The following is a 140,785-nucleotide window of genomic DNA, read 5'->3' as shown; positions in this document are numbered from 1 at the left end:
CTAGACAACAACTTTTTTTAAATCAAGCATTAAAGAATAAGTAATTTAAAAAAATTATTGTTGCATTACTTCCTATACAAAATCTCCACCACCTTTAAAACAGATGAATAGTATTTTAAAATAGTAACATGAATAAAAGTTAGTCAATATTCTTCACTTCATCAAGCTTCCAGACTTTGCTAAAACACCCAAAACTAAAAATATCTACATACTTTATCCATGAATACCAAGAATAGAGTAAGAATAAAAGAGCAAAAAGGTTGAGATTTAGAACTCCGAATGCCTTCTTCCCCACAGGAGGAAACAGAAACACACGATCTGGCCCCTCAGCTAGAGAGGCTGAGATACCATCAAATCATTCAGAGTTCCTGACATGGATCTCTCTAATGACTCCCATTTGGCTCATATCGCTACAGTGTGCCAAAGCACAGCAAAGTTTCCTTCTCTGCCTACATTCAAAAATACAGGAAAGAGAGCAATTGCACTTGGGCCACTGTAGCTCAGAAGCAGACCCCTTAATGCCTATGAGAATGGTCATTCCTGGAAAGTTTGTGACTTGGGATGGGTCCTCCTTCAGGAGAAGGGCCCACCTCTGCTGGTTGTGCTCCAGGAGCCCTGCCAGGACCTGTGTGGTCTCAGGGTCACACCTGTGGGGCAGAAGGGAGGATGTGCTGGCCCAGAGGCCACTGGACTGGAAGCCTGATCTCCACAGCAGCTGAAAACCAAGAAAATTTCTCAGTTGTCACATTTCCATGATAGATGCCATCTTGTGGAACTGGAATTTTCTCATGAGGAATTTATTTTGTTCAGAGATTCCCAATCAGCTGCAATCATAAAAAATGAACACAGTAACCATAGAAAATTACATTGACCATGAGGCAGGATTCACATTGCCTGACCTCTGCTGTCCAGATCCTAGTCTTGTCTCAGCCAGTCATCTACATAATCTCTACAATAAACAGTGACAGGCGTTTAATTCCACCCATTTTAGAAGGGAAGGAGGCATATGCCCTTGTTTCTCTCTCAGTACTAAAAAGAGCCTAAAACATTTACTCAGATGACCCACCAAAGACAGAATTCACCAAAACCAAATCCCACTCATAATGGCAACTCTAATGTCACTGCTAGAGATCAGTTAGTTCCATCCCAAACAGAAAGTTCCCTTTCCATTTCATACCATCCTGTACAATAGCTGGTTGGGTGTTTTAAATTCTGAGATTATTTCCATAATTTTTTTCATTTTGTAGCAATCTTCCTGCCTGTGCTCAGAGATCTGCTGCTTCAGGCACTGAAGGATATCCTGCATTAATGAGAAACCACTTCACACAAAATGTCCCCTTCACACATGATATTTTCTGTGCATTGTCACTTGCAATAAACCACCTTTCATAAATTTTCTACACTGGTGCTGTCTTGATGTCTTAACAACTTGATTCCCAGCCCAGTGCTTTTAGAACATCAAGTTGGTGGATATGGAATGATGTTATTGCCCAGGGAATTAAAGATAATTGAAAATAGCCCTGCAATGATAGAAACCAATTGGCCATTGTTTAGTTTTTCCTCCAACAAAGACAAACAGAAAGGATGGTCAAGCCTTATATCCAGTGTTTGACTTTGAACTTCAGAGGGCTGAATTTCATTGTTTTGTATAAGCAAAAAGATCAAATTCTGACGTCTGAGTAATTTCTTACATCATAGTGCATCAATGCAAAACAAAAACATCAGTCATGAATTTTAAAAAAAGACAGCTATAAAACCAACTTTACTGTAGATATCTATTAAGTGAGATAAAAAGTCTGTATTTACAGGCTTCTCTCTTTATGACTAAAAAAGGCATCTCTAAATATTATCTCTCTCAGTTCTGGATCCCTCAGTGTCTGACAAGAAGAATAAAAGTTGTACAAATGACTGTCTGCAAGAGAAAGGCCATCATCTTTTCATTTTCATGGAAGAACTCCTGAAGGACACCAGGAGTTTCTCAAACTCCATTTCTAAAGGGACCTACATCTAAATTAAAAGGGCGTTTACAAACATCCTTACCCAAATCATTTTGACATTGGAAACCAATTATGTCAGCTGCAAAAAAACCTGTTTTTGTTATTCCCAACATCACCTTGTTGATACTTCTGCAAACGCCCATGAGTTACAACAGCTGTAATTACCATGTTATACTCTGACACTGTGGAAAGAAAACTGAATATAAGTATTCTAATTTGGCTCAGCAATGCAAACCCTGACATCTCCTTTCCAGTGCATTTCCTTTCCTTGCCTGGACTCTTGGCAGTACTTTCTCAAATAAGCACATATTTGATTGAAGATCCAAGAGGGCTGGTGGATTTATTCCCACAGCTGCAGTGCTCTGAACTCTGTTAGCTGTTATCCACCCACAATTGTTCCTCAAAAAGTGCTAGAAAACTACCATATTTCTTCTTATTGTGGTCAGCTTCTGCTGGTTTAACGTCATCTATCATTTGCATTTTTGTCTCCAACATTTTACAGGGCTCAGGTTCCACAATAAAATCTAGAAAATTAAGGCTGCCTCCAGGCACTGACTGTTACTGCAGGTGCAGTTCAGACTGTTTTCAAATATAAGTCCTCACCATCCTGCCTCATGGATCCTCCAGCTGAAAATTTCAGCTGTCCCTCAGGCAGAAGTGAAAATATCATAAACCAGAGGTGAAAGAACCATAATCCAGAAACTGGCAGGTGAATCACATCCTCATGATCCATTAAAGGTTGGACTCAGTCATCTTAGAGATGTTTTCCAACCTCAGTTATTTCACAATTCCACGCTTTCTCTTCACTCTTTGGGGTGAAGAAAAACCAACCAAGTCATTCATCAGCAGTAGCAGCTCCTCTTCATCTCTCTCTCCATGTGACAAGTTTCTCTTTTCCCTCCCCCTGATGATGGCAATGACAAGGACTGTTCTTCCATCAGCGTGCAGCAGAGATGAGTGACAGGATCAGTTCCCCTTCTCCTGCTTGGGATCCTTTTTGAGTCTCTGTTTATGTTCTACTGGCTTGTAGAAATGCTGCACACACCAAGTACCCCCAGTCTGTTCTGGCCCTCTGCAGTCGCTGTAGAGCAGTGCTGGATGCAGTGGAACGTGCTCACAGGAGCCTGAACATCTCTCCACTGCACAGCAATGATTCCTTGCTCAAACCACTGGTAGCACTGACCCCTCGGCACAAACAAACCTTTCACCACCATCCCACAGGACAGGAATTATTCACTGGAAATCCTGAACAAAATTCAAGTCAAGAATCTTGCATTTATTCTCAGACTGAAAGCTGCTGAAAGGCAAAATCTAATCAATACTTATTTTGAAGCAAGCCTCAATTAACTTGGTAGTTCCAACAACACATAACTTCACAAAGGAAAATTAGCCAGCAGGGATCTTCATGGCATTGTGCAGTGGCTGCCACTGACACCCAAACTAATTCAGGTCTTTCTATATGGCAGAGCAATGGGGACAAACCCAAGTGGGCATTTCACTCTGCTTACTCCTTTTTATCCAGACCTAAAATCCAAGCAGAGAGATCTTAGCTCTCTCTCACTCCTTTCTAGGAGGGCAGTCCAAAACACAATTAACTCCTCAGAGTGCCACTCCTTTGGGAAAAATAACTTATTAGACTCTAGGTCACTTCATCTCTGTGTCCTCAAGTACCACAGCAATAAAGTGGAAATAATTAGTCAAATCCCCACATCTCTAATACTTGTACTTTACTCTGGCAAACTTGTTGACTGATTCGTTTGGAAATGTGCCTGAACAAATAAAAAAACTCAAAGATTTGGCTTGCTGAGAATTCATAAATTGTCTGAACTTCAGTAGAACATTTTATCCAATGTTTTGTGAAGTATTTCTAGGAAAATTACAGCTATTTACTCAGATCTAGGCAAGTCACATGAAAACTAGATGCAGCTGCATCAGCAAAGGATACTGATGCTAAACAGCATTGTGTTGGAAGAAATAGCTGCGAGGTGGAGACCTGTATCAGACTCTGCTTCTCATGGAGAACAGTGTTAATTTTGTCACTTTAACACACATCTCACAATAGATAAATGGAATTTTACAGATAAATGAGTTTTCTTTTATAACTACATATTCATCAAAGCAAAACATTTTTGAAGAGACCTTTTGTTTTTGATATATAGTTTCTGCCTAGTCTCTTGCCAATGGTTAGGAAAGATGTAAAAGTTCCAAAGTAGTCCTGCCATAAGCAAGACTTTTGAGATTGCATGGATCTGAGGTGGTCCCTGAATTCGAAGGTGAGGTTATTCTTGATTTATAATCTGTTCCTTCAATACCAAAACCAGATGCATACAGATATTCTAGCTTTCAGATCCCAAATCTTTCCAGCTCCACACTTCCCAGAGGAAGACCTCTTGGTGCCTCTCAGCTCATCCTTCCCCACTTCTCTGACATTCTGCCCCCTCCCATCTGCTGTTCTCCCTGGCCACAAATGCCTGCTGTTGCTCCCAATCCTCCTTTGCTTGCAAGTTCATTCCTCTGCTCCTTGGACACAAATTCCACTGTAATCCAGCTGCTGGCAGAGAAGCAGACATTGGATGATTTACTATTTGCGGAGCTCTGTTCCCAGAGGAATGAGATTCAGGCAAAATTTCTCTGAAGCACCTCATCTATCTCATCACCTTAGTGTGGGAAATCTAAGCAATCAATTTGCAGCTCCTTTAAAACAGCTATTTCCAGAAGTGAAAGGGTTAAGAAGCACTGACATTATTTGCCCTCTGGTCACTTATATAAGCTGCCTTGGCGTTCTGCAGGCTGTAGGTACAAATTCACCTCTCACATCAGTAGAGCACAACTGTTGCCAGACTGAAGAGCAGCAGCTGTGTGTCCTCTCCCTACAAAAGGGAACAAAACTGGGCTAAAAGCCACAAAGTCCCTGATGTTTCACCAGGAGAGCAGAGAGCAGGATACAGAGGGGATTTACCCCGTGAGAGATGGCAAACTGGCAAAAGGTGAACAGAACCAACCCATCCTTTTAATTATCCAGATAATCCTCTTTTCCTGCTACTTGACCTTTGCTCTCGTGATTCACCAGAGGAGATTATGCCCTCTCCACTCATGGCAGAAATCACTGGGTTTTCTCCTCCCCAACAGCCCCTGTTTCTCTCTGTTTGGACTCACCTTGCCCTTGTAGAGCTCTGCCGCTGCCCGGAACTTGCGCATTCGCTCGGGGTGCTTTGGAGACATCTTGTCCGTGATCAGGAGGAGGTTCAGGATCAGAGAGCTCTGCATCACACCTACTGCTGTCTGCCCAGCACAGAGAGAAACACAGACAAGGAGATTGAGAACACTCAGTTGGCATTGGATGCAGTGTCAGTGGGACATGGCTCAGCTGTGGCTTCTCTGCAAGTCAGTATCAAAAGCAGGACAGATTTCTTTAAAGCAGGGTGGATCCAATTCAGGTTCCTTGCAGAAGCTCTTAACCCCCCTGGCTTTGCTTGTTCTCCAGACAAGGGTCTGAAGACCCCAAAGGTCCATCACTGGCCTTAAGATAGTGACTAGGCAAGAGGAGTAGGAGTAGGGCAGAATACAGGAAGACTAAAGATGTGAAGAGCAAGGCCAGCAAACACTGAATATACGGGTGTCCTAAATCGCTGAGGTCCAGCACTTGTCTGAAAAACAAGCAAGAAAGTGAGAAGGATTTGTGGTGTCAAGGTCGGTGTTTGTCCTTATTTTCTTTCTTTGGTGTTACACTGTATGTAGGATGGGGATGAGTTCACAGTTTCAGCAGCCTGAGGGCCTGGACAATCCTGAGTGCTGAGGGTTAAAATTGTCTCTGTGTCCCACGGTGAGAGAAGACCCTGGGCAAGGGCCAGGTGGGCACTGCACACTGGCCCTCTGTGAGGAACCAGGGCTGGCACTGCCCAAGAAGCCACAGCACCATCTCCATGAACTCGCTCACTCCTCATCTCACTTCTGTCTGCTTCCTGCCGGCCTGCAGCCTCTCCCTCAAATTAAACAGGAGTGGGGCCAGACCTGCTGCCTCCCTAGTGCCACCAAAACCACAGAGGCACAGCCTGTGCAGCTCCCGCCAGTGGCAGCACAAAGTTTCCACATGCTCCAGGAGTAACAAGGAAGGGGTCAGGGAGTGCATGCTGGCAAGGGCCGTGAATAACAGAGCATCTAGACTTTGGCAGACTGGACTCTGCTGTTTGCTTAATATTTATCATATATTTTGTATCCCTTCACTTTTCTGATGGTGTGCAGCTGAGGTGGGGAACAGTGGAGGGGTTGCAAGCTAAGCTGGGAAGCGTTAGAGGAGCTCATGGGAGAGGATGAGGCTGAAGGTGAGGATGAAGCCAGCAGCAAGCCCCTTGACAAGGCTGGGGTGAGAGCAGACAGGGAGAGAGCAGCAATTCCTCCAGCAGCTCCGCACAAAGGTGTGCTTGTCCGCACAACCTTGTGCGAGAGCAATCAGCAGAGCTCATCAGCAGGGCTGCATCACATCTAACTCTCCTGAAAAACCCACGGGGTAAACATTGCCTAAAAATTCCTAAAGTATGTGGGAGAAACAGTAAGGGCCCCAGTATGGGGAGAGGAGCTCTTGGCAGCACTTGGTGTGAGCCATGTGACCCCATTATCTGCTGACCTGCAGCGTTTTTGGATGCAAACAGCATATGCACTGGGAATAAATATTTATGAAAAACCAAGCTACCTTAGGGAAGCTGGGAGGGCTTTGGGCCAGGGACTGCAGGAGGCACTGTTAATTGCAGCACCTTGATAGAGCTCCAAAGCATCTGGGAAAGAAACTGCAACAACATCTGTACTGACATCAGGGTGGAGGGGACCGGCTGAACAGCTGAGGAATTCTCAGTCAGGGAGACAGCCTGGTGCCAAACAGGACACCATGCAGTGAGAGCCCAAAGCATCAACAGAAATGCATCAAGAAAGAGAGATTGTCCCATGAATTGCAGAAGGATCTAATAGGGGCTCCAAGGTTTCAGAAGGTCTGGGAAATTACAAAGACGAGAACATCATCCCTGCTGATGTGACTTGGGTATTCTTAAAGGGCTGTTAGGCCAGTGGAGCAGGATATAGCAGTCCCCAGAAACATTTTGTGATTTCAAAATGTAATTTTCCCTTTTGAAGATAAAAAAAAACTTTTTTTTTTTTTTTGTTACAAAAAATAACCAAAATCCTACCATATTTCACCGGGGGAAAAAATGTACAAACTGTTACATTTCAAAACAAAACCCTCTCCTACTTGTGGGTTGCAACTGAACTGACTGAATGCATCAGGTTCGTCTCTGATACAAACTGAGCCTGGTCAGCGCTGTTATAGCTATCCAGAAGGCCACAAAATACCCCATCAGCAATGATGAAGTCTCAGCCTTGCAGCAACTGGGGCTTCTAACACCTGCTGACCACAGCAATGAGACCAAGGAACCGCTAGGATTTCAGGAGAACCTAAATCCTTGGTCAACCTGTGCAGCAGGGAGGGGTGCTGGGACCCTACCACTGCCAGTCAGATGGGTGAGCCAACGAAGATGGCCAACATGGAAGCATTCTAAGCCTGATTTTGTGTCTGGTTGGTTGGTTGGTTGGTTGGTTGGTTGGTTGGTTTGTTTGCTTGCTTGCTTGTTTGTTTGTTTTTGTGGTGGTAGTTGTTATTGAACTGATGAATTCTGGAGGAACGATGGAAGGGATGGGAAAGATTTTGCTTGGGAAGTTCCCAACCTGCTCTTCAATATGTATTCAAATATTTGGGCTTACATCATGCCCTATGTGCTGAGTGATGCATAAATCCTGCCTTCTGAGAGCAGGTCATTTGAGCTTCCATGTTTCTCAAGGCTTGTCAAAGAGAGGGCATTCTGGCTGAGCTGGCTCTGCAGGCATAGCACAACACTGCAAATGTCCATGGGAGGAAGCAGCGCTGCCTGCAGAGTAGTAAGAAATGGAGTTCTCTGTCCCTCAACATCCCAAATTTACTGGAAAGCCAAAGGAACTGTGATGGGTCCCTTCCTCTCCCACCACACTCATGCCCCAGCAAATCTGCTTCCAGTCCACATGTGGAGCAGCAGTGAAGAGCTGTGTGGCTTCCCCAATCCCATCTACACCATCACACTATCACGTCCATCTGGATATGCAAACTGGGCCCAGAGGGTACCATGAGAGGAAGGCCAAGCACAGGGTGAGGGTGCAGGGAGCCGGTGTTTACCACAGGGTTGTACTCTGTCACCAGGCGGAGCTCGTTCATGCGAACGAAGCGGATCAGCTTCTTGGCATCGACCTCTCCGCTGCTCATGTCCAGATCCCGACGGTCATTGTCCACCTGGAGTCAGGCAAAGAAAGACATCTATGGTCACAGCTGTCCTCTCCTCCCAGCACCTCCTCCAGAGGCACTGATTGCCCTCACTCACAGAGACACCCACCCCTGGGACACCACCATCCTCTCTCCCCCGCTGCACAATCCCAACTCTTCCCATCACCATTCTGGAGCTCTAGAACCTACAGGAACGAGCCTGCACTTTGGGATAAGGCTCTCCCAGCCTTCTCCAGCCTCCAAAGGACAAGCCAAACTCATGGTATAACAGAAATCTCTGAGGGCTCCAGACATCCCTACACCACCAGCTCTCAATGCACTGGAGACAGGGAGAATTAGCTACAAACTATTCTAGGCATTGTGGAGAGAGGCCATTAAATAGTCTAGCTCCTCACATCAATACTGGCTTTATGTCCCTTTTAAACATCTTCATCTGCTCATTCTGTTTCTTCTACAAGTAATAAACATTGGCGTCGCCCGGTATGGAATTCCTGGAAACATTGTGCAAGCAGGAAATCTCTCCAATAAAAAGAGGATTTTTCTTCCAGTACAGCAGGAAAGAAAACAAAAATAAAATAAAAAATATTAAACCCAGCATATTTCAGCTTTAGAGCAAAATTCATCCTGCCACACATCTCCCCACACTTCATCCCCTCAAAATGATGGGATTTTATTGAGATTTTCATAACCTGATAAACAGAAAAAAGCAGGCAACCACTGAATGATAGCAATACACTAGGGTTTAAGGGCAGGGTTCCTGAGTAGTACCACCACAGGACGTGATGGAGCTAAGCCATGGGAGCAGTGGTCTCTGACATGAAGTAGGATCAAAGTTTGGGATTTGAAAGCCATTGATACACATGTTGAATGACGTTCTTGGGGCTGAGAAGCAGTCCACATGCACACCTCAGATTTTACTCTCTGCATGTGGACAACCTCTGAAAGTTGTTGTGTTAGTTTTTCCAGTGGTGTGCAGACATCTAAAGTAATTTTTGCTGTTCTGTGGTCATTGGCAAGGTCTTTGATACCAGTCGCCCGCCCTGTCTGACAACACAAGCTGGTGATTTTCAGACAGTGTGGCCTGATTCCTCTCACAGGTTTTCCTCCTGCACAACATGAAAGGGCAGCTCTGCTCAAGTAAATAAGATCAGGACAGTGCAACACCTGAGCAGTGAGATCAGACGGGCCTTGAGAACCAGTCTGAAGCAGCTTGGACTCTACAGAAAGTCTTCTCTTGGCTTTCATGGGCTTCTGGAAACTTCTGACTTCCATTTGGGGATAATAACATCTTGAATCAGCACTCAACATTTATGTTTTTAAGAAAATAAGGTTGGAAAATAGCCTGCATTTAATAGCTGAAGCTCTAGTCAAAATGTCTTTACCACTCCATATAATTAGGTGGTTAGCATCTATTAACTATGTTCTTTTTAGGTCTATCAGGATTTCTTACTAGAATAAATCTGTTTCTTTCCCCTATTTACAAAGAAGTCACACCAGTTGACACAGTCCCTCCTACTACTGTAATTATGGTTTAAACTTCTAAGCATTGTGTTTCATACACTGCAAAGGCAAAGAAAAAAATTAATTTATGCCTCTGATTCACTTCTATCCTGGTGACGCATCTTTGTATCCTTCAAATGAGTATTTGATTCCAAGTTCCTGTATCCGTTCTTTTAAAATTCCTTTTTATCTCTGACCTCTTACTCCTACACATTATTCATCACAGGATAAAAGAAAAAATAATGTGTCTGATAATTTCAGAAAAACTGACAATCAGACAAGTGAATTGTCAACCATATTTGAACCTGACTAGTACATTGTTTTCTTGGCTGTTTTTTTCCATATTAAAGAAGAGTTCAGTTGCAAAAACTTGGCTCCGAAAAAAGAATATTCAATATAATACAAATTCCAGCAATCCAAACAATTTATTTTATCAACTCTCTCCCAGTGCAGCCATCCTCACTATCTGCACAGTGCAAAAACAAAGGATCTTTTCAATATTTTTGGAAGAAAACCACAATGACTAAGAACCAAAATTGAAATGGGTGTTGCTGAAAATTGCAACATCTAGCAAATAAAAGGTTAAATAAAAGGATCTGCCTAACTATTGCTCACTCTTAGATCATTCTTTTCTAATTATTTGGATAATATCAGTGGTAAACATGGTGCAGGAAATGATGAGGGGGGAAAAGAGAACAAACTGTCCAATCTTTGTACAGACTGGATCTAGAACTTGGCCAAGCTGCCATAGTTTCCCTAGACCATGTGGTGTGTACCCATTTCTCCCCACCTCAAGCACTTAGAGGTCTGGTGTCACAACATTTCACTGGCTTTTAGGACATCTTGTGCTGCCTGGGGCCCCGTTCCTCTTCAGACACACCTACCTCTGCAGTTTGCCACTGCCATGCTTGTGCAAGAAGGAGCAACGTGGGGAAATTGATGTAACCAGTAGAATCCTTGCTCTTAGCTCTTCTTGGTACTTTTGCAGCAAGCACATGGCTCTTCCCAATGCCATCTCCTTAAATTTCAGCAAATATAGCTACATTGAGGCTATACTGAGCTACCTGCACTTAGAGCTGAAGTCATGAGATATGATCTGGCACAGCATCCATCCCTAGGAAACTCAAAAGCAAGACTTCTAATGCCTAAAGTGTATTTAGGAAATTAGTCTGCAAACCACAGTGTAGGGTGGCACAGCATCTCTTAACTGCAGAGACCTCGTCTGGATGTGTTTTCTGTCTCATTGGAAAAGTTTTGTACCCTAGGAGACAGCTTTGTCTGCCTGAAGCGACACTTGCCAAGTTTTGGTATCAAGCCTGCTGTGTTGATCCATTGTGACATGACTCTAGATGCTTTTCATGTGTCTCAGGACCCTTTCCAAAACCACAGAAACTGCATCCAAGTTAATGCCAAGCTCTGGGCAGGTCATGTAGAAACACAGGCATTGCTCTTTGCAGAGCTCTGGGTGCTGACCCAGATCCGTAGGGCAAACACCTAAACAGGAGAATCTTACCAGGTGTAATTAACTCTCCATCTCTCAGCGACAGGCACTCTGCAGTTGAAAAGCAAAGGCCTTCTTTGGGGCAAGAAGAGGGATGTACTTTGAGGTGGGCAGGCAGCCTGACTGCCAATGACAACCCTATTTTTGGCTTGCCCTAAGGAGAGATGCGTTTTATGCTTTTTACTGCTGTATGCACTCGTCCAAGACCCTCTCCCACCCACACCAGCGCTCCGAGCACCCGGACCCAGACCCTTATGCTGGAGATGCAGGTTTTTGCCTGGCAGCGTGTTCCGGGACGGAGCGGCCCGCGATGCCCCCCGGCCCCGCCGCGCTCCCACGCACCGTGCGGAACAGCACCACGGTGTTCTCCGCGGCGCCGTAGTGCGACAGCACGGCCGCGCTGCTGCTGAGCCCGAACGGCACCTCCGCCACCTGTCCGGCCGCACGGCGAAACTGCTCCGCTCCGGGGCTCTGCGCGTCCTGCGGGCACAGCAGGGACGGTGAGGGGCCGAGCCAGAGCCGGCACCGGCACCGGCACCGGCACCGGCACCGGCACCGGCACCGGCACCGGCACCGGCACCGGCACCGGCACCGGCACCGGCCGCGGGCGGACCGAGCGCGACACCTGCCGGCCGCTCGGTCCCCGCGGGAGCGGCCACTGCCGCCGCCTCGTGCGGATCAGGAACCCGCCAGGATGGTGCTGAGCCCCTGGGCACTCGCCAGAACATAGGTGTAGCTCGTTAAAACAAAACAAAACCAAACCAATAAATAAATAAATAAATAAGTATATACATATATATATATATATATATATATATATATACATGCATGTATATAGAAGTGTGAGTTTCCAAAATATATACCTATATAAAAACATCGCCATTTTAATGCTAACCTTGATTCTAGATTAATTTTTTAGCACCTTGCCTTATCAGTATCATGGTTCCTTTTAAAAGGACATCTTAGGTACATCCTGTAAAAAGTAGCTAATTCAGGTGCATCAAAGGATAGAAATGTGCGATTTCTCAGTATTTTGAGGTCCGTTCTCTTTCTTGCAGAGAGCATTAACTACAGCTATCCTTTGCCTGTATTAAAGCCTTCCTTGCTGTTCCCATTCCCAACTTTTTAATGATGTATTTTTGATACTTCTATTTATTGGATATAAATTCTCAAGACATGGTCTCTGCTTGGAAATTGGTTTGTTTTTCTTTTTAGTTTGAACTGTCAGCTCAGCTGTTTGTGAGCCCAGAGAGAATGGAAAACAAAATTCTTTGTTCGTCCAAAGAAAAACATCTCTCATGACCTGTTTTGGAAATGCCAATGCATCAACTGCTCCGGTGAGAACGCTAAAGCTGAGGGTGGGAATAGTCTCGCTGAGTTTTGGAGCATTCCTGGGAAACCTGGGGTTTAATCAGGCTGAGCACTGCCCTTTCTCAGAGACACGCAGGGTTTCTGGAGCAGTGTGCTGTGTTTCCATCACGGCATGCTGTTCCCAGTCGGGGAGGCCGTGCTCATTATACGGGAAGCTTGCCGAGCCACATTCTGCAGTGAACTGAGAGGCTGCAGCAGAGAAGTAATTCATGGTGAGCGGAGAACACGGGCTTTATTTGGATGAATATGCTTTCAGGCCAAGAGCCAAGCCTTCATGGCACACATACGTCTTTATCTGCTGTTCAAATTCAGCCCGGCCGCGCTTCAGGCACCGAGTGCCCGACATGTGGCTGCCCCGTGCTCCTGGCACTGAGGCTGCACGGCAGCAGCTCCGTCTGCCTCTGAAGAATGCAGTCCTGCAGAGGGAGGCCACAGTGGCACAGGACAGAAGGAGCCGTGTCCCTGCTGTAGCTCAGGAGGCGGCTCTGGGCACAGCTCTGCTGCAGGCCCAGCCTCTGCCCTCGGGGAAGGAGGCCTCGCAGGCCCAGCTGCTGCCCTCGGGGAAGGAGGCGCTCGGCACTTTCGTTCCGCGTGTGCAGATTGCCTGCCTGCTTTGCACTGCAGCTTTAGCGCCGCAAGAGCATCCCCCGAGGAGCTCCAATCGCCCGCAGGCACCGACGTGGAGGCGGCTGGAGCTCTGTGATCAGCGCTTACAGGGCCCTGGGGCATCAGCCTCCTGCGCTCACCGCTCACGGACTTGTTGCTGCCGCACTGCACAGGCAGCACCATCGGCCCTCACTCACTCTGGGCTGGGAGATGCCACTGCCCTGCACCAAGAGCACAATGCCCTCCCTAGACTGCCCTCCAGCCCAGGCACAGGGCAGGAGGAGGGAGGCGCTTGCAGAAGGATCTGGTTTTGAAAGTCTGAAGCCTTCTCTGACATGAGGCGGTGTGTGGACAGCAGAAGAGCAGAACAGAGCTCAAAGGAAACCTGGAGAAAGGTGCAACTTAGGGACTTAAAAGTGATAAGGATCCTGTTAAAAAGGCTTCTGTTTTACAGTGCTGTAGCTCAATAAATGCTTTCCTTTTCTTTTCTGAGGAAAAATACTCATGCCATTTGGGGGGGCAAGGGACTCATAGCTGTCACTCACCTTTGAATTCAGTGGAATTTAGATAAGAAGAGACAGAGGTCTCAAGGGTATCTACTCCTACTCTGGGGAACAAAGAAGTGAAACAGAGACCGTGCCTACATCCTCCCCACGAAGAGGCTTCAGCCTGAGCCCAGACTCTCTCAGACTTCAGAGGCCTTGCACTATCACTTCTCCCTGAGACTTGGCTTCCTCATCCCTGTCACACAGGCAGTGCTTTCCTCTGCCTTTGCTGACTACAGCAAATAACTGACATTCCCATTCACCCCTCACCAACACTGTTTCTCTACCATGTACATTTCTTTGTTCCTTCCCCTGCAGCATTTCCCTCTCTCCTGCTCCAGGGCTCCTACAACCTCCTTCATCTTCTTCCCTTACTCCATCTCCTTTTCCATGCACAGACCAAATTCCCTGTGCTTTCTCTGTCACTCATCACCCAATCCCTCCACATGCCTGTCAGAGCCCCAGCACTGTGGGGGCTTTTTGGGACAACAGCTGCTTTGGCAGGTGTTTACACCACATCCACCCTCATGCTCTCATCAGGGTGGGATAGAGCCCACAACTGGCAGAGGGGAGGTGCTGTGAACACACCTGGAAGAATCCAATGACTGCCACCTCTGCACCACTGATGAAGGCTTCGGCATCTGGGATGTTGTCTAACAGGATGGGTTTGTCTGTGGTGCTGGCTGTGCCTGCAGAGCAAAGGTCAGGGTTGGGCAGAGTGTACACAAGGAGCAGCTCAAAGAGGATCCCCCCAACACACACACAAGCATCCCAACCTTACAGCTCTTACACAAGCATCACAACCTTACAACCCACACACCTCTCTTGCAAGCAGAACACATTTGTGCAGCATAAGGAAGACTCCCTGAAGCAGACCCACTTTCCCCAAGGCAGGAAGAAAGCTCACTTACTGTGGGATGCAGAGTCACCCCCCCCAGCACACCCTGCTGGGGAGCACCTGGTAAGCAGGATGGCAAAGAGGCACGGGAAGATGGATGTGCCCATGGCTCCAGCTCGCCTTCTCCTCGCCATGCCACCCTGCTCAGTCCTCTCCTCAGTGAGAGACACGTCAGCTGCTGTGGGGACCCACAGCCTTCCTGGGGTGGTGGGAAGGGAGCAGCTGGCCCAGGGCAAAGCCTCCAGCTCCTGAGATAAGTGCCTGGCTGGAGAAAGCCCCCCTCCCTGCAGTGCAGGAATCAGCCTTGGAGAGCTGCACCAACACTGCCATGGTGTGCCCTCACCCCAGCACTGGCGTCGGCAGCTGCCCTGCACCTTTGTGAGCAGACACCCCAGCTGGATCAAGAACAGCCCTCTCCAGGTGCTGGATCCCAGAGGATGATGCTCCCTTGTGCTTGGCCAGCAAGCTGGCCACAAGGACGTGAAACTCTTGCATTAGCTCCGGGGAACAGCTGCTAAGGTAAGTGCTAAACATGAGAAGGGTATGTTATAGCTCCCTGGCTCATTCAGCAGCTATCTGGGATGAGAGGTGGGGGCTGTCCACCCCTGGAGTCTACCCCCATCACAGCCAGACTTTGGCTTCAAAGAATTAATGAAATCCCTGAAGGAAACTGTTCTGAAATAATTTGCTTATAGAGTAAGGCTGCTGCTTTGAAGGAGGAGGGCTATTTCCCTGCTGAAATATGCTCTTAAGCCTTCCTACACTGCATTCTCCACACACACATCACTGAGAAACATGCTCTAGAAAAGAATGTGACACTCATGCAGAAAAGAAGAAAGAAACTGGTTTTATTCTCAGACACTGAAGTCTTGTTACGGCATCTAGCTGCATTCCCCCTGACTGGCTTTGCCTGCACAAGGATTTTAACAGGGTAGGGCACCAGACACAGACCAGGAGACCATCACGGGAGGTAAGTAACCCTTTACAATTAGTCAGAGCACATGGCAAGTGTAACTCAAGAGAGGGATTTTCCAGGGACCAGTCCACCCCTGCCAGGTGATCTTGTTTCCTCGAAAAGGCACTTCCAGGACTGGAGTTGGTATGGGAGAGATGGGGACAACAGGAGGAAGTACTGGGGGAGAGGGAGGGAGGTGCTTTCCCAATTTAACCCATTATGGTCATGATGGGGTGGTGGCTGGGTTGTTCTCAGTGTATCAGAAGAAGCAGCGAAGGCCTGGAGACTGGTGCAGGAGGCAAGGGGACGGGAAGGGGGAAGGCAAACTGGGTGAACTCATTCTGTCCATTCCTTCTTGATGGACAGGTTCCACTCCCAGGTGAGATGGTCGTGCTTGTCATCATCCGTGAAGAAGGATTTGTTGTGGTAGGTGCCTCGAGCCAGCATACCCTTGGGAGCCTCCTCAACGGGCGTCAGGAACTCGTACTCCTCTGGCCGTGGCCCGTAGCTGCCAACCATGAACGTGGCTTTGTCCACTAGGAGAAAACAATCCACAGGGAATAAGCCCCTCACATGGGGAATGATGAGGGAGAGAGCAAGCCATGAGCAAAAGAGCAGAAAGGAGATGGGGGAGAAAGGAACAGCCCATGTCAGCAAAGGAGAGCAAAATCAGGGGGAAAAGTGGGTTAGTGAAGCATAAGGACAGCTGGAAAGATAACACAGATGGATGGGCAGGTGATCAGGCAACTCAGTTTGTGCACTCTCACATGCATGTACTTGTCCTGGTTTGAGAGAAATTTGGGAGAAAGCTGAACATTCTGGCTGTGAGTACACCCAGCATATGGCTCAAGATCTACCTTGATTTCCCACTACTTCTCTCTACTGGTGAGAAGACACCAGCAATGTGTGCTGAACAGGATGCTGAAGCCTCAGAGGTGGTTGCACAAAAATGCATGTGGGGGGTGTGTGTGTGCAAAATGGGGCTTTTCTCTGCCTTGTCCAAGCCCAGCAGCACTGAGGAGAACCCATGAGCAAATACAGGGTCCTGCACACAATGGGAAGTTTCACAGAGCAGGTCTGAATTTTACCAAAGGCTTCTGAAGAGCTTTCAGAGGGTGGGAAGCTCCACACAGGCTGAACAACTGCACAGGGGGTGGAGGGGAGGAGAAGAGCTCTGTATGGAGAGGCAACCTGTGGCAAGCACTGTCCAAGCAGAGTCTCTGTGGACTTTGCTGCTGCAGACAGGGGTGCAGCATACAGAGCCCAGAGCTGGCTCACACTGAGTGTGCACAGAACAAGGAACCACTGTCCTGGGTGAAGCAGGCACTCTGCTGAGAAGTCACCTCCTGAGTGTTAGCACAGGGTGGGATTTGGGAGCAAGGGGGCCTCTGCCCCAGCCCAGAGCTGCAGAACACTTGTTCCAGAGGAGGGACACAGAGGCAGGAGCAGTGCTGTGCAGGGCATGCAGGGCTCTTACTCACCCTTCACCCCCGTCCGGTAGGTGTGCTGCACGTATTTCAGTCCCGACACAATGTCCCTGTTTACCTGCAGGAAGGAACCAGTAGTGTCAGGAGAGGAGCTTTGGTTCTGTACCTGATGATTTTCCCCCTCCTGAAGGACAATACCCATCTTGGCTCCCAACAGAAGGGACCCTCAGCACAGGGCACATTGAACAGGTCCCTAAACAACTTCTCCATAGGTACCTGGAGACCTTTAGCATCCTCTGTGCAGCTCCTGTACTTCCCTGTCCTTTGCCCAGCTTTGAAGCTGACTGGAGCACACCAGTAAGGGTCTCAAGACATACTGATGAGGACAAAGAAAAGTGAAGCAGGGAGTTCCTGTTTAATAATTTTCATACTGGAAGCCATTCATGGGTAACTAGAGTCACCCCTTCAGCCCCAATGTGTGGGCAGCCCCCAGGTGCTCTCTAAGCTCCATGGGGAGCTGGCAAGTTTCTTCTCAAAAGACAGGGACAGCTTTCATAAATCTTTACTCAAATCTCCCATGGATAGCTTGGATGTATCCAGTGCTGCTCCTCCCCTCCAGCATACACTGCCTTCCCACAGTGTACACTACTCAATCTGAAAACAACATGGACAGATTCTTTTACATTCCAGGGTAGAATTCCCACAGTACCAGCCCTTACCAGCCATGGAACTGAGGGACGGAATTAGAATAACCTGTCTGGCTTCAGGTGTCTCCAGTCAACAAGGCACAGATACAGATGGAAATATTTCACAGCACAAAAGAGAGCTGGAGGTGTCTCAGGGGAGAGCATTGGGGGGCATTCATCTCTGAGATAGCAAGCCTCAAAGAAAAAGGGAAATCTGCCCTACAGAGCCCACAGTATTAACACCTTCTCAGGAGAATTCTATTTCTTCCCTTTTTGCCTTCTCTTCCAAACCCAGCTTTGAAGTAAGCACTTGCAGAGATGATCAGTTCGGTGCTGGATGCCACACTGCAGCGTGGCCAAGCTCCATTTTCAGCTGTAAACAGAAGAAATGGCTGACACACTGATTGATGGGAGTGAGGGTGAAATAAGCCCATTTAGGTATATCACAACCTGAAGAATTCAGGCATCTTCAGCCAAGTGCTACAATATTACATCTTCTTAATGTGTACATGAAGCCCAGTATCACTGACTGAATCAGTACTTCATGAATAGCCATTCTCTTCCTCTTCTCTCTTTTCTCTTCTCTTCTCTTCTCTTCTCTTCTCTTCTCTTCTCTTCTCTTCTCTTCTCTTCTCTTCTCTTCTCTTCTCTTCTCTTCTCTTCTCTTCTCTTCTCTTCTCTTCTCTTCTCTCCCCTGTTAATTTCCACTTAGTGTGGAGTAAAGATTTTCCAGTGGCTAAAAAGCAAAATCAAACCCAGCCAAAACTACCCATCTGGCTTTTCAACCACTCATTTATCAGTGTGAGCAAACAGAAACCAACTCCCTCCAAGGGATGAGCAAGCAGAAATTATTTCCTGGAAATGCCTCATCCCTTGTTGGGTAGAACAACACCTGAAGCTAGGGGAGCTTTGCAAGTGTTCAGCTTTTGGGCAGGCATTCTGTCTGGCTCTGGTTATCTGACAGACTGCCACTGACCAGCCTTAGCAACTGATGAGAAGCAACTGGAAGGAAAACAACTCACTCTGAAGTGGATCTTAACTCTGTATTCCACCCCTTCCTTTAATACGAAGGTCTCTTTCTTGAGTGCTTCGAGGTCACCTGCAAGAAGAGAATCAAGGTGTTAGCTAGAGATGTCTCAGCAAGGAGAGACCAGGCACAGGGGGGAAGATGGGAGTGGGGTTGCTGCCAGAGGTGAGCATCCCTTCAAAGGACGACACCTGTAAAATGAGCATGCAGACATCCTTGTGAGATTGAGTTGTGTGACCAAACACACAGAAATTCCTGGGTGCTCATATGTATCTGTGCCCACAGAAGAAAATGCCTGAGCACACACAGGTCTGAGAACATGTACACAAAGATGTCTATGCACAGGCTTGTTGCAGAGCAGATGCAGCAGTATGTGTATGCTCCATCCATGTCCAGCCTGGCTTGGTGAGAGCTTGGTTCCACAGCTCCTGCCCAGCTTGGAAGGCTGCCTGGGCCCCGCAGGGGTTTTGGGTGGTTTTGGGTGAACAGGAAGCCTCTCTGCCTCTCCAGGCCCAGCTTCCTCTCTCTGCAGAAAAGCCCTTATAAGGCTCTCTCCCCATGGCCCCAGGAGCCGGAACTGCAGTATTGCTCGATTCTGAAGTTTCAATACAGCTGCTACCCAAATGCATGCACATCCCCTGTGCTCATGAAGTGTCATTGAAAGGAAGCAAGCAGAGATGGCAAGAGAAACCCAGGAGCTCCTACAGCAGTCTAGATGAAGGAAAATACCTCAATATTTTCCTCTGTTACATCTGCTTCTTTTTTATTTATATGTGTATACCTTAAAATAAGAAACAAGGCTAAGATGACTTCAGAGCTCCTCTAAAACCCACTGTAGCATCCCAAGGACAAACTCTCTTTTGACTTGGAGCATGCCAGGGCCTTTGGTTGTTCCCCTCTGTGACCAAGGGCAGAGCCTGTGCCTACCTGTAAGGTCCATGGTGATGGGTCCTGGAGCAGAGTCACAGACCAAAGTGAGTCGGGTGACCACTACATTGGGAGCTGTTGGGTCTGCAGGTAGGAAGAGTCAGGGGGAAGCTGTCAGCTTGCAAAATTAGATGCAATCAGAGGGAAATGACACTGAAGAAACAGGGATGCCTTGCCACACAGAAACTGAATTTCATGAAACACCCAGTAATGCCAGGCTTCCTTAGCACAACAGGACCACGTCTTCCCAGTCCTGCCACATGGATCCCTCTGGCCTCCATCACAATACCTAGAGGTGGCCTTTCCACCACAGAAAATTTCCTTCTTAGGATCATTCTGAGCAACAAGACCACCTTTCAGCATAGGCTGACCCCTTCAAAACCCCCAAAAGTCCTCTGAGACCCACACACCTCCCACCACAAGTTCTTTTCTGATGCCAGCACTCCCCAGTAATCCTCCTAACTCCTAACACTCTGAGCATCTTCTGTGCTTCCTTTATGTGCAACTTTCCAGCTGCCCATCCCCAGTCCTCCAGCACAAGCAGTGTATGTCCCTGGGCAAACAGGACTCCTCTTCTCTGAAGCAACAGCACACTGCTGCAGTACATTTCCCCAGTCCCTCCCTGCCGGTGTGCCCCAGCCTACCTACTACCACAGGTCCATCTCCCAGCAGGGACTTCTTGTACTTAGCGAGGCTTTCATCATCCTTGTCCAACTCCTGCAGCTCCTGCAGTGTTTTCTGGGGAGGAGGTTTGTAGTTGAGTTTCCCATCCAGCTCATCATCATCATCCTCCACATGAGGCTCTTGCGTCTTCTCAGTCATGGTGGCTTGGTCTGGGTGACAGAGGAGGGGGCAGTCAGAGAGATTGCTGTGGATTGGGAGTATGGGGGCACTCACAGTGTGGCTCAGTGCCCTGACAGGCAGGCACCCACCCAGCGCCGAAGGCAGCGGGATTCCTACAGGCAAATGGCGACGGCGATCGGCTGCAACCCAGACACTGCTGTGCTGATATTCTGGCTCCAACACGATCCCCCCTACCCCCGCTCCTCTCCCTGCAGGCTCCACGCGCACTCGCAGACCTACACCATTATTCGCTCCCAGGGAGGAGGTGCGGGAGCCGAGGCTGAAGCCAGAGTGATTTACAGCCACTCTGCAGCACAGTTGTGGCCGGCAACCCTGCAATTACAAACCATCGTACAGGGCTCGCACAAAGAGCCACTGCCACACGCTGGAGCGCAGAGAAACACGAATAAAGCCAAGGACAGATGTTTCCTTCACCCTCTCATAACGGGTTAAAAGCCACATTTCACAATAAGGTCGAATATCTGACAGCCACTTTCTTAGATTAGCAAGTCAGCTGAAGCTCTCAAGGAAGCGGGCAGCAAAGTCTATCTGCTGGCATTGCCTGCGCTCCCACGAACAGCTCACTCCAGGCACCCAGCAGGAGCCCTTCCCACTGAGCAGGGAGCAGGATGGGAGCCCAGAGGAGCAGGCACAGCCGTGCTGCTCCAGCGGTGCCCTCGGAGGGAGAGGCAGGAGAGCTGAGCCGCAGTCAGCAGGGCTGGTCCTGAATGGCACACGGGCAGCGAAACTGCCGGGCTGGCAGCCCAAATAGAGCCAGAGCAGGGAAATAGCAACCAAGGGGCAGAGCATGGGATGGGGAACAGGAGGCAGGCAGGAGAGGTAAGCAGTGCTGTGTCTGCCTCCAGGAGGCAGCCATATGGTCCCAGCCACCTTCCCACTCCTGGGAGAAAGGCTGAAAAACAGAGCAGTGCCCAGGTACAGCTGTCACACATGGGCAAGCCATTCCTTGGTCTTTGGCAGCAAAAGGATTTGGTCAAGCTACACAGATCATTCAGTTCACTTCCACTCAGGCTTCTTTGAGACTGTCCCTACTAAAAAGTGCCCTTTTGCTTCCTTATTTGCAATTTTCCAAACAAATCATTTGTCCTTCTCTGCAGCTGTGTGGCCTTAAAATTTGCCCCTCCTCCCAAAAGTTAAACTGGGAGCTAATGCATTAGTTTTTTCATTTATTAAAACAGAAAAGAAACACACACAAAAAAGAATAAAAAAGGAAAAAACATCTGTTTAAGGTGAATCATCAAGTGGTACCAGGCAACTCTGAGTAGTATGCAGACCTCTCAGAGAAATTCCAGTGCAGGGAAGAAAAATAATCAAGGAGTGGTACATTGGCACGTTGCAAAGGGACAGAAAATAACTGACCAGCACACAAACAAGAAGATTCAGTCAGGTATTTTAATTGGAAATGGCCATTGCAAGACGACTTTGCAATTCTGTGGTGAATGAGGAACTAGTACAGAATGGGCACACGGGAAATAAAAGGGAATCTCAACCCAAACAAACAGGGAAAAAAAACAGGTCCCAGCAGCTGAATAACCCTGGCTCAGCTCATGCCCAGACCTAGGAGTGTGAAATACCCAAATACCATAGGAAAGGCCCCTGAGTTCACGAGAAAGGAAACCAAAACCTCCCTCCCTAAAGCAGCAATTACACATGCCCCAGCACTCTGTGGCCCCAGCAGAGTCACCTTAGAAAGCTCCTCAATCCCCTCAGTGCCATTCCACGTTCAGCATGGGAGGAGGCTGTGGTTAGCCATGACAGCCAGTGCCAAGCCTTGCCTCCCACTTGGGCTCCAGCTGCACGTCTGAGCACTGACCCGAGCTCTCCACAACACCAGGCTGCATCTGCCACCAGCACGAGCACAGAGCACAGGTGCCTGCCCGCCCCCATCCTCCCATGCCCACCTCCTGTAGTTTATCACAGGGGATGGAAAGAGGCATCTCTGCCCTCATGCAGAGAAAAGGCAGAGTCAGACTGGACTGGCTCCTCCTCATCACTCAGACCTTCCCTTTGCACCACACATGCCACAGAGACTGTCCCTGCCAGCCCCCGGGGGTGGCTCACTTGAGGGGGAATGCTTTTAGGTTCTGAACCTCCCAGAAAGGTGCACAGACAATCTGCCATGCCAACAGCAAGATCCTGCAGGGAACAGGACCAGCCAGACTGTCTGGGATGAACAACCGCTGGCTCACAGGAGCCTCAGGATGGCACCGATCAGACCAAGTTCTGGTATTTTTCCCCAAGCCATGGACCTGACGCTGCCTTCCTGCCAAACTCCAAGGCAGGCGGTGACCAAGAGGAAAGCTCCCATCTCAGCAGCTCCTGCCTCTACTTGCTGGTGCCCTCTGCAAGCTGAGACACATTCCTGAGCTCAGGCACCAGAGACACCATGTTGCTGTCAGGGTTCCTGAGTTTCTGTGCCACTGCCCAGCCTAATACGGAACCCCCATTCAGACCAAGAGCCTCACTAAATTGAGAAAATTAACCCTACACTGTTATATGCAAGGAGAAATCTGTGTGCCTGGTGTCTTGCCCTGCTACATTTTTCTTGCCTTTCTGCAGCTCCAGCCCACGGTCCTGCGTCACCTGCACCCCTGAGGCCTGGCAGCACCCGTGAAACAGCAGGGAGGGGGCAAGGGCAGGGCTAGGGGTCCCTGGCAGCGAGAGATGGCTGCAGGAGGCAAAGACGGAATCACGCCTTGGCGGGAGGTGCGAGAGTCCCGCAGCTGGGCTCAGCCAGTGCCGCGGACAGACAGCTGCCCTCGCACCTGCAGCAGGAGGGGCAGTCACAAGGCGGAGGGTGGGCACCTCCTCACCCCCCGTGCCTCCACGGGGCACAAAAAGGGCTGTCAGAGGGAGAACATTTCACTTGCCCTCCGTCTGCTCATCACTTCTCCAAACCACCCCCTGGCCGAGGGCTAATCTCCAGGAAGCGGGTTTAGGAGGGAGGAAGTAATTTTTCGCGATGGAGGAGAAGCGCACCGGACTCAGCAGCGCCCCCAGCCCCGGCCTCCCCATCCCAAGCCCCGGGGTGCAGAGGGGAGCCCATTGCCCGGGGAGCGCCGGGCACAGCCCGGGACCGCGGGGCCCTTCCCTTCCTTGCCCGGCCCCATGGCAGCGCGGAGCCTGGCTTCCCGCTCGGGTCGGGTCGGGCAGGGCTCTGCCGCCGCCCCGGGCAGGAGCGGGCACCGGCGCCAGCCCCGGAGCGGGGGCGCGGAGCAGCGCGGGGAGCGAGCCGGGGCCGCGCCGTCCGTGCCCCTGCCCCCGCCCGCCCCTCGCACTCACCGGCGGAGCGGCGCCTGCGGCCGGGGTCCTCCTCTGCTGTCAGCGCTCAGCCCCGAGCTCTGGCAGTTGGAGCAGGAAGGAAGTTGGTGAAGAGAGAAAAAAAAAAAAAAAATAACACTCACACGCAGCGAGAAAAAAAAAAACAAAAAACCAAGAGCGGCGGCAGCAGCAGCCCACCCGCAGCAGAGGAAGCCCTGGCGGCCCCGCATGCTGCGGCGCTCCGCCGCCTGCCCCGCTTTGTCTGCGCCCGCTCCTTTTGCGCAGAGGTGCGCAGGGCTTTGTCTGCGGAGCCGAGCCCGGCCGGGGACGCGGGAGTGCTCGCCGTGCGCCGCTTCGGGCTGCTGTGCCCGGGAGCGAGGGGGTGAGGGCTTTGTTTTCCTCCCCAGGCTTTTATTTTGTTTATTTTCCTGCTGTAATTATGGTCGGTTTCAAAAAGTGGCGCTGATTTATACCGATTAAAATATGCGGAGAATCGGGTTGTGTATCCCTGCGTACGTGGGAAGATAAGCAGTGTTGGAAATGGAGGTTCTTATGAACCTCATTTTTCCTGCAACCTGCTGCACTTAATCAGCTTATTGTTCCCAACTCCTAGCCCTTCTCACAGAAGCAGTTTCCAAGATCAGCTACCTCAGGAAGAAAAAGCTCTCATTTCCCAGGGTTGCTTAAATGATCAGAAAGATTTTACACCCCTTACTTTGTGAAATATCAGCAGAATTCCTCTTTCTTTGCCCCTCATGTAGTGCCCACTTAGTTCATCAGTCACGTAAATCCCTCATGTTCATAGTCCTTAGTGCACCACAAATTAGATCATTGGTTTGCAAACAACAAAGCTGGGCCTGCAACGACTGATACACTGCTCTTAATGCATTTACAGCAGCAAAATAAGCAAAGCATATCTATTGCCAATGGGCTGACATTCACTGCCCTAGATCCACATATCCATTAAAAGTGTTTATTGTACACAAATTTTAAAGGTTGCAAACAACTGAGGGAAAGGGATCTTCTTCAGGGATTAACAGATCGCAGAACAGGGGGGATTGATTTTTCCAGCCAGATATTTCTTTCATTTAGGTTATGGGCGGCACAACAATCCTTGCCTCATGAATTTCAAGGCAAAAACAGATCATATATCTGTCTGACAATGGATTCCCATTTATCAGGGGCTATAACCTCAGAAACATTTCAAGCTTCCATTAATTAGTTTCACCATCAAGAAAAATTATTTTATTCTCTGCCATTCCTTTTCACTGCTACACTAACCCTTCCCTTGGGCCAGCACTCCGGACCTGACTTGAATGCAGTAGTTAGATGAGTTCGAATGGTACCAGGGAAAAAACATGTAAGCAAATGTGTGAGATGTAAGCAAATGTGTGAGTATACGTTGGTGAGTTTTCAACCCAGATAGGTTTCCCCATACTTGTTTATAATGGACAAATGGGACTAAACCTTTATGCCAGCACCAGTGGCTGAGTGGGATGGGGATGAGGAAATAACAGAGCAAATTCTTTCAACTACAGTGCCACTTTATGGCAGCTCATATTGTTCATGTAAGCAGTCCTGGCCTGGCAAAGCTGTGAAGAGTTGGATGTGTTTACTGTGGAAAGATTTGAGGAAGCCCCTGTGTCTTGTACAGCAGTATCTCATCTTGGTTTCTTTGCTAAGTCTCTGATTTCAGTTTAGAAACTGAACACAGTTTACCTGGGAGGAGGTGTGGGTTGAGGTTCCTGTTCACTCATGGCTTGGTTTGAAATTCCCTCGGTTTTAGCCACTGTGTACAGTGCAACTGTAAGTAGTGTTATTGCAATCATTCTTGCTGAAGAACAGTTGAAATTAGCTTGGTCTCTTTTGTGGGCTTCTTTTTAGTTAAACGCCAGAGTGCACGTGCCTTTGTGCAGCTATTTACATGCTGTTTCTAAACACATGTGAGCATAAATTAAGATCAGTTCATCCACAAATATGTATGTGCACTCAACCTACATGGCTTCATCTGCCTAGCATGCAGGGGAAACAGATTTTACTCCTAAATTAGAAATTAGTCAGCATGTAATCATGGGGACATCATGTAATTGCTCTGTGCCTCCTCTTCCTGTTCACAAGCAGTGTGAGAAGGAGCTGTAGGCATTGGAATCACACCATGCCAAGCAGATGGGAACCTAGAAGCCAGGCATGATCCTTTGGGTCAGCATATCCAGCATCCTGCTGGGGAACCACGTCACTGCTCTGCTGGAAGGAAGGAAAGGTTTGAACCACAATGGACAGGACATCACTGACAGCAAATCTCTGCCACTGAGTATTTCATCTGTGACAAACTAATGCCATGCCATGAAGATCATCTCTTGGCAGACATTGCCCAACCCCAGCCAGTTCTTTTGTCTGTGACAGAAGGAGGCAGGGACAACTCCTAAAGTGTACCTGTTTTATTGCAAAAAACATGGTAAAATTTCAAATGTGTTCTTAGCTGGAAAATAATATTTTTTTACTTAAAATATTGTGATTAGGTCTTATTTAGTTTTACCCCATTGATAACAACTGATTGTACAATTAATACAACACAATAATAGGTGTGATCAACCTCTAGTGTCTAAGTTTATTTCAAAAAGTTTATGCAAAATTTTAAATGCATATCCTTCAATTACACAGCCTGTACTCCCAACAGTCATATATGTCTGTAGCACCCTATTGGAAACAATAAACATTGACTTTTTTAAAAACAGTAAGATTTAAAAAAATCAGGCATTTTTTTCCTGTTTGAATTTGGATTGCTGCCATTAGGTATCCAGTATTTCTAGATTTGAACTTTTTGCAGTGGTGGTGCATTGCAGCTTTGTGCTGCTTAATGTCATCTCCATCTTCTGTGGAACAGGTTGCTCACTGCATTTGAGGAACAGAGCTACTTTATGACCTTTAAAAGTGACTAATCCAGTAAAATTTTACCTGTTAGAATCTCTTATTTTCACCTACTTGTAAATTCAAAAACTGTCTAATTTGGAGTTGAAATTTACCAGGCTGGAAGCTCAGAGGGGAAAAACAAAAATAAATTTCAGTCCAGGTAGGGAATTCATGTTTGAAATTTTAAGAGTCTCAACAGAGTAATACCTTTAATGCTGCTCTTGTAAAACGATTTTTTTGGAACTACTAATTTGTATTTTCACTGAACTCGGTACACAGTTACTAACTACGATTTCTGTCTAGTGAATAATATTGCTGAATGCTGTCACTGTCATGAGTTTTGCCTCCTCCTCAAGCTTTCTACAGCCCCAGGAAGGGTACAGGTGACATGCTGGGAAGACGATCTCACAGTTCAGCAAGTTCACATCAGCAGGTGCAGCAAGGTAAGTGTCAGCTCTGGCCGTGGGTGCCCCCTAGATGGTGTCCCCAGATGGTGTCCCCAGATGGTGTCCCTCTCTGCAGGCAAAGATCCCTTCCCTGCAGGGATGGAGGAGGTAATCTGCTCCTGAGGCAGTCACGAGGGGATGGAACCGGGCAAGGTGACAGGTCCAGGAGCTCAGACAGGAGCTTTCCCTGCCTTGTGGGGAGCATTCACTGCACCACGAGGTACCACCCAACTCTGGTAATCCCAGCACTGCCTTCTCTGACTCTCAGTTAAGTGGGATAAACAGGGTGATACAGCCAATGAAGCACGAATTCTTCATCTCTGAATAAAACACAGGCACAAGTTGCCCCAGGACTTTAGAGCAAGAAGAAGTCAGCATTGAAGTCAGCATTTAGAAGTCAGCATTTAGAAGTCAGCATTGTAAGGTTGATCCTGGTGTGCCTAGGAGAGGTGGTGCCTAATTTCTTCTTCCTTGGTGCTACTCACCCCTTCTAAAGTGCTGCAAAGGAGTGTGCAGCCCTTGGGGTGGGAAGGCAAGGAAGGGATGGAGGCTAGATAAAATGTCAGGCAGGGGAGCCAGCATGGAGGGCAAGGAGAGAGAAGGCACTTTGGGGTGCCAGCACAAAGCCCCTGGTAAGGGTTTAACTCAGTCTTCCAACCCCAAGTTGCATGAGAATCCTTTCAAACACCCTAGACACTGGACTTCAGGGCTCTCAGCTGGATGAAGAGCTGACCCCTGGAGACATGAGTGTGTGTTCCACCTCTTCAGCTCCTCCAGCAGTGATTTCTTTGAAAGATGGAGAGATTGGAGTTTAATACTTGTCTAAGCAGCTTTCAGGCTTGTTAAAGTGCTAATCCCATAACCCCTGTCACAAGCCTGAAGGTGTGCAAAGACTTCACATGTCACTTCACAATCCCCTGAGGAAGCAAGGGAAACAGGAAGACAGAGGAAGGAAAAGGATTTTGTGGGGGATGAGAGGGTAGGGGCAAAACTGAGCCAGTTTCCTTCAGTCTAGCCTGAGGAAGGCTGAGGATGGGCAGAGCAGCTCAGTGAGGACAGAGAGGGAGAGCTAAGTTGGTGGGAGGGGGTGAATGAGAGCACAGGCGTTGGTGAAGGAAGATGATGGTCCCTGTCATGGGGGAGCAGGGGTGTCTTCTCTGCATCCCCTGCTCTCCAGAGCCTGGCATGCAGGAAAGCAGCTTTTGCTCTCCATCCCTCACTTGGTGCCATGGCAGAAGTCAGTGTTCTGCAGGGAAGGTGTCCTAGAGAAGTCACCCACCAGAGCTGGATTTAAAAGGGGACTGGATTATTTTAGGGCCTCTCAGAAAACAGGTGGTTATGTAAGGTCAAATCTCAGCAAGTGTAATCAAATCTCAGTTCTAAGCTGATCACCAAGCAGGGTGTTAGGAGTTATTTATTCAAGCATTCCTCCCTGTGTTGTGACTTTCTTCTGAAACAGCCAGAGCTGAAGCTGGGACTAAATTAGGAGAGCTGTGGCATCCTCTCCTCCTCTGCTGACCTTGGGAAATCTCCCTTGCCAGCTGCGCCCTGACATTCCTGTGCTAAACAGTACTCTCAACAAGGAACTTGATTGCATGCCAGAATTTATGGCTTCTAGTCAGGTTGTGTCCAGCCTCTGGCTAGCTCTTAGGTGCCTTATATACCCTGTAGCTCAGGGCATGCTGCTTGCAGCTATATAGCATTTCTCAAAGCCACAAGACAATAATTACCAGCCTCTCTGTGGCAATGTTTTTCCTTTATTGCACTTGTGCTGTTCACATATTATTGCTCTCACAGTCCTGCCTCCACAAACCCCCACAGTGTTATTATGGTGGATTCTCGTGCAAGAACTGCTGTGAGAATTGCTGTTCCTCCCACTCCTTCTTTTTCTTTTATGTTGCAGACTTCAGTATATAAAGGAGAAAAACAAATGTGGTGTTCAACAGAAGAGCCAGTGGCTATTGAAATTCTCAGTAAATATTATCCAGTTTTGTATATTCACAGAAGATTAACAAGCAATGAATGTGCAACATTTGTACATGATGAACGTTCTCCTCCCAGATCCAACAGAAATAGACCCAGAAATAAACCATAGAAGTTTTAAGTGGGTCTTGATGGAAATTGTACCAAGGGAAAGCATGGAAAGAAATCATCCTACTGGTCACTTTCACTGTCATCATCTGCAGCATCAGAGAGAGCCCTCAGAGGAGGTTGTTCCTATGGGACCCCATCATTGCCCTTCACAGCTGGCCAGTGGGGGAAATTTCCCCTTTTTCTCTCCCTTCTTTTTCTTTATTTTCTTTTTTTTTTCTAGAAATAACTTTCAGCATTCCAAGACATGAAGTACACCATCAGCTGTCAGTGTCCCACAAATAAATCTTCATGGATACAAAACTGTCAGAACATCCTTTGTGCAACATGTGCATGCCCCACATGCAATGGTGACTACAAAACAATTCACTTCTTCTATGCTGTGTTTATGATGCTTGACTGGACCAGAAAGCAAACTGCAACTCCAGGTCCTTGGCACAGAAATATCCTTAGCAGCCTTCCAATAAGAAGCTTCAAAGCAATTTGTAGGTGTGTGCCTCCAGTGGGAAACAAGAGTGTAGAGGATCTAAATTAAAAAAAAAAGGCTGGAATCTGACAGTGAAAGGCCATCAAAAACAAAACCAAATGAACAAACAAACAAACATTGCAACATTAAGCTCTGCAGTTGTGCAAGATCCTGAGGGGAAAACAGAAGGCTTTGTATTAGCAGTACACCTAAGCAATAAAAGGAGAAAATAATTTTTTTAATTTATTCAGATTTTGATCCCCTAGCTTTTTCTCTTCCACAGCTGCATCCACCAGGGATCTGCTATCACATGGCAGCTACAGCATTTAGCATCCATTTGTCTGGGAGGTGAGCAGCACCCCAAGAGACAAGATAATGGAGCAGAAGAGCTGCCTCCTCTGCCATTAGTCAAATGTTCCCAAGGAGAGTGTGAGATGCTCCCCAGAAGCAATCATTTCTTTCTGAAAGCCTCAACTGCTACATGAAGAAAATCATAATAATGGTGGCAAAGGGCTGAACTGAATGAGATTGCACAGCAGTGCTTTTATGTGGAGGAGGAGGAAGGAAGAATGCTTCTTGCGTGGTGTGAAAGCCATGGGAAGATATGTGCCCCCTTAAGAAGAAGAAAGAAACATTTTAACAAAATGTTTAGGAAAAGCCTTCCTTTATTGGGCTGCTGGTTTCCAAGGAGAAAGAATCAATCATTCAAAAAGAAGAAGAAAAAAAAAAAAAAAGATGAGAAAAAGAGCTGTCAGGAAAGGAGACATCTGGAGCTGACTTGTGTACAGTTTCTGCTTCTTAGCCCAGTGACACTGAATCATTTGCTACACTGTTTTAAACTAAACAAAGCTCTGGAGCAATCTGATTTTCTGATTTCTATTTAAATAAAAACACACCTTTTTTTTTACAAGGCAGTATTACTTCTCTGTTTATTTCAATGAGTGATTTTAGAGAGTGCTAGTGTACCATTTAATCACTGTTCACAGGTACATGGCATGTAATTCACACAGAAGGAATCAATTATGAGAAAAGAAAAATCTGAATAAGGGTCTTGAGACAATACTATGGAAACTGTGATTTTTTTAAGGGCAATCACAAACTGTGATTTATAGCAGTCACATAGATAACCACATTAACTACCTGGGCTTGATAAAAAAGGGGAAAATGCGAAGTTTTTGTTCAATATATTAATGTTGAGCTTGTACATGTAATTCAGGAGAAAAATAATCTTATAAATGAAAAAAGCAGATATTTTAATTGTGGGTAGAGTGAAAATAAGAAAGAAAGGATGCTTTATAAAACAATCTAACAAAGTCATTCCTATTGTGTCATTACCAACAGCCTGGATGCAGACATTAAGCAAAGTGAGTGCACAGAAAGGATGCTCACTAATGATATTGCTTTCTCTTGGGACAGCTTTGCAATGAGCATGGGGATGCTCTTAGACAATGAATCACAAAGCAGTTAGAAACACTGAGCTTTTTGTGCTGCATGGCCAAGAGCATCAGTCTCCTCAGCAGATGCCTCCATGGCTGAGTCTTATCTGCAGGTCCATGAACTTTCTCTCCACCATCTCTTTCATATTTACAAATAAGAATGATAAAAATGTAGTTCTGTCTCCTGAGATCTGATGGTAAAAAGAGCTATCAAAAAAAAAAAAGAGAGAGAGAGAGAGAGGGGCTGGGGCATTTCTTTTGGTTTTCCTTTTATTTATGCTAATCAGGGAAAAGTTTCTGTAAGTTACTAAAATCATGCTAACAACAGTCTTGTGAGTGTGAGATGCTAAGGCTTGGCTATCTGTTCCAAGAAAGGCCAGACTCACTGCTGAGAAGAAAATATAACTCTGGTAACTAATGAAGTGTAGGACAGACTACATGGCTTTGTATCATCTGCTATAAAAAGCCTCAGAGTGTCCTAAAGCATTTGTGCCTGGAAGCCTGGGGCCTGTAATGATGTTCTAACATGTGCAAGTAGAGCACCCTTGACCAATTAAGAAAAGCAGGGACTTCATTTTTCCTGCAGAAGCTTTTGCAGTGGCCATTTGGCTGAGGACTTAGTTATGTCCCCAATACCCAGTTTGTAGCACAGACAGGGCCATTGCTGATGGTTCAGAAAAACCTTATCACTTAATTCATATTTCCTCAAAGGATTCTTTTCTACAGGTTGGTCATGGAAATCTCCCTCTCCAGCCGTGGCAGTGGAAAAACAGATCTCAGCCTCTTTGCTCTCTGCCCTATTGCCAGGGAAGCCTCCAGAGTATGAGTGGGAGTATCAAGATCAGGCTCTTCTGCAAGCTGAGCTCAGGGACACTGAACATAGCTTTTGTATCCAGCAGCAGGCACAGATTCCCAAAGTCAGCACACCCTGTTTATTGCAGGCTGTTATGGATCTTTCATCCCAACACCAAAATAACTGTGCGAGATTTCCCAAAGGAAAAATGATAAAACTCTCCACGAGCATGCCTTCTTCTCTGCATTTTTAATGCACTGATTTGCATGCAGTCAAACAACCAAATATCTGTGCAGGGAAAGCCCACTCCCCTGTATCTGTCCCTCTTTTCTACACTAGCACAAATGGCATGAGGCATAGGAGCATGGTGAGCACTGCAGGGGGAGGATTCCAGCCTCTGAGTCCTCATTTGCAGGCTTCTCACCAAAACACTGTTGACATGACAACCTCACTGATCTTCTGTGAGACCAACAGCCAGTGCCATTCTAAATCCAGGTCCTACCATGGTTCCCTCACCTGGGATCCAGAGGCTCTTGGTAGGCTGCCTGTCTTCAGGAGGGAAACCAACATTTTACTGCCTGCCTAATTCTCTGCTCACTTCCACTTAGGTATATCTTTGTGGCAAGTGATAAATCTCTATCAATAATGCACAAAGTCTCCCAAGTACGTGGCACAAGCTTGTAGAGATACATTTCAAAAGTTCTTGTGGCCCACGCCGACTGCAGCCCTTATCAGCTGCGTCCCTGAGTCTGTGCCTCAGCTGGGATTTCCTCCCACAGTCCCATGAGCCCAGTCAGCCTCTGGAAAAATCACTGCCTTGTAAACTTGTGTTTTCTTTGTCATTCAAGTGAGCTGCTATTTCTGGCATAACTACTGTTTCCATGGCTACACAAGCTCATAAATAGGGTCAGAAACCTTGGAGATGTTTTTAACTGATTCCTTGGAACAGAATATAATCTGGCTGGAGGTGATGAAGCTCCTGAGTTTTCCTTTGAGGCCACGAGGACTGCACTCCTGCTACCACTGGGACACCATGGTTTCTGGTGCACCTCTGCTCTGGATCCAATGGCAGCTGCTGTGGCCCAAAAAGTTGGCACTGGCCTTCTGGGGAAAAAAGGCCTGGGCAGGGAGGGACAGGGATTGGGCTCTCAGTCCCTGGGCAGGACTTGTCACCCATCTGGGGCAGCAGCCAGGCACAAACAGAAGCAGGTGCCTCTTGCTCTAAAAGGAAGCTGTGCACCCACAACTCTGCAAAGTAAATGCCACCCACTTTGTGAGGGGAAGGGAGAAAGAGTAAGGATGGATAGAGAGCACTGATAATCCTGGGAGATAAGAAAGAACATGAGAAGTGGGGCCCTTTAGGGAGTTTCTGTCATGTTTTGTCAGTGGTAAAAAAAATATCTTCATGTGACACCATGGAATATTTTTTTCCCACAGTCCACTTTTTGTTAAAGGGAAACAAGACAGATTTCATTGGGAAAACAGGAAAACAAAGGGAGTATTTTGAAAACAAACAGCCTGAACATATGTAAATTTTGAAGCCTCAGGAAAGAGCAGTACAGGGCTGTACAGCTGATTTCCCCAGCAACTTTACCTACACAGAAGAAGGCAGAAGGGGAGGGGGAGCCCCTGGAAACCTGTCTGCAGCAGATGGAGGCATGGGAATGAGCAGCAGGGATGGGAGGGAGTCTGCTGCCAGCAGGCTGCACCTCTTTATATCCACACAAGCAGGTCCCTGCCCACAGTAATCACTTCTGCTGTCAGAAGAGGATGAGTGCAATCAATCTCCAACATTTGTATACAAGCTGTAGTCATCACAGGGAAAGAGAGGATGCCAACAAGATGCTGCCCCTGTTCTCTTTCCTGTGCCCACAAATTACTCCACAAGCCTCTGAAAGCTGTGTGATTGTCTCAAATGTGTGGGAATGTGTGTTTGCTCCTTCTCTGCTAGATTGAAAGCCTCTCAGCTGCAGCTAGGATTTACTTCCCAGCTTCTCAGTGCCCACTCAAGGGCTAGGACCTCATTGATTTGTTTTAATGTAAGCTAAGAGTCTCACTGAAGGATTTATCTTGTCTAACTTCAGCATCTGAAGGGTCAGAGGCCCCAGCTATGGGACTCCTGCTCAGCACCAGTGCAGTGCTGGACTGGTGTTCCCTGCCAGGGCCTGTCACATCAGTGAGAGACTGTCCCTTCTTGGCCACACACAGTCACACCCCTGCTGGCTTGGCTGCTCCAAAATCCCCTCCTCCATCCTCACCCAAACACAAATCCCATCCATCATAAACAACCCCACACTTTGGTTTCCTTCTGCCCTTGTGTTGCTCTGGTTCTCCTGCTGCTGCTCCATTTACTGGGATTATTTTCAGTCCTGCCAGGCCTGATCTTGTGCAGTGAGGAGGATGCTCAACAAGGGTAAGTGTGAGGTGCTTCACCAGGGCCAAGAGCCCCTGAGGGTTGTTAGCCTTGTGGTTAACAGGTTACAGGCCATGGCTGAGGCACTGCTGCAGCTGAGGATGAGGATGATCTCCCAGCACCTTTTTGCAGGACACTGGACCTTCTCTTTTCACCCTGAGACTCCACCAACTCTTTCCCCATCTCTGACACTGATATTCCAGGCAGTTACAGCAGGCTATTAGAACACATGGGAGATACCAAGGGCTGGGTATAAAACAGAGTGCATTGCCACACATGGAGTTTTGGTGGGGTGGAGTGACAATGGTGCTGGTACCCAGATGAGACCTGGCTGTTCCCTCAGGCCAACACCTTGGGCCTCAGGAGTGACTGGTTGGCCACCCACGTGCAACACAAAGGTTTCCATTCTGCCCCTGCCTTCCCATCTGCTTCCCTTGAGCCCTGCAGCACCTCAGCAGCATTCCCTAGGACTCCTTGAGTGGACTCAGCCCTGCTGGTACTGGGCTAGCTGTGTGCATGGCTCTGTGAGGTGTGTCTTCACCCCTGCAGCACCTCTGAGAGGTTCACTGGAAACCCCTCCAGGCATTCACCAGCACAGGAGAGGGATAGGGAATTCTCTCTTCCCTGGCATGTGCAGACACTTGTGTTTCCAAGAAGCAGCACCCCTCAAAGGGCAGGTTATTTCTTTACTTCTCTTTGCTTCTCCAGAGATGTCCCCTAGAAGCTCCAGAGAAACAACATTCTTGCAGGAAGGGGCACATCACCCCTCAGGAGTGTGCTGAGGCTCTGCTGCTCCTCCAGACCTTGCCGGAGCTGTGCCTGCCCAGCCCTGGTCCCACAGTGCTCCCCCCTTCCAGCCCTGCCGTGCAGACACCGCCCACGAGACATGGCCTGATGTCACCTGGTGGCAGGGTATATCTGGAGGACAAGGGACACCTCGAGACTCTTCCTGCCCAGGCTGGAGGACGGGAGTTGAATGATTTGCAAGAGGAGCCCTTGGCACTGTGAGTGTTCCCTGGGAGCTCAAGGCAATAGCAAGGGGGGCAGTGGGATGGAAAAGGAACTGGCTGAAAAACCCAGGGGAGAGAAAAGTCCAGATAAAACTCCATGGGGGAAAAAATTTGGATGTTGGTGCTTGGAGGGTGTGAACAGATCGAGTAGCTGGGAGAGGGAGATGTGATTCTTGCGTGGTTGCTTTGTTTCCTCTATCATTAGGGCAGGTGCTGCTGCAGGGGTTTGTCTCAAACCTGGCTGTACAAGCAGGGGCTGCTCAGTTCCTCTTGCTGAGGAACCCCTGGGCTGGGGCTCCCTGGAACCCCCCTGGTTTGTGTCCTCAGCTGGCTGAGCCTGCTGAGAGCAGCACTGTGGGGCTGCCAGGGAGCAGCTGGGAGAGGCAGCTGGTGTTCCCTGCCCCAGTGCCCAGCCACACCTGCAGGGCACTGCAATGAGGAGGTCATAACATGGTGCTGTACCTCTGCTGTCACTGAATCTCTTCTCTCAACTGGGATAGTCTTTCCAGTGATCCCCACTTGGGAATATAGTTCTACTGGAAATGAGTTTCTGTCTCTTAGAGTGCATCCTCTTTCACGTGTTCTTGGTCTTAAAACTGCTGCCAGAATAAAAGATTTGAAATCCTGTGTAAGACACAGGAGCAGAAAAGGATGAACCTGCGTGGACTTCTTCCCATCACTATGATCAGCCACCTCAAGCCATTGAGGCTGGAGCTGTGAGACTCCTCAAAGGCCCTGGATTTGATACTCCCTGACAAAAGCCTGAAAGGATGGTGCAAGTGGCTCTCCTGAGGCCAAGATCTGAGCATGCAAGAAACCCATAAAGAGAATGTGAGCACAAGGATGTTTCCCCCTGGTTCCTCTCTACTCACAGAAGAGTGTCTGCATGGAGGGCCATGGCTCATGGAGGTTCTGTGTCTGACACCCTGAGGCAGTGTAAGACAAGTGCACACGGAGGAACCTGTATTTTTGAAAGCTTTGGACAGGGGAAGATAAGTTCCTACACCAGAACCAGAACGGTCTGAAAAGAGAAAAGAAGATCAAGTGATGCATCTACATTATCTGCCAGAGACATTTTCCACAGGGAGTCAGAGATTAAGGATGGAGCAGATTAAAGAGTCAGCATTCGTCAGTAGTATTCAAGCCCCTTTGAATTTAAATAAAACTAAAAGAAGGATGATTAACCTGGCCAACAACCCCGAGGTGGGATTTCTGACGCAACTGAGATAAGCCCATTAATGTGTATTAGGTATAATTAGCATTCAGATGCCAGCAAAGCTCTTACCTAGAGGATTAAGCCCTCGACTGAGCAGAAATGCTGTCAGGGGCAATTAGGTAACACCTCGTCAGAGGGAGCAGAGGAAGTGCATGGCAGAGGATTTTATGCCTCAACAGTCTTTGCACCCACAGCCATCAGCTCTTGCCCAGGAGCTGTGTGCTGCTGCTGGCAGGAGCAAAGGAGCTCTGGCAGACCAGGAAACACTGGGAGAAGGCAGCAGAGCACTTGCAGAGATCTAGAGGAGACTCAGAACCTTTGTCAAGCCACCTGTTTGATCTAGTACCAAGGACTATCCCAAGTAACCAGGTATGGTAAGACAAAAGGCTGTGAAATTCCCATGGGAAGAAGCTGCCATTGGCATTTCTATCATGTCTGTGATCCTGGGGTGCTTGTCTGGCTGTGTGGGGGCAGTTTGTTCCCAAGGTGTGGGAACTGGGGCAGTTTCCATGCTCTGGGACAGGGCCCCCTCCAGCATGAATGGAAAATTCTTTGACTCTAATGGTGGCAAGCAAGTCCCGCCAGCTCCATGGTGGGAAGGCAGCTTGATTTCAGTGGTAAGAGGAAAGATGTTGTGTGGCATCAAGGTTGCTTTCCATCCTCTGTCATTTTGTAGTGATGCATGGAGAGAATTAGAAGTAGAGGGAGATTAGAAGGGAAGAAGTTAGAATTGTCCCTAATGTTAGAAATGTCCCTAGCTAAAAGTTTCATTGAGTGCTCTTTATTGAATTCATGCAGGTGAGAGTGGATGAAGTGTGATTTGGGCAGATCCTTTTTCCTACCAAATCCTAGGTTATTGAATATCTGGTAAATGGATACAACTACTTCAGACTGGGGCAAAAAGAAACTTCAAGGGCTGAATCTCCCCATTAGCTATTTCTCTACTGAGTGAAGTTGGAGACAAAATGTGGACTCGAGGACTCAAGAGGTTTTGACTCTCAAAGACATATTTGTTGTTAAGGTAACATGCCAGTGCACAGCAGAGGTTATTGAAGCAGGGCAGGAATTCAGCAGGAGATGGAGCACAAATACATCTTTCAAGTTTTGGATGTCATTCCTACGTGATGGAAATCTGTTATCTGGTTTGTTTTTTCTGTTGTACTTTTGGGAGTAGCCCTTGATAAGGGTGCCAAGTAACAAGGTGCTTAAAAGTGGATGCATGTCCCTCTTAGTTCAGGAGTGGGGTCTAGCACTTAGACAGACAAACCTACTGGTAAGAATTGCATCTGAGAAAGAGACATAGTAATAGACTTTGGCACATTAGCAGACATGCTATGGAGCAGCTTTCTGATGCAAAGCATTTTGTTGTAGGGCAGTATCATCTGAATTCCTCCCATACTGAGTAACAGAAAGGGACAAAATTCTGTCTTTGTTTTGGAGGCAAAATGCCTTTATCTCTCAGTTTGGCCCTAAAAATCTGTGAGTCAAAAGATTTCACCTCTCCTGCCAGCAGTGCAGTCCAGGTCATACCTATCACTGCACTTCCATTCTCATTCTGTTAAAGAAGAAGGTGACAGTGTTTGCCTGTCCTGCCACCATGCTGTGAGGAAAAAAGAAAAAGCTGTAAATACTGGGCAACTGTTCAGGCACTGCAGAGAAGGCAGCCAAATAAGTAACTTCCAGGGTTTGAGCTGGTCTTTGTGTTTGTGGGCACAGAGTGTGCTTAGGAAGCGTTGTGTTACACGCGGGGGAATAGCATCTGTGCATTCTGCAGCTTCAGACACAACCATCTGCTGCTCCATTTGGGGCTGCTGGAACCTGTCCAGTCTCCTGCTTGAGATATTACAGCTGAGACAGAAGCCTGACCACACGCGACAGAAGAACTAGCCTGCCTCTAGGTGCCATCATTTGGAACCATCCTACTGCCACCACAGATGGAAAGATGCTCTGGATGAAGTATTTCCAGACTGCCACACATACAGAAATATGGCTCTTCACCTTACATGGATGTGGAAGTGACACAGGAGGATTGCTCAGATGATCTTTCTCCTTGTATATAAGGATTTGCTTTCCAATGCTCTGGCTATTTCAGGATAAAGGAATGAACTCTCTTTAGAATAAGGAAAGAAATCTTTGATGACATTTATAGTGCTGAGATTAGAAGTCCAGAGTGTCACGGCAGGTGATGTTGGGGATTAAGCCAGAGTACTATGGTGACCTAATGAGATTAGTCTTCAGAACCAAATCCTGAAGTTAATTCCATCAGCGATTACATCACCTGGAGATAGGAGATATATAATAGTCATGGGGAAAACGTGACTTCAAGGAAGAAAGAAAGAAGTTACATTTATTTTTATCCATAATTGCACTTGTTCAGACCATTATATTACTAATGGCATACTAATTAGCACAAAATTTGATGAAGGGCTGGTTTCTTCCCTTTGGGCACTGGGGAGAGTTATAGCTGTCCTCTCTGGGAAGGAAGCAAAAGGCTCAGAGTGCAGCAGTTTTGCTGTCTAAAACAGGAGACATGTCTCCTAAACAGAAATTGCTCCTTGATAACTATTTATCCCCTGTGGAGTTTGGGTCATGTACAGTGTAGTGAAGTGGGGTCACCACATGTAATATAATGCTCAAAAATACCAAAGTGGGCATATCCTGGGCAAAGTTACAGGCTTTATTCCTCTAAATCCTGAGAAATTTGTGAAATAAACTTCTGCCTAAAAGGTAGTCTCCAGTGTGATGCCTTAGCCTTCTGCATAATCTTGCAACAATCTTGTGCTATTTCCCATGAGTTTGGTATTGACAAATGTTGGGCCCTAATTGCAGCTCTACACAGACAAAGGACCCTTCCAGCGCAGTGTCCCACATCCATCAGTGTTCCAAAGGTAATGCTTAGGCACAAGTATGAGAACAGGTGAAGTATATCATGGTGATTCCCAAGGACAGAATATTTCTCTAAGCCATACCTGTGTCTTCATGGCTCCTGTAGTAGTCAGGTCCTGAAGCAGTAAGCAAAAACCTCAGCAATGCTATTTCAAAGCTAGCTATTAAAAAACTCCATCATTGGCACTAAACTTCCAATTTTACCTAAATTATGGGGCAAACTTCTGCAGCAACCTGTCTCCAAGACTGCAACTGTGTTTGAGGCAAGAGGAGGTGTTAGTCTCCATGGCTCTGCAAGACATTGCACCATGGGGTAAATGTCTTTTTGGCCTTAGCTCAAGTGCTCTTTGTTTGGCATCTTAATTCCAGCATGCCAGATGAAAGGCAGCACTACCCTGCCTAATTTGTACTCATTACAATCTTTCTTTATCTATAATACCATTATCTTTAATCCTGTCACAATTGTATTTTCCATACTTCTGTCATCTGACTACTGATGCCTAGAAGAGATAAGCAGAGCGTTGTGCCAGCCCTTGCTGTTATCTTGCAGACAGAGGGATCTGAGAGAGGCCCGTGCCTGCTGCCCACAGCCCAGCGATGAGCGAGACCCCGGCCGCCAACCTCAGCACGGGCGATGCTCCCACTGGCCCCACCACACCGCGCAAGGGGCCCCCCAAGTTCAAGCAGAGGCAGACAAGGCAGTTCAAGAGCAAGCCCCCCAAAAAAGGAGTAAGAGGGTAAGGGAATTGTGGAGAGAAAAGAAACCATGCTAGTTGAATCGCTCCCCGCTGCTACATTGTGCTTCTGTGCATCGTCCCTTGGGCAAGGAGATGGCTTCCCTCTGCCCCCTCGTCTCTCCAGCCTGGAGCTGCTTCTCTTCTGCTCCTCTTCTGCTCCCTACCCACAATTCTTATTCCTTGGTTGGGGGCTTGGGGCATCTCCCCTTTCCTTGCTGCTGCCCCAAACTCACTCCTTACCTGCTCTTTTCTCTCTTAGGTTTGGAGATGACATCCCAGGCATGGAGGGGCTGGGCACAGGTAAGCTCTGCAGGATGTTGTCGTGCCCTGCTTTAGCACTAGCGTAGACTAACTTGATCATGGGAGAGGATTCTGGGGTGGCCTCTGTTCCCCTGACCTGTCTGCAGCTCTCAAGGTCACCACTGAAGACTAGTTCTGCCTGCCCAAGCTGCCACATTCATGCTTATACACTATGTGAAGAAAAGACTATTTGTGTATGTTTCAGCTTCAGACTACCTACACTGGGCTGCAGAAGTGCTTGTTTGTTTTCTGGTAATACTCTGGCTAAGAATTTCAGCAGCATGAGATTCTCAAATAAATGCTAAATGCTAAGCTATTAATACCAAAAAATCACAGAAACTAAATCCCAGATGGTCAAGTGTTTGTGTTGTCATCAGAATCCTAATTTTAAGAATTTTATGTACCCATCTGGGATTGAGAAGAATGCATTGGATGAACTGTAGCCAGTCAGAACTTTGAAGTTTTGATGAAGAGAGAGTTACAGATCCTGAATATTGTAGGCCAAATTATTCAGCATCTGATCTAAAACTGCACATGTCTTCAAGGAGATCACAGTTTGGCTACAGGTAATTTATAAGAACAGGAGAATCCACATAACTGGAATTAACTTCTACACCAGTTTACCTAGTCACTGAAGAGACTAGGAACTGCTGGCTTGCTTTTGCTCACAGAGAGAAAGTACACTGATTTGGTTTGGTCTGACAGGTAGTACCAGATTGGAAATGCTCATCTGCCCATTTAACCTTCAAACGGAATCTCATTTTTGTTAATGTTTCCTGAGTAAATCAGCCTTTCCATTAATAAAAAATAAATCCAAGGAGTGCATTGGGCTACGAGAACACATTTGTCATTTTCTCTCTTTTGCAGATATCACCGTGATTTGCCCATGGGAAGCTTTCAGCCATCTGGAACTGCACGAGCTGGCCCAGTTCGGGATCATCTAAGGTGTCAGCATCTCTGCTGGTGTCACCTGGTGACTCCACAGATCCCAGCATGGTCTTTACCACCTTTGACACTTACTTTTGGCCCTTGCATCCGCTTGCTTATGGGCAAGGTGGTTTTGTAAGAGCTAGTTATGAGAAACTTAACTTTGCAGGTTAATTTGGCAAAGAAGTTATTTGGGACCCTGAGCAGACCTCATGTTCCATGTGATGAAACCACTGAAAAATGTCTTAATGTCTCCCTGCACCATATTCTTTCTTCTCTCACTGTCATAGGTCTTCAATGTTTATGGCGATACGGGGAGGCTGTATCTGAACTTTTTCCCTGATTAGCTGAGATATTGTGTGCATGTATGTCCAGACAGAATTAAATCAGCCTGTTCTGTTTTCTTCCTTCCCTCCCTTTCTTCAGCTTTCTATATAGAATTTCCATGGGTAGATCCCCGTGTTATTTGGGCCACCAATTATTTGCTCAGAGTACATCTGTAGAGAGCAGCATTAGAGTCACACCAGTCCAGACATTAGGCTGTTTTCCATAGGAGATCCTTCCCCAGCAGCTTCCATAAGGAACGTGCTGCTAAGATTTACCTCATCAGCAAATGGGGAAAAGGGCTTGCAAATGCTGTCTCTGCTGTGCTGCCCACAGGCTATGAACCATGAGGTTCTGGCTGTTCTCATAATGTTAAATGAAAATGTGTGCATCTGCGATCAATAGCTAAGTGAATTAATCCTATTATTCATTCCTTTGTGGTTGCAGTTCCAAAGAAGCAGCCCTCCAAATGATGCTGTATTTCCTCTCCTTTGATGGGAAGCCCTGTGTGACACCTGTCCCCATGCCAATACATATTTACATGAGACATTTGCTCTCCAGGACATGCTTGCTGCTTATTAAGACAGAGAATTCTTATGATCTGTCACCAGGCTGTGCCAGCAATCCTGCCACATGCAGCAGAAAATGATATTGCAGTAATTGCTCTCTCTTCCCTGTATTTAGCGTAGGACAAGTCTCCCTTCACCCTGCCCCTCGTAAGTAGGAAGGCTTTTCTCTCTTCACTCCCTGGCAATTTCAGGCTCTGGAGCTTGTTTGGACAAGCAGGCAAGCGGTGTCCCCAGAGAGAAGTAAGAGCAGAGCAGGCGGGGAGGCAGGGGAAGGGCGGGATGTGTACATGCAGACAAGCACAGAGAAATCCACTTAACCCCATCGATCTGTGTCTGCTGCTCTCTGGCAGTGAGTGCTGCCCAGTGGTGAGGCACCCACAGCCACTCAAACGTTCAGGGAAGGCACCGAGATCCCCTGGCATTAGGGAAGGGCTTTTGGCTTGTTTGCAGGCAAGGAGCAAGTTTGTTGTAGCTACATAGTATTCATAAGAGGAGGTGGAATTTTTAGTCATTGCTTTTAGCTTAAGAAGCCTCATTGCATAAGAACTGCCTTCCCCTATCTTATCTTTCCTAGGCTGAACATGTTCATGGGAGCAAGGAGTGATTGTGGAGAGGAGAGCAAATCCCGTCTAAACAATTGATCCCCACGCAAAAAGCATTGCTATAAATCCATGGTGGTGCTGTAGTTATCTGCTACTGTTATTCCAGAAATAAAAGCTCGCAGTTTTCAGTTAAAATATAGCTGGGGCACCAAAGCTAAAGGGAATGAATTCCTGTTGGCAGTCCAGAGTACAGCCTTTATTATCCAGCCCTGGTGCCGTTAGACGCAGCAGTGAGCGTGGAGTGTTCAGAGCCGCAGCACCACCGCAGCGCAGAGCCCTGTACCACTTAGCTAATTGCAACCCACAGCTATTTCCTTGGCCAGAGGCACTCTGTCCTTTCCACCTGCTTCCAGCTTCTCCTGCCTTTGTCACCTTCTAATGCTTTTCTTCTTTCCCTAAATGTTCTTTATATAAATGACCTTTTATTTAGCTTTTACTATAGGGAACTGATTTCTTTTTTTTTTCAAGCTCCTGTACTAGCCCTCTCCTTCTGCATTTAAATGTGAATGCTTGTAAGGCAATACTCTCATGCTCTCCCTCCCGTTATGCCATCCTGTTACATATGATCCTTTTTCCACCTTCTCAGTCTGTCCTCTTCTCTCTGGGAACAGACCCATTAGATCCAGTTTTAAATCTTTCAAGCTGGCTGCCTCTATTTTAGTTGAGTTTTCCCTTTTTTAAACTCAACAAAAACAAGAGAAGGAAATTCTAATTCATCATTTTGCTCCCTTTTCATCCCAGACCTTGGGAAAACAGTCCACAGACAGTGAGATACCTTGTCAGAAAAAACTGAGGTAAAAGCAAAATTCTCCTTAGTCCAGGGATTGAGGTTTTAGCAAATCAGGTCCTGGTGTAGTTCCCCACCTGATTGCCACAGCCCCAGTTCCCTTCAGAGAACTTCCCCATTCTCCTTCCTAGAGGAGTCCAGCAGGAATGCACACACAACCCAGTTCTCATACCTAGCTGATGAGCTGTATCAGAAGACGGGTGTTTTGAGCCAACACAGTTTGTTAGTTATTTTAAAAATCATTTCTATTCATTAATAGGAATCACATTCATTCCTTTACTTGTAAGGAATTTTGAGGCTTAGAAGAAGAGTCTTAAAACACACTCATGGTTGCTTTTTCTGAGGTTCTGAGTTTTTTCTAATGAGCCATAGTTCCTGAAACTTCCATTTTTCAGTGAGAGATGGCTATGGTGCAAGAAAGCAAATGTGTTAAAGCAGCTTGTTGAAGGACTTCACTCTATATGCATTGTAATACATTATTCTCTGTTATTTTACTATAAAAACATGTCAAAAGGAATAAAAATTAATAAAAAATGTTTTAAAAATCTTAAGAACGTAGTCTGACTTGCTTACAAAATATAGCCAGGGAAAGGCAGATGACTTAGCTTTTCTTTCTGAAATCCTTTCCTTTCCTGGGGAAAGCCCTGAAAGTCACTTACCATGTCTCATTAGAGAAAAACAGCTATTTATCTCCAAACAATAGGCAATAAAGACTGACTGTGATATCATCTGAGAAGCAGTTTTTTCCTGAGTGATGACTGGTATATTCTCCCAAAAGTGTTGCACATGGTTTCCTTCAGGCTGAAATCTTTTGGCCAGCTACATCTTCTAGGACTCAGTGCCAATGAATGTCAGCATGTTTTCTACCCTATAGCAAAGGATTGCTGAGATGTGAATGCCACTTAGTTCCTTCTCAGTGCCATGGCTGCCAGACAGAGCTGCAAACACTCATCCCCTCTTGCTTCTTTCTGTTGCTGAACTTTCTAGGTGTCCATAGGGGTTTCAAGTTGGTCAAGTGCATTTGCCTTCTCGTGTTATGCGGTCAAATCTCAGCCTTGGAAGTGTTTTCTTTCATGCCATCTTTGGAGTTTTTTCCTTGCAACTCGTTACTGGGTGTCCAATTGAAGGTCTTTTGTCTTTTGAATGTTCTCTATCCTGTGAGATACAAATATGAGTTGTCCAGGACTCCCTTTGTGAGAGCTTTTTACACAACCTTTCCCAACCACATTTTGAAAGCCAGAAAAACATCTTCTCATGTATTTATGTCTACTTAATGCCGTAACCAAATTTTGAGTCCCATCCTCACTGACCCCAGTTTCTGACTAGTGAAAAAGTTAATTAAACCCAAATCTCTGCAAGAAAAGAAGAATGAACCGTAGGAAAAGTGAGAAGCACTTGACTTGCTTCCTTCTCCCCCCCTTCACCACTTCCCCATCTAAATTGCCTCAAGAGTCTCAGTTAAAAATAAATAAACATAAAATTTAAAAACCTTTTTAAAAACCCCAAAGTTGGATTCTTCAGGAGACCTGAAGAGCACTAGTGCAAAATTACCATCCTCCAACAGTTTTCAAATCAGCATCTCACTCAGTATCAAGCCACTCTCACATTTTCCTATGGTATTGATCAATAAGGTGTAGGCTAAAAAATGTACCCTGGCAATATCACTCTGTGTTTTGTGGGGCACTTTTCTATTTTATAAATGGGATTTTGAGAGTTAGGCAAATTGAGACTACCCACCACCTTTAGGTCTTTAATACTTGATTTTCCAGAGTACTTAACATTTTATCTTGAAGTTTAAAATGCAGCTGTCATTAGTTGTGGTTGCAGCTGTAAGTACTCATTAGTGAGTCTTATTTTCTCTGAGTCAGATCTCACTCAGACAGTAAGATCCAGAGCCTCAGCTTGGAGATCTGAGGAACAAGAAGTCTATTTTTGAGAGCATTTATGTAATGCTCCATAGGGTGGGCAGGTTATTCCAGCCAGCAGTCTGTTTCAGCATCACCACACCACTGTGATGCAAATCTAAACAGATTTGAAAAAAAAAAAAAAAAAAAAAAAGACAGAACATAAGATTATGCAATTAAAATAAAAGATCATATCACATGCTTATAAATGTGCTCAGCTCTGGAATTTCCTCATACCAGACTGCTTAACTTTGAAGCCTTATTCCCAGTCCCCTTAGGCACCTGCACCTCCAAAGTTTGTCCTGACAGCCCAAGGCAGGGAGCATTTATGGCTCTGAGCCTTTTCCACACCAGCTGTGATCCACCTGGAGGTAGTGGGGTGGCTGAAACCTCTGTGCAGGAGGGAAATAACGATTGGATTGAATTTTGTCACTTTCAACTTACCTTTAGCATGTGCTCTCACATTTTATGTTGTTCCTCTTCTTGAAGTTTAGCATAAATATGGTGAGAATTCTGGTGTTGCTGCTCCTGCTGGGTGAAAAGAATACCTTCTCTATCAAAGCCTTCAGGAATTTTTCAAACACATTCTTGCCTCTGGCGTTTTTTCTGAGGGCCTCTCACATTCCTGAGGCTGTAAATGAAGTGGCTGAGCATAGCAATCAGCAGCACATATTCCACACACAACAGGCTGCCGAGATGTCAGAGCAGACCCGGGATGTGACAGAAATAGATGGACTACACTACCCTGTGAAGAGTAGGACTTCAGACAGGGGGCACTGGGAATTTGGTACCCTGAGACCTTGGTCAGGAGAGTGGTCAGCACAGGAAAAGTCCACAGGAAGGAATGATACCTTCAGAAACATGGAGAACACAGATAAGGACTGTGGTGAAGCCCCAGAAAGCTGCTTTGCCCTGTGCTCTGTGCCACACAGGGAGGGTGTAGCAGCTGGCCAAGGAGCACTTGCAGGAGTTCTGAGCCTGTTATGATACTGAGCAAGAGCATCCACAAAAGACACAAATAATTTATAAAGCACTGAGCAAGCTGAACTCGGTCCCTTGCTCTCTCTGGGAGGCTGTGGCTGCACAACCACCCAGGAAGGAAGAGAGCTTGGAGAAAAACACACCAAAGTGTGGGAGCTCCAGACTACCACCACAGTGACCCTGTGATCATGGGTGACAGAGTAGGGGAGCAGGAATAACATCAGGGGAAAATCTATGTCTTGTGCTATTAGGAGAACTTGATAAACCCATGTTTTACTTCCCTTCACCTCCGGACAGGACACCAAAAGGAGCAACAGATAGAAATCCCAGGATCATTAAAACCCCCACCACTGAGGGCTGCTGGAACACATCTCTTGGAAGCACGACCTAGGCAGGTTTACAGGGACTGGAAGTATGACCTAGGCAAGTTTACAGGGGCTGTAGAGGGGCACACAGGCTATAGGCAGACGGAAGGCAAGGCCAATTCCTCAGCCCTACAGAGGTTTCTGCCCCACCAGTGACCTGAGGCACAAACTCCCATTGCTTGATCAAAACACCACATTGGTTTCTCTAGGCACAGGGAGAGGCAAATGCAGTTGCTCATCTCACAAGAGCTATCTGGATTCAAGCCAGCTCAAATCTGTATCACCCAGACAGCTGCTGGCATGGGCATAACAATCTTGCATCTGTCTGCACCAGGGAATTGGCTGCAGGTCTGACAGTAAGGGAAGCAAAATAACAGAAGAACAACCATGTGGAAAACAACAAGTTGTATTAGATCTGGCTTTAGCAACTGCAGTTTTACCAGCAACATTCCCTGGGACCGAGGTCTTTCCAGGCACTTTGTAAGTACATCACTGTGAACTAATGAATGAGTTATAACCCTGGTCTCCAAGCAAGGGCATTACTCCAGCCTGAGGATGCTGAACTTCAGTAATAAGGGGGCACTGCAAAGATGCAGTTCAGACAGTCTTCAAAATGTCAGTACCTGGCCAGGTCACCTACAGACAGCTGGGATGAGGAACACACAGATGGAGGCACTGGGGAAAATCCTTTCAAACACAAACTTGAAGCTAGATGATCTGGTAAGCACCAGTCTCAGACAAGAGCAGAGGGAAAGCAAGTCAACAATTACATTGGAATGAAATATGGTCAGCAAAGGAGGCAATTTTGAACTAAAGCTGCCTGTACAGAAAGAGTACCACAAGAAGCTATATTGTGATAAATCTGAGAGGATCTTAACACCATTGCATCCCCATCCACAAAGGTCCATTCAGTTCCAGGACAAAAGCTGATAAACTGTTCTGTATTTTGAACTCGTGTAGAAGGGGGATGAAGAGTAAACAAAAATGAAGAAAGGAGGAGTTAGGACTTCACAGGCATCAGGGAAGTTGCTCCAGCATGCACAGCCCCCTGAAAGAGCCAGGTGGAGTTATGATTCCCACCTGGAGGCAGCTGTGGGGTATAGATAACAAAGGAGGATAGATACTAGCAAGGATGAAACAAGGAAGAACTGTCTGAAAATAACATCAAAATATTAACTAGCTGTTATCAAGAAATCCTGACAAATACCTTCCCTGGGAAAACATGGTCCCCATGGGAACTGGGAAGGCTCTGATAGTCAGTACATGTGTGACTGTGTTGTAGAAAGCATCCAAGAATCCCCTGCAGAGAACATCTGGTACAGAACAGGCATAGTTCCTGCAGGAGTCACACCAGGCCAGCTCCATTGCTGCTGTCTCTCAAGTTGTACTCTAGTGATGTATAGAAAGTTTGCTTTTCATGTGAAACTCTTGCTCAACCGTTACAGTATCAAAGCTACATACACAGGAAGCTCTGTTTAGCAGCCATCTGTAAGCTTCTGATAACAAGACAAAGTGAGATGCTGGGTCCTCAGCCTCTGAAAAATGAATATGAAAAAAACAGGAAAAATCTCAAGCTCAAAACAGAGAACATGGAAGCACATGAGACATTTTCATTTCACTCTTCAGTGAGAACTGCTTCTTTGGAAAACACAGTAAGATTTTTGTTCCACATCCTACCATCAGTGCCAGGTTTCTCACTTTGGAAGGCACAACATGCACTGCATTGTGTGTGATGCTATCATATGCAATATATTTTTCTTTGCTTCAGTCTAGAACCATTTCCCTGAAATGTGGAATAAAGCTTTGAAGCTTTATCCCAGCCATGTAAACTTTTTGCATTCATTCATAGTAATGCCTAATCCCATTTTAATCTTAATAAGCTCTTTAGTGGAATAATATCCTATGACATTAAGGCATACAACTTAATTCCTTGAATTAAAGCCAGGATTCTCTTTGGAGTTTTTGCACTGGCTTCCATAAGCTTAGGATCAGGTCAACCTCCAAAAAATCCTCCAACCTGCTGCAAACCAGTGAACTGTCTGATTGAAAAGGCTTTATGATTTTATATTCTCTTACAGCAGCTTTTGTATGTGTATAAAATGTGCACTCATAAGAATTCAAGAACTCCAAGCAGCATTTAACCTAAATAATTAGCTGCCCTGATGACAAGATGCTGTTGATACTCTTCAGGAAGAAATATTTCCTTACCCTCATTTCCCAGCCCAGGGCTGATACAGTCATAGAACATGAGGAGCTTGAAGCCTTTGGGTGTCTACTCTCAGAAGAACATTATTTCTTGATCTCTCTAATGAACTGGATTCCCAAGTTCCTTCAGACAAAAAGGATAGAGACAAATTTAATATTAACTAAATTGCAAACAGGAGGAAGTTGTTGCTAGTTTTAATCATTTAGTTACAGAGGAAATTTTAAATCACATCTTTCAAAGGTCTGAGAAAAATCATACTGTGGGAGCCACCTGGAATTTCTCTCTGAACCTCAAATAAATGTCCCAAGTATTCCCAATAGAACAAATCCTCTGGCTTGCTTTCAAACTGTAATTGTGGCTGGGAGCTACATAACAGTGCAAAATCCACTCTCTGTCCTTCCCATGTCTTCACTTTGACTTTACTTAAAAATCTGTATCATAGGCACTTCCATCCCTTGAGCTTTGTGACAAGGCACTGAATGTACACAGAGAGGATAAATCAGTCCAAAGCTTGGACACAAATCCAAGTCAAGGGGGTTGCTGCTCACTGACTGGGTTAGAGAAGGTGACCTCTTTGGCTGCTCCAATTGTCAAATAACATACAGTTCACAGTGACTTGGGCTTGCACATATCTCTGCAAGCAGCAAGCTCAGAGCATAAGAGCAACTCATTGCTGCAGCTCAGCTGCTGAACAGTACTCAGTAACAAAAACAGTTTTCTTATTTTTCATCAAAGGTCCTAAAATCCTCTTTAGTTTACTAAAGAGATGGTCAAAAGGCCATTTGATCAGACCCAGAAATGTCTTCATGGGAACTGTTTCTGATAGGAGATGAGTCTTCCTTATACGCAGCAGAAAAGTAAAATCATATCTGGTGGCTGGTTTGGCAATTTCAGATAAGAACCCCATTGCTAATTTCTCACAAAGGCAATAATGAAGCTCAGAAATAATTTTCCTCATGATCTGTGCCCTGTAGATCTTCAAACCAAGAGTGTGTGACAGGAAGGGAGATAGATATGCAAACCAAGAGTGTGTGACAGGAAGGGAGATAGATATGCTGAGGGTAACATCTGTGGCCCAAGCATTTTAGAGCTCTTGTGCAGAACCACTGGAGCGGCTTTCAAGTCAGAACTGTACAGGATGTCACTAGGATGATGCCAGCTGTGTTTGACAGGCTAATACCCATGCTTACCCACTGGTGCACAGGTGGGATTCCATGAGCAAGAACTGGGTTTGAATGCAATAACCTGTATTGGAAGAACAGAGATTGGCAAGTACGTTAAACCAATGCCCCCGAGCCTGGCACAGGCACTGCAAATTTTCTAGTCTATTGCTATAGAACAGGCAAAATAGGTCTTCATTGCTGCCTGCTGTGTGTCTGATTTAAATAAGAAATCTGCAGAAAAGCGCAAGAATCAAAGTCTCCACCAAATCAGAAAAAAAGTCCTTCAGACCCAGTACTTTGTCTCCAGCTGTAGCAAAGGACAAGATACAAATTACATATACCACAGGATGTCGCTAACATATCTGATAGCTTCCAGTGATTTGCACTCAAGGACATCCTGAGCCAGAGATGATGTCTTTGTGTAAAATAGCACTTGGTAAATTTTTCCTTCATGATGCAGTAGAGACACTTTCTGAACCTATAGACACTTTTACTATCTATGGTACCCTTAGTTAAGGAGTTCACACAATAAACCCTCACACCTAAAAAAAAGAAATTAATAGATCTGTGGCCTTTTTCTCTCAGAATGCATAAAAACCCCCAACTTGTTTTACTTGATGCTACCTGCAAGTTTCTTCAGTGCTTCCCCTGGAAGAGACAAGAATACTATATTGACAAAAGTAACCTATTCCTATTAATTTTGGTTCTCCTGGGAAGAGGATGTTGTGGTCATTCATTTTTTGGCCAGTGGTAGTCAACTGCAATTGTTGGGTTCCAATTAGAATATTATTACTTGAAAACTATTAAAACTCCATGTTATTTCTGACCTAGAGAGGTTAGGACACCACCTGTATTTAAATACAGGGGGAGGATGTTTTTTCTTTTAAGTCAGTGTTACTTAGGAGCAGCATTTAAAGAATTCAGATAGGACATGGTGAAGAGAAGTAGAAGCTACTGGAAGTTGGTTAAGTGAATTTCCTGTTGGGCAGATAAAATAATCTCTACAATTACTCCATTCTAGCAGTAGTTTCAAGATAAAAAAAATACACTTCACAGCTATTCTCTACACACAGGATCAGAACTACAGCTGCTGAAAATTGACCTTGTACCCATAAGTCACCTAACATTTACTGCAGCTGGTCACAAGACTGGCTTTCTGGATCCTTGGGAGAAGCTCAGGTGATCTTGTGTGCACTGTTTCAAGGAACTGTGTTTTCTTCCAGCAAATGGTCTCTTTCCACATTTTGGTTTTGAGGCATCACCACTCCAAGTGTCAACCTCTTGCTTCTCCAGAGTGATGGCAGCTGATCCCAGCAATAAAACCATCTAGGTTCATTGAAGCAATGAGGATGAGGGATTTACTGTGGAAAGAGATAAAGTTCTTAGCCTTCATTAAATAATTGGCAAGAAAGAACATTTTAGAGAAGATGAGGTAGCTGTTGGTTTAACCTTTTAGCCATCTATGGCAAACCAGAGGAGATTGCCTCATACTCACTAATACCTTAACTGAGCATATTACATCTTTTGGGTTACTCAAAGCAAAGCAAAGATGGGGAATTATTGCCTCAGGAAAGCTGGCAGGACACACCTAGGGCAGAAACTGGGTGTTCAACCCAGCAGGTAGGGTCCACACTTGATATAGCAGAAGCACAGGGAGTACTGCAGATTCCCAAGGGATTCAAAACAGAGAGATGCTACTAACATATTAATAGTAAATAAGGTTTCCTTAACAAGAGGGTATCCAGGACACCCCTGTTGCCTCAGAGCAAAGTCCAGCTGCAGAAGCAAGGCCATGTTTTGGATTTGCAGTCAGCAGCAGCCTGCACAGGCTGTGGCAGGAGCTCCTGTTCCAGTGCTAGAGTTGGCAAGGCTGCAGGTGTGGGAGGGGGCACATGCCCATGCCCTGTACTCAGCTGCCTCCTTTCAGCTCCCTTTGGAGCACGGTGGCAGCGGCTGCCAAACAGATCCTGCTCTCATGGAACTCCTGGTGTGCTTGTGCTGGCTCTGCCTGCTGCTCCTCCAGGGGTTCCTGTGCCTGCCTTCCCCTCTGCACAGTGCCGGGCACTCAGCTCCTGGCCGTGCCAGACTTCAGGGGATGCCAGCACGGACTGTCCTTATTGAGGATGCAGCCTTGTATGGTCAGTAATGTCTGTGGTGTATTGGGAGAACTGGAGCTATAAATACAGAAAATAAGGGTGACTTTGGTATGTTTTCCCACTTAAATTTTTATTGGACTTTTTAGAGCCAGAAATATCAGAAAGCTCCTTTAATGACAGTGGCATCCTTTACGAGTCTCCGCAAAAACTGAGCCCTAAAACCTCTGCCCTCCTAGCTCCTGCTTCACAGGCCTTGAGGCAAAATCATTCTGGGTGAGGCTGTGCCAAGTGAAGACCCTTCTGATCTTCCCATTTCTGACTCTGAAACACACAGAAGTTCCCCATCCATAGAAACATTTACAAGCTTTTCCAAAGCTGATGGAGGAGGAATCTTAGGATGAGCATAAGGATTCCAGCTGCCTCCCACAGCCACCCTGTCATGCAGGAGGGGAGCAGTCCCATAGTACCTGGGGCCAGGACCAGCACAGAGGGGTCCAGGATGCCCATCCTCAATGGTGTCTTTGTGTCTCAGGATAAATTCTCCCCACATGGAAGTATTTCCTAGAGTAGGAAAATGAGTGGTAAGCCCCTCCCCAGCTGCTGGGATGGGCTTGTTGGAAAAATGCAGTGTTATAACATGGGTTTCATCTTTTGGCAGCTGTTGCATAAATAACTTTCTCTTACTGGAAGCAAAGACAATGGTTGGGTTTTAAAAAAAAATATTTTGTACCTTTAACACTATCAAGTATTATTTGAGTTCTCCACAGCTGCAGAAGAAAACATCTGCTGGGTCCTGGTTTTGACCAGAAAAAGTCATAGTCGTGACATTGAATTATACAAGCACAGAGATCCAAATGGCTTGTTTTTATTTATTTTGTTTTCTGAAATCTATAAAAATAAACATCTTCAAGACTATGGAACTTTGCCAAAAGTTAAAAATATAACTGAAGAAGAAAGTAACAGCCACACACTGTTCCTAACCCAAATTTAACATTAAAAACCCCAACCTAGCCACAGCAGAGGAACTCTAACCAGCCTTTTCTACTCCACAAACTCACTTACCTCTCACCCCATAAAGAAAATTTTTGAATGCAAAAAGAAATTAAGAAAATCATTCATTATCATACTCTAAATGTTGCTTAGCCCTTTTGTTGTCTACCAGGTTCTTTTTGCCATACATACTCCCTAAAAACCACACCTTCAGTTTCAAATAACCTATTAAAGCATTTGTGAGGCATCACCCTGATTTTTCTGCTGAAGAGCAGGCTGTGTCCCAGGAATCTGCAAGGCACATGCAAAGAGAATTATTAAATGATTTTCAGTCTGTGGTCTACAGTCTGCAGGGACTTCATGAACTATTTCTGAAGAATCCAGGACAAACAATCAAAGCAAGCAAGATGCTTGTCACTATGCTTTGATTTCATGGTCAGTGCATTAGAAAAAATATTTTTAAATGTTTAGGGAAAAGATAGAAGAAATCATCCAAGGCTGGAGGCAGTCTAGAAAAGTCTAAGAAAAGCAGGAGCTTGTTTCATACATACTAGTTTCTGGATTGTGTTTCAACTAGCTGAAATGTGAAGCTATGGTGATTTTTTTATAGCTTCTCAGCAGCATTTTGCAGTCCATGCAGAATTCTTGCTGCTGCACCAATTTTCTCAGCAGCATCCATGCCAGATAGCTTAAAGTTAGTGCAGTGGTCTCATTACCTTTTCAGTGCTATTTTATCTGAGCTGTTGTCATTTCAGTGAGCCAGGAGGCTTTGCTCTTATCTTAAAAGTAGGAACATTATTGAATTTTTTGGTGTTTTTGCATTATAGATCTACTATGCTGATTTACACAGCCAGCCCCAGATCTTCTTGACTTATTAAGCATCACCAGATCTACTCCATATTTTCCTAATCTGGGTACAGCTCTCTTACAACAGAGAGACTAAAATAAGCTCAGCTGTGTTAGTGTTTGTCATGTTGTCTGTTATATCACAGCTCTGTATGGTGCAGAGCCTGCTGCAAAGGTTGCAGAGTTACTGCCCAGGGAACAGTTCTGCCTTGGGAAGCAGCCTGACACCTCAGCCCAGCAGCCTGCTCATGCTCAGCTGATCCTCCTGCAGGGAAATGGATCACCAGTGGAACTGCTGTGCTGCTCTCGGGGTTCAGGCTGCTGTCTCAGCACAGCACTGCTCTGACTGGAGCCAGCCCAGCACCTCTGAGCTGTGAAATGCAGACAGGACCCCCATGCGCCAGCCCCAAAATCACTGAAGGCACGGGGAGTATTTCACACAGACCACTTCAGCTCCAGACAGCATGTTTCCACAAAGAAGTAAATGAGAAAATAACAAAACATTTTCCATCTCTTGTGCTGTGGGAATGTTAATCCAAGTTCATGGTGTTTAACACAAGTAGGACAGCTGGTCTCCAAATGCTTCTGCTTATTGATGCAGTGCCATAGGATCAGAGCTGCCATCAGTGGGCACATACTGTCTGCTCACCTTCCCTTTTGTGAAACAAAACTTTCACACCCTAAAGCATTTTCCCCATCAGCTTTCTCACTTCCCCCTCATTTCTGTGCCATTCTAGAAAGCTGGCCACTGTTCCTCCCAGCACTGGTGTCATATTGCTGCTCACCATCAGCCTGCATTCTACAATTTTGGAGTGTAATCTCTGAGCTAAAGAGGACTTCTGGCTGCCCTGTAATTTATTGAGGTCTTTCTAAGACACAAGCCTGGTTATCCCCGGGCATCCTGGATGGCTGAGTGTTAAATCAGAGGCAATCTTTACTGCAAGTCACAGACTCAGACTCTGTACCAACAGTGAAATTCATCAGCCCTGCTACCCCTGGTCTGCCACCAGCCCTAATCCCCCCTGATGGCTATGGGCACCAGGATAGCAGTGGGAACAGCAGCAGGGATTGGCCAAAGGGGAGGACAGGGCAGGGAGGGAAGGTGTGGCAGAGGGAAAAAGGGAGAGAAACTGATATCTGGAGCTCATGTTCTGCCCTAGATGTGGCCAGCTCTGTGGGGATGGCTATGGCAGATTCACAGAACAGGGAAAATTGAGAGGAGCCCCTTTTGTGGGCAGGGGTACAGCCCCTGCAGCCCCCAGCCAACTGATGGGGATTGGGTTGAGCCCCCTCCACACACCATGTTCCCATGCTTGGTTGGTTACACAGGCAGCATGGCGCAGGTGCCCAGGGATGGTTTCACCTCTCCTGGCTTTAGGTGTCTATAGCAGGACTGCCAAGGGGGATCGAGTCAATAAAACTGCTGGAGCTGAAGGATGGATTCATCTAACCAAGCACAGCACATGCTTCAGCATGGCATGAGCTCTGCTCCAGTCTCAGCTACAGGATTAACTCTTCACAAGCAAGGGAAAGCGCCAAGGTGCCAAGCTCAGGCAGGGACATTGCATTTGGTTAGAGGTCAGTGCCATGCTCAGAATCCAAAAATGAAGTAGACTAGAATGCAGTGAGGACCAATCCTGGCAAGACAATGGCAGTGATAGTCACACCAACACATAGCTGAGGAATGTGGATAAAAATAAAACCTGTGGGAACAAAACAAATTCTGAAAGCAGTACAATAACCGTTGGTTAAATAGCACAGTATTTACTGGCATTCCCATAACATCCAAAACCCTTAGCAGGGTTCAAAGCTTTGCTGTGCTAAGTGTTGCTCAACCATATAATTAAAAGACCCTCCTGACCTCTTGAGATCATGTGCAGGAGCAGGAAGATCCATGTGTGGTCATCACCCATTTGCTGTGACTCTTTTTTTCCCCAACCATTTCCAAAAGTTTCTCAGCATTGCCCATTTCTCTCAAGGGATTGTGCTGGAACACAGTAACTTGATTTGGGCAAGCACTTGAGTTAAAACAGCATTGCCTCAGAAAAAGGGATATATTGTTGCTTGCAAATTTTCTGACATTGCAAGTCCAGGTTTGTACCATGATATTTCAGATTTCCTTTTAGGTGATCTCAGGTTGTTTCCACGGGTCTCAAGAACTTCAGCCAAGACTTTAAAACAGATTGAATTTACAAAGAAAAATATTCTGATTATTTCCCAAGTATGTGAAGAAACTTCTCTTTATATACAAGAACCAGAACATTTGGAGGAAAATAGGAAAGAAACATATTTACAGACCTCCTTGATATCTCAGTAAACACAGGAAGGAATTTAAACATTACTACAGGCTCAAAGCAACTTGTTAGAGAAAACAGAAAAATATTTTACACATTTTTTACTTTTTTTGCATACCAGGTGTGTTTTTTTTCTGAGTTCAGGTGTGTGTCAAGTACCCAGCTCCATGGATCTTCAAGAACTCTTATGTCCAGTCTTTGAAATAAAGTATTTTAAAACATTTTTAATCCACATAGAAGACTTGTAATACACATGGGTTTCTTTGCAGTTGCAAATGAAATCTTCAAAGAAAGCCCAGGAGGCTTATTGAAGATGGAACTGGGGAAAAAAACCCCAACAAAACAAAAACAAACAAACAAACATCAACAACAACAACAACAGCAACAACAAAAAGTACCCTAAGCATGGACACAAGAATCAGTATTGGCTGCTGGGGATGTGACACTGTGAGATGACCTGAGAGAACAAAATGTCTGTAAAAAACAGAAAAGAACAAAGCAAAAATAACTGGATTTAAAGGAGCTTGCTTGACTTGGAGCTTCTTAAATACCTGTAAAAATTCATGGAGATTTACCAAATCCCATAAGTGAGCCAATTGTGTAAGTATCCAGAGAGTAGATTATTTTTATTTAGCTAAAAGTATCTGCAATATATATATTCTTAAAACCATTTGCTTTCTGTAAAATGGAGGATGCACCTTTGAGAATTGTGCAATCAAAGGAAAGCATGGAAATTAAGTCAGAAATAGAAAAATGTGTCAACAGTTGCATCAGAGAGAAACAAACTAAACTGTTACTTTCAGTACAGCATTTTCTCCCTTTGTGAGCTGTATTATAGCCAAAAGAAAGCAGTAAAAAAGAGAATCAGGTCAATTTGAGACGTGATTTATTTTGAACCTTCTCTGTAGCACGTTTAACACAACCACATTTCACTGTGCTGCTAAGAATAGTCCTATGGAGACTGGGAGAAATCTAAAGCATGTGTGCATGTTTGCACTGGGTTAAGGCACCTCAGGCAAACCAAGTCTTCATTTTTGGGACATGAAGTGACACTTAGGCTCCTCCTTTGCCTCCAGGGACAGAGTCTTACTGAGTAATGAGTAGGTATTTAAATTATTAGCACTGAGGAGAAAAGCTCACACAAAACTTGGACTTCACAGAGGAAAAGGCTGCTCAGAGTGTTGGTTACAGCTCTCAGGAAGCAAATGGTCCTGAAAGTTGGTTCAATACAAACACTGATACCGTTTTGCTGGCTTTGAAGTATTTAAACTGCATGCTGGAAGGTGTTTGAGCATCGCATCTGAGCACCATGCCTAAATGAAACTGCAGCTAATTGCAGCACAATTAGCATTTGTACAGAGAAATGAACAAGAAGAGCAGGGCTGGTCTTCACTGCAGAGTCAAATTAACTTTGTGATGTTGTGAGTTGAATGTTGCCTTGGTATTAAGTCCTGCTGACACACAATAACCTCACTCAAGCATGCTGCAGAACAGATACAAGATAGATAAGTGCTCCCAGCCTTCACACACCTTCCATAAATTCCATGCATGAAAAAAGGATGAAATTGTGCTAGAATTCACAGAGAAGTGGTTTACAGAAAAATCTGTATCTTTTCTGGTAATTGCAACCCAGACCAATATGATCCCTGCACTTCTCTGCCTCAGCAGTCTGTTAGAAGATCCTCTTTCTCTTTTATCTTACAGCAGAAGCAGCAGAAATAAAACTTTCTCTTTTTTCCCCCAAACCCGTGTGTGTGCACATGAATAGGGGTTTGCACACTGCCAGATCACTCTGCAGCACAAGTTTAATCTGATCACATGTGGGCATATGACTGCACTGCTGTCAAACCAGACAGGGCACATGATGGAGCTTCCACTGTCCTTTCCTGTTAGCATGAAGTTTATGTCAGCTGGGGAGAGGGGATGACACCTGATCTCTCACAAGGCCCAGCAGGATGAGTTTAACCCCTTGTGCTCCTCTGAAGGGATCCAGCAGGGCAGCAGGGGGGTGTGGCAGGCCAGCACCCTGCAGCTGGGGCTGTGCCAGCCTGGGTGCCATGAGCACAGCTCAGAAAGGAGGGCTGACCCAGCCAGCCAAGGCTCCCAATGCCAGCTTACACTGGCAGATTTAAAATGGATTTGCACTTGGCATCCTGGCTTGAGCCATGGCACAGCAGCCTGTGGTGCTGCTCTTCATTGTTTACCTCACACGACATCACCTCAGAGTGAAATAATTCCAAAAAATAGTTCTAAAATAGCTCTGCTCGTACACTGCCAATGTTCCACTGTATGGTACAAGGCTCACAGCGGGCATTTGCCTCCCTGGATCAAGAAGAGAAGCTGAGATCCCTCTCCTGGCCTTCTCTGACAGACTGCTACCATCTCGTGGCCATTCTTGCTCTCTCTGTTGGCAACAGCACCCGACCTCTTTAAAAGCCCTTATTATTTTCCTCTGCCCTCTTAGCTGTTCCACTAGAAATAAACGATTCTTTGGAAAAGAAGAAAACCAAAGCACTTTAGGTGTGCTATGACACTGTAGAAAGAATAAGATTAAAGAAAAACGTGTCCAAAATATTTTTCATAAAGTTTACACAAGAATCTGAAAATAGCACCTATCACTTCATTATGCAAAAGTAAATAAAATTATTTTAAGGAATATATATATATATATATATAAATTTTATATATGCATATATATGTATATAGAATATATCTATTATATATTATATATATTATTTATATATATATATATAAAACACAGATCCTTTAAAAAATAAATAATTTGTGAAGAACATTTCTTCAATATCAAGCAAAACTTTAGCGCACTCATCCTGAATTCCTGTCATCCTTGATTCAATCAGAAGCAAATTAAGACTTAGAAAGAAAAACAGTTTGCAATATAAAGCTTCAAGAAAACATTTTAAATCAAGCTGCTACCGACACAAGCATTTTTTTTCCAAGAAAGAATACAAAAATTCTCACCAGAGGTACACAAATTTCCTGGGGACCCCAGACCAAAGTTTAAGCTATGAAGTCCCCCTGTCAGCAGCAAACTTTAGAGCTCACGTAAGGGATAATGCTGCCCAGTGGACAAGACAGATTTCTGACATAGTTTTCATTGGTAGTTCTTCCACTCCAAACTCTGAGCAGTCACTCCTGCCTCCTACCCCTGCCCTCTCTGCCTCTCCTGTTCACCTCTCTACGCAAAGGGTGGACTCTTAGCAAAGCACTGCACCTTACACACGATTCTGATTGAGATGATGGGGGTTTTTTTAAGTATCATGATGATAGAAATAAAATTGGATAATTGAAATAAGAGCATATGACTGAGTTTATTTGGGTTATGATTAGATTACAGAAATTATTGTTTATACAAGGGTAGTAAATCTGATCATTCAACTGGCATTTTAGGAAAAGAAAAAAGCAATTCTGGAAATCAACCTGCTTGCCCCTCAGGACCACCTTCCCTACAGAGAGAGAAACTCATCCATTGCTTTCCAGTGCTGAAGGTGCAGAGTCTGACTCTAGAGGGGGTTGTGTAACCACACGTGAGTGTGACTGCGACAGGGAGGAGGAAACTCTCCTGGGTGTGTGAAAAAGCGCTGGTCAGCCCCTCATGTCGTGTACAAACTGATACACCCATAACAAATATAACTCCTGATACAGAGGCCGTGGCATTTGCCTTGTGGCAGCAAACAGCAGAACTCCCATGGGTGTTTAGCACTGGAGAATGTTTGTGGAGCTCTGTTTTTCTGTCTCATCCATGATCAAGAGCACACAGTAACATGCTGAGCACTCCAAGAAGAAGGTTTGAATTCTCCCTCTTCTGCTCAGTAAAGAACACATCACCCACAGCCCCTTCTGGGGCCATGTGTCCCCTTTGTGACTTGCTCTGGGCAAGGTCCAGGGGGTTGGACAACCATGCCTTCCTGCAATTCAGAGAAATCCTGGGGATGTACATTCACACATGACCTACTTGGACTCCTGTGTCAGCCAAGGAACTACCACTGGTGCCTCTAGAACCAGTGGAGGAAAAGCAGGTCTTCCATGGAGCAAACCCAAGAAGATCCAAAAATCCAGTGCTCCGAACTGTTCCTCATGAGTGCACACCTTCATGGACAACAGAGGAAGCTGGAGGAGTCCAGCCAGTTTGCTTAGGTGGCTGTGACCTCCAACACCACAGTTATCCCTAATTTCCTGTGCAAACTGACCTTTCTGTTGGGCCTTCTTCACATAACCCACCAGACCTTGCTGCTCATGCCTCCTCAGCTGAGAACATCCTGCCTCAGTTATAGGGGCAGGAATGTAATCCAGGCATGGGGTATTGGTGCAGTACATGGATTACAGACACTGGGTCTGATTCTTCTGCAGGCCACAAAACAAACCAAAATAGGCAGCTCTTCTCTGGAAATAAACAAAATCAAACCAGCCTGCTATGGACTTTCAATTTTATTTTAGTATTTAAATGTAATAGGTTTAGTACGAAGACTACCCCATAGATAATTTGTAACAGAAGATAGTCAGCACTCTTCTTACATATTAAGACTCTTTCAATTATTCCCCTGCATTTTCCCTGTAAAACCACAGGATGGAAGAAAATGCAAGGGAAAATATATCTTCAAATTACTGTGAAGGTCTAAACAAAATTGGAAATTGATCTACTCACACTTAATGGTTCTTAACCTAGGTGAGTATTTATCTCAGTCTCAGCTTGCAGCTCACCCTTAACCACCAATTTATGAGCCAGACCTCCCTTAGAGTTAGGTATCCACTACAGGTTAAAAATGGGTTCATCAGTTTTGTGTTTAATTCCTTTACTTCTCATATATGATCTCATCTACACTTGAAACCTGATCCTTCAGATGAAAAAATTTGGTTTATTATGGGGTTTTGTTGTGAAGAGAATTAAATCTAGAAACCAGACCAAAGCGATGAGAAATTTTTTTCTAGTAAAAAATTAGTACTACTGCTGCTGTATCTGATTCAGACCCTAAGCAAATACAAAGACACATGAAACCAAACTTCTGTCTTTTGGCCTGATATAAGGAAATAGTAGGAAGGATAGGAAATGGTTTGAAAGGGGATCCTTCAATATCTATGATCCCATGACGAGTAATTAACTCTGAGCAGTGTTGCAGTCAGTGCACAGTACCGGCAGTCCCAACCATTCAATAAATACATTTTTTTCAAAGCCTTTTCTCTGCCTGTCATGTTTTCATTTGAGTGGCCTTTCCCAACTTCGAAGAATTCCTTGCTGGCAAGCAAGTACCCCCCCACTGACTTCAGATGTCTCCTTGTTACCCCTAAAATGCAGTTTGTCCAGATGTAGGCCTGCATTTCTGCACAGAACTCCTCCTTGTTACTGTCTGTATAAGCCTATGTTTGCACCACACAAAGGCAAACAAAATAAAACAAATTATCCATACATGTCAATTAGAGAAATTGCTGTCACAGCTAAATTGAGTGAAACAAAGCTGCAGGCAGATAAAGTTCAGACTTTAGTCCTGAGGTCTTACACTTTCAGTACAAATCTCATGCCCAGTTATTAGCAATGTCAGCACTGTATTTCAGGGCTACAGGGTTAAATGTGAATGTCAGCTAATGACTGATTTTGTGCAGGCTGTACAGAAGTCCTAGTGCAGGCCTATTTTGAGTTAGTGAAGACTAAGGCAGTTTGTGTGCCTTATTTATACAACAAATTGCAATTCAGAAATAATAAAATAAAAATTGGAAATGCATAGAGGTGGGACTGAGACATCTATGACCTTATTCTGCCTCCTTTTTCAGAGTGGATACTCACCACCCCTGAATCATTGTACACTACAACAGGTTTGGACACAATGCTGCCATAGCAAACTCCTGACAAAGGAGGTTTTAGTTTGCTTCCCAATCCATAGCAAAATATGGAAGTGATTTATTTAGGAGAAGATGTGAACAGCCTAAGAAACCTTGCTGTCAGATGTAGGCAGATGAAGCCCTTGCTTTGATCTCCTTTACAAATAGAATTCAAAACCTGATGAATCAATGTGATTTTCCATGTAATTTTAAAGCACTTGGGAATAAATTATTTTGCTGTGGATGGGGAAGCAAACTAGTCCCAGTTACACATCTGCCTCATCTTCTTTAAGTTCTGCTTGTCCTGTTACTTATCCCAGAAGTCCAGCTTGGCTCAATCCATTGTTCTCAGTGAAAAACAATATGAACCAGCTTAAAATGAGTTTGTTGAGAAAATATGAGCAAAGAAAGATAAGAGCCAAAAGAGAAAGTGAAAAATATGAGATCTGTGTAACTGCAACACCAACACTGAAGCCTGCGTTGGAAGGATATTTTGTTTTTGCCAAAATTTATAAACAAAACCTGGTCAGATTGGATCAGTTCTTAAATACAGACTTCTCTGTCTGGCAAGGATTCATTGGACAGAGTTGAAGGGATTAGTTGCCTTATTCCACTGTCATTGGTTGAATATCAGATTTATTTATTATTTCCTGTGTTTGCTAAGTTGATCCAGTTGCCTTGGATGAACTTGGAACTTCTGGCAGTTGTTGATTTTGGTCCTGGGATACTTTTACATGGATAAGAAGGGATTATAATAGCTTTGCAATCCTAGGATATCTAGTTGTGGCTACAAAATGTTCAGAAGCTCAAAACTGAAAGGGATTTGGAACCTTTTTTGAGGCAAATACAGTTAGTAAAGGCTTGTAATACACAGAAAAGCACTGGTACTCTTTGAGATTAGTTCATTTAGAAATTAGGTGCTTCTGCAGGGTGGGCATATTACCTGTCATGAGTAAGTTGCTACACTTGGTGCCCAGGAGAACTGGTAAGGGCTGTGTAGGAAGGAACCTCTGTCCTTTGCAACTGGACATGCAAATTTACTGCAAGGGATAAGATGTGGAGAAGCACTCTGAACCTCAGCTCCCTGCCTTTCTGCAAACAAGGACAGGGATTTCTCTTACAATCTTTTAGTTGTTATTCTTTAAAAATGCAGCTTTCCATGAATTAATTACTGACTTGAACTTCATGCACAAGCCACTGGAAGTGAACCTTATTTCAGCCTGTACAGCTCTCCAGAAATGTGGGTGTTGTGGTGTTGTGATTCTCAGCCTTCATTAATGAAACTTTCCAACCAAGGGGAAGAAAACTGCTGCCTTGAAGTGTGGCCAGTTGTCCCTCCTGTTCCTGAGGAATGACCTGCAGGCAGTTAAAAGAATTTAGTAATTGCTGGGACAGCAAACATCAAGCTGCAGTAGAACATGGGTGTTTGCTTGGCATTGAATGTGTTCTCTAGGTGATCATCATACACACAAACTCAACAAATTCCTTAAGCACCTCCTTTTAAAGCATAGTGTGGAGAATGTTCTAAGAAACTCTAGTTATTACTAAGAGTTTTAATCAAGACACCAGTTGCATTACTGCCATGCTTGGTGAGATTAAGGATCTTCTCCCAGCTGTTGCTTAGACTTTGATTTATAACACTGTGAATCAGATTTGCACCTGGTTCACTGCAGGGTGCTTCTTCATGGCCTTGCACATTGTTTGGCACTACCTCATGCCACAGTGCTAGCCAGCATCCCACTGTTTGTCTGCTGTCTGCCTACGAATTCTGTGTTTGAGTACTGCTGACCCCACACCAACCTCCACACAAGCACACACACACACAGTGGTGCTGCTTCCAAGCTAGCAATGTGCAGGCAGGGATGCTTCAGAGCTTCACTGCTGACAGCTTTAGCAAGGAAACAGCCTGTACAAACATGGCTTGTGGCCCCTGCTGCACTCAGAAACCAGCACTAAGGAACAGCACAAGAAATGGCTGGTAAGGACTGGAAATAAATCAAGAATTGCAAAAACAGTGCAGGGCAAGACAGACATTACTATTTCTCCCTCACTTGGATGTTCCAGTTGCCTGACCAAGACACCTGCTACTTTGCCCACTACTATCCTTACACCTCAACAACCTGCAGGAGCACCTGGTGGCCATCTCTGAAGGCCCAGTGGTGTCTAAGTTCTGCAAGGTTCACATCTTATACTGCTCACTGTGAAACACAGTGTAAGTTTTAACTATCACCACCACTACCCCCCTCCAAAAGTGGCAAGGGCACTGAGCAGAAGGCTGCAATAGTGACAGTGAGGGTGCATCCAGGGGGAACTAAGAATTCCTGGACAACAAAGGGCTTTATGGATTTCATTCTTGGTGACTCAAATAAAGCTCAACTCCTGCAGGAGTTGTCTTTGTCTTGAAAGCAGGACCTATATTTAATCCAGGTGGTTTGGTTGTGGGAAATCACCTCTGCATTTTAACAGGCCAGGAGTTGTACTTCAAATACAGATCTATTGTGAAGAAATGTTCCCCTTCCATCTGGTATAACTAAAGCATGGTCAAAATGTAATTTTATTTTCTTTCCCTTTAGAATACCCTATTCTCTTTTCCACTATATCTTTGTTAGTTTGATGTCTCTGTGTCCCTTATTGTTTTGGTATTGTTTACATCTTTGCACTGCACCCAAGCCTTTCTGATTGCTTCTTTTGGATAAAGTTTCTTTTCAGAATGAGTTATTTTTATTTCAATATTGTGCAGGTTTTCTTTTAATATATTATCTCATTTCTGGTAATATCTGCAGAGTAAAAGAGTAGAAAAGAACAATGTCTTGTTCTTCAAGACATTTTCAGTGTATTTCTCCCCATGTCCTCTGCAAAAATTTACTTATCCAATTCCTTATTTCTTTCATTTTCTTATTTTCTGGCGTACAGCCACTTTTGAGAATGAAGTTAGGTTTAGAATAGATCCCAGATGTCCTTTTGATAGCAAAGATTGCCAAGTTTGCTGTATGTTTTGCTACAAATGGCTTTGATTTCTTGTGCAGACTTCTACTCACAAAGGCATTATGGATATAAAATTAAACCTTCTGGTATTAAACTAAACCCTAAACCAGTAAACTAAATCTCTCCAGGTTAACTTGTATAACAAACTAACACAAAAAAAGACTCTTGTGCAGAAAGTCAGCATCGGAATTAATACATTTAATGTTTTTCACCTTGTTACAGCCTGTATTAAATAATGTTCATTTTCTTTCAAATGAATGCTTTGGCCTGTAGATCCCTAACTTATAGGAGACTGATGCTTCAGGCTGCAGACAAAACACTCCTTTCCATATGAAAGACTTGGAGTCCAAAGGACAGTATTTCCATAATGTATTCTTGGACTACTGTGTAAATAACAATCAGGAAAAGGAAGTTTTCCCTACACTCTTTCTTCTCCTGCCTCATTAGTCCAGCTGTAAAAAACATAATAGGCTGTAAGTTTATAGCAATAATAAATTTGATAATGGCTTTCTCTAAGCAATAAACTAAATTTGTGGTATTTCTTACCATTATCTATGCCTGAAGGAACATGAGAAGGCAGTAAAACAGCAAGCAAGGGTAAATTCCAATGTCCTGAATTTTGATGTATTAAACTGGAATTCCAGGTAACTTAGAACTATTCAGATATGCCACAATTTATTGTATCTTCTCTGTATCTCATAAAGAATGACAGAGTAAGTGTTAGAATTGTTACTAAACTGGGCTTTCAAGAGTCACACTATTCAATTTAACACTTTTTAAAATATTGCACATAAACTTTATAATCAAATCTTAATAGGCAGCTCACTGGAAGAAACAAAGCACTGTATCTGTGCCAGGTGGCCTTTCTGAGGAGAAAAAAACTGTGGTGATACAGAGCTTGGTCTATTGCATCACTCAAATCAATATGCTGTTTTTTCTGCAGCCTTTCATTTTGCAGATCAATCTAGGCACAGTGAAAGGTGCATTATTTGGTCTGTGTAAACCTTATTTCATTAACCATGGAAGACACTATTCTGATTGCTTTTAGCCAAAGTGGTGAAGTTCAGGATAACTGACAGCAGAGCAAGGATCTGTATGCTGACCAAACAATACACCTATTAAACACGATCAGCTCCTCTGGAGCTGGGATTGAAGGTACTTGGGACAAGAGTTCATATTCAGACTTAGATGTTTATTGTTTCTTATTAGTGTTACAGCCTCATAGCTGTGAGTTCTGCAGTCTTTCTGCAGTCTTTCTGCAGTCAACAAAATAATTAACTATCTCTTGTTATAAGGTCTTTTAAGGTTAAACTATCCAATTAAGAAATGATACCTAGATTATTTTCCTTTTCAACTCAATAACTAATCCTTTGAAGCCCACAATGTGGACTTTTCTGTTTAGTTACAAAATATCACCTAAACTTATGAAGAAGGAAGAAGAAAGTAAAGAACAACCTGTTTCTGCCTTAAAACTTTCATTTTGTTTCATATTTATTACTATATTTTAAAACTTTAAACTCTAAGTTTTCTATTCTGGGATATTATACACTTCTAACTAACTACACACCTGCAGTTCTAGTGTTATCAATCAATTTTGGAAGCCTTCTCCACATCTTCAGGTTAAATGTAGTGTTCTCTTGTGGGTCTGTGCCTTTCAGCACAGAAAGTTTAAAATCTAGGGTTCCGACACTCCTTCTGTGTAGACTGTGAGATCAGAGGTGCAGGTGATTTTAGAGAGATGAGCATTGTGTGTTATGAAGATCTGTGGCCATAGCATGGTCATTTATTAGGGAACAAAACCTTTGTACACTTCTCTTTTGGGAAACATTAATAGGCTGGATCTATATCATCAAATTTAAGATGTCCACAGTATAGAAATCAAGATCTGAGCTACACAACTGGTGCTAAAACACAAAGAAATAAAAAGACACGTGCATAAACTTAGATTAAATATTAGGAAGAAATCTTCACTATGAGGGTGAAGACTCACCAGAACAGGTTGGCCAGAGATCTGTTGGTGCTTTATCCCTGGAAGTGCTCAAGGTAGGTTAGGTGGGACTTGGAGCAACCCGGTCTAGTGGAAGGTGTCCCTGCCCATGGCAGGGGATTTGGAACTAAGTGACCCTTAATGTCTCTTTCAACCAGACCACTCTGTGATTCTGTGACGGTTCTGTGATCTTGATGCATCGTCAGAGAACAAGTCAGACGAGCAGCGCAGACCAGAAGTATTCACTTTCCCTGTAGCTTAACCCTGATCATCCAGAAGGCAGTTTTTGTCCCAAGGAAGGTGGCTGTCACCTGTCAGCTTCTGCAGCACAGCTGACTAAGCAATCCCAGGGTCAGGATGGGGAGGGCACAAGCATTAAGCACAAGGAGTATCATGCTCTGTTCTTTGGTGTCACTTGTACTTTGCCTACATCTAAGCTCATAGGCAAATGTGGCCTCAGATTTAAAGAGCGATTTCACAGGAGGACGTGTGACAGTGGTCACATGGGTCTTAGGATGAGGGAAGAGATGTAGATCTGACTCTATGTTACAGAAGGCTTGATTTATTGTTTTATGATATATATTACATTAAAACTATACTAAAAAGAATAGAAGAAAAAGTTCTCATCAGAAGGCTAGGCTAAGAATAGAAAATAATGAATCAACAAAGGTCTGTGGCTCAGACAGAGAGAGAGACAGCTCTGCCGTGATTGGCCATTAATTCCAAACATCTACACAAGACTAATCACAGATCCACCTGTTGCATTCCACAGCAGCAGATAACCATTGTTTACATTTTGTTTCTGGGGCTTCTCAGCTTCTCAGAAGGGAAAAATCCTAAAGAAGGATTTTTAATGAAAAGATGTCTGCAACAGACAAGGAGACATTTTATTTTTCTGTAACCTATATTTGCTTGTTTTGCTGAGATAAAAAGGGTTGAAGCATGTTTTTCTCCTTGTTTACTTGGTGTTTGTTTATTTCATGCTTGTGATTAACATATTATTACTCAAGAGGTTTCCCACAGACATGCAAAGCAAACTCCTGTGAGTAAACGACTTTTAGAAAGCTTGGGGATGAAATTTAGCCAACAATAATAGTTCCTGTAAATTGTTGCTTCCTGTTGTGACATAAGTACTGTAAATAAACAACAGAAAAAAGGAAAACTTAGCAGAGGAGGAGATGTTCAGGACTGAACCCCACTTTGGCCACCTAAGAGCCTGAGGCTATGTAAGGCTATGCTTGCTAAGACCTATAAACAGCAGTATACATTTCAAAACTGTTTGTCATGCCAAGCTTCACTAGGTCCTGTTCTGTCATTTTGGTGCTAAAATGCAAGCAAAGACACATTTCATGCAATGAAATTGTATGCATTGCATTCATACATCTTTCAGGCAATGAATAAAGTTCTTTTGCTGGATGTGTACCAGAAGCAAAACATGTCAGGGTGATGCTGTTACTATGTAAAGCAAGTAACAACAGTTTATCAAATCGATCATGATCCCTTCAAGAAACAACTTTTATTCTTCTCATGATTATGTATGTGCATTTCCCCATGTGGATCTACTTCAGTGACTAAGTTTATTAGATCAAAAGACTTAACAAAATTTCTGTTGTTGATCTTGATGAAAGTTGCTAAAGGCATTTGAAAAAAAGGTGAATAGCAAGGAATATCACAGCTGCAGTAGAATTTTTGACAGAAATTCATGCTGGAGCTGTACGTAGCCCTCAACAACATTTTGCTGATGTTCAGCCTAGAAAAATGTATGGCCTCAAGATGTAAAATAGGAGCACTGTTATTGTTGCCTAGAGAAAGCAAACTGTTATTTGGAAAGAAGTCACATTGATATTTCAATGAGTGATATTCTTTTTATGTACATGCACTTTATAATGCTGACTGCTTTGTTAATGCTCTCATTGGTTCAAGAGGTAGACCAGCATTTCTTGACTTTTGGCATTTTATGACAATAATTGTTTTCAGAAGCCCAAACATGAAAAACAGAGCAGTGGCAATTAATACTACTGAGAAAGCATAGCTGTCCAGTTCCCAGACTAAAAATAAACAAGCCATATTGAGTGGGAAGTGAGCTCCCTGGTCAATATGATATGTTTGTGTCCAGGTTCACAAATATTTTCTGAAAAGAACAGCATAAAGGATTCAGCCTTGAGCAGCTTTCTTACATGTACTCCTTCTGGCATTGTGATTATCATGTTTATTTACAATTATTGGTTTGGGTTATGGGGCTTTTTTAATTTGTAACTCTAATATTCCCCTATGAATCAAAATGTTCACCAAGACACCATAAAGAAAACACCCTAAAACATCAGAAGAACATTTTCACAGCATGGCTAAGAGCAGAAGTCATAAAAGCAAAAATACCCGTATTTTTCATCCCAGGAGCAACATGCTGTGGCTGTTTGGGTTTTTTTCTGACCAGAGACAGATATATGAAAATTGAATTTAATTACTGTAACTTTACATGAACAATTTCGTCACCAAAAGAAAAATACCAGCCTTTACATGTAACTGTTTCCCCATTAGTTATTGAAGTCTTAGCAAGATTCTCCTGTCCCAGCCTGGTGTACACTCCCTGAACAGTCCCTAAAGTGGCTGACTAATAGATAATACCTCTTTGTCAACCAGTCTTTTGGAACTTGTTAGTCATAATAATTCAATCCTATTTTTATTCTTTTTTCAGAAACTCAAGGCACTACTCTGTTTCACAGACTCAAGGCACTGATACTCAACCTAAGATATTTCAAGTACCTGAGCCAGTGAAATAAAGTAAACATTACAAGTTTGTTTAATTCTTAAAATACCAATAACCCTTTTTTTTTTCTATAACCTCAAACCTCAGTAAAGAGTATGTTCCACAAAGAGAAGTACAGAGTTCTTTGGCTGGATTTCCTTCAATCTCAGCATTTGGAAGAGCTCTTTTTTCTATAATTTAAACTGTCTTCATGACATTACTACATTATGATTTACTGATTGACAACAATCTCAGTGGAGAAAAAATAAACTCAAGGCAAATTCCAGAGAGGTTAAAAAATATTTTCTCCTATTGGCAGTAGGGTACACGTATTTGTAATAATGTGCTCATTGGGCTAAATATTACTAATGAAATTCAATATCAAGTGTAAAGGCACCTCTTTGCTTAGAATAAAAGGTTTTAACAAATGTTGTAAATATTCTTTGTTTCTCAAGGGACAAACCACCCCATACACTGTCAGACCTGGCTCACCTCACCTGTTGATCACGGACCTCACCCAGTGGTTCTGTGAGGGGAGGTGCTTGCACAGACCATTACAGCTGGAATTGGCCTCTGTGGGACAGGCAGTCCCGGTAAGCAGAGTTCAAGTACAGTTTAAGCACGGTACAGTTGAGTATATTGCAGTGTTATGATCAGTAAGAGCTTGCCTGCCAAAGAGGAGATTAATAAAGAATGTCCCTTTAAATGTTTTTGCAGGCTTGGCAGCTCCTCCCCCAGCTGCAGATTTCATTCCTAGATATTGTGTACAGTAACCAAGGGGTGAAATGTAACAGATCACATTCTTCTAGGCTTTCCCGGAATGGGCATTGCTTAGAGGAAGTTTAACAAACAAATAAATAAATAAATATCCCAGCTCTTCTTTTTTTTTTTTTTTCTGTGTTTCTGTGTTTTATAGCCAGACTGGAGTATTACCCCACAGAATCATATGTGGGATAAGGTGTAGTAGTTTACTTTTAAAACTGAAGGGTAAAAAATTTTGCAAAGTCCCAGTTCATCTCATACTTTCCTTAATAATAATAACATTACTAAACTGCTGAGTGTTTGCTTTAACTGCACAATGAGAAATGAGAAATCAAGAACTGCAGAGCAGTTAATTCCACTTTAAAACCACATAAATCTTCCTAATGCATGCAAAAATTATGTCCATTTCAGGAAACAATTCCAGGAAGCAAGAGTCACACAGGAATTTAGCAGAAGCTGGCTCCTGGAACATGCTCTTCTTTCCCACCCACAGAAAACAGGACCCAGCAACCCAAACACTCCATCCAGTCTCTCCTACCTCCAGGCACACACAGCTAGAAGCCCTGCTCTCTTTCTCCTCCCCCTTCCCATTCCTTCTCCATGGGACATGCTGATGATCATTCCCTGCTCACATCATCCCCATGAGACTTGTCCTTCCCAGCCACTCCATCATCAGACTTGGGCATTGGAAGCCCAAGAGGCAGGCAGAGCACACCTGTAAAACATCTCCAGGAAGGGGAATGGAAAGGCAAACTGCATCCTGCCCAGCCTTCAGGCACAGTCTTCCCTGCCCAAACACCTGGAAGGAGCAGGCAGGGGAACTGCCTGCTAGAGAGGCAGCCAAAGGTGTGGAAGGAAGCCCCCAGAGTCAGAAGGTCAGTTGGGACCAAAGGCAAGTCTTGAGTCAGATTTGGACTGGACTTCTCCCTTTTGGCAGCTATGGCATCCCAGGAGGCATTAAAAGCAGCAGAGACTGAGACCCTGCTGGGGAGGAGACATGGGACTCCTCAGGGAACACTGAAAAATGCTTCTGCCACAGGGGCACAATCAGGCAACCAGCTCTGGCCAGTGAGATGCCACACTCCAAGAGCAACATTCCCAAATGGCGTATTTTAAACATTTAAACTTTTTCAACATCACCTCCTAAGGGTACAGAAGTCAGTAATTCCAAAATTTTGGAAGTCAAGCAGGGAAACAATCACTCCAGGGAGAAATGCTCTGCATGGCAGAGCAGACCCGACCCAGTGTGGCAGTCATCCTGATTACCCCAGCAAACAGGACCCCAGTGTGAAAGCAAGGATATTTTTGAAGGAGCTGCTTGTGCCTTCTACCCATGGCAGTGAAACAGCAGCTTCACTTGTGGTGCTGAGATCAGCTAAGGAGCTGGTTGATCACCACATCAAAATTATATACCCTTTTTCTCCCTGAATGACAGAAAAATTAATCCTGTTCCCAAAGGGCAAGACCCCTCCCTCTTGGGAGCACAAACACACCCCTGCCAAAGAGTTTTATTTCACTGGAACAGAGGTCTTGCCTCAGAAGTCTCTTATCCCTCAGTTTCCCAGCCATCAGCCCCAGTGCTAGAAGATGGCCATGTTCAGCCCCAAGGCTTCCTTCTCCCCTTTCAGCTCAGCAGCTCTGGACTGCTGGACTTCATTTGCTGCAAGATTTCTGTCCCCACCCACCAGAACCCCTGCCTAAGCCACCCGTGAGCTGAACTCCTTGATGCAGACCCCTGTCCCTCTCCATGCTGAGTTATCCCACACACAGAGGCACATTGGAAGGCAACCCCCCACCACCACTTGCATGCCTCTGTTCACTGAGCTTCTCTTAGGACTTCCCCCTGTATTTCTTTCCACTTACTTTGTGCTCTTGGATGTGAGTGCCTGTATTACAGGCTCACAACATGTGTACCACATGGACATTTCTAGATCATGCCTAAGCATGGAATTATGATGTGAAAATCAGCTTCATGGTGTGAAAAATGCCAATTGCTTGTTTTTTAAATTTTTAAAAGTTTAATAGTAATACAATGGTTATAAAAATAGTAATACAATTAGAGTAGTAATAATTTGGACAATTTGAATTAGGACAATATGACACAATAGAGACAAAGAGTTATGGATATCCGGGTAGCTTTTTCTGGGCAGCACGAGCCCGGAAAAGGACCCCTGTTAACAAAGGATTAACCCTTAAAAGCAATAGCCTGTTGCATATTCATACACCTCATACATGATGCATAAATTCCATTCAAACACAGGATTCTGTCTGGTCATTGTCAACTTCTTCCTCTGAATCCTAACAGCACCTTCAAGGCGGGAAGAAGTTCATTTCTTCTGCTGAGAGGGCAATAAATTCCCTTTCTCTGAAAGATTTAGGTGTCCTGTGGCTGCTATCTCGCTGTGAGTCCTTTATTTAAAAAAAAAAAAAGTATCCAAAATAGCATAGTTTCTATTTTAACATTTTTTATAACCTAAAACTGTATTTAGCACACTGCTTAAGAGAATTAACACAGCATTACTTTCTAACACAACACATATAATATTCTTTTTAATACTTGCAAAAAGCCAATCATAAAATACGCATCTTTCACAATGGCTAGGTGTCCCACATGCATCAAGCCCCAGCACACAGAGGAGGGCTAACCCCACCACAAAGACTGCGGGTAGGACTAACAGCTCCAGACCGGCCCAGGAGGACTAAAGGCAGGAGAGTTGTGTCCCTTCCATGACTGGAGGTGTCAGTGGCTCCCTGAAGCAGCAGGCACCTTGGCACCTTGCTCTGTGCCTGCATAAGCGGCTGCGGGCAGGGAGCTGCGGCCACGCCGTGTCTGGGAAGCACCGGGACGGAGGGGGGGAGGGAACCGTGTCCAAAGTGCACGAAGGGCAGTGCTGAGGTACTGACATCCGTGCTGGGACGGTCAGTCACCTCTAAAGAAGTGTCCAAACAAAACTAAACAAATTAATCAAAGCCCTCACGGACACCCAAGCTACTCTAAGAGCACGGCAATCTGGGTGAGCTTAGCCCGGTCAGGTTTTCGCGCTGGTTAGCTCAGCAGGGAGAAGGAAAGGAAACGCAAGCCCGAGCCTGGCGCAGGTTGTGGAGCTGGGCTTGGCTTGTTTTCTTGGTCAGAGGCAGCTGACTCTGTATCGGGAAACAGCACTGCCCTCAGAACCGAAAGAGAAAGCAGAGATAGCGATCTTCACGTCACAAAAACAGGCTGGGGACAGCCCGCGGCCAGCGCAGCTCCGCCAGCAGCCGCAGAACTGCTTGCGTCCTATCCCGGCACCACAGCCCTCTGCAGCGTGTTCCAGCTCCGCTCCCACCCACATGGGCAGCCCGTAAGTATCCTGCACTGAGACCCCGCTTTCTAATGTCACTGGCACTGGGTAGGACTGCCAGAAGTGGTGTTGCAGGGCGCAGATGTCTTGGAGGGTCCTTCCCCTGCTTTAAGACTCTTTAAAGGCAGTTCCCTCACAGTCTGTCCCATTTGCTGCTGGTTGGTTTCTGTGTACCAGCCGTCCTAAGCTTGTCATGGCCTTTCTTCACCCACGGTTTCTCCGCAGCTTATCCTCCCTGAGGGGGAAACACGATCCGGATAGCTGGGGTGGGGAGGTGGGGAAGGGACAGGACAGATGTCTTGATGGAAGAGTGTCATGTCCAAAGCATGACGCTTTCCCATTACTCTTGTACAGCATTTCTTCCCTCAGCAGCCAGGGAGAGGGGAGACAGGAAAGTCAAACAGTCTGGGGGGCTCTACAGTGCCAAAGGAAATGCCCATTCCCTCGCCTCTTTGCACTCAGCCCCATTGCAGCGGCATCCAGCGGCTCACAGAGATGCCTGTCCCTGCACAGATCCTGTGCCAGGGCTGTGTGCCCTCCTGTCCCCTTGCCCAGGGGCTCCGCCAGCTCCTTGCCAGAGGAAGGCACAGCCCCCGCCTGGCAAGGGTGCCCACTGCCTGTGAGCAGCAGAGGGAAGGCAGTGCCAAAAGCACAGAGGCTGCCTAGGAGCCTTATCTCCCACGCAGAGACCCCAGGGAGCTCCTGAGCCATTCCCACGGGGCCTGTCTCTGCCGGGAGACTGAGACACAGAGCTCTGCTATGGTGAAACTCAGTGCTTCCATCAATGCCAGTCCAGGAACAAGGACGCTGACTCCAGGCTGGGGCTCGCTGTGCCATGTTCAGGTTCCCCTTTCTTGCACCTTTGAGGAAGAGCCACAGAATTTCCCATCCAAAGGCACAGACACCTCCTTAGAGGCAGTGAGACTGTCTGGGAAAACCCAAGCTGTACGCTGGGTGAGAGCTCTTTCCTGTTTGTCTCTCGCTTCTCAGCCAGGCTGCTGCTAAACCTGCCTCAGTGATGAACTGCAGAGCTCACCAATGTCCTATCTGTGTGCTAGGTCTCAGCCTTCACTGCCTCCAGGCCAGTTCTCCATCCAGCTGGCACAGGGCCATCCCAGGCATGTTTCTGGTCCTATCAGTCACACATAGGGACAGGGATTTACCTACTGGGGAGGCAGCAGGAGGCAAAGATGCCAGCAATTTAACCAAGAAGAGAGGGACATCGTTGGGAAAATATGTCCTTACACACATGAGCCTCAAAGCAGAGGAGAGGGCAGAGGTACCATGGGCTTTGCCCAGGTCCCCATGCATGCAGAGATCACGCAGCAGCACAGGGTCTCTGAGGTGGCTGTCCTCCACCCCTGCCATATGTTACCATAAACCTGATGGGAATTTAATTCTCTGTCCCCTCTCTAGTAAACATGTGCAACTAGGACAAATTTTGATAACTTGTACATTTTATGAATACCAAGGGAGTGAGCATGAGATGACTGAACAAAAAGCCACCTTTCTACAAGCCTGTCTTCCCTAGGAAACTGGTCTAAAGAAATACAACAGCAAGGGTTGGTGGGTGGGCAGGCAGGGCCAAGAGTCAGCTGGGCTGCAGAAATCCCTGTAGACCTGGTCAGGCAGCCAAGAGCTCCCTCCAAGTGCAGCTTGTTCTTCCTCTCAGGGTAAGGCAGGGCAGCAGGAAGAACAATGAATGGTGTGAGCCCTTGCAGGACAGGGAGAGGAAGAGCAGCAATGCCTGGGTGCAGGAGACCATGTGTGAGACAAACCAAGCAACAACACTAGGGGAAAGAGAAACCACGGTGAATTACATTTCACCAGAGGTCTCATTTTGCAGCACATCCTGTGCCCAAGCACAGATATTTTCCTGGTTGCTTGTGTCTTCATTGCAGGTTCAGAAAAATGGGCATCCTCCATGTGAGCTTCCAGTCTCTCCAGAAGCCTTTTGAGAAGAAGCCCTCCAAGGGAGGCTACAAGAAGTGAGGGAAAAGCGACCAGGAGAAGTGGACAGGTTGGTATCTGATGCTGTGAGCCCCTTCCATGCTGTGTGTGTGCTTCTCTTGGGAGAAATTTCGGACTGAGAAGCTTCATCTCTGTGCTCATTAAACAGAGGTGCCCCACGTCCAAGTTTCCAGGGAGAGATGAGGAGTGCGAGGGGAATGCTGAAGGGTCTCTAGTCAGCAGCACCACCACCAGGCACTGAGTACAGATTTATTAGAGTCTCTTCTGGCACTCTAAAAACTCACAGGCTGTACCAAATTCATAATCACCTTTGGGTGATGGTCTAGGAGAATATCCAGGTTATCACAGACTCACAGACTATTCTGAACAGGAAGGGACCCAGAGTCCAATTCTTAAGTAAATAATATACCACTGGGTAATAGGCAGTGGAAGGGGACAGTAGGGCCAATGTGAACTTCTTAAAGGAAAGTGGTAAATTATTCTCAGCAGCTGAAGCTTGTCAGAGGGAGGAAGAGTTAATTGCAAAGCCTCAAGCCCAAGGCTGGGCTTGAAGCCAAGGTCCCTTGAGTCCTGTGTTTGTGCCTCTCTGCAGACCTGGCTGGAGAGTGCTTCAATGCCTGCAGGCAGTGACAGCCTTTCCTGATGCCACTTCCCTGTTTTTCAGCGTGAAGCAGAAGCCTGCAGGACGGCACCAGAGGACAGTACACATTCCGGGGAGAAGAGCAGAGGGAGGCTTTGCCAATCAGGCTGAGAGAGGAGCAAGGTGGATGGCAATCACAGGTGTGTCTCAGTAGCACCCATCTCCCAATGGCTGCAGGAGGATCCAGGGTGCCCCTCTGAGCTTGGCACCTGCCTGTCTGGGTAGGGCACTGCTCCCCAGGCAACCGAGACAGAGGAGCACCATGTCCACCAGCCTCAGTGGGTAGCAGAGCTCCAGGTGGAAATGCTGGAAATGGCCACCCATTTCACACCCATATCAATGGCACTGGGTGTTCCAGAGCTATAGGACAAGGGCAAGGAGACAAGGGGAGCCCTGCAGTTCAGCTCCTGTCACATCTGCACCTTACTCAGTAGTCCAAAGATCAAAAGGGATGTCCTTGTCTGATAAAAGCTGAAAGAAAGGCATTATCCCAGAATAGCTCTTATCATGCTTCTTACCAGACAGCAGTTTTTCTCTCCTCCCATCCCTGCTGTTTGCTGACAAATGCCTCTTTTCCAGTGAGATCATGATGCAAAGGGCATGTGTGGAGCAGAGTCATACTCTCTCCCAGTACTGGTCCACACATGGGTCACACCTTTGCTGTTACCAGAAGTGCAGCAAATGCACCCCCCTCACAGTGCAGCAACACATGTGCAGCACAGTCCTAGGCAGGACTGAGACACTCCTGTTCTGTTTGCAAGGGGAGTCCCCAGACCCCAGCCATAAGGCTCAGAGCCCATCTTGGGAAGGGTGCCATAAGAGGCAACGACTGAGGGGTCCCCCCTTCATGTTTTGCAACAGGCATCCCCACAGCAGCTCTTACCATGATAGCAAGAAAGCATGCAGGCACCAGGATGGGTGTGCTGCCACAGTGGTGTGCCAAGAACCTGCTGCCCGTGCTGGCTTTACTGGAGGCTGTTGGGACCCTGGCCCTGATGTGCTACGCTCTGCTGTACGAGGCCGGGAACCTGGTGAACCTCCCTGACAAATGCATTGGCTTCTACAACTTCTGCCTGTGGAATGGTACAGCTGGGCAGCTGCAGTGCCTGGACACCCAGCATCTGCAGGCAATGGGCATCAGCCCACTACAACTGGGACTAGCCAGGGTTTGTGTGTATACCTGCCTGGTCTTCATCCTCTTCCACATCCCTTTTGTTTTAAATGTGAATTCCACATTTAAAGGGCAGGGAGAGGGATGGAAGATGATTCGCATCATACTCTTCATCAAGATGATAATCCTGTCTGGAGGCCTGGGTATGTTTCTTTTGCAAACCTCACACTGGATTCATCCCTCTGATTTCACTGGAGGCTTCCTGGCACTGCTTGGGACTCAGGCTCTGCTACTGCTCCAGATTCTCACTGTCACTGTGTACCTCAGCTGGGCCAAGCACACACATATGTGTGAAAACCTCTTAACTGAGGAGGCCCTGCCCACTAAGATCTGACAGTGAAGAAGATGCAAGAGCTATTGGTAACATGATTTAAAATTGTAATCCATATACAGCTTTACTCCCTAGCAAAAATCTGATTCCCAGTCCAAAGGCTTGTGTCCAGCCATGCTCTGGCACATTGCTGTGTGCAGCATTCCTGCATCAACCTGGCAGCAGATGACAGCCACAGCACAGAAGCTTCCCAGGTACAACAGTGTGTAACACCCCTCAGTTTGGGGCACAGCATCAGTGACAGCACTTCTGGCCCCAAAGAGCAGTGAAGGTAGCAGAACCAGCTACCAGTGGGCACAGCCCTCTGTTCATACCTAGTCTAAGTAAAAAAAGTTGCTAGTACCTCACAGTGTGTGATTAAATCTGTAATTAACTAACAAAATGCTTTGAATACATTTGACCCTACCATATAAAAAAGGGAGTTTGAAAACAGGATCTGTACCTTATGTTTAACTAGGAACTAACAAATGTTCAGGAAAATGTAACCAAGTAGGTAATTTCTTCATAACTAGACAGGATACATATCACTTAAAATAAACAGCCAATCAACAACCAACCTTCAAGGCTGTGATGATACTTCTGTATCGTCCATCTAGGACGATACAGAAGTAACACCAGAAAGAAGCAGGTTTGTAGTTTGAAAACAAGATAACAGACTGAGCATGCACCAAGTAAGCATGCAATAAAAGGACAAGTGAAGAAGACGATTCAACGACCAGCAAAACCCCTACAAGGGGTAGTAATAACCCCTACAGGACACTAGATGGCAGAAAAGACTGAGACGGTTAACTCCAATTCATATAATCATTTTTCAAAACCGGAGTTTTATGTTATTGATTTTTCTGTGTAGTGAATATGTAACAGCTTTGTAAGTACATGCTGCATTAATTCATCCAGTGGCTGGGAGAATTTATGTAAATAAAGAATGCCAGCTTAACAGTGATATTCTTTGCAGCTGAGTGAATTTTCTTCAAGGGACATGAGGGTCTGTTTTCTCTCGCTTCAGCCTTGGTGTGGATGAGGCTGGTGATGCTGATTTGACCAATTCTTCATTTCAATACATGCTCTCACAGCTGGCCTCATGTTGTTTGTTTGTCCTTTTTTTTTGATTAGGAAGAGGACACTGAGCCATCTTCATCCCTTCCCAGACCCCCATGCACACTGCCACAGGGTCAGCCCCCTCAGGGCAGTTCCAGCCACTGCCAGTCTGCTCCCATACGTGCCAGTCTGCTCCCGTTCATGTTCCTCAGCATTGGAAAGACAGCTGCAGTCTGGAGGCAAACTCAGCACCAGGCCCAATGGGAACAGCCTGCCAGGCTCCGCTGCAGCTGTGACTGAGGGACCACAAGGACAAGGGAGCCTCATGGCTGAACCATGACCATGTAGCTCTGCCAGCAAAGGTCTTGCAGGTCAGCAGCTCCCTGCTTGCCTCCATGCCCAACACCAGCCCACCAAAGGGATCCTCACAGAAACCCGAACGTCTTCTTTTATCTGTCCATGCTCTGAAATGTGAAACAGAATCAAACACATCCTAATCTGGAGCCAAATCCCACTGAGCCCAGCACAGAGTGGGAGAACTGAGTACCTCCTTCCTTTCCCCCTGGCCTTCCTGGGTATCCTACCAGCTACACAGGGCACCGACACAGCAGATGGACGCACAGCCCCCTCCAGGCCCTCCTCCCTCCGTTCCCAGGGCCGCGGGAGGAGACACCCTCCCCATTGTGCCCTCTTCTCCTGGGAAGTCAGAGATGTTAGCTGAAAAAGATCTCCCTGACGTATTTCAGGACATCGTCCTCAGAGTTCTCCCCGCCTGTCCCCTCTGCTTCAGCACCAGCAGCAGGAGGGGATGGAAGTGCCGGACCGCGGTCACTGCCTCCATCCGTGCTGCCCGTGCTTCCAGGAACCTCCTGTGGTGTTGGCGGGATCTCCTGCTCCTCTTCGCTCCCGGACCGGGCCTTCTCCTCACCTTCCTCGCTCTGTAGATTCTGACGGGAGGGAAAACAACAAGGGCCGGCCGTGCATGACTTCACGCCGGGAGCACCCAAGGAGCAGGAGGGCAGCCCACCATGCCCGTGAGCCACGCCTCGCCAGGCCCCAGGCCCGCGGTTCTGCCTTGCAAAGGCAGCAGCGCCGCTGGGACAGAGAGGAGAGGCCGGGAAAGCCATGCGGCACCGGCACGCCTCCGGCCCGCCCGGAGAGGGCCGCCAGGGAGCCGCGGGCAACAGCGCTCCCTGCCCGGCCTCCGGAGCCCTGCCGCCCCCACCCCCAGAGGTCCCGGCTCACCTCGGCCAGGACCGCCAGGGCCACCTCCAGCAGCTCCGCCTCGTTCATGCAGTACAGCGCCGCGGGCCTGGGCAATGCACAGGGGACGCTCAGCGCGGGCAGCGCTGGGCTCGCCCTCCCGCCCGCCGCCCCGGCCTCTTCCCCGCCCCAGCGGCGCTACCTGCGCCCCGCCGCCGCCCGCCGCCGCCCGGCGCTGGGGGACGGGGCCGCCGCCGCCGCCCGCTCGTCCCCCGCCGCCCCCATCCAGGCCGGGAGCTGCCGCCGCCGAGCCCCAGCCGCCATGCCCACGCGGGGCGGTGCCGCCGGGGCGCCTTCCGCCGTCACACCGGGGCTGCTTCCCGCCCGACAGGGACACAGGGCAGCTGGAAAAGGAGCCCCAGACCGCCGTAAAACCCAAGTCACGACAGAGCCCCGTGTTTGATCAGGCAGGCAGGCAATATCGCGTTCCTCGATACTCCGTCAAGGAGCAAACACGGCTCTGGGCCAGCTGCGGAGCAGACGGGGCGTTGGGAACGAGGCGTGCAGCCTCCGAGCCCCGGGGCAGCCTGGCGGGCCGGGCCCGGCGCCGCTCCGAGCTCTCGGTTACGGTGCCGCCGTGCGGCCCGGGAACGCTCGGTTATGGTGCCGCCCCGGAGCGCTCGGTTACGGCGCCGCCCTGAGCGCGCCGCCACCGCCGGGGCGCCCTCTGTGGGCCCGGGCGCGCAGGGCAGCAGCGCTCCGCCGGAGCGGCGGGGACTTGTGCCGGGAAGCGAGGAGAGGGGAGCCTGGGCCAAGGATGGGGTAAAAGCCCCTCTGGGAATACAGCATGTTGAGCATTGTTCTAGCAAAACATGTTCATTCCTTCCCTCCAGGTTTCTGGCACAGTATCAATTTTGTGCTAATGCACTATCATTTTGCATAGCAGCCTTGGACTGGCACATGTTTTTATACTTTCTTTCCCTGTTTGGGGGGTTTGTGTTGCTCATAGTCCTACTTATGAAGCAAACCTGAGAGTAGTCTCTATCCAGAAACCTCAACTGATCCTCCGTGAGGGCTGGAAGATAACATCTGTAAGAAAGTAACATCCATGGTAGCGTTCAGGACCGGATTAAAGGGGGCTTTGGACAACATGGTCTAGTGGAAGGTGGCTGTGCTCATGGCAGCGTTGGAACTAGAAGAGCTTTAAGTCCCTTGCAACCCAGACCATTCTGTAATTTTGTAATTCTAAATTCTAAAACCCCTATGCAATGTAGTCAGCACTGCAGGGCTTGGAATACAGCCACAATCTTTCTTGGCCTTTTGAGAGGCAAACAAAGGCTCCTATTTGAGAGCTCTCTAAACTCCCAGACTAACCCTGGGAATTCCTGAAGCCAGTTCGAATTCAGCACTGGATTTGAGGGGACATTAGCTCAGACTGGCATGAAGAGCAGTTGCACCATTAGTATCATATCCCACTGAGGTGGAAACCCTGTATTTAGACATCAGTCTGGCAGGAGACCTGTTAATCTTGGAGAATGGAAGGTGGCGTTATGAGTGTAGTCAGCAGGAGCAAGCTACTCCATGGACAACAGGTACCTGTAGCATGAATATGCCTGTAGTGAGGATTTCAGTATCCAGCACTGTTATCCTTGAACAGCTGTCTGTGAGCATGGATACCCATATGGCTCATGAATGGCTGTTCATTTTCCAGCAGTGTATGCTCTGCCAAGGAACCACAGTACCACAAACTCCCAGTACAGGCCAAGGACACAAGCAGCAGAAAGCTCCATGGCAATGTGTAAGCAGATGAAATGTATCTGCTTAGGGCTATGCAATGCCTGAGCACAGCACTTGCCCTGATGTTGGGGGCTTAGGGGGAAGAAACAGCTCCAGTGACAGAGAGCCCTATACAGGGCCAGACTGGTCCTGGCCTCCCTCCCCCTCTCCACCATCAGGTACCTGCTAGGCATTATGTAGCTTCTGAACTCCTACACAAGTATTTCAAAGTCTGACTCAAATTTCTGCTCTGGTTGGTAGCAGATACCTATGCCAAGGTAACACAATACATCCAAGCAAACACAGTTGTTTTTGTTCCTGGATGTCTGGTTCACCTTAGTGTGCAGATGTGGTGCTGGAAGCACCTGGTGGAAACACAAGAGCTTTTTTGCATGCAGGAGACTTGGCGCATCACTGCCCTCACCACCCTCCATGTTTTGCAGCAACTGCTGAACAAAGCATAGAGTTCAAATGCAAGGGAATATTTTCTTTTTACAGAAAAAAAAAAACAAATAAAAACAAACTAACAAAATATTAACAACAAATGTTATACCAAGAATACTCTGGTTTCTCATCAGCCTTTCCAGTTTGAGTCATCTTAGTGTCATGCACTGTGCTGCCTCATGCTTGCTTCCTCCAGCCTCACCTTCTTCTGCAGAACCCAGATGTGACCACAGCCTTTTAGCCACGTGCTACTTAAGACTCCCTAACAGAGGAAGTACAGCTGCCACAATGGATTAGTGGAGACTTATTTTTCAGTGCTGCCACTGATCCAGTCCCATACTGGCATTCTGTTGCACAGTGGTTTGGCAAATGTATTTATCAAGAGGCAAAAGCTACACTAAGAAGAGGGACTTTTTTGCCTTCTCTCCCATGCAGTTTGTTCCTGTGAGTTAACACTGGGTTTGTCATCTCTTGCTCTTTCCCCCTTCAGTACTGTCCAGGTTAAGACTTTTGAGCCAGTAAGGTTGTTAATTTAATTTTCCCATCCATAGAAGCAGTGAGGCAGGTCCCGCAGTCCATGGCTGTGCTCCAATCCACTGTGACAACAGGAGCTCGGTGTCCTCCCAGGGAAAGGCAGCTCTCCAGAACCTTCTCCTCACCATTTAACTAAAAGGAAAGAAAATATAAGATTTTAAGGAGATACATTTCTGTGGGGGCAATGCATCTGACAAGACAAACCAAAGCCTGATAGAGACTCTGTATCTCTAAGAGCGTGCAGAAAGCATGCTAAGTAAGCAGAAAATCAGAGAGATACTAAGATATGTATAGCACACACGGGAAAGGAAGCTTCCAGTCTCACTACAGAAGCATGTGCTCTCCAGCAGCTCAACTTTTGACATCAACTGAACTGCAGTAATTGAACAAGGCAGGCTAAGAGCATACACTGATGAGAAGCAAATAAGCCTAAGCTATAGCTCATGTTAGTTCAGGTGCTCTGAGTGCCCCAGATGCAAAGTAAAACTTCCATCTAATCTGCCTTGCAAGTGCATGGGCATGTGATAAGTAACACTTGTTAATGAAGCACAGAAATTTGGGCACTCAGAACCATTCAGCCTTACCCTTTGTTTAATTTCAGTACATAGTAAGGAACAAGGATCAGGCTGGGTCTAACGTAGAATCAGCAGGCACAGAAGGCAGATTGAACATGAGCACCAGTCAACAATCATACATTTTGCATTGAACTGGCATGCATCCATACATTAAAAAAGTAATTAAAACTTTGTCCTAGTCACTTGGACACTAAAAGCTAGGCTTTAAGAAAGAGCACAAATACTCCAGCTGTAGGACCCAAACACTTGCTGTACACTCACTACACACTGCTAAAATGCACACTGTGTGAAACTGAGCAGCAGCTTTGACAGAGTCAGGATGGGTATGTGCTGCTTAAAAACTTCCAGTGGCTGCTGTTGCACCCCTGTAATTAACAGAAGTTTGTATGGATATTTAAGAGTAGTCCCCATTACTTTTCAGACTTACCTTAAAAATTACTCCCCCAGTAGAAGAACATGTCAACATGTAATTGCCCTCAGAGTCAAAAGCAAAAAGCCGCCCTCGTGGGAACTGGACTTGCTTGTAGCCACTGTACCCAGACAGAATGAAAGGACCTGTAGCTTCCCTGGGAAGGTCATACTCAGACACCTTCAAACCACTTTTATGGATGTTCCACTGAATAAACTAGAATGAGAGAAAGATAGGAGAAAAGCCTATAATGAAATTAACTGGGATGCAAGTGCAGTTGCCTTTTTTCGCTTTTAAGCAAAATAGTGGGTGTTCCTCAATAGAAGATGGCATTCTTGATATCTCTACCTAAGTGGCTATATTATTAAAACACAGGCTGCAAAGGCTGTGACACTGCCTTCTATCCAGGCAAAGATAGGCACCTGCCTTCCTCAAGCACTACTGCCTATGTGTCTTTCCACACTGCGTGCAGTACTCTGGTGAGAATTTGCTTTACTCCTCAGCCAAGGTCCCTCTCTGAGCCACACCTCTCTCTACTGCTGAAGACTATGGAACTGCAGAAATTGAAGTGTTTATTATAAACAATAATAAAAATTGCAATAACAATTATAAAGGGAGCTGCTGACAAGATTTATGCAAAGTGGTCAAGGATATGCCTCCCTGTGAATCCCAAATCTCAAATGTGGTCATCTCAGGGGCAGAGAAAGGTCATCCTCACATGGACTGTCTAGGAAAAGGATGTCACCAACAAAAGGATTTGCACACAAGGTCAAAGACAGCTCCAACTATGAACACATTTTTCAGCCACTCTCTCTGCAGATTACCTGGAGCAGGGTGGTACTGCACACCTAAGACTGCAGTTAGCAGCCCACATTTCATCCAGAATCTGAGCATATTTTTACAATTGTCCCCACTATATGGAGAAGACTCCAGAAGTAACCTCTCTGCCAGCTGAGCAGTAGGAGGTCATCCCCAGCCTACCTTGCCATCCTCTCCTATGCTGTAGACTGTGTTCTCATCATAGCTGAACTCCACGGAGTAGACTTCCCCATCGTGTGCCTTCCAGCTCATGGCGCACCCGTGCTGCTGCATATCTGAGGGGAGAGCAGTACTGAGCACTCCTCCTACTCACACAGAGCTGAGGTGCAGAGAGGGAGGCCTTTTATGTTCCTCAGGTCTCTGTGCCAGCCCTCCAAACCAGTCCCAGCACCCTGTGCCTATACTCCTGCTGTCACTTTGGCCACAAAAATCATTGTCTATAACTACTGGACTTTACAGGGCTGCTCATACACTCACTGACAACTGCAGGCATTTTGCATCCAAGCACCACTGGCCCTCCTCCTCCCCCTGTGATCCTGCCCATCCTCCCACCTGCTGACAGATCTATCCTCCCAAAGACCTGGGACTGCAGCCTCCACTTGCACCAGAGGCAGATTCCCCATTCAAAGGTAGGAGGCCTGAGTTGCCTTTATAGAAGGTTCAAGAGAACAAAAACCTGAGAAACACAAATTGCTCCCAAAAGGAGGACTGATGTGAAGCCCTTGCATTTAAATGGAAGGTCTCACATTAATTGCTTTCCTCACAACTCAGCCTCTAGTGGTACTGCTCTCTGGCACAGCACAAGACCACATGGCTTAAGAGCAAATTCACTCTCCTCTTCAGCAGGAGAGAAACAACGAATCCAGCAGCACTACCAGGGTCTCCAGCCAATGTACTCCAGGAAAAGTCTATGTCAATTCACTCCTGAGAGCTCCTGTGGAGACAACAGCTTCCACCTTGGTCTCCAAGCATATCCTAATGCTGCCTCCCTGCTATAGGCAGCCAGCTGAGGACTAGGGACCACCTCACTACTCAGTTTCACAGAAATATTTAAGTTAGAAAAGACCTCCAAAATAATCAAGCCCAACTTTAACACTGCCAACTGCACCACTAAACTACACTCCTAAGTGCCACATCTGTAACATCTTTTAAATACTTCGAGGGATGGTGATTCCAGCACTTTCTTGGGTAGCCTGCTCCAATGCTTGGCAATCCCTTTGGTGACAGAAGTTTCCCTAATATCCTATCTAAACCTCCCTCAATGCTGCTTGAGACTGTTTCCTCCCATCTGATCCCTTGTTACCTGGGAGAAGAGACTGACCAACACCTGGCTACAATCTCCTTTCAGGTTCTTGTAGAAAGCAGTAGCGTGTCCCCTCAGTCTCCTTTTCCCTAAGCTAAAGAACCCCAGCTCCTGCAGCCACTCCTTATGTGCTCCAGACCCTTTACCAGCTTTAGTTTTGTTCTTTGGACATGCTCCAGCCTCACAATGTCTTTCATGTAGTGAGGGCCCCAAAACCCAACATGCTGTTTGAGATGCAACCTCAGCAGTGCCAGAAGCAGGGGGACAATCCCTTCCCTCATCCTGCTGGCCACACTATTTGTGATCCAAGCCCAGATGCAAGTCTTGGCCACCTCAGAGCTGGCTACCAACCAACACCCCCAGGTCCCTTTGCACTGTACCGAAGAGACGAACAATCCCATCTGCAGCCCCGGTGACCAACAGGTTGCCATTGTGGTTGAAGGCTGTGCAGTTAATGGCAATGGGCTCAGGCTCCAGGGAGAACTGCAGCTGGAAGGGAAAATCTGCATTAATGCTGAGAAATGGAGCTGGAGGTGCTGAAGAGCTGAACTCCAGGGGAAGGAAGAAAGAAAATGGTATTTAGCAACAAGAACTCTGGTTTGGAGCCCTACACCTCTAATGACTACAGACTTCAAGGTCTGGCAGCAGCATTGTACTGTGACACTAAACCAGCAATTCACCTCAGCCAAGCCACAGCTTTCTTGGCCATGGCCTCAAGGTTGCAAAACCAGCTTCTGGCAGGCATTAGCTTGAGTATGTTGCTTTCTCCTACATGTCAGGGACAGCACTTCACTTAAAAACAGGGAAGGCAAGGAAAACAGCAGCAACGAAAACCTTTCAGTACAGCTCAACTGGAGAAAGCCTTAGCAAAGCGTCATTCAATCCACTTGGGATATTTCCAGTCACAAACTCTGCAGCCAGGATAGAAACAAGGCCATGGACTATTCTGAAGAATTCCTCAGAAAAATCCCAACACACCAATAAAATAAAAAAACTTCACCCAATCCAGCAGCTACTTACATTATTTATTTTTATCCTGAATGTGACAGAGGGGAAAGGAGGAAGGAGGAAAAAGAAGGGTGTTGAAAAGAAAGTCAGCATAATTTAGAAAGAGGGCTCCTAGACATTGAAACAGAAGACACTCATTCTCAGCAAGCAGACTGAGAAAGGAAAGAAACCCAGCAAGTACCTGCTGTTTCATTGTTTTAGTGTCCCACAGTAGCAGCTTCCCAGGAACTTGGTTCATGCTTTTGCCCCCAGAGTTGATTACTGAGAAGTCAATGTGGGAGACAGGGCTCTGGGCTGCTGCAGAGCAGACAAAGGAGGCACCACTTGGGCTGCAGGCAAGCGAGAGGATCCTGAAACACAGGCACATGGTCTCAATCACCTCTCTCCTGCAGCTGCCTCAAGCAAAACACTCACCTACGAGCTCTCCCATTAAGAGTCTGCAAGACAGGGTGCACTGTAAAGCAGGGCAGATTCATCTGCTTAGTTTTTGAGTGTCTCTCATTTACCTAAACAGTTTTACACTGCTCAGGCAGGGACTGCCCTCTAGATGAAGGCTGAATAGTCCTGCAGTTGCAGAAAAGCAGCAGGAACATTAAGATGTTTACTATTAAAACCAACATCATTTATTTATATACAAAAATCAGTATTCCAGAGTTACCTGGGCATGTCTTCATCAATGCTGATTTCACAGAGATTCTTCTTTGCTTCTGTGTCATAAAGACGAACTGTCCCAACCCCACTGCCAAGCAACAACTTGAAACCAGCAAGGAAGCAGATGGAAAAAGTGTGAGTGAGCAGTACAATGATGCTGGCCAACAACCACCAAGACTTAGTAATTTTTTTTCTATTTATGCATTCAGACTAAATATAATATTACTCCATTATGGTACATCCTGTCTTCCTGTGCAATCACACAGTGGGACTACCCCAAAGCCACAGAAGTCAGAGTAAAAATCCTGCTTCCCAGTGAGAAAAAGATCTAACAGGCACCAAGGTGGCATAAACACCACTTTTTAGATCATGGCTCAACCCTATGGGATGCAAAACATGTATGGAGTCTCAATGTCTAGGGGTCCAAGTAAAGAGAAGCTTAAGATTATTAACTGTGCGCTAAAGAGAAATTCAAGCAGAAGCCAACTCCTTTCACCCATCGGAGGATGAAATCATCCAGAAGAGCTCACACATGCTTTATCAGTAGTGTTACAATTTCAATGAAAATTTAAGTAATGAAGAGATGCATTATAAAAGAAAATTGAGCAAGCCATATCTTTGTCACTTCAGTGCCTAATTTGCTGGAATCCTTCTGTTAGCAAGAAGGAAATTAATTCCACAAAGCAGAAGAAAAATGATCAGAACAAACAAAGTGCAACAACTGCATCAACAACTTGCTTTCTAAAAGCCAAAGAAGAGACAAGCTTTAGCACCAGCTCTTCACAGGTGGCATTTTGGGGTTAGCAAACCACACACTGTCAGTGCCAAAATGCAAAAAATACTGCCTCATTTGCAGACCAGCCTTCTCATAGAGCCCTGCATCTGCCAAGGGAGGCCATGAAACACTAGAAACAGTTCAAGGACTCAAAGGAATGTGTATCATTTAAGGCTCCTCTCTAGTAACAGAACTAGAGAAAAAGGGCTATAGGAAACATTTAAACTTCCATGTTATTTAAACAAGATCCAAGCTCCTCATGCACACACAAACCCCCAGCTCTTAAGTCACCAGTCTAGAACTGGCCATGGAGCTTTTTTCACACTTTTTTATGCACAAGTAAAATGCCATCCCCACAACCCTGTTTCCCCTTCTCTGCTGCTGGCTCAGAGTACGAGTAAAGGTCCACAGCTCTCTGCTGCAGGCCTCCCACAGGCTGTTGCACTTAGTTGCCTCTGCCTGTTTACAAGTTGCTGAGTGATCTGTGTGAAGACAGGCATTTCTCTCAAAGGCACTGCTTCTATCCTGCAGCTGTACCCACACTGCACTCCAGAATTTCTGTTTCAGGGCAAGCAGTGGTGAACTCCTTACTCAATACAAAGCATACACTCCCCATTCAAGCTCTTTTTAGACCCTGGAGGCTTTGGTTCCCTGTGGAAATTAACTGCTGCCCCAACATGCAACATGTTGCAGCATGGCCCCAAATCATCTGCTGCACTTCCACACACAGACTACTCACCAGCCGATCACGCTTGGTGGCCCATTCCAGGGACAGCAATGGAGATTTGGAAATGGATGAAGCTTTTGTTTGCATTATGGGGTTAAAAGACCAGACTTTGATGACCCCATCCACATCCAAGCTGGCCACCCTCCGTCCAGAACAATCAACCCTGTGTGTAGAATGAAACTGATGGGATATTCTTCTCCCTCAAATTCTTAGATGTAACCCACTAATCCTTCCTTTCCTGGCCACACACCAGTTCCTTGTGCAAGAATTTGAACTTCTTTGCACTACTTCCTGCTCACTTCACAGTAACTGGCACAACAAAGCACACTAAGCTCCAGACATAAAGCATAATGCCCTTAAAAAATACCTGCTTTCCAAGAGACTTTCCTCCTGGCTAGCATTGCCCAATCACAAATATCTCTGTTCAAAAATCTTTGTCCTTTCTCACATGTAGCACAAGCTACATGCTATTTTCAGTCACACCAACCTGACTGCCCAGCAACTGAGAGTACATATCCAATGTGCTGGACAGAACAGAGGCTGGCAGAAAGAGGGCAGACACAGCTGATCCTTCTGCAGAGGCTGCTACGGGACAGCCCTCCCCGGCAGTGCCTTACCTGCAGTACATGATGGATGAGTGGTGCTCCCCATACTCCTCCTGGCTCAGGACGATGAAAGGCTGCTCCTGCCGGACCCCCACAGCCTCTGCACTGCTGCCAGGCGTTCTGGCTGAAGTCTCTGTTTGCTCAGCATGCAGCTCTGAGCATGGTTCTGCCTCAGCTGTGTTAGTATCTGTTTTCTTCTCAGCACTTTGGCCCTGAAGGAAGAAATCCTGTGTGAAATACAAGGAAGCGGCTCCATATCAAGCTCCTCAGCTACCCCAGGCTGCTCGGAGAAAAAAAGAAAAGAAGCTGCAACAAAACAGAAGCACTGTCAGCCCAACACTCCTTCTGCCAGAGACCTTTCTGAGTACAAGGACCATGTGTTGCACAACTGCACTATTTAATATGATCTGCTTAGTTGCTGAGTCCCTTATATCCCCCTCCATGTGCCAGCTATATACTTTCCTGTAAGAATGAAAAGAACTGCAACATTTCTAGCATACCTCAGCCAATATCAGAGGCCCATTTACATGCTATCAGAGCTCAGATTCACAAGAAAATCAACATATTTCAAGGAATTCTTGCATTCAGCAATATAAGTTAGGTCTGTATAATATGCAGTTCAGCAAACCTGCACAAAAGCTTGGCTCTCAAGCTCCAGTGGATGGATTATCCTCATCTGCCAGAGGTTTAGACTGTGCACACTGCAGTCACCACTGCAGCCAATTGACTGATGACAACAGTAGAGCTGACACATGAGTCCAAAAGCTTAAAACCCAATTTTACAGGGCAGACAGAACAAATGGAGTTTTAGGAAGTGACGGTATCTGAACGAGACAAGATCTGCACTGCAGAAATACTTGGAAGCAGCTTAGTCTTTCCTTGCCACCAGAAGTTGAACAAGAAGCAGATACAGCACATAAGGTGGTAAACCATCTGCTAGCATTCTTTTGATAAACCATCCTCTGAAAGCTGTGTCCCCAAAATGGCATTGGTATTGATGGTTATGAATTCCTGTTCTGTAACACATGCTTGCCTAATTTACAGTAGCTTCTCATCAGGACCAATGGACCAAGCCCTGCATAATCAAATCATCTGAAATCACAGAGCTGGATTAGACTGGGAAATAAATCCAAGAATTATTCTCCTACTTAATGTGGCATGGTAACAACCAGTTAATGGCACTCACGTGACAGAAAACCTTTCAGTTTCCTTTTTGTTCACATGCTTTGAGTACAAGAGAAAGTTAAAGAGTATCAAGCTTCCCCAAGAGCACAAGGACCAATCTTCACACATCCCAAAAATCACTGCATTAACGTGGAACATTCTAGAAAAAGGGAAGTGAAAGGAAACTTACCAAGAAATTGGGCTTTGCAATTTTCCAACCAATACTAAAAGTGTTTTAGATGAACCATGAATAAAAAAGTTCTCTCAAGGCCTTGAATGCTGAGTGATAGAGTAACATCTCTTTAACCAGCACTCCCACACACAGAACAGCCACAAAGGGCCAAAGGGCAACAGTCCCTCAGCACTGTTTCTCCACGAGGCAGAATGTCTCATACAGACAAAATAACAAGGGCTGAGATGTTGCCTGTGCTCTGCACTTTTTGACAACATGGCTGCTGAAAGCCAGGCAACACACAGGTGAACAGAAGCAATGTGCTGATCTTCAGCAGTTAAAATCCAGGACACAGTTTTATCATTTCATTAGATTTTAAAGCAGGGCATACCCCCAGGCAAAACTGCAACAGTAAAGTACAAAAAACTCCAAAAAGTAAATGTTGTTAGGAAAGCAAGTTCCATTCCTACCCAGGAAAATTTTATATTAGTTTTTATTGTCCTACACAGGGCCTGTACAAATCAGCATAAGAACCTACAGGAAGAGAACTCACTTTGGCTGGATGAGTGAGCCAAGTTTATTACCACCGAGGAATGGGGATTTTAACAAGGTATTTGAACACAACCATTGAAAGCAAATGAAACCTTAATGAAACCTCAGGACCAGGCTGTTGAAAAACACAGAGACAAAAGAATTCTTCTTCCACCTGAAATGCCAATACTGATTAACTTCCAGGGACACAGAAATAAACCAAGCGCAGGAGTTGGATTAACTACAAACATTAACCTTTGATACAGTTATTGCTGACTAGCAATTCCAAAGCTTAAAGGAAATACTTGCACTTGTTTTACCACTTAGTTTTACAGAAATGCAAGCCTTCTGCCTCCCAGCCCTGCAGTGCTGTCCAGTACCTGGAAGGTCCCTTTTGACAACAGTTCTTTCCTTTCTTTCCCGTGCTCTTGCAAGCGCTTCTGCCGCTGCTGCAGGGAACTGGACTCGCCTGCCACCAAACCACTGAAGTGGCTCTTCCCATCCTTAGAGCTCACAGCTCCTTCTTTTCCTTTGGCACTCTGGAAAGCAGAGAAGTGACTGGGCAAAGTTATGCTTCTATAGGCTGTAGAACAAAGAGCAAAAGAAGCAGCAAAGCAACCAAGCACCTGCAAGAACTCCCCAAGCTCTTAGATAACAACAGCTGTTCTTGTGCTGCATTCAGGCCCAGCACACATTTGCAAGGCAGGAAAGGACATTTAATTTTACAGGTGGAAGCAGAAGCTTGGAGCAGTGCCATGTTGCAAGTTAATTCCTTGGAGACTGAGCAGCTTTGAGTTGAGAATTACCTGGTGATTTGTTGGTTCTTTCTTCCCTAGCAGCATACTGCTAGCCTGCATTGGAGAAGCCCCACTTGAATGGACTGGTCTGGAAGGGCCCTTTTTACTTTGGGAGAGGAAGGAGGACAGAAAGCCTCCCCGGGACTGAAGAGAATGTGCTGTACTCCTCTGGTTGCAGGTCATATCACTAATGAAAAACACAAAACACCACCAAATGGGGTATGAAAGTGTAGCAAAGCAACCTGCCCAAAGACCACCCAGTTGAGGGAAGTGGCAGCTGTTTGAACCACTGCAAGACAGATGTTCATTTGCAAGCCACTGCACCACTATGCACTAAAACCCTATTTGAAAATATCCTGCTAGTGCCTGAAGCAGGTCATTACAGTTACTGTAACCAAAAGCTCACTTCTCAGAGATGCCACTGAGACAGTGAGCTCAAACTGTTGCTGAATCCCCTTTAGAGCCACCTAAAACTCCTTCCACTCTATCTGGCTTGTTTAGAAAGACCCTAAGGGAAAGGCAGGGGAATTCAGATTTCTGTAGGATTTATTCAGATGGGATTCCCAATTCATAGCATAAAACAGACCTACTTTGAGAGACATTCAGCATCCAATATTTCACTGAACACCCTTTGATAAACAGCAAGTTATGTTCAACAATTTTATGGCACAAGCCTTCAATCTCTTAAAATCCAGACCCAAAGAAAATAAGAGAGCTACAGCCCATTTGTATGATTATAAACACCTCCCTTCTCAGTCCACAATGCCAAGAGCAGCAGCTGCTTCCCAGAACACAACTGTCTGACCTCACTCTGCTACAGCTTCCTCTGAGAGCAGAGCAGCAGCAAGGACAAGGGGAATACAATGATCTTCCTATCCACTCAGCAAGGATGGAACTATTCTACCAAAGCTGGGCTTTGGTAGAAGACACGAAAATAAGCAACTGAACTGGTTCCCAGACTAAGAGATAAGCTGCACATGCAAGAAATGCCACTTCTTAGGCAAGTTTTTCTAATTCAAATGGAGAAAAATAAATACAGGAATAAATTACCCCATCCCTCATGTCACACTCCTCCATACATGCAGATAGCATCAGGGCTTTCCACATAGTTAAAAAAAACATATCACAAGCTTAACTCTGCAGCCTGTACTGTGCAAAGACTGCAGAGCTGTCACCAAGATACTTCAATTAACACTTAAGTCTACCTAATAAGACAAATTTTAAATTAAAACATTTTGTGTGTAGTACCTGCTACAATTTCTATCTGTCACTGGCAACAGGATAATTTAATCAATCTTATTCCTGTCCTGTACTGGAGTAAAAAAATAACAGTTAGAGAAGCTGTATCACTGTGTATGTTGCCTAATTTCCAGAGATAGGCACAAAATAGATGTAGCCATAAAACACACTTTTAACTGCAGCAAGTTCATGAGGAAATCTGTGCATAACTGGGCCTCACAGAAGAGAAGCTCTTTGTCCCTTGACTTTACAAAAGCAAGAAAACATCCCGGTGTAACAAGAATCCCTTTGGGTCATACAGTAACAGTATCTACAAAACAACACAGGGCCTTCACCTATGGCACTGCAGGCACTCAAGTAAATTGGAATCAAAAGCCAATCCACTTCACTTGAGCAATACTGCAGGCACTGCACTGCTGCCAGTGCCCTAGATGCCCAGAACACCTCAGTGCAATGCTGACAGCAGAGCAGAATCACTTCCATGTGTGCTTGGGCTCTCACTGGTTTGCAGGAACCTCCCACAAGATGGGAGAGATACCTGTCATGAATTCCATTAAACCTACTTAGTCTGCCTGGATGTCTTTCTGCATTGAATCCCAGGGCAGGGGACATGGAAATGACCCTCCAGGAACCTCCCTGACCCAACAAAAGCAGCAGAGCCTGTCCCCAGCTCTTCTCCTGCAGGCACTCACAGCTCAGAGTCCCCCAGTCGATCCATGTTGGCCACATATGCAGGCAACTTGTGATGCAGAACTGTTTGCTCCACCTCCAGTTCCTCTTTCTTCATGCGGGAGGATTCAGCCTGCAGAGCAAACAGCTAGGACAGGAGAAAAGAGCCAAGTAAACACAGGGTCGCTGAGATTCACCTCCTTCCCACTCACTGGAGTTGTTTACTCCTTTTATTTCAACAGCTCTAGAAGGGCGGGGAAGGAAAAAAGTTGCTCTGACTGGCTGAGCACCACATTAGTCCAATTAGTCAAAACAATCAGTACTTCAGGCCCATGAAACCGGAGCCTACTTAGAACCCTTCATTCCTCTCCTGGGGCTGGCTGTGGGGACATCAGTGGTGCTGGGAAACAGGAGCTGGGCAGGGCAGAGCTCACCAGGCCCCCTCCATGCAGGCAGTTTGAGGCAGGGCAGGGCAGGCACGGAGCCTAGAAGGAAATCTCCTTCCCACAGCCAAGGGCTTGCTGGACTGGCAGGGTGCACCAAGGTCAGTGAAACCAGGTCACCCTGAAATCCAGCTCCATACCCTGTGCAACTCCTTCCCAAGCATGATAGTGAGATTTATCTCCACATTGTGGAGAAAGAAAATCATCTCTTTTTCCCTTTAGTAGAGAGGAACCTCAGGATGCAGCTTTCTGGAACAGATGTGGTTTATGCCTGTGACTCTTACACAAAGAGTTCCTCAGGCTTTTCTGTTTCTGTATGTTTGTTTTTCAGATATATTTCTTTTTCTTTTTAACACATTATTTAAGGAAAGAAAATACAGGAAGAAAAATGAGCTTTAGAAATCTTAGCTTGCTATTTATGTATTTGCATTGTTTCAGAAGCATAAAACAGAGTCACTACTTAATTTCAGCTAGCGTAAAATTCAGTATTTATTGACATCCTTTTTTAAAACCTGTATTCTAGAGGTAGCTGGTTCCCCCTCTGACCTGAGGAGTTGACTAAAAGGGAAAGTCTAGTTTTATTCTGTCAATTTGTCAGAAAACTTTAATCCAGACTGCAAATGATATCAGCCAACATGCAAAACACAAACAATAGGTTTATTCCGACTAAAAGTAAGTAATAAAAAATTTGAGGAAATGAAAGAGCTCTATTGCATCTTCTGTCCCTACTCACTGACCATCTTTGCAGAACCCTCCTGTCAATGTTTAACTGACCTTCTAACTCCATACAGTACAGAGTGACAAATCTTGGGGTTTTTCCCAAGAAATGCCTCCTTTTTGAAAGCAATTATTCTATTTAACTTCTATCTCTAGGACAGTGTTGAACAGCTATTAAAACAGTACAAACAGGAAACACAATATACAACAATGTTTTTTAACACAGGAGGTATAAAGCACAAACTTTACTGAAGTATTTATACAGAAAGAGCTTTTCTTGGTATGTTTGAGGAAGTGAAATTAAAGTTCTGCTTACATGAATAAGCCTTCCTACTTGTATGTGATCATCCACATGTGATCTATAGTTTAGAAAGTTCTTAAACTGAAGATTTCACAGATTTCTCTAACAGAAGTTATACATGGAAATGACTGACCCATGTTACACCCTCCTTTCCCTAAGTATCTGCTGATGATACTGTCAAACACAAGACATGGAGCTGGGCAACATTTTGTCTGAGCTAATGGACCCTTCTTATGGTTTACTGTAAGATCTAGAGTTGGGAAACAGACACTCACAACATTTCCATTAGTTGGTCCAAATTGCTTTAAGTACATATCAAACATGGTGAAGGGGCCATTTCAGAAGTAACAGTTTCTGTCTCTTTGCCTGAATTTACTACCCATTTCTATTGCTTCTATTTCTCTATCGGCTAAAATCTGGAAGTGACTGAATACTATTCACAAAATCAGCCACAATTCCTTTCCAACCCATTCTATAACTCTACGACACATATCCCTAACCTGCTACCAGTTTCACTTTGTTTTAACTTTGCAGTGTAACAGAAAACAAGTTTGTATAGTATTCAGTCACCTGTCAGACAGCACAGGGAGGAGAGACAATCGCCTCCAGCAGAGGGACAGGAATATCCTAAACACACATTTCACAATATGATCACAACCCTAAGTTTACTGGAAATAATTGAAAGATAAATCAAAATAAAACAAAAGACTTAAAGAATCTGCCTTAGAATAACTGCACCAAACAAAACAGTTACAATGTTCTCAAATGGATGGAATCAACTTTACAAAACTCACATCACACAGTCAGCAGCTAAAGAGTGATCTCAGTTCTGACCTTATGTCGCAACGATTCATTTTCTTCTTGTATGAGACTGGTCCTGAGACATTCAGCTTCAAAGTTCAGTATGACTGGAACTGGTATGCAATGTTAAAGAAAATCGAGGTGATAACTTGTGTGCACCTTGCTTAATCCTAAAAGCCAGCACTCCATACTGGCCACTTATCTGTAAAAACAAAGCTGCCCAGTCCATACAATTAGCAAAAAATATGTGCACAACCAGAAGATTAGCAACAGCTTAAGTAATTAAGTCAACTTTTTACTTTGCTGCGGCACAAACTATTTCATGTGGACTTTGCAAGGATTTTTAGATTGTTTATTTTTAGAGTCAGAAGTGCAGGGCAAGACAAGTTCTATTACTGCTTTACTGTACACTGAACGGTTCAAGATGAGCTGAATTCCAGCTGCAGCATAAGCCTGCCCATCACCAAACAAGACAGAACTCTCTAGCATGGGGCTAAAAACTTATTCCTGCCAAAAATCTACTGCTCTATTATAATGAGCTGTTACTAGGCAATATTGTGAACATAATGTACCCAAGGAAGGATCTAACAGCAGATGCCAGTACAGTTATGGATATGACCCAAGGCTGTATGACTGTTTTGTACTATGTCAAGCAAAGAGCAAAACCATTTCAGAACAAGATGTGCACAAGATTTCTAGTCACTAGCATGGGGATGATTCAGCATCAGCAACAACCACAATTGTTTTGCCCAGGGAATACCACATATCATCAGATAATTGAGCAGTAACTATTCCAACATCCTCTGGTAAACACCAACTTTCTATTAAGTCTTGGCTGTAAAAAATCACCTGAAAGCAGGAAGTTCCATAGTACTATATCCTTGGCATAAGTGATCGAAGTGTAACACCAGGGCAAGGGAGATGTAACTATTAGTTGCAAAGAAGGATATGCATGCACTGAAATAAGACGCTCAGGAAGTTGTGCAGAGACACGATGAAGGTATCTGCCCACTGCCGTGAGAAATAGGTAGCAAAGGTGGGGTTGGAGTCTGGAGCAGGGAGGAAGGGCAGGACAAACCAATCCTTCCACTCTGCCTGGTTCTGGAGCTCGGAGGCCTGCTTGAGGAAAAACTCCTGCGCCTTGTCATTGCGGCCATTCTGAAACACAGCAAGAAGAACAGGGCTCACACTCCGGTAATACCACCAGATTAGGTTGAGGAACATTTGCTTTTTGTTATGAACACAACTATTTTCACCACCCTGACACAACAAGTGGTTAGTTATAGATTCACCAGGAAACAAAAGAATCCCAAATATGGTAGGAGAAGCTCACAAATGTACTTAATCCAAAAGACTTCTTTTTAGTCACCACAATCCTATTTAAAGGCTGAGACTAATCGAACCAAACACACTGATTTCAGTTAAACCAGTGCAGAGTGCACTGACATGAGCATTCATATACAGGACCAAAGTATAATTCAAATTGCTACAGCAGATGCAGCTTGAAAGGGTTTCCAACTGACACATTATTCAGACAGGACTGTCACACCTCAGGGTTAAGCACATGGCAAAACCAACCATGAAAAAGCACACTTCTAGTAAGATGTATTAGATTTTGACTCCTCCACTAACACCTCGATCTCCAGTCAGGGAATGGAACCAAGAAGAATCAAGGGGAGAATATACATTTCTTTCCAGGGTTTGAACAGAAAAAATCTCTTTCATTTTAAGCTCACACATGATTTTCTGTTCTATTCACAGCAAGCAAAAAGACATTCATTTTCTCTTCCACATTTCCTTGTTCCAGTTTGAACCTTGTGTTCTCTGCCAGTATCTAAGTTAACTGAGCAGGACTGAGCTAGCAGTACTGTTACCCTTTCTGAGGGAAACCTGTCTTTATGTGAGTGTGAATATCTTGCACCCAGCAAACCATGTTTCCCTGTTGCCCGAGTTTCCTTATGCTGCACACAAGCTTGTCATGTGAGTCTGCACCAAACTCCTGATCATGACACATGAACTGCAGGCCTGGCAGAGTCTCACAGAGGCAGTTTATTGCTTTGGCTTCAGAGACCAGGAGCTTTATAAAGTAGCCTAAAAATGAAACCCTACCTGGATGGCATGGACCAGGTAGTATCTGAACAGGCTGGTTTTCAGCTTGTTCACCGTTGGCCGGTACACGTCCTCCAGGCGGCTGAAGAGGCGTCGGTCCAGATAACTCCAGTAATCCCGCAGGGCAGCCAGGTCGTAGCTCTGCACAAACTGCTGCAGCTGCTCCACTATCTTATCCACCTAGAGAGGGCAAAACAGGAGCACTTCACTCATGGGAGGGCTCCTGAGGCACAAGACTTTCTGTAACTTAGTGCTGAGAAGCTTTGACTGTACAATCCTTATGCATTAGCCATTTTCTAATCCTGGAAACACTCTGCATTTTGCATTAGCATTCTTCCACTCTGCAGCACTTTGCAAATGAAGGAAAAAGAAATATGACAGAGCATAGCCAAACAGATTTTGACAGAAATATCACATTCTGTTGAACCCAACTGATGGATTTTTTTGCAAGCAAGCAAAACTTTCCACCTCCTTTAAAAGCCTGTGGAAGACAATAATAAAAAAATAATGTGATTAAACATTTAAAATTCAAGTGCAGCACCTGAAAAAAAAGTATTACTTTTAGACTAAAAGGAATAATACCTGCATTTAGCCAACAGAAAGAGGAAGTCAGTTCTGCTCCATTGCAATTTTTGAAGTACCTTTATCTTTAGTAACATCATCTACTAACAAGGCAAGCATAAAATTTTGCAGAAGAATTTTTTTGTGTCATTATGTCTCTTTGGAAATCATTTCTGCAATATGAATAAGGCAGAATGGTAGTGTGGGAATAGACTTTTTTGTTCAGTGGTTTCTTATGGCCAAGACAGGCATCAGAAAAAGAAAAAACTGCATCCTGTATAAAATTAAACTAAGGCTGTTTAATATGTGGCTTGCTCTCCCCTCATCACTTAGTATCTTAGGACATCCCCAACTTTTATCTCCGTGGCTTCTGGCAGATATAGAAAACTGAAGTTTGTGACTCCAGCAAACCCTTCTTGGACAACAATTCAGATTATGTCACCAGCAAAGTACGGGTGTTTTAAAAAATAAAAGCGACATTAATGATAAAAGTAGCGGTCATATTGCTGGTCAAAGAAAAATCTGACTGTTCAAAGCACGACATTCGAAGCCCAAAACTGTTGCTACAGGAATACGAAACTCACATAATGGACTGAAACTGGATTTTTGAGACTGGCAAATTCTGTGACGAGTTAGTCAAGGCAGCTGGTACTCAAGACATACAAACAAACGAGCGGAGCTGCAAAGCCGCTGGATGAAAATCCCACGACCGAGAAAAGACGCAGGCAAAGGAATGCCTTCCTGCTCTCTCGTTCCGCGGCTCTCCTCCGTTCTTCCCTTCTGGAAGCCGAGGAAGCGCGGGCGGGTCACAGGTCCCCAGCCGGCCGGGCTGCCCAGCGGGGCGGGGCGGCTGCCGGGAGCTGCAGCCCCCGGCTCAAGGCAGGCGAGGGGATGGAGCCGCCGTGCTGCGCTGACGGGCCCTGGAGCCGGGCGGGAGAGGAGCGTTGAGCCCCGCCAGGACCCTGCGCGTCCCTGAGGCGCGGCAGGGCGGCCGGGCGGCTCCGGGATGCGGGGTCCCGCCTGCGGGCCGGCCGGGCCCCGGCGCCCAGCGCAGCGCGGCGGGGAAGCGCGGAGGCTCCGAGGGCTCCCTCCGCCGCCAGGCCCGCTGCCCTCGCCCAGCCCCCGGAGCGCCAAGAGGCGCCCGCGGCCCGCCCGGGGAGCGCGTCCTCCCAGGGGCGCACCCGCGCCCAGCGCCCCGCCGGCAGCGGGGATGCGCTCGCCACTCACCCGGAAACCCTTCTCCCGGTCCGCCTTGATTTCGGCGTCCAGCTGCTTCAGGGCGGCGGTGAAGCCGCGGAAGAGCAGATACTCCCGCACCAGCTCGTCCGTGCGCTCCGCTGCCGCCGCCATGGGGGCCCCGCGGCGCCGCCGGCACCGCCCGCCCACGGCCGGGGCGGGGAGGGGAGGGGAGGAGATGACCCGGCCCAGACCAGCCCCAAGTGGGACTACAACTCCCGGCGTGCCTTGCGCGCCTTTTCCCTGCCCCACTCTCCACCCCGCTGGCGCGTCCAGCCCGCGTTTTTCCCGCCTTTTGATTGGTCGCCGCCGGGCGGCGGCTGCACGCCGATTGGCCGCCCGCCACGTGCGGCTGGTGTTGCTCGGCGCGGGCGGCGGAGGCGCGGCTGCGCTGGGGGCGGGGCGCGGTGATTGACGGACGGGGTGATTGATAGACGGAGCGAGCGGGCCATTCCAGAGGCTCCCGGCGCGGCCCCTCACGGGCTTCCCCCGGCCGGCCCGCGCCTCCCGACCTCCGCCGGAGCAGCAGGGGCGGGCACTCTTACCTCTGGGCTGTGCTTGCGGTCGGTAGCGAGGCAGGGGGCATTAATCCAGTGGAAAGCCGGGAAGGGCTTTCCAGGCGGGCGCCTCAGGCTGTGGCAGGTCTGGCTGGGCCTGGATCTGGCCCTCTCGTGCAAGAGTATGTCTGGTATCGTTGCCCACACCAATGTGTCACAGTTTATTGGGAAAAAAAAAATCTATCTTGTAAAGAAGCCTGTCATTTATCACCAGGGAGCAGAGGAATCTTAGTGCTTTGTGAGGCAAGCCCTGGATTTTTCCATGGAAATGAAACATAAATCATTGTAGGGAAGGGTGTAGGAGATGGGAGGCTGGCTTCAGCTGGGTTGCTGTTAATTGTTAGTGGTGAATTAGGTTTTAGTAAGTACTTAACAGGCAGGTATCTCTCAGGCAAAGAAAATATTTCAAACTCCATGATTTTCTACAGAAAGATAAGCTCTTGTCAGTCAGCCAGATTTTTTTTCTTTTTGTCTATCCACTGTGCAGGCTGTAAGATTTCTTTCCCTTCACTTAGATATTTATTCAGTATAAACAAATGTTGCATTGCAGCTTTCAACAGGCACAGCTGGAGACTGTAGGAAGACACATGCCAAAGCGAGTCTCAATCCCCTGAGACACCTGCAAGAGGCAGAACACTGCATGGCAAAGCAGCACTTGCCACAGGCACACCACTGGGTTCCTCTGGCAAGACTCTTCAGCAGCTTGCGGGGAAGAGTTTTATCCCAGTCAGACAGCTGTGCCTCGAAGGTGCGAACAGTGACTCTTTCTCTCTGCATCATTGTCGTACACGAGCATGTTCACACTGAGCCAGGCTTAGCCTCAGTCTCTGAGGATGATCACTGTGTCTTTATGGGTGCCAGTATCTATGTAATTTCACTGTGTGCACCTTTCCTGGATCTCTTTATTTAAAACTGTCAACTCAGCCTAAGCGAGTTGTCCAGTTTGTAGTCCTGGGTCATGAGTTTATCATGTGTCTTATCTTTTCTTACAGGCTTTTTTGCAGCATTTTTATGGCTTTGCATTTTCTTTTATAGTATTTTGGAAACAAACCAAGGGATCCCATGATGAAGCTGATGTCACAGCATTTTGTTCTGAAATCAGAGCAGTGAGTTTAGGGACAGAAGGAATTAGGGGAAAAGGAATAATTCGTTCAGCTTTATGAGGTGCACTCTGTCTTCATGACAGTGGAAAAATAAGTTCAGGAATAAAAACAAGCACCAGTACTGTTTCTTGGTCTCAACTAAAGGAAGAAACTATTTAAGCAAAATTGTTTATAAAGATGAAATTTACTTGAAACACTACTGAAAAGACTAAAATTACCATGCTCAGGCAGAGGAGCAAACCTCAGGAGTATCAACCCAACTCTGCAACTGATTCTTTTAGTTCCACTGGTTGCCTTCAGTTTTCCAGTTTGTAAAGTAGAGAGAGTAATGATTGTTTAGGACAGGAATTGTCCCCTGAATATGCTAAATCCCACTATATGTGGCTTGTGCCTGCTGAGTCCCTTAGCCCTCATGTAGGTTGAGGTAAGAGTTCAGTTTGCCATGTTTGAGCAAGACACAAGCTAACCTGAAGTCAGCAGGATCCCCAAAGCCAAGACTATACAACGACTTCCTTTGCCTGGTCTAAGGGGGCTGTGTTCACATGCCAGTCCTTGAAATTGCTTTTTCACAGTGTCTCATGCCCCTTGTGTGACTCTTGGGAGCCAAGGAAGTTTAATATCATTAAAAGTCTCAATACAGAAGGTTGCTTGTAATCCTAGTGCTTGGTGCCTGGCTAAAATACCCGGCATGGAAGCTCTGCAAGGTAGATATGGATGGTCTCACCATTCACAAAAATCCTGAAATATTTTGGAGTTGTGTGTGTTTAAATGCACTGGCCATATGGTTTCAGTTGTATTTGGTATAGATGATGGAGGAATGACGTGCAGCACTGAAGTTAATCCTGTTAAGCCAGACTTTTGCTAGGAGAAGCCTTTTCCACATTTTATGCTGCTGTAATCCAGGTTACAGCAATGTAGAACATGGCAAAGACTTCTCCTAGCAAAAGTCTCGTGGGAAATCATCAGTAAAATCTTATGCCTTAAGTTGGTAGGCATCCAACAAGACTTCACAGCATGGTATTTCTGGACATGCTCCAAGAAGAGAACGATCCAAACAAGACCATTTGCTGATGAAAAAGATCTGAGTTAAGTAGCAAATGTCTGTGTGACGGGGTGTTATGTGTATGTGTTGTATAATAGATACCCAAATATTTATATTCCCTATTGAAGTTTACCTTTTTATTAATTCTTTCCCCTTTTCATATGTATAAGGGTAGCTAGTGAAACAACACTATTTTCACAATATATTTTCCCAGAGACATGGAAATCACTGAAGGTAAACATGAAGGAGAAGCAAAGCAACAAGGGCATGTTAAAACATGAATGTAGTTAGAGCAGAGAACAATCAGTTCTGTTTTCTTCTTATGTTTAGTATCAGGTTTTGCGTAAGGCTAAGACATCTATCCAGAAGCTGGAGCAAACCTTGTGTTCTTTGCTGAAGATGAAAGGTAACTGTATGCAAGTATTTGCTTGGACAAAGAGCCTGAACTTGGTTTTTATGTATTTGTTAAATAGGGACAGAAGTACCCAGGAATTGTGCATTTAACCACAGCCAGCTTTGGGTTTAGTCATAGCAATAAGTAAGGGACAGTGAGAAGTCTGTCAGTGCACTGAGCACTGTATCTGTCTCAGAAATCCCCTCTGACTCAGCCTTTCCCAGCCTAGGTGAAGAGAGGAAACAAACAATTCCTGCAATCCCCTGGCAGCAGGCCATCCAGCCTGAGTACCCTTGGCAGCTTCAGCCCAGCAGGTGTGGGGCTGGCATGGGTGCCCAGGCTGCATCCTTAGGCTCCCACCCAGAGCCTGCTGCAGGAGCTGTGTGCTCCTCGTGGCCACAGCAGTGTGGCACAGTGCCAGTCACAGCTGTCACCAGCACCCTGCCCTGCCAGAGCTCAGACTGCACAACAGCACGCTGTGGTGTGGGGTAAAAGGATTTCCTAGGGTAGGAAATGGGAGCCTCTGAGTGTACTCTGATATAAATGGTTGAGAGAGATGCTACAGTTTTTTCTTTCAGCTTGGCAGGCCATCCCCATGCCCTGCTCTCTTACAGCCTGTGTAACTGGCCAGTTACACTGGCCAGCAGGTACTGTCTGCACTTGTGGCAGCTCCTGCTGGGGGGCCTCACACCCCCAAGAACGTGCCTTCTGTTTAGTACTGTGGCCACTGCCTCTGCTAACAGCAAGCACGACCAGGGGCTGATAGTATAGAGGCTTTGGACAGGTTTTTTTGTCCCTTCAAGTGTCCAAATTTGTGTCAGCTAGAAAAAAAACTGCTATTCATGTGACTTGCACCTCCAATAATTTGAATCAATTAGAAGTGTCAGTGCTTAAAATGAACAACCTCATCTGAACCCACATCCTTGGATAACCCATAAAAGTGAGTCACAGGTAGAAAGAATAATTTGACAGAGCAAAATTGAAAGGATAACAAGCAGGGAGGCTGGTTGAGGGGAGTTTGAGGCAAGCTTCCCCTTGTATGTACTCACATATATGTAAAATCCATACTGCTTGTGAATCACAGGCTGGATGTCAGGGTTTCTCACATGCAATTTGTTCATTATAAGGTAACAAAATTGTGTATTGACTAGTGTGTGCCCAGAGTTTGGTTTGCAGGTTGTTTTCACCATCAGTTCTGTAAAATCAATGTTAGGAAGAAGGCATTGATTCTAAGTTCCTCAGTGTTCATAAACTCCCAGTAGTGCTAGTTATGTTCTAGGAGAGACAGATGTTTCTTCTTTCACATCATTTTTGCCTAATGAAAAACTCTGACTTGTGAAGAACCAGTTGTTGACAGTGTTCTGCTGGGTTGGGGCTGAGGGTGAGAGAGAAGCCAAAAGTGCCATTGATGTGACAGTGACCTTTCTGCTGACAACAGCCAGCTGCAGTCTGGAGGATGGGAGCCCATCCAGCTTGGAGGAAGTCAGGGAGGAATATGTCAGGAGGCAGTTTGGCAGTCAGAGGTAAGGGCTTGTACCAGTCAAGAAAAAGATGATAATATTTTGCACTTGCTTCCATCCCAGCATCTCTGAAACTCCTTGTCATTGCTACTGTATTTCCAAGCAGAGGGTTTTCCTCATGAAGAAAGGACAAGGAGGTTTCACCTGGACTGCTGTAATCCCATGGAGTGCACACACATTCTAAGCATGTTGTTGTTCTCATTGCCAGTCAGTGCTTGTATTTTTTCCCCCTCCTATGTAGCTGATCTCTGGCAAGGATGTCTCATTGCCTTACAAGCAAAAGGAGGAAAAAGCTGGCTTGGGAGGAATGCCCCTAGGCTCTGGAGTCACCATGACGAGGGCATTATTAATCCAGTTGAGAAGTTATTAATGTGGCTTTCTTTCCCTTGTGTTCTTTCCAGCACTACATCAGCCTCAGAAGATATGAGTGAAAGTGAATCTGCCATCTGGTATTTGCTTCAAGAATGTGAAAAACAAACCCTGGAAGAATATGAGAAGCCAGAATTGATCCAGTTTTCAGACACTTTATCCCCAGATCTAGTGGAATTTGAACGGTAGGCGCACCCCATATTGCCTTCAGGTTTTTCATTTGTTTGCAATTATCACTGTGCATCCAGGCACTGCCTTTCATGCAGCCCTGCTGGAGCCTGTGTCTGCCTCACAGAAGCCTTGTGCCAGCAACTGTGGCCCTGCTGGTGATGAAGCTGAGCACTTCCTAAGTCCCTGCAGCTTGCCCATGGATGGACTCCTAGAGCTGTAGCAGCCCCCAGCTTTTCAGGCCTTGGTAAATCCCTGAGGATTTTTCACCTCTTAGGAAAAAGAAGAAAATTTATTTCAAGTGTGTCGGTCTCTGTGTTGCCACACTTCACCACTGTATCCCTGCCATGGGGCTAGATTTAGGAGGGTAAGAATTGCTGCACCAGATGAATTTGCCAAGAGTCTAGCTGTATGTGTTCCAGGGAGGTGCAGGAACCAGAGGTAAGCACATTGTTTACCTCACAGGGTTGCTCATCCTTCCTCTAATGGCATTGTTAGGAGGAGCTTGAACACTGTTGCCCCTTCCAGAAGCAGACCCTTAGCTCCTGGCAGCTTGGAGTACTTTTCCAGTGGGATCAGAGTAGGGTAAGGCTGGATTCAACCAAGTAAGATCTTAGAGTCCTCAGCCTCTGGGCTGCAGCACAGTGGTTGTCTGGAAGATTCCAGAATGCATTCTGCAACAATGCAAAATTGTCTGCAGCACTGGGGAAGGGGGGAACCTAAACACTCATGTGTTACACTTAGAGCTAGTGGATGGGGATGTGTAAACCCTTTAAGCTCTTAAATGCCTGATGCAGGACCTAAAAGTCAGACTACTGTTCTCATGTCAAGTGTCTATGTATTTTATTTGGAAGTCATAATGGTAAAATTACTGTTTTTTTCCAAAGTTAATGATATCTTAAAACCAAGTATTATACTCCATGTACTTCCCATCCCTGTCAGACAACACCAGGAGGTACTTGGAGGTTTTCTGCTGCATTTCCAACAGGATAAACGATTATTTGATTGCCAAGATAGGAGAAATAGATGCATGTGCCATCTATCCTATACCATCAAGCAGTGAATTTCACCCTAACCATTCCACAGTTAACAGCATGCAGTGCAGGAGAATCCAGACCTGCAGCTGGCATCTCTTCCATGGCATCACCACCACAACCAAAAACTTCTGCAGTTCCTTCTCTTTTGCTTTGAACTGCTGTGTATTTCTAAAAATCCCTTTGATCACCGGGTTTTTTCTCAAAAGAGACTGCAGCTGGACCAGCAGATGGCACCAGCTTCCCGCTCCTTCTCTGCTTTTGCTCCTGTTAGAATTGGAGGTGGCTGTAGTTAAGGTATCGTTTAGAAGACCTTGAAAGGTGCTGAATCAAGATTTCCAGGATTAGAAAAATCTGCTTCATCAAAGACTGCACGACAGAGCCATAAACACCTGCCTTTCATGTTCTTTACTGACCAGGTAGACCAGGGCCTGTACTGTGTAGACTCTGGCACTTATCCTGTAGTCCTAGGGCAGGTTGCATTTGGTTTGTTGCTAATTCTTGTCAAAAAATGACTTTTATAACAGGCATAAAACGACAAGGACTCTTTAGCAAAGAAAGCAACAGCCTTTTGGTGACCATTTAATCAGATTGTTTGGGAAGCATCAGAAATGCTTTGAGCTTTGGCTGACTTTTTTTTTTCCTACGTTCAGCAGCAGGAGATACCCTGGTAGGACTTCACAATACTCTGTCCAGTGCAAAATGTGGTTGGCTCCTTCCAGCTGGGAAGGAAATAGCTGACTCATGCTTCAAGCTTAATTTCTTTAGCAGAGCAGTCTAATGGTGGTTCATGTTCTTCTGCTTGAGAAATTCCAGGTCCTTTGTTTGGAGCTGGACATCCAGAAACCTTAGTGAGTGCAATACTTAACATGAGAGCACTTATTCCCCTTCCAGTATTTTGTCTCCAGCAGTGGTGGAAAATACTCCAGAGTGTGGAAACTTGGGTTTAAACAGGTTTATGTTTACCTACAAAATTATATTTTCAATATTGGTTTGCTGGAACAAATATTTACAAATAAAAAAGAATTATTTCTTTTGAGTTACTTTCTCATACAATACAGTTCAGTTAATCAGGAAATGTGCTCATGTGGGACATCTTCCAAGGAATCATTTTGAGCCCAAACACAGTGCAAATGACTGCTGTTTTTTTATCTGCTCTTGGTTTATACTCCTTTGATCTTTTTTATTTTTGTCTGAGACTCTCTAAGCATTTAATTAATGTAAAATAACCTTCAGTGCTGCTTTCTGAAGTAGACATTATTATCCTGTGCCACACAGTGCTAACAGAAGAAGCAGGCTTGTTCTGAGATATAGTCACTGGGTTGAAATTATCACCCCTGTGTTCCACCACCAGTTTCACTACAGACAGCATAGAAGTCAGTGTTAGATGTTCAATGGAGGAAATGGAGCTCCCATGGATAAGTCAGAGCATCCAGACCTGGGGCAGAGTCTGTCTGTCTCTATGTACAGTACCTAATGGATCGGGATACAACCTCAGCCAGGGCTTTAAAGTGCAGTGCAATGCCAGTAAATGCATAAAAAGTCACGTGCAGTGCAAAAGGTTCAAAGGATACAAAGGCAAGTAAGTGAAAATGTATTAAATTCCAGAATGAGGTTTGCCTGTACAACCTGCAGTGCCTGGAGCTTCTGTTGTGAGGCAGTCCTGCTGAGGCTGAAGCTGGAGCCTGCCTTTTGCAGGTGAAATTGTCAGTGTTGGGCACCATTCAGTAATTGTATGAAGTCTGGGAGGCAGAGTCAGTGAAGTATGGATCACAGCTACTCCCTGGTGTCCTGCTGATTTTCAGTAGATGGCTGCCTTATAGCCTGCTCTTAAGAGATGCTCCCTTTCCTTTCCTTTCCTTCCAGATACCTGTATTTTTATAAGCACACAGTGGACCTGCTGGTAGAGCATGGAATTGTTTGCACCGGAGAGGTGCCTCTTCCTGAGGTCTCCACAGCTATTTCCCATCTCTGGCAAGAGCTTTCTGAAGAGAGCAGGGACAGCATCTTGCAGTACTGTAGCCAGAGAGATTTCCTCATGGATCCCAAGGCTGCTTGCCCAGAGCCTGCTTGCACTGAAGGTAGTGTGAGGGACAGCGGAGGTAACAGTGAGGAAGCCAGTGGTTCCTCAGTCTCCACACCAGAGGAAGTAAGTGCTCAGCAACATTCATAGTCTGCCTCTGAAACTCCAAGCTTTCAGATGCTGATTGACTCTGCAGCTTTTAGTTGCAAGCATACAGTAATTGTAACTACATTTTCTCAAGATCATTGAATGCGTACATGGAGACAATAAGCAGTCTTTGAGTAAATGTCTGCACCAGATTTTCTCTTGGTGAGATACCTAGTGAGCTACAGAAGGGCAGCGGTAGTAATCCTGTTAGTCTCCACTGACTTGTGGAGTTTCTGTGCTAAGTAACAGTTCAGTTTGCCCTACCTTGGTCCAGGGACAGGGAGCAAGAACAAGAACTACACAGTTACTGTGCTCTGCACATTCTCCAAAGAGCACAGATGATGTAAATCCAGAAGGGATACCTAGTTTGCCAAAGCCTCCTGTGTTTTGGGTTGGGTGGGGTTTTTTTCATCAAAGCACTTGATAGCAAAGAGAAAGTATTTTTAGACCAGTGCCAGTGGTACAGGGCCAATGACTGCCTGTACCATGCACCTCTGCAGAGCCAAGAAGTCAGTGACTGAGTAGACCAGAGCATTTATTAATAAGAGATTGAGTAAATAACAGCCAGTTCTATCAATGGTTCCTGGAGCAGTGACTGCTGAAGTAAGTAGCTGCTTGAAGAGCTATGTGTAATTTGATTAGCTGCAAGGCAGGGACAGATGTTTACCTTTAGCATGTAAGTAAATTGCATTGGTATGTTCTTTTTGAGTCACAGGACACAACTGATATTGCTCATTGCCTCAGGAAATGTCATGGAATGTTCCCTGTATGGTATTTCTGGCACAGAGAGTGTGTGAGCTGCATTATGGCAGAGTGAACTAATGAATTCAGTGGTCTGGCATAAGGAGCATCCAAACTCCTTTGCCTAACTGGAGTCAGTTTTGGAGAGATTGAGATCTCCAGCCATAAGCAGCAGTCCGCAATTGAGTCTCTAAGGCACTGATACAATTCATGATTTTCACTGATTTTTTTTTTTTTTGGAGATGTAATGTGAAGTCTAATTCCTGGAGGTTGAAGCACAGGCTTAAGGGAGTGGACTGACCTTGTGCTCCTAGCCATGAAATACAGTTACTCCACATTATTCCTGCCTCCAAAAAATCTCTTGGTTTACTCTAGCTGTAACCATACCTGTTAAATGTAAAGAAAGAATATCATGCTTTTAAAGACTTCATTATTAAAAATTATGCCCTAGGTAAACCTTTTTAGGTGGCTGGATATGCTGACATCTGAAGTGATTTCTCTGCTAGGTGATGTTTGAAGATGCATTTGATGTTGCTGCTGGTTTCCTTGACAGAAGCAAGGCTCAGGGATTGTCCAGCCAGAGGTAAATTACAAACACCCCTTTTGGCAGACACAATACATTCATAGCCCACTGTCAGCAGTCCATGGCAAGTGCTCTGTGGAGTAGGACAACAGCTCTTTTTTAATAAATGGTCAGAATAGCAGCCTCCAGCAGCTGTGCTCACAATAATACTTCCTTCTAAGGGGAAAAAGTGAAACAACTAATGGTCATTTACAGCAGAATCAGTAACAATCACTTACTGAGAGCCCCATCACTTCAGGATAACTGGGGGGTCCTTCTGATTTTCCTTGCCACTCTGCACAGCTTTCTGTCTTTTCAGTTTACAGTACTTGTAACGTTTTCTTTTTCTCTCTCACTTACCAGGCCTGTGAGGACCAAGAGGCATTCCCTAATAAATCAGTTAATTATAAGCCATACTCTCATTTAATGAAACAAAAATGATAATTTTTCAACATTTTCTCCCTTGTCTTACCCTAATTCAGTCACATGGAGGTGATCAGGTTAAAGTGTGGTTGACCTGAACAGTAACACCAAAGAAACACAGGACCTTTTAAATAATAACATCTCCTTCCTCTTCAGTTCAGATGAGTGACCTAGAAGAGAACATGTCAGATACAAAGCTGGCACTGCCTTTGATTTTTCCCAGTAGACCAAAGAAAGAAAAGCATTGTTTTCCTCAAGAGGAAAATCACATGATGATTCATCTTTTATGTATTCTTGCTACTTAGTCTTTGTTAAGATTGTTTCTCTTTGCAAATAATGTTTTTAATCTGTGGGGGTTTAATCCCATTTTCTACTTATTTTTCAACATTTAGAGTGATATTAAATGTGAATCTCTTCCTTTCACCACCATTCCAGATTGCACTTCCAGAAGGGAATAAATTTAATAAGGTTGTTTTGCTGATTATCAAAATATACTTGAAGGGATAAAAAACCTTAACAAATATTTATTTATTAAATAACATTTATTAGGTCACAATTTCCATTTGCTTTTAAAATAAGATTAAGTATTCCTTAATACTGCAAAGTATTGCTATAATCTTTTAAATCTGTTTTAGGTCCCAAATCAGTTTGGTATTTCAATAGTCAACATTTGTTTTCTCTTTCTTGCCTGTTGTTCTGCACCTTGTAATTCTGGACAGAGCTGTGATGGCAGAACTTTGTAAAATCCCAGGAAGAATACAGAGGTGAGGTCTAGAATGAAAAGCTTAGCTTTGTGCCACAGTTACCTGAGAACACACCTGCCAATTATAGCTAACATGTCATTTCATCATCACAGCTTACTGCATTCACTCAAAAACTTTACAGAAGTCAGAGCTGTTCCTCTGAACAACCCTACCAAATACACTCCCAAATAACCATTGTTGCTGGCTGTTTTAAATGGATATTTACTTTTCCCCAAAACAGTGTTACCATGCTGTAGTGTGTCAGCAAATCTCCTTGTTGTGACACCAGTTCCTTGTATTTCTGTTCTCTGTTCTTACATATCTGCCTTACACTGGGCAAACAGTATCTCATCAATGCATCCATCACAACTCCTCCCTGTCTTGCTTGGCTATTTTCTTTCATATCAGAACCATCTTGAAAACAATTTGATTTTTTTTTTTTTAATTTGTAACTAAAATATGGAGGAGAGAAAGTAAGGAGAACAGAACAGAAAATTAAATACAGTATCTGATTCCATTTTCAGTTCAGCATTTGCAAGCTGCACTTCTGAAAATCCAGAGGATCACCAGAGACTCTATGTGCAGGTCACTGACTTCCTAAAACACCTCTTCTTCACTAATGCACAGTTTTGCCAGGTAAGCCTTGTCAAAGGATTCCTTATAGAAGGAGCAGCATATTTCAGAGCAATGTATTTCAGGAGCTCTGTCAGAAAGGGATTTTTTTATTCAATGTTTCTGATCATATTGTCCAGAATGATTCCAAAAAGAACATCATTTTAGATGTGTCATTCCAAAAGGCCAGTAGGATTGCCTTTGTAAGAGGTTAAGTGTGAGTGAGCACTGCTTTGAATATTATTCAAAATGGCAAATGACATGAGGAATTGTAATTTTTTATTATTATTATTATTGTTTGCATGAAAGTTCCTTGTGAAAAGCTTGAGTGATCTCCTCTGAGCAGGCAAAGCTTCCTTTCCAGCTCTCCAGCAACCCCCAGCTGCTTCATTCTGAGCTCAGGAGAACCAGCTTCTGCTTGTCTGGGAGCCAGGCTCCCTACCCTGAGCCCTCCACTGGCGGGCCCTAGAAGCAGGATATTCATGTTCATGAAAGAGCTGATGAAAAGCTCCTGAGCTTCCCCTTAACTTCAGCCTACTGTTGCAGGTTTGCTGAGCCAGAAATCTTTGTGTTTGCATTGTTCTTCCTCCCCTTCTTGTCTCCCTGCCATGGAGGTGGCTCAGAGCTTGCACATGGGTAAAGAACTGAAAGGGCAGAGCTTGTTCTGGTTCAGAGTCAGTGGGACCTCCACAGCAGCCATTGGTTTTCTGGTTTCTAGTGCCCAGTTCCCACCTGGTCTTTGGTACTTGAGCAGATGCTCCTTTGAAGGAAAATAGAAGGTTTGTGATGAGGGGTAGTTGAGACAGAAAGCAAAGCAGCAACTGGTGTTGCACCACTGTCTGAACCTGTCACAGAGAGACTGCTGTGTGCCCTTTGGTTCCCCATCCTGGAGAGAGTAGCACTAGAGAAGGTGCAGAGAATGGCAGCAAGCACAGGAAAAGGCATTGAGTACTGTCAAGAGTAGGACTTTTCTACAAAAAAAAAAGACTGAGGGGTACTGCAAATCCATTTTGTTTGTACATGGTGTGGATGCAGTACACAGAATGATTACTCATTGTGTCTAACACTAGAAGAACTAGAAAGCACTAAATAAAATGAACAAACAACATATTAAAAATATTTGCACATACAAATTACCACATTTAGACTCCAGGGTCATCAATCCATGGGCAATTACTAAATCTGAAGGTCCAGGTTCAATACCCAGTGCAGGAGGGCCTCACAGCACAGTTTGCTATAGTGTACAAGAGTTTATTGTAAAACCAAGCACACTGTGTGCCCAATTCTTGCACTTTTTTCAAAACTTCCCCTGCTGGCTGTTGTCCGAGACCAGGCACTGATCTCCACAGCCCTTTGGTCTGTGACTAGCTATGTTCTAAGAGCAGAGCTCTTCTTGTGTTTAAGTAAATGACTATGAACTCAGCAGGCCTAGAAAAGAAAGAAAAGCTTTAGGCAAGATATGGCATTTTCTGGTTTTAAATTTCTTTTGTTAGTGTCATGCCTGGCATAGTCTCATCTTGTCCTTCTGCTTGGGGCTGCCTGGTTATGTGTGAGCCCCAGTCCATCTCACAGCTCCCAGATGAGGTGGAATGGTAACAGGTAGTGTCTCTTTCAAGGTTTAAAGAGGAAGATTCAAAATAAGACTGGGAGGGATGGGAAGGCAAGCAGCTAAAGAGCCCAAAGTACTGGAAATTGGCAGTTGACTGTACTATGTAGATCCAAAAGGAAATAAAAAGCTGCAAAGGGTTCTTTTACACAGGAACTTTTAGTTATCTGTGATAAGACAATAAAAAGGGAATTTGAGCAGAAATCACCCAGGCTAGATAATATGAAGGTCACAATCTGTTTTGATTTAGAGTGCAGAACAACACATCTAGACGGTGCTGCCAAGAGGCAAAAGAGTAGAAAAAGGAAAATATGACTGACAAGCTATTTTTTGTTTTGAGAGCAGAAATTCGGATCCATCTCAAAGCAAACAGATTGAGACAGTTATGAAAGTGGTTGCAGAGCAGGGATAGAAGATGTTCCAGCTAGCTTGAAACACACCAACTCAGGCAGCAGCAGAGAGATCAGTATAGGCTACTCACCTTCCCCCAGAAATTGGGCTGCTCAGAGCATCAGAGACTGCTGGACTTGACAGGGAAAGGAACCCGTCCTGCTTCCCTTACCAGACTGAACCTCTGCAGACCATTCCCCTTCCCTGTGCTGGTGCCATGCTAGCACAGGAGTTTGGGCAGTGCTGGCACAAATTATCTCAAGGATAAAGCAGTGTCCCAGTACACTGTGCACACACCTTGTAGGAGATGCAGAGGTGGGTAGCAAGTACAGTAAGTACCAAGGTAAGGCATGTGATGGGACCCCACTGAAATACAAAAGGCAGCCCATGGTCTCCTTTCACCTGCAGAGCTGATGACGTGATGGATTTTATTGCTGGTCATTCATGGCACTGCCATGTTCTGTCATTTCTGGTTAACTGTGCAGGTACAAACTGCAGCTCCTGCTGTTGGACTGTAGATGGTCACAGCTACTGAGCACAGCTCCTCCTGAGCCGCTGCCCTGGCTCTCAAGGCTGCCAGGGACTTGCACCCCACTGGAATAAAAAGCTTCAGAAAGACTCACACAAGAGGAGAGGGGAAATAATTTGGACAAGGAAAGGGAGAACTCTTAAAAGGGGAGGGACCCCAAAATGAGAACAGGAACATGCTTCTACAGTATATGATAGAGAAATATTTCTGAGCATGAGATTAGTTAAGCAATCTTGTAATTTTTCAAGAGCTCTTGTCTTAAGGTCACATCATAAGAGAAGCTTAGCAGCAAAGGCAGTAAAGAGTTAATTTAGACTGAGATCCAAAGGTTTTACCCAAATGAAACGCAGTGGGGTTTTTTTTCTAAATAGTACTGAGCACCTTTGTGTCTTCAAAGGCACACTTTCTTTTAAAATTATGGATTTTAGATGAGTCCCTTGACAAGCAAGTGGTATTTAGCACTTCTTAAGCTATACACTTTCAAACAGCACCTATTTTTAAAAGCAGTATTTCACTGAAGAGTCTTGAATCAATGCAGAAGGTGGACTAGATGGACTGCAGGCATGACTTTGATTTCTCAAGAGCCACTTGTCGTCTGTAAACTGGTGAAAGAGAAGACCCTTTCCTTCTGTTGCTAAAAGTGGAGCAAAGCCTGAAGTTGGTAGAAGTTAAGGCCTCAAAGAAGCTGTCATACCTTCAGAGCCTGTTATGTGACAAACTTGCTACCACAGTCAGTAACAGCTGTCTAGATGATGTAAATAGACACAGGGTGGAGCCCAGTGATTTTAGAAAGAAATTGACAGAAAATTTGAGCCTTTCTTCATCAGGCACCTCAGGAACTCATCAAATTCAGAGAGGAGGGAGGGCTCATGCTGCATTTTCTGGTTACATCAGCTCTTGACCAACTCACTGTAGATTTGAAATTCAATGAACTCCTCTGGTTTTTAATCCTGCTTGACTTTGGGGGGGCTTTCAGGAAGAAGACCTTCACTATGATCATGAGACCGTGATGCTGCGGTGCACGGAGACCTTTGATGATGAAGATTTCTAAGCAGTGTCTCCAGCAATGTTTTGCCAAGCCCTGCCAGGTACACCAGGCATGGGAGGAGCCTCACCTCTCTCAGTGAGCTGCCTCTCTCAGCAGAGTGTGGAGACACTGTGTTGGTTTGTTATCATTGACTTCTCCTTCCCTCATTAGTAATTCTTGATATATCAGTTGAGTAATTTATACTTTTTAAAGGTTTTAAGGGTCTTAGCTATTTATTAATATATGTTTTTACCCATTGCTATTTAATGTTTAGTCTTGCTTCACAAAGAAATGGAGGCATGTACAGTTATGTGACCTTGCCTAGCATAAGGTGTGGGAAGAGCAGCAGGGAGGCCAGATCAGTGGCAGTCTGCACACTCCCACAGGATGCAGGTCTCAAACTGCACCCTGCAAAAGTCACCTCCTGGCAGTAATTATTTTTCTGGTGCAATTTTTCATCTTGGGCTCATAAGGAAAGAGGGATTTCCTCACAGAGAGTGGAATGAGGCTCTTCTGTCTCTTTATGAGGACAGCAGCAGTGAGCACCCACTCCCCAGTCACCCAAAAAGGTGTGGGCACAGTAATACACTTTGGATTATTTACTTTTGTGAAGTGTGTAAAGCTGAGTGATCAGCCCTGTGCTCTTCTTCCACATCTAATTCTTGGATGAGTAGTGCTGCTCACATAGTGTCTTGGAATTAAAAGTGCTGTGAAACTGAATAAAGTCCTTCACATCTCTGAGTTATCATTAAAGGCTCTCTGCAGACTTGAACAACTGTATTCTGATAGTGGTTATGTTGAGGTCATGCTACCAGCCATCACAAACAGAAAGGATGGAAGTTTTATTTTAAAACCTAAACTAAAGCTGCTGTGCCTAGCTGTCCAACTTCAGCAGCCAACTTTTAGACTGAGTCCGAGAGGCCTGGACTGTGGCCCAGCATTGCCTTGGTGCATAAAAGCATGATACATTCAGGCAAAAACACGTGGAGCTGAGTACTGAAGTACAAGGGAGGAATAAACACTACAGAGTGCTTTCTGTCCCTGCAGCTGAGCTGTGGTGGCACTCCCAGATGAATGTTTGTCACACTGCTGTGTCTGAAAGTGGGGTTACAGGGGTCCTGTTTGGGTTTAAGGGCTCTTCAGAGTTCTCCAGGGTGCAGCCTTGCTATTCCCTGGCCTTCCCAGTGTGCTTCATTTAGACATGCTGGCATTGCTTTGAGACTAGAAGCATTGTGATGACATTAAGGGGAAGATGAAGAACACATTACTTTGATCCCTTCTCTTGCGTGATCACAGTTCACAGGAGTGCAGTGATTCTTTGAATACCTGCAACTGATTCTTTAAATACCACCTGCCACTTGCTCCAGCAACCACCCTGAGAAATACCATTACAGTGTATGTGTTATTATTTATTATACTTGCAAAAAGCAAGTATTAATCTCAATGAAGGAAACACAAACTTATGCTACAGCAATAATTTTATTACTCAGCACCAGGAACCACAGGACCACATGTGATCACTTTGCATGTGGCCCTACAGGTTGAGGCTAATAGGGAATAGGAGCAATAATCTGCACACCTGTTTTCAAGAGAAGTGCTTTTCACCACACTAGACCAAACAGGTACCACAAGGGTACACAGTACACAGCAGCAGCATAGGGATGTGTAAGATTGTGAGCAGAAGTGCTTTCTCCATTATATTTGATGAGGATTCCTTCATCTTTGTAAGGTTGGGTGCCCAGCCTGTTTCTCCTGAGACTCCTCCCAGCACTCCAAAGGTGGGATACATTTCAGTAAGGCTGGTTTATTCTGTTAGGTTAAGAACCTAACTAAGGTCTCTAGAGTCCCTCTGTGGTCTGAGGCAGAAGAGACAGGTTCAGAAGACAATCCATTCCATTAACTTTAGATGCCTCTCTTACAACAACATTCATTTGACTGGCTAAATGATGGGAATTTGGAATGAGATGAATCATGACCTAGAGGCACCTGCTCCTTCCCCTTGGCCACGATGAGGTATAAAACACAAGGTGAGAGGTGGGTGTTGCTTTAAGGTGCTGGGGATTAACCCAACCCAAGGGATGCCTGAGAGAGGTGCAGGGCCCATGTCAGGGAAGCTCCTTCAGCTGCCACATCAGGGGACAAGAAGCCCTCCTGCTTGAGCTGAGCAGCTGCCCCTTAGGGTGCCCAAGGGTCAGTGCAAGAAGGAAACAGAAAACCTTTCCTAGGCATTTCTTGGGCTTTGGTGTTCCCTGAGGAGGGATCAGGTTCTTCCTACAAGTGAGCAGGCAGGGAGAGAGAAGGAAAAAATGACTTCCTCAAGGCTATCAGTGGTGCAGTCAGCAGAGCTGGGAAGAAGAAGACATTATCCTTTTCCTGCTCCCCCCTCTAACAGCTGCCAGCTCATGCTCAGACGATGGGGGCTGCAGACACACTTTCAGACCCCTGTTTCTAGGATGAGTTCACTTGCAGGTGAAGTGCTTATATCCTTGTATCAGCCCCAATTGGTGCTGATTGGTGTATCAGCACCAACCTCAGAGTTTCTTTCTAAGCTTGTTTCAACACTGGTTTTCTGCCTAGCAGCCTTCAGTTCATCCATTCTCTTGTCACAAGACAGTTTTCTGGGGCAAGCAGGGAGATAGCGAAACCAGGAGACATTGCAGTATCTGGTGCCTATGCCAAAGGGAAGATCATAGACCTTGGAAATGAGCTGAGAGCTCTCCATCCCTCCCTTGTGGCTTTGCTTCCATGCCAGGAGCCCCCGCTCCTCCTGTGTTCCTGCAAGAGCAAAGTGAGGTTATGTTTAAAACAGCAGGGCTGCTTTGTGTGCCTCACACCCACTGCTCAAATCCCAGCAGACCCAGCACAAAATACAAATCCCTTCTACTTAAACCCTTCCAGCTCCAAAGAACTCTACAAATATTCACTAATGAGCTTCCAGACATTAATCCTTTTCCTGCAACAGCTTCCAGATAAGCAGCCTTCTCCATGCTTTCCATGGGAATCATGTATACCAAGAAGTTTTCACCTGCCACAGAAGATCCAAGAACTGTTCAAAGGGGAGGTTCATGCAGTGCTGGGAAAGCAAGGCTGGATGTTAACTGCCCAGACAGACACTTCAGAGCAGCAGTTACTAGTCAGTCACAGGTATTTACCCTAGCCAAAGGAATTCCTAAGGGCCTGTAACTGCTGTGGCAGCAAAGAACCTCTTGGGAAAGGTACTAATCCTACCTGTAAATTCTGCCCAGAGGAGCTGATGATTGAAGGCTGCAGGAAAATTAATGAGCCAAAAGGAGACTGGCTTTCTGAGAAGCCTCAGACAGTAACAGAATCTTACAGAAAACAGCATCCTTTCTTCCTGCTCTTCTCCTGCAGCAGAAAAGAGGGTTTCCTCTCCTATTCTTATGCCCTCCCTCCCCATGCTAGATGAAAATCCAAGGCTCTTTGCTGCCTGTGAGGGCCAGCACCAGCCTTTCCTACTGCTTTCCACTTCTGTGGCTTTAGTTCAGCTTCAGTTTTAGCAGCTCCCATGCTGGCACACATTGGCTCCTTCCACTTCTTACAGCTGCTTTCCTCTCTCCTTTTAACTAGCAATATGGTTTTAGGCAGGTATGTTCCCTGAAAGATGCTTGCCAAATAAACCTTTTCTTCAGCCTGGGTTCTTCCTGACAAATTATTTTATTTTTGATAAGCTGCTGTTTTCCAGCCAGAGACCATTTCAGTGATGTCTCCTGTTCCTCAACTTTCTCTGGGAGGAGTGCAGTCACACAGTGTTTCACGGTTGCCAGCACAACTGTATCCATAGAACAGGAGTCATGAAAACAAAAAGTACCAGGGAACAAACCCTTGGACAGGCACAAACTACCAGCTCATTTCAGCAAATCTTACCTGGAACGGTGTTATCCAGGATAAATGCCAGAAATCCACCCACAAACATGCCAGTGGTGAGAAGCACCAGGATCACTTGGTCAAGCTGGATGATCCCTAGCAAAAAAAAAACCTTTGGATTGTGGTGTAGGAAGAGCATTTTACCTGTTTAAGCAGCAACATTTCTGGTGCCAAGAGGCTGCAAGCTGCATGCTTGCTTGGACTAGGCTTGCTTGGATGAGACTTGCAAATCCAAAGCAGAGTGTAAGATTTGGAGTGGAAGGGAGAATGATCTCACAGCCAGTTTCAGACCTACAGTTTTATTCTACATGATTATTCACAGACTCACAGTAGGCAGGAAATGGCTCATAAATACATTAAGAGCTTATGAACAGTGCAGACCCCAGCACTGTCTGAGAAAAAGCCACCTTCTGCTCCAAACACATTCAGCACCTGCACAACACCTAACAGCTCCCTACAGAGCACGAGCTTCAGTTCCCAAAGAAATGTGAGTATATTTAGCATGGGATTTCAGCACAAGCTCATCAGGTGTGATGTCTCCCCTTGAGGATGGCCATGAGCAAAGCCCAGTGGCACTGGGCATCTGACAGGACATCTACAGAGCATGGGGTTTGTGGGCCCAGCTCTTTAATCAGCCCAGCCAGCACACCATGTATGCTTTAGGAGAGGACACTGGCATTTGTGATGAAGACATCAGTCACACAAGACACAGTGAAGGGCCAGCTGCTGGAGAGCTGAAAATTTCAATAAAGTGAACTTGATGGAATTTAGTAGAAGAGTATTCTCTTGCATTTTGAAAGCACAGCATTTCATTGTGTATGAGCACATAAGAAAGCCTCATTCATTGACAACTCAGTCACTGACCATAAGGAGAGATTTCTGCACCAGATCTATGCATCCAGGGCAAAAGGCAATAATAGCCCTCAGAAAGAAACAGGCAACAGTCAAAGCACAGATTTTAGCGTTTTATAAGGAAAAAACTATTTTAAAAGATTTCTCTGGTCAGCCTTTCCTTCCATTTCATGCTGCAGAAAATGCTTCTGATGTCATTTCTTACCTGTTTTCAGCAGAGCACTATTTTTGCTTGCCCAGTTGGGAATTGTGAGGCCAGCAAATAGAGAAAATCCAAAGATAAAGATGTTTCTTGAGGAGTTCATATCTGTATACTGCACAGAGAAATTTCATACATTACATGCACAAAACTCTGGATTACTGTTGTGTTCATGAGATATGGTGGGATGCAAACTCTGGAATCAGGAATGGACCCAGCCCTGGTGCTGCTGGGGCATTTGTGATGCTGCAGTCCCCAGTGCCAGCCAGCCCTGCCCATGCCAGGGAGCCCTCTGGGATTCAGCCCCTCTGGGTACAGCCCCTTATCTTTACCTGAGGAATTACAAACATAAATGTTTGCATTTGCTGCAGTGTGGTTATAGCTGACACACTCTGTAAGAATCTGACTTCAAACTGAGAGTGCTGTGTGCAGTTTTGGGCACCACAATATAAGATATAAAGTGATTAGTGAGTGTCCAAAGGAGGGCCACGAGCATGGTGAAGGGTCTGGAGGGGAAGCTGTATGAGGAGCAGCTGAGGTCACTTGGCCTGTTCAGTCTGGAGAAGAGGAGCCTGAGGAGAGGCCTCACTGCAGTCTGCAACATGAGGGGAAGCAGAGGGGCAAGTAGTAATCTCTTAAATCTCATGACCTGTGACAGAAAATGGCAGGGAGCTGAGTCAGGGGAGGTTTAGGTTGGGTATCAGGAAGAAGCTTTTCACCCAGAGGGTTATCGGGCACTGGAGCAGGCTCCCCAGGGAAATGGCCACAGCACCAGCCTGACAGAGCTCAGGAAGTGTTTGAACAATGTTCTCAGGCACATGGTGTGACTCTTAGGGTGTCCTGCTCAGAGCCAGCAGTTGGACTCGATGGTCTTGATGGGTCCTTTCCAGCTGAGCTTATTCTATGATTCTCTGTTTCAATGAAATGAAGTCCCCTTCGCCAGGGAGGCAGCAGTGCTCACACAGCTTTACCTGCAAACTGGAAATGCCCACTGCCACGATAACGCCGAACATCACGAGGAACATGCCTCCAATCACAGGGATGGGAATGCTGGCCAGCATGGCCCCAACCTTCCCCAAGATGCCGCTCAGGAGCATGGCACAGGCACCAGCAATGATCACCACTCGGCTCCCCACCTGCAGCAAGAGGAAGAGGAGGCAGTCACGCACTGACCGGCAGAGGAAGGCCAGGGGGCAGGCTCCAGAGGCAGCCTGTCAGGTAGGTGCTGCTGCTCTGGCCCTAGCACTGCATGGCATGTTCAGGGACAGGTGCTGTGAGCTGGGATGCTGACACTGAATGGGAAGCATCAGTGTCTGTGCACCATAGATATTTATCACATAAGGCACTCTGAAAGCACCACATCTATTTACTTATGTTATCCTCTCTCCTACTACTGACAGAACTTCAACAGTTTGCTATTAAACTGAAATTAAAAAAGAATAATAATTAAGAGCACAGTAATATCCACTTGTTCTTGCTTTAGCCTAGAAATATCTTGGCATACATACAAGCCTGGCACTGCAACGCCCCAGCCAGTTCACTGGACAATCCTTCTGCCAGGGTTTGGACTGACATCCAGAAGTGGCTTTCAATGAGGTATCCCACAATGATCCCTCCATTCCCTTCAGAGACCAGAGCTGGCTGGCTGCTCCATCCTAAGCTCTGGGATCTGATCTATCCTTTCTATGGTCAAAAAATAAGAAGTGAGGAAGTCTTTTGCTCTGTCCCTATCTCTCATCACCCATCTATCTTCAGTAAAACCATTTTTTTCTCATTTCTTCCCCTAGGCCTTTTCTTGGTTAAGCCCTACAAAAAAGATGGGCTGAAGGACCAAGCCATGCCCTTTACTCAGATCTGTTAGAGCATATGAATAGGAAAGAAAAAGTATCTGCCAAACAAAGGGTTGAAAGAGACATTTATATAGAAAGTGAAAAGGAAAGCAGCAGTATTCCTTAAACTTACAAGTCAAGATAAGCCTTGCCCACACCAAAACTTGGACTGCCAAAGAATAATGCTAAACTTACAATATTTGTGTCAGGGCAGCTCTGTAATCCTCTGCAAACATTTTATAATTCAATTAAATATTTTAATCCCTCCCTTCAAATATCTGAAGAATGTCTAATTACAGGACAGGCTTGTGAATGCTTTCAACAAAAACATTCTCAGTAACTAATAGTGTCTCTTTTTAAGTATTTCTTAAACATGTCAATTTAAAATATTTTAAGTCTTTCTTGATTGTGAAAGATAAATAAAAAAGATTTGGTGTGGAGTTTAAAAAAAAATCATGCATTGCCTTCAGGTGCTTCATTGCTTTTATACCCTGGCTGACTCTTGAGACACTATTACCATCTAAATGTTAGTTAGTAAAAGTCAACAGATCTATTTGTTCAGGATTAGAACAAAGATTCAAAGTCTCAATTTGCTAAAATGTTGAATTACCAAGTATATGGAGTTGGCCTTAAAAGCAAAAGACCTAATCCAGTGATAGCACTGTGACCATATTCTGCTAAAGCCACTAGTTTGGAGTTTGCTTCAATTACGTCAGGAAAATGATAAAATCAGTTCTCTTTCTTAAGGCTGAAGAAACTGCAGGGTTCCCCACAATATGTGGTGATTCTCAGGCCTTTATCTCTCTTTAAAATCCTCCTTTTCTTGGAAAGGAGTTCTCAATACTGGCATACTGGGCCTGATCAAGCAGTTTAAATATTGGTGCCTGGTGCCATGTAAGATGTTGCATTTTGGCAGCTTCTGGCAGCTTCTCCTTGCCTTATCTGTCAGCCCCTGTATGTATCTGAGATCTCCTAAGACTGCTCCAGTGGTGCTGGCTGTGTTTAAGAGAGGAAACAAGTCCCTTGTGTTTCCATTTGTTATGGAAGAATGTATTTCCCACGTACAAAAAGAAATTAAATCTGCCTTGTGCTCTCAGCACCCCCATCTGTCCCAGCCAGCGTGTTTACACTGATTTCAATTGACTGAGATGACACTCTATTTTCAGCAGAGGTGGGATCCAAGGGAAATACCTCTCCTGAATCAGCAAGGATGGCATGTCCTCCTGGAGGACTTGGCACACATTGTGAGAATACATGTCCTGTAATCTGGTAATTATGAATTTGGGCAGCATCCCATACATACAAGCATGCAGCAAACTGCACATCAGGAAGAGCTGGCTCAGGTAGATGGTTTGTATGCACAGACTCCCTAGTGACAATGCACACGTGGTGATGGGCTAAACTGGACTCCATGCAGACAACCAGACAGCCCTTGGTGCTCGAGGCAGCTGCCTCAGTCAGACACTAACACTGCCATGTGTGAAAAATAGTTATCGTGAGGTTTATGAAATCCAGTGAAATAAGCAATATTATAGAGTGGAAGCTGTAAGGATTTATTTACTGACTCACAACTTTTCTGGCTTATCACTGCTTGTTTGGCAATGATTTGAAAATGTTGTCCAGTTAGCCTAAATGTCTGGCAGCCTATCCTATGGCTGCAAAGCTTAGTGAAAATCTTTGATCTGATTGTCCAGCTTATCTCTTTCTCCAATAAGTGCAATTAATATACTCAAGGGACTCACACACAAACCTTTGCAATCACATTTTGTAACCCTGAAGAAATAGTCTAAATCAATTTCACATGATTGCCATCCTTGGGTTATAGAAGTTGTGGAATTTGAAGCCCTATTAATATTCACCCTTTCCCTTTCTCTCCTCTCCCTCTGCATGCCCGTATGGGTTAGCTCAGATGTAGCATTGTCTCTCCAGCCTTACCTAGGCCAGGTATCTGAGTGAGTGCACTAATTCCCTATGCAGGCCAGAGGCAGAGAAAGGGAAGCACTGCTCACCTCTGTTAAGTCATTTGCAGTGCTGCTGAGCTGGTCACCAATGTGCCAAGGCACAATTTTCCCATGTTCTGAGTTATATATTGTTGAGGAAGATGAAACAGGAAAGCCTTATAAACATGATTGTCTGGCAAAAGATTTTGAGAATATAGAAACTATAAGCAAGATTGAAATGAAAGCAAGCTTTGAGATACCTCAGTTACTGAACAACTGGAAAACAATGGTATGGCCAGACTGAAGATAATCCCCTTTTGATGAAACAAGACCCTCTGCTTGCAGACAGGTCCAAGGGTCAGAGCAGACCCTACTCGGCAGAAAGGGTCCAAAGAGTTGTTTTTAGGGTTTAAAATGTAACACAATATGGTAATGTAATAATTCTTATAGGCTGTACGTAAATGCTATAGGATTTGTATATTGTACTAAATTAGTTAGTGAGAATTAGAATATTCAACACAGAAGAAGATTTATTGTATTGTAACAAGAACCTCAGTCTCTTACCCTTTTACTCTCTTACCCTTTAATGCTCTTACCTTTTTTACTCCCTTACTCTCTCTCTCTCAGCCTCTCTACCCCTTTCCTCTCTCGGGCCAGCTCCGAGCTGCAGCTGGCAGCTCCCAGCAGGGCCCTGCACCTAGGCCCTTTGCAATAAACCCCAAGTTCCATCACCTGGCTGCAAAGATCTCTCGTCTCCGTCTGTCCCGACCGTCCTGGCCCCCGACACTCCGACAATATATAAGTTATAAAACTTTGGGGAGGCGGCCTGAGCTCACTGCCCAGGCCCAGCACACAGCCATGTGCACACCCCGCGGGAAGCCCTCCGGGAGGCACCGCCGTGCGGCCAGGCTCACCTTGGTGATGCCCAGGACTCCCACATTCTCGCTGTAGGACGTGGTGCCGCTGCCCGTGCCCCAGGCCCCGGCCAGCAGGCAGCCGATGCCCTCCACGCCGATGCCGCGGCTGATGGCGTGCTCCGGCGGCGGCGGGGCCCCGCACAGGCGGGCACAGGCGTAGTAATCCCCCACGGACTCCAGCATGGAGGAAATCACCCCGGCCAGGATGCCAAAGATCCCGGCCAGGCTTACCGTTGGCGTTCCCCACTGGCCTGCAAGTAAAGAGCTCGGTTCAGGTGGAATTTCAGGGTTTCATTTGCCCTGAAATCTGCCCCGGGGTAGGAAGAACAGCAGGAACTGTGTTCTGAACTGTGGCTATTCGCCTGATTTTTGACATGTCCTCTCCTCCTGGTAAGTGGAAGTGGAGGCAGGAGTAGGCAGGATGGGGAAGGGCAGGCGGCGGTACCTGGGTAAGGCAGGCGGAACCAGGGAGCCCGTGACAGAACGTCCCCGCGGCTGTCTGTCCGGGCCAGGTGGCCGTAGGCACTGGGGGCGGCAGGGAGGACGCCGGTCACTGTCAGCACGTAGCACAGCAGCCAGCTCAGCGAGAGCCCCAGCAGCACCTGCCCATCACAAGCAGCAGTGGGGGCTGGTTAGGGTATGGCTGCGTCCTCAGCACGGCTGCGGTGGACAATGTGTCCCCGCCCGACCCTTCTCCCTGCACACGGACGGGAGGCAAAGAGGCAGCAGGAGCTCCTGGTGGCCCTCTCTTCTTCTCTCCCTCCCTCCCAATAATCAGGGCCATGGGGAGCTTTTTCCTCTCTGCCCCTTACCACACAGGCTCAGCTGGGAAGCACTCACTCATCTGGAAACGAGTGGAAAGAGCCCAGGCAGCTCAGGGTGGGTGAGACCAGTCCCTGTCACAATTACCTGGTATCCAGGAACCCCAACATACCGGGAAGATCTGGAAGAGGTAGACTGGAGAGGAGTGGGACTTCTTGCCTCTCTGGTAAGATGGCAGCGGCACAGCAATGTGTTTCAAGTACTGAGAGAACAGAACTATGAAAAAAGTAGTCCTAGAAGGAGGGAAAATGAGACCATAAACAAAGGGAGTGCCCAGCTGCCCACCTGTCCCCACACTAAGTGAACACCCGCTACCCAAGAACTAAGGACTCCAGAAGACCCATGAAAACAGGCTCTCAGCAACAGAGGGTGGCTCTCCACTCCACCAAGCTAGACAAGGAACAAGCTTTCCATCACAATCTACTGATAGCTCTGCATATTTGCAAATAACTCTTTTACCTTTATTGTTTCAAGACTGACACCCCAGGCAGTGCACCTGTGAGCACGACACTGTTGCAGAAAGGTTAAAAATGCCTCATAATTAAAAGAAAGACCTGACAGACATGCAAGGTGCAGGTTCTGCCTGTGTAATTCAGATATACTAGAAATACAGGATTTATTCTTTCCTGATTTCAGGTTTTGTTCTTCAAGAGGCAAAAAGCTCCTGTAACACAGAGTAAAAGAAGAGGATTTGGTTTGGCTGTGTAAATCCCTGTTTTGAAAGAAAAACCCATGCTGGGACTGTGGGGCTGCACATGGTGCCCTCAGAGGCCTCCCAGCCAGCCAAGAAGGAGAGAGCATGGCTCTGTGTCTGCGAGGGCTGAGCTGAGGAGGGGCCCTCCATGGCAGGGCTGTTCCCTGTGTCCCTGCAGCACCCGGGCCTCGTGACAATGGAAGTAACTGCAGCTGCAGCTCCTCTCCCATCCCTTGTGTAGGACACATCTGGAACAGCAGCACATCTGGGTGCACTCACAGCCTGCCCCCCATGTGCCTTTTGCCCAGAGGGGCCAACCAGAGGAAGCTGGAGGCTACCACATGTGGAGAGAGGGCAGGGACTGGGCATCCCACTTCAACTGCTGAGCTGCTAGAAGACCATGGACATTTCCTGGGTTAGCCAGGCCTCTGAAGGCCTCCTCATTATTTTACAACAAATTTAAATTTTACAGATAGAGTGAATTTATCTGGATAGGATTTGGTGAGAAATCAGTTGCCCCAGCTGAAGTGCACTGACTTCACTGGAAAACTGGTAGTTTTCCCTATGTGAAAAGGTGACAAATTGTAGGTGCAGTAGTCAGGGACAGGCAGAATTCCAACAGTGAAAAGAAAACTCTGTCCTCACTTCTCTGCAAAGACACTCCATGCCATACACAATTCAAAGCACTGGATGACCGGAGGGAGAAAGTCTGAGGAGGAACTGGTTTCCATTTTTGGTTTTAATGCTACACAGACTGTGAGTGCCCATTTTGTCCATTTGCATAAACAGAAGTGCTCAGCAGCCTTAGGACTCTGGAAGGAACAATTCCTCCTACTCATGTGAAGACAATACATAAAGCACCAACTATTTCAGCATAGAATACCTGGATGCTCAAGTTGGTCATTTTAGGAATGTCTTTTAAACTTAAATAACGGGTGTGTAAGACAGTTTGTGTAGACAACTGTGACAGAGACTGCACACACATGGGGAAGGCTTGTACCACTACTGACCTATGGACTTTGTATTTTTACAAAAATCAATGATTTTTTAACTCATGTTTGGGTTTTGCTTTGTTGCTGAGAGCTTAACCTCCTGGGGATTGGAGGAGAATGACTATGTCACATGGCTGCCTTGCACAAGCCTGTCACATGTTGGTGCTCAACATATAAACCTTGAAGCCAGGGGAACTCTGCTACAGACTGTGACACTTGGTTTCATATTAGAGGCAGATGATTTGTGTACTCTCATCTTTCCCACAGAGATGTGAGACTTACAGGAATGCTATGCCCCAGTGCTGCCCAGCCATATCTCCAGCTGACTCAAACAGAGGTAGTCCAACCAAGGTGATAGTGGGGGCAATTGTCAGAGGGCCAATGAACCTCATCAGAAATCCAATCAGGCCAGAAAATCCAACGAAGATTTGAAAACAAGAAGTTACAATGATAGTTCCTTGCACCTGGAAAAAAAAACAGAGGTTGGAAGGGACTCCAGCTGTTGAGCCTTTTCCTCATGTGAGTGCAAATCCAGCATGAGAGCCAGGCTCAGTCTCTAGTTACAGAGTGGCATAGAGGCCTCCTGCTGACAAACCTGGCTAAGAATTACATGTGGGAAGGACCACCAAAGCAGCAGCAAAGCAACTCCCCCCTTGGCCGATGGACTTTTGTTCCAGAGATCACCTCCTCCCTGTCCTCTTGGGCCACCAAGCATGCATCACCTGCCCTGCACTCTCCTGCCTGCTTGCCCAAGTCAGGGGAAAAGGTCTTGCCCCAAAAACAGGAGCAGGGCCATGGTCTCCACTGATCTTCCTTTTGGGAAGGGCTTGGGTCTCTTCAGCACACTGCTGAAGCAAGTGACTCATCACAGCCTCTTTTTTTTTCCTGAGTATCAGTTTCACTCTGGGAGCACATTTATCACCCTGAACTTCCCAGTGTTTGACAATCACTGCCAAGGAGCCAGCAATTACATTCTGAAATGCTGCTCACCTCAGTGTCAGCTTCAGGCAGGGGCAAGGCTGCTCTCTGCCTTCTCAGATTTGGTAACAAGCCCAGGCTGCAACCTCTGTGGTGCTGAGCACCTTCCTCCCCCAGCTCCAGGGGCTGGGTGAATGACCCAGGCTGAAACAAGACGTCAGCAGTGCCCTTGGGATAGATTTATGTGTATCAGCAGAGAGCAACCTGTGCTGCACAGCAAACCCCTGGTGAGCTTTCAACACTTCCCAAGGGGTTTGGAAAACACACCAACAAATGGATCCACAGAGGCAAATTTGGTCACTTGCTCTGATAAAGGCAATTGATGTCGAATAAGGCCGTGAGATCCCTGACTTTTCCCCCTCCCTTCTGATTACCTAAGAATGTCCTTTTCCTTAATATTTACAGTACGTTTTGCCTTGCATTTTTTTACTAGGTTTCCTGTGCTTAGACACAGTTGTTTCCTATAAAATATTTTCCCTCCCTTTCTTCTTCTGGGCTAACCTTGCTTTATAGAGAAGGGATCTGACTGGACCAGTGGAGACTTTGCAGGGACCATAAATCACATGAGGAGGTCTGCATGTCCCCTGTTCAGCAGCAGTGAAGCACCTACTTTTTTTGATAGAGAATAGATGCTTAGAAAGCTGCAACAGCTTGAGGGCCAAGGTTCATTTGGAATAGAAGTTTTTCCAGCCGTGATGGCCATGATATGGTCAGGCACTTTACTGAAAGAAACAGCCCTGATACAGAGCAGGTGCCACTGAAAATGTAATATACCTCTCGCATCCGTGTCTGCCAGACTTGGATGAATTCTGGTGAAGAAGCATTCACCAAGGTGGCATTGTTTGTCCAGGCAGGGCACTTCCAATTGGGGAGAGACAGCATTGCCAAGGTGGGGGTCAGAAATGTTAAAGTCCCTCCTTGAATAATAGGCAGCCTGGAAGGAAAGCAGAGGGAAAAAAATGACAAGTGAGAGTGCTAGAAACTCTGCTCTATAAGGGTGAGAGAAAGGAAAGCAAAACAAATTTAAAAATCAGTCTGCCCATGGACTCTGACAGGATCTTTTGAATTGTTGTGGCAGGTCACTGTCACTGACCATGGGGAGGAATTGCTGCCCACTGCACACAAGAGCACTGCCATGGGGTAAGAGCTGAGGTTCAAATACCGGCAATGGAGGGGCACATGGGTGCTACAGCCCAACCCTGCTACCCCTGTTAAGGAAGAAGTAGTGCTTCTAATGGCTGATGAGACCACAGACATGCACAGAGCAGGAAAAGTCTGGCAGGGGAAGAAGACCAAGGAAGAAAGACGGTGAGATGCTGAAGAAAAGTTCAGTCAATCTTGCCAGTATCTAGTTGCTGCCTCTCTCCCTTTGGCTGCTTTGGTTTTCTTCACAATGTGCTCATGCACACAAGGGCATGCACTAAGTACTCTCCATGTCACAACAATCCTCAGTCTGAGGGTGATAGAAAATGTGACTTGGAATTTAGCACACTGGGTTTTAATGCCAATTCCTCTTCTTCACTTCCACTGAAACTAGAAAGGAAACCTGCATGGAGGGGTCTGTGGGCACTGACTGGGTGACTGGGGAGTCCTTGGCTCTCCCCCCATACCACATGTCTCCTGGCTTAGAGTATCTCTCCCTCTGGGAATCCCTCAAAGTAGCAAGGAACTTGCATCTCCAGAGGAGTTCAGCACTGGCTTCATGCAGGGATTTATACAGCAGACCAGTGCTCCTTTGAGCTGCACCAGCCTCTTTTCCCATGCATGAAGAAATGGAGACAGAGACCTAAAAGGTCTGACTGACTCCTCAAAGCTCCACATACGCCCCCATTGCAGTGCAAGTATTTTTAACCATTCCTCTAGTGTGCTTGAAAAATCCTAAGCTGCCTGAGGGTGGGCAAAACATCCCTGAAACAGCCAAGGGAAATCTCCAAGGTGCCTCTGTTTTCCTTCTTTAGGGAGCACCCTTAGGAGGAGCCCCCAAAGCAACCTCTCCTTGTGCCAGGAGCTCTCATGGCACCTGTTCAGAAAAGCCATGGGACGGCAATTCAGGTGACTGCTTTGGCAGGGCACAGCTTTCCCTGAAACAGAGGAATTTCTAACGTTCTTGAATTAGGGGATAGTGTAGCTGTAACAGACCATGTCTCTGTCACCTAAACCAAATATTTATACTAGTCATGTGCAACTGAAACACTGTCAAAGCTTTGAAACAACTTTGCTGGGCAAGGCACAAGAAACAAACAAAAAGAAACAGAGAAGGCCCAGGGCCATGACTTGGAATCTAATAATAGATTTAAAGTTTCTGTTGTGTTGGTCCCTAAGATATTTCACAGCCAGTGTTGCATGGGTGTGCCCAGTGTTGCCATGGGTAGGCTCAGAGGAAAATGGGGTGCCAAGGTGATGCTTATGGGGTACACTAAACTCTTTCCTGTGGGGTTTGCAAGAGGGAAAGCTGCAGAAATAGGGAAGGCAATACTATGTTTTGATAATCAGTATATGATGTCCAAGCATTTACTAAGCAGGACTCACCATAACAGCAAATGACCTGTGTCTCCCCTCAGGAGCCTCTGACAGTGTCTCCAGTGACTGTCTGGGACCCACTGCTGCTTTTTCATGCTGTGTAACATGACTGAGCTGCAGGTTGCAGTGGGTCAGCTTTTCCCTTGGCTGTTGCTTCATGAATGTCCTCATGCCTTACAGTTGGGGTCAGCAACAAGGCAATTGCACCCTCAGCATGGCAAAAGCCATTCAAGTTTATCCCATGGGAACAGATCCTTACCACTTAATTTGACCTGTTGTACCGCAATCAGCTATTCATCCATGGGGGAGAGAGGCTCTCTGCTACTCTTTAATCCCCAGTTAACAGACAGCAGGGGACATTACAGCTCTCAGGAATGCACTCAGGCATTTGGAGGGTGCCTGGGAGAACTCAGAATGCCTGAATTGCACCAGCAGTGACGGTCATGGACTCCAGCCTGAATTTAGCTGAAAACCCAGTTTCTCTGGTTTTTGTGGTCAAGGTGCTCCTCTTTCCTCCACTAATCCTGTAACAATGTAGAAGCAGAGCACTCCTCAGGAAGTTTGTCTACAAACACTTCTTAAGACTAAGAGAGACAGAAAAGTTTCGGTAGTGAATGAAGCAGGAGGAAGAAAAACATTTAGTGGAACTGGCAGTTGACCAGTGATTAACCAGAGTCCCTCAGATTCAGAAGCCAAAGAATGTATAGCTTTTGTCTTTGAAGCAAAAACCACAGGTTCCCACCATACTGGAGGAAAAAACAGCCTGTGGAAAGACAGAGACAGCCCAGAGTTGTGACAAGGGAAATAGAAGAAATGTTTCAAGATCAGCAAAGATACAGGGTCTTTCTGGAAAAAGGGAGTACTTGCAGTCATCTCTGTCACTAAATACTTCTTTTTCTGGGTACTGAATAGCAACTCCATGCTCATCTCACTGCTAGCTGCTCATCAGCAAAGGATTTACCTTTTATGCCCCAAATCCCTGAGCATGGGAAGTGGCACCACATACCAGGATGTGCTGCTGAACTCTTCCCTGAGTCCCTAAGTGGTGGCAGATGGACTTCACCCCTAGAGTTTCCTGTAGAATCTGTGTTCTCTTGACCCTGGGCCCAAATCAGAAGGCTCCTGCCTCAGCTGGAAGATCCCTGGAGTAAGGAGCAAGCAGGTACTTTTTACTGCATGTTGCAATGCTCTATTATTTTGAGGACAGATTCCTTGTAAGCCCAACAAAAGGTATATGAAGTATCAGGAGATGGAAAATTCGGAGCAGCAATGTAACCCTGCAAAGTTTCAGGGTGCTTTGGCATGGACCCTGATTGCCCAAGGGTAACAAATGACTCACTGTTAAACTCTAAACAGAGTGGTGGCCTAGCACCCAGTAATTGCTCGCGTTCTCAGTTCTCGAATTTGGCCTACCTCACTCCAAAGAGGACTTGCAGCAGGGTGCAAATTCCTGAGACAAAGATGATGGTGCTGATCAGGTGGCTCTGGGTCAGTAGGTCATGCTGGAGGCAAAGGCCTTTGGAGAGCATCAGCGGGACGGCTACAAGACCTCCTATGGCAGTCAAGAAGTGCTAGGAGCCACAGAGAAAGACTGGGTGAAGAAGGACACAGACCTGGCTGTCTGTTATTACTGTGTTGTTGAGAGAACTCACAGATTTGTGCTATACTAAAATTACCCATCCCATTACCCATCCTCTCTCTTTTTTTTTTTTTTTTTTGACAGCTTTAATGCTCTGTTAGGGGCTGTTCCAAAGCACCTACAAGAATTGCAATGCACCCACTGAAATGTCTCCTCCTTTACATGCCCAAAGACCTTTTGTAGTGCTCTGGACTTCCCAGGCCACTGTCAGACACAACCAGTTTATCCCCAGCATCTGCAGACAAAGCTGTTGGACATACTTTTCCAGGAAGCTGTGGGCCTCCCAAGGAACAGGGAGAGAGCAATCAGGCAAAGTGAATGCAAATATTTCAGTCCATCTCATTGGCACCACAAAAGATGACATAAAAAGTTGGCAAATTGGAGCTACACATTTTTTGCCATCAGTAGCTTTTCTCACAGAGCACAATTATAGATAACCATAAAAAGTGAGTGCCAAAGAATGGAAGAATTGGGCATTGTGTTTGTCAGAGGAGTCACAGACATTCCTACAATGGCCTGTTGTTAATGACTAAATCTGAAAACAATTTTTAAACCTCTTTTTATTTTAATTATTAACCTATGTTGTTCACTCTCACTTTGGAACACAGCACTGCAGAGGTGGAACTGGTGGCACTCAGAAGCACACTTTATTCACTACAAGCAGGTTTTATTAAACTTATGATGCAGATGTGTTGGGCTGATACACTCTAAATTTCTATTTAAGAAAACAAAGTACAAAATTCCACCAACCTCCAAGCACAGTCCGTCATTATCTTAATGACTCTGAGGTCCCTTTTCCCACAGGCTCCCAATCTAGCATGGCATTGGTGGCACTGGGCCATTTAACACACCTGGGCACAGACACCAGCCAAAACAGCATGTGGCCTGAGTTTTTGCTGCCATGGGAAGGCAGAAGTTCAGAAAGTCTTTACACTTTTGGCTACCTTCAGCCAAGGTACCCAACAAGTTCTTATTAACTGACCCCAGCCCCAGGACTCTGCCTGACCATTTGCACTTCAAAGGGTGCAATGTAGCTGTGGGCATGATGATAATAATCAGTGCTCAGGATGTGGACCAAAGGACGTGAGCTCACTCATATCCAGCCTCAGAGCTCCATTCAAGCCCTGTGAAGGTACAACACTCCCAAATTCAGGTTTCACCCCAATTAACTGGCTGAACAGCCACATAACTTTCCCCTTCTCCCAGCCTGCACCTGCTTTCCCGTCTCACCTGAATGCCCAGCAGGATGCACAGATACCAGGGAGGCACATCTGTGACAGTGTAGCCAAGCTTGGTCCCACTGTGGCTAGTGCCTCCACCCTCCTCTGGGCCCCAGGCAGCATGAGCTGGTGAGAAATGGCAGTTGCTCCTACGTTTACCCTGGACAACAGGAGAGACACTTTGTTAGCCACAGCCTGGCCCTGCAGATGCCCAGCAGCTGCCTCTCTTGCAGCCATGCTCCACATCTGGCAGGAATACCTCCTGTGCAGCTTTCAACAGTGCCACAATATTAAAAACAAAACAAAACAAAAACAAAAACAAGGAGGGGAAATTAAAACAGAGGCACAAAATATATATGGAAAATTTTTGTATGTGCTAGTGTGTCTAGGCCTGAAGAAACAATAGAGGGTGTCTCAATCTCAAAGGGACATCCAAAGTGTGTTAATATCATTAAAATCTAGTTAAGGACGAAGAAACTGACACCAGAAGCAAGGAAGAGTGTGCAGTGGGCTTATCGGTGAAAGCTGCACTGTCCTCTGGTCCCTGTACCTCCTGCCAATTCCACCCAAAAAGCATTTTTTATAAAACATTCTAAAACACCTGGCTGCCACTAATTACTGAGTAGAAGCACATTTTATATTTCATTTCCTGGGTCTTCTCTTTCAATCTCCTTATGCTTACCTTTACCAGTGCTGTGCCTTGATAAAACACCTGCCTTTTGTCCCACTAGAAAACCCTGCTCCTCCAGAGGAGCTGGCTGAAACACAGGGACACCAGTGGATGGGAAATCCCAGCATCCATGCCAAAGGAGCTGCCTGAAACTGCTACCCAGGAAGGCTTGGATCTCCTGCCAGGCAGGCAGAAGCCCCAGGGCTTCCCAGGGAGCTCTATGCCTTACGGTGTTTATTTACATAAAGACGCATTTTGCCAAGGAAAGCAAAGTAGTGCTTTGCTTCATTTGCCACAGCTTTTAAGTTGAGCAAATTCTCCTGGTTGTCCGTGCCTCCTTCCAGCCCACTCTGACCCCTGTGCACACACAGGGTAGAAGGAGGCTGCCTGGGAAACCACAACACTTAGAGCCAGATGCAAAAGCTAATTAAGATCCCAAAGCATTTGTTTCGTTGGCCCATCTCCAACCAGCAAGTCCTCAGCATCCTGGCACCAGAGGGCTTTTCTGGGCTGAGATGCCTTGCTCTATCAGGCAGGGACAGAAACCTGCTGTCTGGAGAAGCCTAATCAGTTTATCTGCAGCAAACTTCTTTTTGTTTTGTGTTTTTAATCCTCCAAGTCCTGCAGGAACCTGAAGACACCAAAATACCCATCATAATAGCAAGTAACACTCCTGGCCTGTCAACTGGTGGGGGCAAACAGTGCTGTGGTCAGGAACAGATATAAAATTAATGTTGCATTCTGTTGTAAGTCTTGCAGGTGTGGCAGATTATTACCAAAATCATTTGCCTGAAACCTCCAGGTTTGCATTCTCTTGGTTGAGTCTCCAAAGTCCCATTTTAGGTCATGCTGTTGAAAACAGGCCATGTAATCCCTAAACCCCCAGACCTTCATATTGTCATTGATCTGAACTGTTGTGTGAGGGGTGTGGAACTCAGGTTGTAAGGGTGTCATTGAATTCATTATGAATTTCTTTGTTCAAGGGCCCCCCCCAGCAGCACCCAGCTCGAGCTGTTTCTACTGCAGTACCACTCAAATAAACAGCCTTAATCAACTTAAAGCCTGAGACTCTGCCCTGGAATTCCTGTGCTGGAGAAGCCTCTTTAACAAACACAGCATATTTATCCAGCCTGGGCAAACTGGGAGCATTACAGATACTTCAAAATAGATAGGTGAAGGCAGACTTAATTCAAACTGACTCAGGCATAAACTTCAAGAGAAAAAGGTGTTCCTTAATAACTCCCTGTGCTGACATTTTCATTTCAGAACAAGAGAGCCTGAGCCATGGATTAACAAATGTACAGCAAGGTACTTAAGACTGCCCATGCATGGAATTATTTGGAGACAATTACTTCTGAATTACACCATGGGTGGACAAATGCTAAGCTAGGCAGACAGCAGTAAGCTCCTTTCTTTTCACTGCAATTTCCCCTGTATTAACCAGGAGGCATATTCCAGGCAGGCAGAGCCTGTGCCAGTAACAGCCCCACATGATCATCACATGAGTGCTTGACCCTCCCCAGGAGCTGCAGGGGAGTGAGCAGGGCTCATCAGGAAAAGGATGGAGTGAAGATATCAGGATGAGAAAGGAGCAGAGACACTGGACTCAAACTGAAATTAAGGAGGTACCATCTTAAAATCTGAAAACACTTTTTTGCTGTGAGAGTGACCAAGCACTGCACAGGTTGTCTAGAGAGGTTGTGGCTTCTCCATCCTCAGAGATATTAAAAACCTGTCTGGACACAGCCCTAGGCAGCTGGCTCTGGACAGCCCTGCTTGAGCAGGGGTTTGGAAAAGGTGATCTCCAGCATTCCAACCTCAGCCAGCCTGTGAGGCTGAGATGCTGTCAGGAGAACAAGGCAGGAGCAGTCTGGAGCAGGGTTCTCAGCCCAGCTGCTCCCACGAATCCAGGGGACCAGTGCACCTTCCCTGTGCCTCAGGCTCCAGACACAGCACGAGAGCCCTCCATCACACCTTAAGTAAGTGCATCAAGGGGGCAGTCAGGAACGGAACTGCTTGAACCACACGTAAAAGACCTTTGTGTTCTACCTTCTCTAGGGTTATTCAAACCATAAAAATTCACAAGTCTGATATGTTACGGCAGAACAAGATAAAATGGAGAGCCTGTTAAAAATAATGAAAGAAAACCGACTCTGAGCACTTCCCTGAGGCTCTGCCCACAGCTGGCACAACACCTCCCCTGCACACAGCAAGCTCACCCAGAGCTACACAAGAAATGTGGGACTTGTACACTAGGAGGTTAAATGCTTCCTCCAAGGCAGCACAGACAGGTGGTCTGTATTGAGGTAGCAAGATGTTTGTAGGACTCCACTCCCTCACACCTGCTGACGGAAAATAAGCAGAGTTTTTAGTTTCTAATGGAGGTGACCCCTGCTTTGGGATAGGAAGAGGGCTGTCATATCCCAGGACCTTGCCCATGGCTGTTATAGCTAGCAGTATTGTCAATGTACCACACAGCCCTGGACTGGCACATCATTTACAGCTTTTACTACACATCTGTAATTCTACAGGGTGCCCTCCTCAGGTGACACCCAAATCTCTTCTTCACCTACATTTCTAACAATTCACCTCACTGGAAATACATCCAAAAGACAAGGAAACACAGTCTTTACTCAACTAAAATTCTATTGTAATTACAAATACATAAATACATAAAATTCTATTGTATTACGAATACATAAAATGCTTTACACAGGAGCACAGCTACAATCTCACCTGTTTTTCAGTACAGATACACATGCACTGCCATTCATCTACATTATCATTTTAGAAATAGTGGAGGGAAAAGAAGTTAAAAGGGTGCCAGAGAGTAGAAAGTATGCTGAGCCTGCAGCAGCAGCAGGGGCTGTAGTGAGGAAATCATTCCTCAGATTCTTGTCAATAAGAGCCGAGACAGAAGTTTAGCACACACTAGAATCATTGCAGCAGCCCCAGCCCCTGGCTTTCCCCTTCTCCTCCTTCCACAGGGTTTGCACCTCTTTATGCAAGAATTACCCTTCAGAGAGCAGACTCACCTCAAAGCTGGGGTTACCTAGCCCATTGATATCTTTCTCTGAAGAGGGTGTCATGCCTTCTGTTTGCCTTCACCAGCTGCCTTGAAAAAGAACCAGTCAGAATAGGAAAGCGTCCCAAATTCCCACTCCTTTCAGTCAAAACAGCCCCAAAGAAATGGGGTGAGAAGATGCAGAAGCTGGATTTCAGGGGCCAAACAGTGCTCAGTCCTAGCTATTCATGTGAACTGTATTGCAGAAGTATTTCATTTTCTTGGGCTTATATAAGTGACTCCTTTCCTCCAGCTGATTAGAGGATTGGCATTCAAACAATCTGGAAAGCAGCCCTTCCCTGGAATGAGAGAATCAGTAACTGCTGGCAGAAAAACTTCCTCCACAGGTAAGGATGCTGGAGGATATCAGAGAGGCATCCCACACAGCCTTGGAAATTGTTGCTTCATTACTGTTTCAACAGCAACTTGCATTTTTGTCTGGGTTGGGCCTGTTTGAATATCTTTGTCATCATCTTTGGGACATTCAATTACTAGACAGTTTCACTTACTTCATATATAACCTACTGTATATTTTAGCTGATATACAAACATTGTAATCTTGTAGGATACTCCTATTACAGCCTGAAAAGAATGAAGCTTTTTTCTGTGAATTTATTTATGGCAGCGACCAAGGACCAAGTGTTGGCATATATGTGTTGTTTAGCTTAAATAAATTTGAAATACAATGAGTCATAGTTGTAATATTGTGAGATTTAGAATACTGTTTGCTTAGCTTTAGTTGCTTAGCATGAGCAGCTGGATTTCCTGAAGCCTTGAGCCACAAGCTGTGGACTTTCATAGAGATATTTTGGCTGAAATACAGTTAATTTTCCAAGTAACTGGTACAGTGCCATGTTTTGTCATTAGGATAAAGAATATTGATAATATACTGATTATTTAGCTGTAATATTTATGCTGAGTCTAACGCTTTTTTAGTTCCCCATGTTCTGCCAGTGAACAGGTACAAAAGAAATGCAAAACAGAAGATAAGGATGCTACAACCATCAACTCAATAAAATAAGGCAATGGCCTGCCTGCATGAAGACAGAGAAAGAGTTCAATAAGATATTAGAAGACCCAGACCAAAAATCCCCACTGGACTAAAAAACTGCATTAAGAGCACATGAAGGGCAGGTGTATAATCTTAAGCACATAATTGCCTGGGATTTCTTTGTTCATGGTCCCTCTCTGAAGGTATCCACTCAAGTTGACGTGCTGCTGTACTCTCTATTAAATTCTTTATTTTATAAATTCTGATGCCTGAGACTCTTTTGTAGGAAAATTATGGTTGAGTCCAAATGAGGAAGAAGTGCACCTGAGAGCATATGTATGTGTGTGTGTGTGTGTGTGTGTGTGTGATGAGGAAAGGAACACTCACTGGCTGATGCAGCTGCTTACTGTGATGGATTTTGGTCTCTGCTGGTGTAATCTTGGAGGGATGTGTGGGTGTGGGTGTGACTGACTCCTGGAACACTGAGACAGTGGCTTCTCCTTTCACACAAGTATCAGAACATGCCACCAAAGAGGGATAGAAAACATAAGATTGAAAAAAGATGACTTCAGGTCATCTGATTATCCCTATGCAGCTAAGCATCCTAGCTCATGACCATCAGATGGCCAAAGCATAGTTACCCTTTTCTTAAAGTTGCTAATGGTGTTAATGCTCCATCAAACCATTCCAGCCACCCTACCCCTACTTAGATCAAATTCTATTTAATTTAATGGCTTCCTAAGGCAGTGAGCTTCAATTGCAAAGAACTCCTTCAGAGGGGGGCATGTTATCACCTACACTTTTATCTCCTGGTTTCCTTGAAGGATGCAGTGGAACTGAAATAAACTCCTGTCCCTATTCCTTCTGTAGAGCTTTGGTATTCTCAGATCTTCTCTTGAGACCAGGACTGCATTACAGGATAGGACAACATTGCTCTAAACACTATCAGTGAAGTTACATCCTGCTGGACAGATAAATTCTAAGACATCAAAATCACTGAATCATAGGATAGTTTGTGTTAGAAAAGACCTGGAAGGTCATAGAATCATAGACTCAGAAAGGGCTTGGTTGGAAGAGACCTTAAAGATCATCTAGTTCTTGACTAGAGTAGCACAATATTCCTCTGGGGCTAGTCTATCTTCTCAGTAAATTTTTATTTTTATAAAAATACCTGTTAATTTCAGCCCAGCATCTGTTCAATGACTCCTCAGTCCTGCCATAACCTTGTATTCAGATGAGACCCAGGCATTCAGTAACCAGGGCTTCTTAAACAATTTAAACTTGTTTAACATCCAAAAGACCAGGATGCATAACAACACCTGTGTCACCTAGACTAGCATGTGGTACTGCCCACACAAAAGAGTATTAAGTGAACAGGATGAGAAGAACAAAATGATAATAACAACATCAATCCTTTTCCTCAAAAAAAGCTGGGCAGAAAACCAGATTCCCCCCCTGGGAAAATGCAGTGCAAAACATACACTTTTTAGAGTACCAAGAGGTTATAGATTGTAATAAAAAACACAAGAAGGAAGTCCTACATAGCCAAAAGCCTGAACATTAAGCCTGTTAGGAATGAAGAGTTT

The 140,785-nt window shown here is 45.7% G+C and overlaps 8 protein-coding genes across 10 annotated transcripts in view; 3 read left to right on the top strand and 5 right to left on the bottom strand.

Annotated features, from left to right (window-relative positions):
* The window catches only part of ERP27 (endoplasmic reticulum protein 27), a 17,692-nt gene extending 2,842 nt beyond the window's left edge, over positions 1-14,850 (bottom strand). The window contains exons 1-5 of the mRNA XM_059473316.1: positions 14,730-14,850; positions 14,407-14,507; positions 11,639-11,776; positions 8,191-8,304; positions 5,154-5,279 (exon numbers count right to left, since the gene is read on the bottom strand). Of these exons, the coding sequence (XP_059329299.1) occupies positions 5,154-5,279; positions 8,191-8,304; positions 11,639-11,776; positions 14,407-14,507; positions 14,730-14,850 (600 nt within the window). The remainder of the gene's footprint in view (positions 1-5,153; positions 5,280-8,190; positions 8,305-11,638; positions 11,777-14,406; positions 14,508-14,729) is intronic.
* A 697-nt stretch (positions 14,851-15,547) lies between these two features.
* On the bottom strand, positions 15,548-24,109 carry ARHGDIB (Rho GDP dissociation inhibitor beta). 3 transcript variants are annotated; one of them, XM_059471934.1, is made up of 6 exons: positions 23,885-24,109; positions 20,383-20,571; positions 19,739-19,822; positions 18,807-18,883; positions 17,153-17,216; positions 15,548-16,207 (listed from the first exon to the last, which is right to left on the bottom strand). In XM_059471934.1, exons 2-6 carry the CDS (start codon positions 20,558-20,560, stop codon positions 16,008-16,010), a joined length of 603 nt encoding a protein of 200 aa, XP_059327917.1. In that variant the 5' UTR covers positions 20,561-20,571; positions 23,885-24,109; the 3' UTR covers positions 15,548-16,007. The 3 variants fall into 3 exon arrangements, with proteins under 3 accessions (XP_059327917.1, XP_059327918.1, XP_059327919.1); XM_059471935.1 differs by lacking the exon at positions 23,885-24,109 and adding an exon at positions 22,287-22,412; XM_059471936.1 differs by lacking the exon at positions 23,885-24,109 and adding an exon at positions 20,671-20,875.
* An 11,227-nt stretch (positions 24,110-35,336) lies between these two features.
* PDE6H (phosphodiesterase 6H) lies at positions 35,337-44,330 on the top strand. The gene is made up of 4 exons (XM_059471605.1): positions 35,337-35,422; positions 40,081-40,267; positions 40,527-40,567; positions 41,435-44,330. Exons 2-4 carry the CDS (start codon positions 40,128-40,130, stop codon positions 41,509-41,511), a joined length of 258 nt encoding a protein of 85 aa, XP_059327588.1. The 5' UTR covers positions 35,337-35,422; positions 40,081-40,127; the 3' UTR covers positions 41,512-44,330.
* A 29,550-nt stretch (positions 44,331-73,880) lies between these two features.
* Positions 73,881-79,333, top strand: TMEM140 (transmembrane protein 140). Its single transcript, XM_059471603.1, has 4 exons — positions 73,881-74,277; positions 76,179-76,297; positions 76,913-77,028; positions 77,750-79,333. The coding sequence occupies exons 3-4, from the start codon at positions 77,016-77,018 to the stop codon at positions 78,391-78,393; spliced, it is 657 nt and encodes a 218-aa protein (XP_059327586.1). The 5' UTR covers positions 73,881-74,277; positions 76,179-76,297; positions 76,913-77,015; the 3' UTR covers positions 78,394-79,333.
* On the bottom strand, positions 79,181-80,955 carry CYREN (cell cycle regulator of NHEJ). The gene is made up of 3 exons (XM_059471604.1): positions 80,834-80,955; positions 80,674-80,740; positions 79,181-80,375 (listed from the first exon to the last, which is right to left on the bottom strand). Exons 1-3 carry the CDS (start codon positions 80,953-80,955, stop codon positions 80,142-80,144), a joined length of 423 nt encoding a protein of 140 aa, XP_059327587.1. The 3' UTR covers positions 79,181-80,141.
* A 1,913-nt stretch (positions 80,956-82,868) lies between these two features.
* WDR91 (WD repeat domain 91) lies at positions 82,869-101,191 on the bottom strand. The gene is made up of 15 exons (XM_059472173.1): positions 100,989-101,191; positions 99,201-99,380; positions 98,043-98,249; positions 97,125-97,208; positions 94,853-94,977; positions 92,931-93,108; positions 92,505-92,663; positions 90,270-90,469; positions 89,665-89,815; positions 88,158-88,252; positions 87,681-87,849; positions 86,872-86,980; positions 85,351-85,463; positions 84,388-84,585; positions 82,869-83,517 (listed from the first exon to the last, which is right to left on the bottom strand). The coding sequence occupies exons 1-15, from the start codon at positions 101,109-101,111 to the stop codon at positions 83,353-83,355; spliced, it is 2,256 nt and encodes a 751-aa protein (XP_059328156.1). The 5' UTR covers positions 101,112-101,191; the 3' UTR covers positions 82,869-83,352.
* STRA8 (stimulated by retinoic acid 8) lies at positions 101,110-116,726 on the top strand. Its single transcript, XM_059472569.1, has 9 exons — positions 101,110-101,343; positions 102,105-102,302; positions 104,030-104,105; positions 105,532-105,616; positions 106,015-106,167; positions 109,051-109,333; positions 110,602-110,678; positions 112,348-112,459; positions 115,937-116,726. Exons 1-9 carry the CDS (start codon positions 101,110-101,112, stop codon positions 116,009-116,011), a joined length of 1,293 nt encoding a protein of 430 aa, XP_059328552.1. The 3' UTR covers positions 116,012-116,726.
* Positions 116,727-117,447: 721 nt separating this feature from the next.
* Positions 117,448-138,233, bottom strand: LOC132073474 (solute carrier family 23 member 1-like). The gene is made up of 12 exons (XM_059472568.1): positions 138,180-138,233; positions 134,485-134,634; positions 133,029-133,186; positions 129,870-130,029; positions 128,400-128,581; positions 126,544-126,664; positions 126,055-126,211; positions 125,607-125,860; positions 121,895-122,059; positions 120,930-121,038; positions 119,873-119,968; positions 117,448-118,762 (listed from the first exon to the last, which is right to left on the bottom strand). The coding sequence occupies exons 1-12, from the start codon at positions 138,231-138,233 to the stop codon at positions 118,479-118,481; spliced, it is 1,890 nt and encodes a 629-aa protein (XP_059328551.1). The 3' UTR covers positions 117,448-118,478.
* Positions 138,234-140,785: the final 2,552 nt, after the last annotated feature.

Source organism: Ammospiza nelsoni, chromosome 5, assembly GCF_027579445.1.
Source record: "Ammospiza nelsoni isolate bAmmNel1 chromosome 5, bAmmNel1.pri, whole genome shotgun sequence".
Lineage (NCBI taxonomy): Eukaryota > Metazoa > Chordata > Aves > Passeriformes > Passerellidae > Ammospiza > Ammospiza nelsoni.
This window is presented reverse-complemented; position numbering and strand designations above follow the sequence as displayed.

Bases quoted from the DNA above. Each gene is read 5' to 3' on its own strand.
- ARHGDIB (XM_059471934.1), bottom strand. From the start codon at position 20,560: ATGACTGAGAAGACGCAAGAGCCTCATGTGGAGGATGATGATGATGAG. The intron at 17,217-18,806 runs GTGAGTTGTTTT...TCCTTCCTGCAG, and splicing joins GAGTTAAGATCCACTTCAGA to GTAAACAGGGACATTGTGTC. The intron at 16,208-17,152 runs GTGAGTAAGAGC...GTTTTCTCCTAG, and splicing joins CTACCGGACGGGGGTGAAGG to TGGACAAAGCCACGTTCATG.
- PDE6H (XM_059471605.1), top strand. From the start codon at position 40,128: ATGAGCGAGACCCCGGCCGCCAACCTCAGCACGGGCGATGCTCCCACT. The intron at 40,268-40,526 runs GTAAGGGAATTG...TTTCTCTCTTAG, and splicing joins CCCAAAAAAGGAGTAAGAGG to GTTTGGAGATGACATCCCAG. The intron at 40,568-41,434 runs GTAAGCTCTGCA...TCTCTTTTGCAG, and splicing joins CATGGAGGGGCTGGGCACAG to ATATCACCGTGATTTGCCCA.
- CYREN (XM_059471604.1), bottom strand. From the start codon at position 80,955: ATGGCGGCTGGGGCTCGGCGGCGGCAGCTCCCGGCCTGGATGGGGGCG. The intron at 80,741-80,833 runs GTAGCGCCGCTG...TGCATTGCCCAG, and splicing joins CGGGCGGCGGCGGGGCGCAG to GCCCGCGGCGCTGTACTGCA. The intron at 80,376-80,673 runs GTGAGCCGGGAC...CCCTCCCGTCAG, and splicing joins CCCTGGCGGTCCTGGCCGAG to AATCTACAGAGCGAGGAAGG.
- STRA8 (XM_059472569.1), top strand. From the start codon at position 101,110: ATGGGGGCCCCGCGGCGCCGCCGGCACCGCCCGCCCACGGCCGGGGCG. The intron at 101,344-102,104 runs GTGCGGCTGGTG...GTTGCATTGCAG, and splicing joins GCCGATTGGCCGCCCGCCAC to CTTTCAACAGGCACAGCTGG. The intron at 112,460-115,936 runs GTAAGCCTTGTC...GGGGGCTTTCAG, and splicing joins CTAATGCACAGTTTTGCCAG to GAAGAAGACCTTCACTATGA.
- WDR91 (XM_059472173.1), bottom strand. From the start codon at position 101,111: ATGGCGGCGGCAGCGGAGCGCACGGACGAGCTGGTGCGGGAGTATCTG. The intron at 92,664-92,930 runs GTAATTCTCAAC...TCTGCTTTCCAG, and splicing joins AAGAACCAACAAATCACCAG to AGTGCCAAAGGAAAAGAAGG. The intron at 84,586-85,350 runs GTAGGCTGGGGA...CTCTCATTCTAG, and splicing joins GCATAGGAGAGGATGGCAAG to TTTATTCAGTGGAACATCCA.
- LOC132073474 (XM_059472568.1), bottom strand. From the start codon at position 138,233: ATGACACCCTCTTCAGAGAAAGATATCAATGGGCTAGGTAACCCCAGC. The intron at 125,861-126,054 runs GTACCGCCGCCT...CTTTACTTGCAG, and splicing joins GTTCCGCCTGCCTTACCCAG to GCCAGTGGGGAACGCCAACG. The intron at 119,969-120,929 runs GTAAGAAATGAC...TTTTTTTGCTAG, and splicing joins TAGTGCTCTGCTGAAAACAG to GGATCATCCAGCTTGACCAA.